The sequence below is a fragment of the Pectinophora gossypiella genome, chromosome 2, assembly GCF_024362695.1.
Source record: "Pectinophora gossypiella chromosome 2, ilPecGoss1.1, whole genome shotgun sequence".
Taxonomy (NCBI): Eukaryota; Metazoa; Arthropoda; class Insecta; order Lepidoptera; family Gelechiidae; genus Pectinophora; species Pectinophora gossypiella.
Genome location: NC_065405.1, coordinates 9,221,338 through 9,346,483, shown reverse-complemented (window position 1 = coordinate 9,346,483; position 125,146 = coordinate 9,221,338). Strand labels below are relative to the sequence as shown.

At 38.4% G+C, this 125,146-nt stretch overlaps 3 protein-coding genes across 5 annotated transcripts; 1 reads left to right on the top strand and 2 right to left on the bottom strand.

The window, feature by feature from the left end:
• Positions 1-9,390: 9,390 nt before the first annotated feature.
• Positions 9,391-49,007, bottom strand: LOC126377552 (band 4.1-like protein 4). Of its 3 annotated transcripts, none has more exons than XM_050025351.1 (21): positions 48,696-49,007; positions 37,929-38,027; positions 31,980-32,084; positions 31,029-31,150; positions 26,535-26,632; positions 21,836-21,956; positions 21,198-21,285; positions 20,967-21,119; positions 20,120-20,274; positions 19,705-19,805; positions 19,208-19,286; positions 18,245-18,439; positions 17,605-17,754; positions 16,557-16,632; positions 16,323-16,408; positions 15,525-15,707; positions 14,809-14,952; positions 13,386-13,625; positions 12,762-13,044; positions 11,849-12,051; positions 9,391-11,458 (listed from the first exon to the last, which is right to left on the bottom strand). In XM_050025351.1, the coding sequence occupies exons 2-21, from the start codon at positions 38,013-38,015 to the stop codon at positions 11,443-11,445; spliced, it is 2,685 nt and encodes an 894-aa protein (XP_049881308.1). In that variant the 5' UTR covers positions 38,016-38,027; positions 48,696-49,007; the 3' UTR covers positions 9,391-11,442. The 3 variants fall into 3 exon arrangements, with proteins under 3 accessions (XP_049881308.1, XP_049881317.1, XP_049881326.1); XM_050025360.1 differs by having other exon boundaries at positions 13,002-13,044; XM_050025369.1 differs by lacking the exon at positions 11,849-12,051 and having other exon boundaries at positions 13,002-13,044.
• A 13,724-nt stretch (positions 49,008-62,731) lies between these two features.
• LOC126377798 (serine/arginine repetitive matrix protein 1-like) lies at positions 62,732-83,919 on the top strand. The gene is made up of 5 exons (XM_050025642.1): positions 62,732-63,062; positions 75,474-75,642; positions 75,842-76,686; positions 77,578-77,722; positions 79,303-83,919. Exons 2-5 carry the CDS (start codon positions 75,483-75,485, stop codon positions 79,431-79,433), a joined length of 1,281 nt encoding a protein of 426 aa, XP_049881599.1. The 5' UTR covers positions 62,732-63,062; positions 75,474-75,482; the 3' UTR covers positions 79,434-83,919.
• A 2-nt stretch (positions 83,920-83,921) lies between these two features.
• On the bottom strand, positions 83,922-122,441 carry LOC126377516 (uncharacterized). Its single transcript, XM_050025279.1, has 8 exons — positions 122,211-122,441; positions 112,323-114,044; positions 96,726-96,793; positions 87,239-89,592; positions 87,024-87,149; positions 86,419-86,503; positions 85,655-85,834; positions 83,922-85,159 (listed from the first exon to the last, which is right to left on the bottom strand). The coding sequence occupies exons 2-8, from the start codon at positions 113,987-113,989 to the stop codon at positions 84,987-84,989; spliced, it is 4,653 nt and encodes a 1,550-aa protein (XP_049881236.1). The 5' UTR covers positions 113,990-114,044; positions 122,211-122,441; the 3' UTR covers positions 83,922-84,986.
• Between the last annotated feature and the right edge of the window lie 2,705 nt (positions 122,442-125,146).

Genomic DNA, 125,146 nt, shown 5'->3' with positions numbered 1-125,146 from the left:
TCGATATAGATTACTGTACGTACCATGTACATAGTATACGTGAAAAGATTTTATGTGTACGTGCTATAATTAGAAAGAAAACAACAAATTAAAGTGGCTTCGCTGGAGAGCATACTCCCCAGCGGAGCCACTCAGTTTGCATGCTTCGAGATGTTTTCTTCCTGTAAATTGAAGTATAGATCGATGTACGTACTACGTACATAGTGTACGTGAAAAGACTTTATGTGTACGTGCTATAATAAGAAAGAAAACAACAAATTAAAGTGGCTTCGCAGCAGAGCATACTCCCCAGCGGAGCCACTCAGTATGCGTACTTCTAGGTGATTTCTTTCCCTAATTTTAAATACAAATTGATGTACGGACGCTGCTTTGGGTGTACGTTTAGAAATAATAATAAATAGCCTCATGATTTCATTATAATCTTCGTTATAACCCTGGATCCTATATTCTTGTTTAAATAGAGATGCGCCGAATATTCGGTTGGTATTTGATATCCGGTACCAAAATTGAATATTCAGTATGCTATTTGGGTGTCGTCGCATATGTACAGAATTGTATTAATAAAAGAAGGATATTTATAGGAATCATTACAATCTTAAATCAAACTAGAGTACTTATATAGGCATTTCCTGGGTAAGCATGTTACTTTTCACTTTTGACTGCAAAAAATATTTAACACTGGTTTTGAATAAGGGCATCTGTGATCGGTTATGAGAGACTGTAACATAAATATTGACATCAGTAAGTAATAAAATCATTGTTACTCAAGCTAATAAAAACATGATTATATGTTTATTATTAAAATTTACAATTACTTATTATAAAAAATAACGAGTGAACATATATTAATAATGGGACAGAATGACAATGTCTTGCTTGACGCAAGAAACTCTGAAGGTCATGTCGTCATAACATTCCCACTTTGCATTACAGCAGCGGAAGTGAGTTACATAATAACCTAACCTAATCCTTCTAATTTGTTCCCAACAAACTCTACGACTGCTCCTGATACAAAAAAAAATGCCTCAAATGGCATTAACTACTTGGCCGAAAAAAAACACTTGTCTGATAGCAACAATTCAACCGGAATGTCTGACAAAGTTATTTGTAAATCCAGTGCAAAAAATATTATATGATTAGCTTTTCCCTACAATCAAATTTCAATATCCGGTTATTTGAATGATCATTTATTTATAATTCATATTTGCCCATCACTAACTGTGGTTACTGTGACGGATCGGTACGGCACTGACAATTTATGTCAAATCTGCCATAAACAAAAAGTTCTCGCAAGGAGATTGTTTCTTAAAATCTTCAGTGCTTCACGTTTTGTTCATGCCGTCATATACATATGAATTATTTAATGACGAGATTACAACAAAATTAATGAGCTTATTACTATTCTTTCTTAACGTACACTCAAAGCAGTGTCCGTACATCAATTTGTATTTAAAATTAGGGAAAGAAATCACCTAGAAGTACGCATACTGAGTGGCTCCGCTGGGGAGTATGCTCTGCAGCGAAGCCACTTTAATTTGTTGTTTTCTTTCTTATTATAGCACGTACACATAAAGTCTTTTCACGTACACTATGTACGTAGTACGTACATCGATCTATACTTCAATTTACAGGAAGAAAACATCTCGAAGCATGCAAACTGAGTGGCTCCGCTGGGGAGTATGCTCTCCAGCGAAGCCACTTTAATTTGTTGTTTTCTTTCTAATTATAGCACGTACACATAAAATCTTTTCACGTATACTATGTACATGATACGTACAGTAATCTATATCGATTTCAACTGAATTGGAGGTGGTGGCCCCGCGACAGAGCATCACACATCATTCTGAGTTAATATCAAGTGGGATTTTAAAAAAAAATACATGAATGTTCCGACGTAAAATTTCACTTGATATGAACTCAGAACCATGGTCTGGATCATCCCCCTCAGTAATCGTTACGATGTCACTAACACCCTGTATACCAAGGTGGATTGATGTTAAAAGTTAACAGACTCAGGCAAAAGCCGCAAGTTGGCGACTATCCTCATTACGACTAATGGCGGTCTACGCTATCTGAGACAGAACAGTTTAATTAATACCAGGGCTCTTTGTCAGATAATCGATAACCTGATATTGTATGGGATTCATTACTACAACCAGATTAATGTGCTGCCTTTGTGATAGTGATAATGTTATTATTGGCGATAGCTGACGGGTGATTGTGGTGTAGCTGGCACGTATGTAGGCAAACGTGAAATGCTTTCAATTTACACTGTCTAGGTAAAACCATTTACCATTAGTAAAATCTCGATCGCTTTTAGTGTTCGATTTTCGTTTTATTCTAATTTGTATTATTGTCTAGTAAGTTGGTATGTGAAGGTAAACATCGTAAGAAGCCCACATTCCCGAGACATCCATTTTCGAAGGTATGTGACCTAACCTGTATTGGGCTGGTTTTCCTTTCCCGGGTTGGAAGGTCAGACAGGCAGTTGCTTCTGTAAGAACCAGACCTGTCAAATCTTCAGGTTAGGTAAGCGGACCCTGTGAAAAACGGGATGATGGTATGCGAAGCACAGAGTATTATTAGATTGAGGTTCATAGTGTCGTAATCTTAATTGAATTATGCTTACTAATTGTTTTTATTTTGATTTAATATAAAATTATTTGGCAACACTAGTGGTGGTGAAAAAAAAAAAGAAAAAAGTGACGTTACAAAAAAGATGGCTTTTTGTGTGCGGGGTGAGAAGCAGGCGGTTGGAGATTCAGATTTGTAATCGAAATCCGAGGAAATAAAGTGTATTACCCAAGATCGACTACTTTTTATTATAAATCAGCAGTGGGAATACATCTTCGCCCATAAAGGTATGTTTATTACACATTTTCATGTACATTATTTTATTACACATCATAAATTTTGAACATGAAGCTTAATGTCCAATCTTTCTTTCGAAAAGTATGTTACTTATAAAAAATTGTTTTGGAGCAATGAATAAAAAAATAGGTTATTTTTTTGCAACGTGGGTTTTGAGTAGGTAGTGCAAGTTTGTAATTGAGTATTACTTACTACTCAAAGCTTAATCTAATAACGAATGCATACGATAAAGATTTATTTAAATAGGTTTTATGAGGTATGGTATGCGTGTATTAAAATGTAAAGTCTAGATAACTGGCTAACCAAGTGTGTTTGCCGGCCGTAGAGGAGTAACTAGCGGGCCAAGTGTGTTCGCTGGATGGAATGATGTGGAATGACGCGGAATGATGCGGAATGACGCGGAATGACGCGGAATGACGCGGAATGACGCGGAATGACGCGGAATGACGCGGAATGACGCGGAATGACGCGGAATGACGCGGAATGACGCGGAATGACGCGGAATGACGCGGAATGACGTGGAATGATGCGGAATGACGCGAAATGATGCGGAATGACGCGGAACGATACGCGGAATGACGCGGAGTAATGCGGAATGATGCGGAATAACGCAGAATGATGCGGAACGACGCGGAATGATGCGGAGCGATACGCGGAATGACGCGGAGTAATGCGGAATGATGCGGAATAACGCGGAATGATGCGAAACGACGCGAAATGACGCGGAACGATACGCGAAATGACGCGGAGTAATGTGGAATAACGCGGAATGATGCGGAACAACGCGAAGTGACGCGGAACGATACGCGAAATGACGCGAAATGATGCAAAATGACGTAGAATGACGTAAACTAACGTGGTACGATACCGAAATTATTTGGAATAGTAAAGAATTATTTGAATATGAACCGAACTTGAATGTTTAGTCTACAGAAATTACACGTCTTTACAACTAATTAAATATAATCTTGAATATGTTGATTACTTTTTCTTGTGGATATAATATTAATACCGTTTGTGATTTCTTTTTCATGAGGTCATGAATTCCAACGAAGGCGATGAATCCGTTCTCCGAAGACGAGGACGATTGCGTGCTCGAAAGAGGACAAAAACAAGGTCAGAGTGGATAGTGGAGGATGTTCCTGAAAATAGCTTTGCGGCAGTGAAGGACGTCAGTGGCAACAATCCAGCTAAGCGCCACGCTCAAGCTTCACCTGATGCGTCACCGAGCCCAGAACGAAAGAAGCACAAAGACTCAGTCACTGCGGATGCTGGTGAGCTGCTACAACTTTTAAGTCTACTCCATGGACAGGGTCAACAGAAATCTAGTAATTTTGGTAATAATCATTTTAATAATGTTGTGCCCGAGTTTGACCCGGCTAGCAAAAGTCAAAGTATAGACAGTTGGCTTAGAAAAGTAAATGAGTGCGCCTCAATGTACGATTGGAACGAGAAGCAAACCATACATTTTGCTCTTCAAAAATTGATTGGACTCGGAAAAAAATGGTTTGAGGCTCTTCCGTCTGTAGTTTACAATTGGCCTGATTGGCAATCAAAACTTCGTAAAGCCTTCCCATATGAGCAAAATTATGGTCGTCTTCTCGAAGAGTTGATAGCCCGAACCTCACGACCTAATGAAAATTTACGGGATTATTTCTACGAAAAATTGACACTTTTGAACAGATGCGAAATAACTGGGAAAAAGGCCGTAGATTGTATCGTATATGGTATCACCGATAAGTCAATTAGAAATGGTGCGCAAGCTCTCAGCTGCGAAGAGCCAGAAGACTTATTGGTTTTTCTCAATTCCCAACGTCATTCTGAAAAACGTTTCGACCACATTCCAAATCGTGATTATACGTTCAGCACTGTTAGCTCTATGCCTGGACATAGTAGGAGCTTAGTAACTTGCTTCAATTGCCGCGCAAAGGGGCATCCTTATTCGAAATGCTCAAAGCCGATTACCAGGTGTCGGAAATGCCAAAGAATTGGACACGATTCCGAAACCTGTAAACTTACAACGTTAAATTTACACGTAGGAGGTAATAATGACGAACGAAAGACCTTGATAATATGTGCTCAAGAAAATTCTAATGATAAATTCTTTAAAAAGGCGGATGTTGACGGAATCCAATTCGTAGCATACATAGACTTCGGAAGCGATAGCAGTCTGATGCGTGAGTCAGACGCCCAGTGTTTAAAATCTTCGAAATGCTTCTCAAATCTGCCGCTTATAAAAGGGTTTGGCAATTCTTCAGTTGTTCCAAAATATAAAACAATGGTTACCCTGAAAGTAGACGAGATCGAGGCTCATATCGAGATTCTTGTAATTGACGATGAATTTTTAAATACACCCCTGCTGTTAGGACAGAATTTCACCGAATTGCCTTCCGTCACAGTCCTAAAAGATAATACTAGACTGTTTTTTTATAAAAACCCACAAGATAATATTTACGATCAGACTGACCATCTAAAACTGACTGTCACAGATAATACCGACATCCCCAAAGTAGCTCTTGTTGCTGTCTGCGCCTCAGACCCTAATTTCAGTGGTGATGTTTATTTGGATGGTTACACTTCCGGCGCGCCAGGTAAAGAATTTCATATGCACCAGGGTGCTTACCGTATAGACAATGGAACGGGTTATGTAATCGTCACCAACATGGCAGGCAAACCGATTTCTTTAGAATCTGGAATGCTCATTGCAAGAGCAATACCTTTTGTAGAGAAAGAGTTTCGCTGTGTCAACAGAATTATCAGGGATATTACTAAAATTCCACCAATCGAACGATCTGATATAAAAGTCGGAAATAACGTGGATAGTGCTTGTTTAGATAGACTTCATGAACTATTGCAATCTTATCGAGATTGTTTTGCATTGACATTAGACGAAATAGGCTGTTACACGGACATAGAGATGAAAATTGATCTAAACGATGAAAAACCTGTGGTTTACCGTCCTTATCGTTTGTCATATTCGGAAAGAGAACAGGTGCGGGAAATTGTTAACGAGCTCTTACAGAATGGAATTATCCAAGAATCTTGCTCTAACTATTCAAGTCCCATTTTGCTAGTAAGGAAAAAGAATGGCGAACAACGTCTCTGTGTCGATTATCGCGCTCTAAATAATAAGACCAAAAGAGACTGTTTCCCATTACCACTAATCGATGACCAGTTGACAAACCTCAGCGGAAACAAGTTGTTCACCACTCTTGACCTTGCTTCGGGGTACTACCAAATCCCGATGGCTAAGGAGAGTCAGCACCTTACGGCTTTCGTGACCCCGGATGGCCATTTTGAATTTAGAAGGATGCCATTCGGTTTAACTAATGCCCCTGCTGTGTTCCAGCGTGTTATAAATAAAATACTAGGGTCACGGCGTTTCGAATCTGCGTTGGCATATCTCGACGATATTCTCGTACCATCGGTAGATCTTGAACAAGGTTTCCAGAGACTAGAAAATATTTTGAAACTCCTTCGAGAGAATGGATTAACTCTCAAACTCTCTAAATGCAGATTTCTCGAGAACTCTATCAGTTACCTGGGTTACGAGATTTCAGCCGACGGAGTTCGGCCTAACGAAAGCAAAATATTGGCTGTAAAAGATTTTCCCGTTCCTAAGAACTTTCATGAAGTTCGGCAATTCTTGGGCCTTGCTGGATATTTTCGGAGGTTTATTAGGGATTTTGGTGCAATTGCTAGACCACTCACTGGCTTACTTAAAAAGGACTGTTCTTTTAAATGGACAGAAGACGAGTTGCAAGCGTTCACTATGCTAAAAAACAAATTGGTAGAACGACCCATTCTGTCACTTTACAATCCCAAATTAGACACTGAATTACACACGGATGCCAGTGCGCTCGGTGTGGGCGGGATCTTATTTCAATGGCAGGAAAATCCGCGTGTGTTGAAACCGGTCGCCTACTTTAGTCGACAAACCACGCCCGAAGAACGCCACCTCCATTCATATGAGCTAGAAACACTAGCCATTGTTTGCTCATTAAGGAAATTTCGCGTATACTTATTGGGATTGCAATTTAAGATAGTTACGGATTGTCATGCACTCAGGACGACCCTAACCAAGCGAGACCTCGTGCCACGCATAGCCAGGTGGTGGCTCCAAATTAGCGAATTCTCTTTTGACATTGAATACCGTCCGGGGTCCCGCATGGCACATGTGGACGCCTTGAGCCGTAATACAAACTTATTACCCGAAAGGATCGATGACTCTACTGTGACAGTCTACCATATTGAACAAGAAGATTGGCTTTTGACATTACAAATGTCAGATCCGGACATCTCGCGTATTATGAAAATTCTTAAACCTCAATCTGACGAGGAAGTCAGAGATATAAAAAATAATTTCGTAGTCAAAAATCACAAAGTTTATAGAAAAGTCGACCAAAAATTATGTCTAGTGATTCCGCGTAGTGCGAGATTGCAGATTTGCCGATCATGTCATGATGACATAGGCCATCTTGGTGAAACCAAAACTATAGAAAAAATTCAGAGTCAATTCTGGTTTCCCAGACTTCGCCGATTTGTTCAAAAGTATATTCGTAATTGTATCGAATGTGCATACCACAAAGACGGTGTCAAAAATAGGAAACTAGGGTATTTGTATCCTATTGAGAAGGTAAGTATTCCCTTTCACACTGTACACATTGACCACCTCGGTCCGTTTATGAGGAGCAAAAAGGGGAATACTTACATTCTCACGATTGTTGATGGATATACAAAATATGTGTTCGCAAAAGCCGTGAAGGACACAAAAACAAAGACCACGTTGAAGGTCCTAGAAAACATCTTTTACGATTTTGGATTGCCAGCGCGTATAATTTCTGACCGCGGTACATCATTTACATCAGCGTTATTCAAAAGTTTTTGTGATCGTCATGGCATTAAACATATATTAAACGCAGTCGCTTGTCCCAGGGCGAACGGCCAAGCCGAAAGGTATAATCAGACAATTTTAAATGCTTTAGCAAAATGTACCTCTGGCAAAGACGAACGTGACTGGGACATGTGGCTTGGCAAAGTGCAATGGGGAATTAATAATACTACCAATGCCTCTACTCAGAAGTCTGCAGCTGAAGTCCTTTTTGGTGTAAGGTTACGTGACAGTCTAGCTAACAAATTGGATGTCGGCACACTTGTAGCTTCAGACCAATTAAATGAGATAAGATCTCAAGCATCGAGTAATATTAAAAACAGTCAGTTACGTCAAAAGCTAAGATATGATACCGGAAGGACTCCCGCGCCTGTCTTCAAAGAAGGAGAGTTAGTAAAAATAACTAGGACTAACTTTTATAATAATGGCAATAGTACCAAGCTTCTGTCAAAATTTATTGGACCATTTAAAATTATACAGATACTCGGCAATGATAGATATAAAATTGCTGGCATACCTGGTTTTACAACAAACAAACGATCATTTGAAAGTGTTGTTGCAGCAGAGAGAATTCGACCATGGATAAATGTAAATTATTATAAAACAAATGAAACCAATAAACACGCAGATGAAATCAGTAGTTCAGACGATAGTGACGATAACGTACCGTTATCTGTGCTGCAACAACGTAAATGAATAACAAATTGGTTTAATATTGAAAAACATTTTTATTTTTAATAATAGTAAAATTCTTCACGGTAATTGAACGAATGTCGTAATCGTATACTTAATTAATATTATAACATAATATAAATACGTAGGCGTGAAATACATACATAAGTGTTTGTGTGTGTGTGTGCGTGTGTGTGTATGTGTTTGTGTGTGTGTGTGTGTGTAATTGGATGGTCATTGTATTAAAATCATTAATTCTATATATTTTTCTTAAAATGTGTTACTTGCTTTGTATTTTTATATACTTAGAATAGTAAATAGTAGTGGTAAATAGTAGAATAGTTAATACTATTTATTTATGATTTTGTTATTTTTTTTAATCTCGTTTTTCTATCTTTTTTATGTACTTATGAAACTTTTCCGGACCTATACTATTTAGTGAATTCTATGATGTATACCTAATGATAATAATCATAATCTATTCCCTTATGAATTGACTGCTACTCAGCCGCTTGCCAGGAGGCTACGCGATATAGGATGGCCGAATGTCGTAATCTTAATTGAATTATGCTTACTAATTGTTTTTATTTTGATTTAATATAAAATTATTTGGCAACACTAGTGGTGGTGAAAAAAAAAAAGAAAAAAGTGACGTTACAAAAAAGATGGCTTTTTGTGTGCGGGGTGAGAAGCAGGCGGTTGGAGATTCAGATTTGTAATCGAAATCCGAGGAAATAAAGTGTATTACCCAAGATCGACTACTTTTTATTATAATAGGTAGTTTATGATTAGGATTTTTTTACGTAACTTATTGTAGATTTTCCCCGGATGTCATTAACTACTTGACCGGACTAATAGGGAGCGCTGAGGGATGTGCAGCTTTTGTGTGTTGTTATATCATCATCAATTTAAGAGCCACGCTCTTGTCGGTGTGTCGGGTAAATAAGTAAAACAAGTCAGTAATGTCGCCGTTTAATTAGAACATCGAAAACAATTCTTAGAAAATACGTATGAAATTGTAATCGGTTACAAATGTCCCGTGGTTGTATATAATTTAAATACATACCTACATGAAACGCCATCAGTCTTGCCACAGTACAAATTGACCGTCTAATGTCAAGAAAACACATAAAGTAGTTGCCTACTATAATTTTACTTCGTATAGCGTTAAGAAAGATCGCATCTATAAGTTAGTGTAGGGATATACATACAAATATTGTGCATGCCGAAAAAACGTAATGTTTATTTTGAAACTAACTGCGACCAAAGATGCTCTAGTATGTTTTAGGTCTATTTAACGAGTAACACGCATATGAGAAATAATTTGAACTTGAAATAAACAATTCATATATAGTGATGATATGACCCCTTTTAGGCGTTTCTAAATAAGTACCAAAGAAAGATTTTCATAGACAAGGCTCGTTATGTGTATGGATCTTATGCGGGTTGCTCTATTATACGGAGCTTATGCGCGTTACTCTTTTAAACGGACCCTTTTTATACGGATCTTATGCGCATTACTCTATTATACGGACCGTTATGTATACGGATCTTATGCGCGTTACTCTTTTAAACGGACCGTTATGTATAAGGGTCTTATGCGCGTTAGTCTTTTAAACGGACCGTTCTATACTGATTTTATGCGCGTTACTCTATTATAAGGACCTTTATCTATACGGATCTTATGCGCGTTACTCTATTATACGGACCTTTATATATACGGATCTTATGCGCTTGATTATTTTTTTTCTGTGTTTTATCAGCATGGTGTAGGTATCCCTACATTGTAATTCATATATCGGTAACTTTGGATCAAAACGGAGAACTTTCCTACCAAAGTCTTATTTACACTTCGAACAAACACTCAAATATTGCACCTCGACTTACAAATGCCCAAGTTATGCTAAGCTACATAACAACTGTACACTGTCTTCACTTATTACAATAAAAACGGTAAAATAACATTAATACCCGTTGTATGATCATGGAATAAAATTATAATGAGCTAAATCCTAAAGTGGCGCAGCCAAATGGGAATTCCGTGAAACAACATAATGTGGGTATTAAAAACAATAGGATGTGTTTGAACTGAGATATTCACGAGACGTTATTACGAGAGTAATTACAATTGTCAGGGCGATTTTATTTTGGCAAAAATACTTTTAGTACGAGTACCATCTTTTCTGTTACTGTTTATTAGGTACTTACCTTAGATACTGGCCCGATTCTTGCAGACACCTCCTAATTTTATTTTAAGTTATACCCGACATTTTCTTATTCGCCGAAAAGAAAAGGGACGGATGATTGACAACTGTTAATTTTAAAATGAAATAATATTCCGGGCAAATAAAAAAGGAATCTCGTGCAATCCGTTTGACATGTGCTGTCAACATAATATAAAATTTTGGAAGGGTTTTTTTTAATTTCTGCCTAAAATTGACGTGTGTTCCATAAATTTTGTGCCTGTCGATTCCCGTCCTTCCTTCCCTTTCCTTTTCGACGGATAACAAAATGCCAGTTATCACCTAAAATAAACTTAGATTTTGTGTATCGGAATCAGCACCACTATGTCGAAAATTTATAATAAGTATATATTTACAAAAAAATATTTACAACATTGTTCTGTCACTTATTGCCGTAAAACGCGAAATAGGCTTTACTTCATTAATTTAAGGCCTTATATCTTACGTCGTTTATTACCTACTGGTTTACAATATTAATTTATTACAAAATGTTTTACATATTTTTGTCATTTTCGACTTAAAAAGTATTATTCATAAGATTTTTTCGAATGATTTTATGAACTTGCAAAATGACGGAAATTATTTATGAGTATTTGATATATGCATTAATAAAATAGCTATTAAACGGTACTAATGTATGTACAAAAATAATGATATTATCTACAGGAAACATGATGGTTCATAGTTCGGTGCTCATCTCGGCGGTACCAGGCGGCTTGTGGCTGGTCCCGGCGCCGTCGTGTGCTGACACTTCGGGCCCAGGACTTAGTTGCTCTGCAGCCTACATACATATAAATTACTTTAAAAAATAACAAATATTCCGGTAAAAAATACAAAGAAACAAATTGATTATTAAAGGAAATTAATTGGACAAGTGTGTAAAATCAGTCAAAGTTAAAACGTAGTCACAAAATCACAAGGTGCGACAAAAACACAAATCAAAAACAAACGAATATTTAAAACAAAATTAGAAATGTTAGTCAACTCATGTTAGTCTACTTAATCGATACAAACACTAACTACTAAACCACAACCAGCATGCTTGCCACAAAGAAACACAAGTGCCTCCGCTAGCATTGGAAGGGAGACGAACAAACCAAGGGTGCGTGCAGCTACTCATTCCGCTACGTGTTGCGACACAAAGGGTGGGTCCTGTGCGAGCCTTACTTACTGCGTGCTTTCTATGAGAGGTTTTAGAATAATGTCGAGGGTGTTGTCGTGGCGCGCGTGGTGCGCGTGGTGCGCGTGCGCGAGCCGCGAGTGCGTGCGCGCCACGTTGGCGTTGTAGTCGCGCGCCTCGCGGGTCGGCCGCGCGAACCGCCGCGCCAGCGACCCGCTCTCGCCGACCAATATGTTGTTGTTGCTAGCATGTCTCTGTATCCCAATATCATAACCGCGTCAAACTACCGGTGCACACACCATATAGCTTTATACAAATTATACAATAAATACATCATAATAGCTCAAACACACAGTGTAGCTCTAACATTGTGTGAATTCAGAGTTCCCAAATTAGAGGCAGAACAATGCACTAGAGTGGCCATAAATCTTGAAAGTATTCTCCGAGTGTCATGTTGTGGGGAGAAACTTGTTAAAAGACACCACTGTAGCACTTTGTTACTCGGAAATTCGTAAGCCCCTTAAGCATAGAGAGTATCTTCTAATTCTAACAAGTCCGTCAGTGAATTAGACTATGAATAACCTAAGCAACCTATTAATGGATTCAATTCTTGATACACAAATCATAGGCATTTTACAATAGAACCAATTATAATGATATCAAAAATGTTTATTTCTTAAAATATTCATTTAACAGCAGCCTGTACACGGTTAGCTTTATCAGCGACCCAGAAACAGGAGCTGCGGATTACTTCGACGGCCCTCGTAAGCTTATTTAATTCTAAAAGCATTTTTTTCCTTTTTAACGAGTCCCTTCGCGTACTCAGGTATTAGTATATCAGTACGTTTCCCTCGAGATTTCTTTTTTATTTAAGCAAGTATTTGAGTTTTCGAGATCGGAGTAGTCAGTATTACGAGGGCCGTCGGAGCGCGGAAGTATGTTAGAAAGCGAAGCGCCCACTCACGAAGAGAGAAAAGCCCGAGTCCGCAGGGTGAGGGTAGTGTCTGGGCGCGGGGTCGCGCGGGCGGCGCGAGGTTGCGCTGTCGCTGGCTACGGACAGCAGCGAGCGCTGCGAGCCGGTGGCGGCGGGCCGCGCGCGGCCCGGCCCGCTGGGTGGCCGCCGCAGCAACGCCGCCGACCCCGGCCGCAGACCGCCCGCGCCCCCCGCCCCGCCCGCGCCGCCCAGCGTCCACTGCCTACTCACTGGTGCCGTGGTGCCCGCGCCGCATTTCGCGCTGTCGCTCGACCTGCCGGCAACCGGCGCTCTTTTAACAAGAGTATTTTCCTTTAGGCCCAGCAAACACTCACGTCAAAAGTTTTTTTTGAACTTTGAAAGTCAAAACGTCACGACAGTCGTACGTATCGTTGGTTTGTACGTGTGTTAGAGTGAAATTCAAGATAATCTAGTTAATCTGTGTAGGTACCGACCATGAATTTGATAGTATCGAATCATAAATATTTGAAAATAAAATATAGTCGACACAAAAAAAATATTTCAATCTCAACAATCAAAATTGAAAACTTGCAAAACATTCCTACTCAAAAGAATGAATGCTTAACAAAAATACAATTCACACATATAGTTTACCTTTCCGAGGAATACGCGTAATCCTGATCAGCCCCGAGTCCCGAGTCGGTGTGTTCATGAGAGACGCGAGCGCTGCCGATGAGCTCTCCACTCGAACTGTTACTGTTGCTGTTGGTGACGGGGCTGTAAGGATTGTTGTTGTTGGAGACCGGGGTCACGTCGCCCTTGTACCCGTTGTTGGTCAAGAAGTCATCCCCGTCCCCGACCCTAGCGGTCTCGTCATAGCTGGGGTAAACGCGCCTGAAAAATAATCGAATTGATGAAGGTTTGGAGTGTAGAGCAAATTAATAGTCAAAGTAAACAATTATACAATCAACTAAAAACTTTTAGGTGCAAACTAGATTTTAGAGACAAGACTTGACGACGATATACTAAAACCAAACTCAGTACAAGTATTTAAACTAGGTAAAAATAATATTAGAAACGTCCAAAATCCTGACTGCCCAAAAACCTAAATACAAAAAAGGAAACAAGATGAGATAACGTAGAAAAATAGTAGTGTGTAATAGATACTTATTACTTAAATCCCATGTACAGTCATGAGCAATATAATGTACCCACTTTAGGACTCTGTCGCACTAACATATTTGACATTTAGTGAGATTTACAGTTCAATTTGTTAAAAAAGTTAATGTGACATGGTACCAAAGTGTATACATATTAATGCTCGTGACCGTAACTGGGGGCTGGGGGCTGGGGGCTCTTTGGGAAATTGCCATTATTCGGGCACAATTAGGTCGTGTACTAGGTTTAACATAAATTATGAAATTCTGATTACTAAATAAAGACAGATCTTAAACTAAAGAAAAACATTTCCTTTTTCCTATTTATTGACTTATTTATGAATTTTAATAAAGAAAAACGTAAGTAATAATAAGTCCGAAATTATCACGTTTTTCTATGACGTCATAGTGTGCTTTTTCATACACATTCCATAGTAATTTCGTGTTTTGACGTTTAGTAAAAAGTAATTGATTTGACTAGTTGGAAACTAGCCTATTGAAATTAATCATCCCTTATCAAAGAGTCACATACAAAATAATCGTACTTGCTCTACTATTATAACACAGGCCTTTGGCCTACTATGGATATCGGCTGTTTAGTTAACTCACGGATGTATGACCCGTTGTCTGTAAAATTCCCTGTATCTCGGTATTAGTTTTCAATAAGTATAATTATATTTATATTTTTTTTTAAATCTCATCAATAATGTTTTTCTGTTAATAGGGTAATATTTAGTACTATACAAGATATGATATGAAAATCAGAAATACACAAAATATTTACTTACATTAAAATTAAACAATGAAATAAATAGTACAAAAATGAATTAACCAATAATAATTATAAATGAAGTATTTATATTTATAAATTAAATATTAATATAATTATAAATTAATTATTATATTATATTATTACATACCTCCCATGTTTCTCATTAGTATTGGTTCTGTGGGTGCTGATATTACTGGAACTTGATCTGAGTGATCCATGATGAGGGTTATCGTGACTTTTGCCATGTGATGACGTACTTCTGTCTCGCCTTGCTAGCGACCCGTGTTCAGTCCTAAAATAATTATAATCGTTTCGGAATTGTGATCATCAGTTGTAATTGAATATTATCCATAACGCACTCCTTTTTTTAATAATACTCAATTACGATATGGTTTTGAGATGACGTTTGAGTTAGACCTGTTTACTATGTTTAATTTACTCTACAGTCTTCATATCACATTTGTCCCACTAGGACACTATGGTGACGTAACCAAAATGTACTTATGTAAGAAATTGTAATAAGCAATATTGCTGTTTGAAATTTGCATTTTTTTTATATTGCTGTTTTTCAACTTCTTCCACCCTAAGGTTGCCTAGCAGAAATTGCTTTTTGGCAATAAGGCCGTCTATTGTGCTTATTTTTATTTGTATATATTAAGTCATGTGTATATGTTTTGTGCAATAAAGAATTATTGATTGATTGATAGATTGATTGACATTGTGCACATTGTTTTATATACTTATGCGCAAATTGACAAAATAGCAAAATAGCTTTTTGGATGAATTGCTTCGACGTGGCCTTTGTACCCAGTACCTACTGCGCATTATGGCAGTTTTATGAGTCAAGGAGAATGAACGACTCACTGTCTATGTTTCGACGAAGTGCGAAGCTTGGTCTGTCTAGCGTGACTGGTCTGCACCACGGTGTAGGGTATTTCCTTCAATTGCTCCTCTGTCATACCCGTTGTGTCCACTAACGAAAACTCTAAATGCTGCTTCAATTCAGTCGGGAGCCATTTCTTCTCGTTCGGTGAACCTGATCTGGAGCTAAATGGGATAATTCGCAAGATATAAATAAACCCCGGACTTTCACCAATGAGTTATTAATTTATCTTAAGTGCAGTTTTCACTAACACAGTTGACTCGACCACTATAGATGGCAATACGGCTCACCACCTACCACGTTGGAACAGAAAGCTTGGTGAGGCGTGGGTACTTTAGTTCATCTTGTGATGGATGCACGTCTGACCACCCTATCTGAGCCTAAGTCGTGAGCTTATGTTGTTGTTGTTATATATATAAAGTATCATATTATTCTTGTTAAACCAGAAGAACATTACTGGGAACTGGTTTTGTGTTTTTTTCAAAGTGAAAGAAAATAGATTTAATCGCTTTTGTTGTCTAATATCTCGACCCGACAAATTCACTAGCCTTGGAGGTCTACACTCATAAAAGGATTAGGACCTCCACACAAAACATTCGTCGGTCCCTTGGATATAAGAACAGCTAAATTTAGAAAACTCCCGGTATGCCACTAGCCTTTATGCTCGAGCATTTAAATCATAGTTATATACGCATAGTGAACAACAACCACTCTTTAGTTTTTGACTACCTCGTATTACTAAAGCAACTAAATATAAAGAATGACGTCAAAATAGTTACCGATGCTTCCTATGCCTTCGGTGTCTATGCGAAGACCGATGTGTACCTGTCTCAGGCTCCATTTGCGAGCGCCGCACATTTGCCACCTGAAATACATCCTCATTGAAATGCCTGTCTAAGTGACCATTATAAGCTGAACTCTCGTCATAGCCGCGTCATCAATACCGAAAGCTCAACTTAAATTTGTTATAAATCGTAATTAGGCATTTCTTAGTACTAAAAAGGATCGCTTACTTGTACACCGCTACCAGCGTTAGTTTGCCTCAGAACTTCTTTCCATTGTGACTCCGATTCAATCAGCTCGTATTCTCTGCAACCACAAGCATTCAGAAGTTTTTAATTAAAACATAGACGCCGCTGTAAACCACCCTTCTAAGAATAATGTTTAATCAAGAAGCGAATTACTTTCCTGAGAATCAGCTTAATTAAAATCATAGAAATAATATTAAAGATATGAAAAAAGGAGCAACGTAATTTCCTAGCAATCTTTGTCGTTCAAATAAAATTATCTTAGGAATGCTGAATTAATATTGAATTCAAAAAATTATGAAGAAAGAATGCACCAGAGACGCAATTGCAATTGGAAATACAATTATTTAAATTGCGTAGCTCCTGCAGATATACTTAAAGATGTAAAAACATTAAATCTACATTTGCACCATATGAGGTTGGTTGGAAGAAATATATTTAGAAATATTGTATGAGGTATCGTACCTAAAATCTACGAGTACTATCTATGGTAAGTCACATCTCTTCCGCGAGTAAACAAGTATTTCAGATTCTGTATCTTGTAATTTAAAATATATTATGCTAAAATTAATGTAATTAATTCAAATGTTTATGTGGGACTTTATTCTAACAACCAGTGTTCCTTAAAAATACCACAGTTTGACATGTCAATATGTCTACAATAAAAATATATATATACCTAGGTGGTGGCCCCGATTCCTGCAGACACCTCCTAATTTTACTTTAAGTTATAAGTACCTGTCATTTTCTTATCCGCCAAAAAGGAAAAGGACGGATGATTCACAGCTCTTAATTTTAGGAAGAATGAGTAAATGAATGAATAACCCGGGCGAATCAAAAAGGTATCTCGTTGGTATGCAAACTATTTGACGTGTGCTGTCAACATAATTCTGTTGTTTTAGATTTGTGCTTAAAATTGACGTGTGTTCCATAAATTTTATGCTTGTCGATTATCCGTCCCTTTCCTTTTCGGCGGATAAGAAAATGACTGATATAATTATTAGCACTAATAATAGGTTTTGAACTTTTGTACTTGGTATTAGGCTGTCCATCGTCCCTCTCGGATCCGGACTCGTGCTTATGTCGCGAGCGGTGTCGCCGATGCTTGCGCCCGGAGCGCCCAGACCCCCGCGACAACTCGCTTTCTGCATCCGACTGCTGCCGCCGCGACCGGTGCTTATGCCTATGGTAATAAGGGACATTGTAATACAATGGATCCTATAACGTGATGGAAGACAGTTCTCTTTTATTTCAAAAACGGTTGAAGTTGCTTAGCCTGGCGTAAATAATTATTTTAAAGCCAAACAAGTCACAAATATAAAGCCTCAAACGCGGCAGTAGGATTATGTAAAACGAGTACCAGTTGAAAAGTTATAAAATAAAAGGATTTATTCAATTATCAAACACCAGACTCTTACAGTGTTATCAAACACTTAATATAAAACTTAATGCAAAATTAACGAGAAATGCCACAAAGATAATGGACCAGATGATGGACCAGGTCAAGCAGGGGGGCCCTATACAAAGAGCTGTACATATGGCACAGAACCGAACCCAGTGGAGGAAGATCACATATTTATAATCACGATCCTCAGCAGTGAGGGAACGACAAGAAAGAAAGATGCCACAATGATAATATTGGACAATAATCCTTTTCACATTTCAGTACTAACTTGCGATTGGACCGTGAGTCGTTGGAACTCTGCGAGTCGACGGAGGCCGAGCGGTCTCGATGCCTGGGCGCGGGTGGCGGCCTGGTGGCGGTAGGCGAGGCCGAGTAGAGGCCGCGTCGAGTGGGCGCAGACCGCGTCGACCGCGGAGACCCGCCCGGGGCCGTCGCCTCGCAACCTAGCATCTCTCCGCTGAGTCTAGAGGTAAAATGGTTAAAAAAACAAAATAATTTATGGCGATGGTTTTGATGGTATGGTTAATGGTTGGTGGTGGTTCGGTTGATTTTAGTTTGTGGAATGGATGGTACTTACTGTGTTTATGTTGCTTATGTACAATAAAATATTGTAGGTACGTAAATAAAATAAAAAACGTACAAAATTTATCTACACTTAGGTATAATAAACCAGCCTTTTAAGAATGAAGAGAATATCTTTTCTGAAAATCAACTTTATTAGGAACACAGAAAAAAATGAGTCATCTAGTCACCCTGCTCAATTTAAAGGCAAGTAGCAACCTTCTTTGTGGTGATTTTAAATTAAAGGTAAAATAAAAAAAGGTACACCAAACTGCACTTGGAATAAGCTGACGATAGATAATGATGCTAATAAAACCGTAATTGAAACCAGCTTCAGAAGCCTTTTCAGTGAGGCTTAGGGAGCTGAAATTTTAGCAAAAAATTTCGTAGTTTCAAAAAGTCAGAACGAAAATAGTAGGTAGATATCTACTTGTAAAAGGAAATTACTAGAGTAAGTACTTAACTATAAGGCGGTTATCATACCACGCGGTCGATCGCGCGGTGGGGCAGTACGCGTGTGTTTAGAATCGACGGTGACATACCAGTCAATACTCCATTGACGACCGTTTCACTGCCAACCACGAGCACGAACGCGTCGTGTAATAACCGCCTAACAAAAACCTTGAAGATTTACTTACACAAGAAATACGATAATTAGAGTATCACTTACGAATTCGGTCGATGCACCGAGGTAGGTTGTTTGGTTTCAGGAGGACAGTCTTTTATTCTCAAGTCTTCTAATTTTGGCACTGTAATACAAATAGATCAATGAACTATGTACATATAAATATAACTATGATCTAACAGTAATACTTTTAAAGATACTGTTTTGATGTGGATTATTGTATGTAGATTTGCCACAAATGGAATTAATTACTTGAGCGAACCGTAGAAATGGGGAGTGCTGAGGGCTCTCACCAAGTACAAAATTTATGAAAACAGGTCTGATGGTGCCCAGTTGGGCTCGTACCTCGGCTTGGGGCGTCGTCTTGTGGCTGGTGTTTATATTTGAAAGATTTATCGACTCTAGCGGGTCGATAGTGTTAAGCGCAGATTGAGGGAACACGTGAGCCGCGCCCGCGGGTCGGTATCGGGATCCTGATTTGTTTGTTGTCGCGAACTGATTGTCCGCCTCTATGGTTTGAGTAATCGGGTTGTATAACGTACCATCATGTAAAGAAGTCTGTGACATGTGCGGCGGCCGGCCGTTGCGACGCGATGGTGTCCTTGTAAATGTCGGAGGCGGCCTCGGCCTCGCACCTCTACTACTACACGAAACATTGAAACTATTAAAACCTCATAACACCCTCTTATAGTGAAAGCGCTTTTTTGAAAAATAACATTCTCATGTGAATTTAACGTCAACAAAACCTTGATTTAAATCAATTAACTTCATTCCGAGTAAAAATTGAAATTAAAATTACCTAGCTTGAAACTAGTTTATATATTGCGAGGTTTTTATAAGAAAAATTACATTCGAATGTGTTTTTTCAAAATAGCTTACGTGGTTTTCACTATAAAGCGACTATAATAATAATTAAGTATGTATCTCAAAATATTTAGTTCAGCTAGTGAATGTTACCTATTTCTCAGTCTTGATCCCAAAGCAAAGATATCCGCAGACGCCGGGGAAGTTTGTTGCAAACGGAAAAACGTGTGGTGATCAGAGCAACAACGCCATAAGTGACGGCAAGCCGCCCGCGTCGGGCTCTCAAAACCGTACGTCGAAGTTTCATTCTGCAAATACACGACAAATCTGAAAATTCTTTGAAAAGACACACGAAAAACGGCACCCAAAACTAAATTCCCGACACAAAGCTGCCTTTTACCTCTCAAAGCGCTGTTATTCAAATATGTCCGCAAAGTTTATATCTCTTAAATCCCTTCATGAAAGTCACATTTCATTTTATCGCAAAGGCTCATAATTGTCGTGGGCAGGTATCACAGAAAAACTTTGCGTATCCAATGTTGTTAAGTAAGTATTTGACGTGATGATAACGCGGATTTCTCAGTAAGTATTCCCTTTTAACGTAGTTTATGTCAAGGAACATTATATTTTTTGAGGAAATGGGAATAAATAAATGTGTTTTGACGTAAGTATGTCAAATAGAGAGACATTAAGGAAGCGGTCCCGCAGCGCGGCGGCGAGGCATCTCGTGTTATCAGCTCGCTCCCGGAGCGCAGCAAATACGCGGCTCAGTCGTACACGACTTATCTGTAATTGCCTGCCTGCGAGTGTCTTTCAAGAAAACCTCACAAGGTGGACTCCATCTTGCACTATTCAAAGCGAGTCCGCCTGAGCCGTTATCATTTGGGAAGATCTACAGAATCAGGTCAAGCGGTCCGATTTTACTGTTTATTCCATTTCTAGCGATTTAACTGGTTTACTTTGAGTGAGAAGTGGTAGTAGACTTGACACGGACACTTACATTTTTGTCTGCTACGCGAAGCATGAAGTAGCGGCCTTTGTAATAAAGTTTGGAGACGCGCGGCCAGTAGTAGTTGGCAACTGTGTGCTTGCCGCGCAGCAGCAGCAGGCCGCTCGGCGCCAGCCCCAGGAAGTACTCCACGCTGTCTTCACCCTGTTATTACATTAAATCCGAGCTATGACCAAGTTTACAGACGGAAAATGTCTAACAATTACGCTGTATATTACTTACCAAGACGGGATGCAAATCTACGCCGTACATATCAAGCCACTTTACTTTGTCTAGGTAACTCAATTCAGCTTGGGCCGGAGAAATGCCTCTGTAAGCAAAAGAAAAGAGGGTTGGAGGCTGTAGGCAATTAATTTAATTGTTATCCTTAATTAATAAGTAGGCGAGCATAATTCACAAAGGCTAAGCAACAATGAGTAATCACGTCGTTGGGCGGTCGAGCGGCGGACGGCGGCCGGGGACTTGTCGCGCGGCTCACTTGCTGTCAAGTAGGTACACATAATTTGCATGTAATTGCGGCTTGTGACGCGTCCACGGCACAGTTAAAAATTCATTCAATTAGTCGAGAAAGGCGGCGAAGTTTAATTTCCGGGACGGGCGCGACGCTTTTGGCGTGAAACTGCTCCCTCTGAAATCTTAATTTCTTGAAACTTGCTTCCCCAGACACGCTCGTGAGATTTTAAGTGTAAGTACCCGTCTATTCGCGTTTTGTGCAGCTCTTAATGCTCTTTTAGGGGTAGATATTTAACGTGAAGAGGGGAATTGCAAGGCTTATGTGCAGTAAGTACACTTGCTTTATGCAAAATTGAATGAGGTCTTAGCTTAGTTTCTGCGTAACAATTTGACGGGGAGTGACTCACGTGAGGGTGCGGTGTATGTCGGCGGCCCGCGCCTCCAGCTCGGGCGTCTGGTGCGCCAGCAGCCGGAACTCGGCCACGTAGCCCGGCTGGTGCCGCCGCGGGTCGTAGTCCCCCAGCTCCGCTACAAACAATATTACTCATACACAAATTGTCCTCGACAAACTCAAAGCTTTTAACAAAACAAAGCTATAAAACGAAAGTTATAAAGCCAAAAAATAACACAACAACACTGTGTCATGTAAGCTCATTTAGCTGATGGGGTACTTCAAACAGTAGATAGAAATAAACCGAGAGTATACGAGCGACAGCGACGTCTCTCCATTTTTGGAACAAATGCCTTGTTTATAGCCGCGTGTAGCGGCCCGAAAATATCTACAACAAACACCCCATGTGTGCCGGTATCCATATTATGACAGCGACCCGTCTTTAACAATCGCAATTAATTCAGTATATACCAGGGAGATCACGTCCTAACCAAACAAATGCCGTATAAACACAAATATTTGGAGCTATGTAGATAATATGATTAGGGTTAATTTATGTAATTTGTGAAATTCAGTTATTTGTGAATAACCCCGGACTAAAATGATAGTGGTAATTTGTAATTCCATTTTAGGTTACACGTGAAGTTCCGAGAGAGGTGAAATATTTATCTTGTAGATAGCCTATGAGCTTGAGGCTTAGAAAAAGTGCGAGTAAACGAGGCTGACAGTCATTTCCCGTCGTCAATCTTTTTTTTGTCCTCGGAAATCGCAACATCTGGTACGCCCTAGTGCGAAAATACACATGAGGACGAGAGGTGAGACTCTTTACACGTACGCGTTTATGTTAAGAGAAGTCGTTAGCCGTTTTCTAATATTCATACAAGTACTCTTAGCAAACATGACGTTTAATAATATTCGTATATGGAAGATATAAAAACTAAATATTAGTAAGCTTTGATTTATGAAACAGCAATTTAGAATAGAATAAAGTACAACGATCCTTTTAATGTTTATCTAACACACTCACGGTTAATAACTGGGGGAGGACCGTAAAACTAATTATTTTTAAACTCCCCTGGTTACATTTACGAGCACTTTAGATGCTGTGATACAGACAGAGATGTTATAGCTTGTTTAAAACTAAAATAGGTACAGTTCGAAACTTTGTATTCAATGTTGAAAAGAAAAGCGAAAATACTTGAAAAGAAGTTTGCAAATAAACAAGTTGGTGAGGCGTGTTATTGTGAACATCAAAGAATTTCATCGACGAATGGTTTACATCAGATACTTGTGCCATCAGTACAAGTCAGAAGCTGGAATCTGTTTCGCGTTTGGTCGTCAATGATCTGTGGAGCACATCGATCATGGCGGGAAACCGCCCATACGGCGGCGGCGAGCCGAATGGTGCCAGCCCGCCGCCCGTCTTACCGATACCACATTTTTATTGCCGATCGTAATATAAACAACATATTTTAGTACTTGTCTACACCACGGTCTAGTAAACGTTCAGGAAAAAACAGATAGCATATCAAAGCGCTGAACTTGTGTAAGTACTTAGGTTAATGAAAAATAATTCTCCAACTGTGAAAAGCAAGATGAAGCAATTTAATAGGACGGAAAACTTCTCGTTTCATCGCTGTAGCCTAACAACTTCTTAGTTACAATAGGCAATAGCAATCTGTGTATACAGTTGGCAATCGCTCTCTGTGGTTACGTCTCATTTTCGTAGTGTCTGAGCGATTGTCCATCCTTCTGATTAATGCGAGGGGTGGGGCCACTTCTCTCTAACTTGTTGCAAAGACGCGGCGAGTCGTCCCGTATTGTCCCTAGTTACGATACACTTCCAAACTCAGTCAGTCCACGCCGGACAACTAAAAATAAATACCCAGCAGTGATTAATCGTGTTTCCTCGTTCCCTGAAACGTATCTTTTTACATCCTTTTTGTATTGCTTTTTCCGAAACGACATTTTGTAAAACGAAGTTGCTGAAGCTGCTTTATAAGAATGCAACTTCAAACGCGGAAATAATGAAACATCTTTATATTATCTTTTGTTCATAGAAGTATTAGGTATTATAATAAGTAGGCGCACTCATAAAGGAGGTAATGGGGATGGATGATTTTCAGATGCAAATGGTCGGAAAATAGGAATATTTTGTGTTGCCTCATAAAGGTGAAACCTTAGGGTAAAATGGATAAACGCGCGGTCGCAACGCTGTTCTATACGGATCCCCAGTAACGTCGAACAAATAATGATTAAGTTCATTAAACATACTTTAAAGTAGCTTGCGATAATTAGGGACGTTCACAAAATGTTTTTATACAGGTTTGAGAATTTGAGGTTCATTTCGTATTTTAATGAAAGCTTTTAATATTCTCGAAGTACATTATTAAAAAGATTTTTTGATAGGGCGCATAATAATAAGGCGTGTGTGAAAGTAAGAAAAAGGTTTTAGATGTTGGGTGGGCGCATCCCGCCCGTCTGTGAACCGCAGGCTACACGAGGGTCGCTGATGTAGGCAAGATTAGATGCAAACGATCCCGCGCTGATGGCTCATTTGCCTCTTGAATAACGCATTGATATTATACCTCCGCTCCACCTACTACGCTATATTATTATTACACCGCATTATAGCAACAAAATTCGGTCTCTGATATCTCTTTTACTCGTCTTATTCTTTCCTATTCTTTGATGACATTTTAACATTATTACTTACTTTGTCTGTGATCCAATCGAGCCAAATAATTGATAGGCTAAGTCTAAAAAACTTAATTCAGATAGTTCGGTTTCCAACTTAACTTTTTTGGCTTTGTCTCAATTCGAACCACAAATCAAATAGGTAGGTAAATAAGTAATACGCTTATTACAGTATTTGTTCAGAACGAATATATAATAAAAAAATTCAGGCAGTGAAGTGAAAACTCGTAAGAGAAAATATAACTTAATTAAGTATCCAGATAGATAGAAGTATGATGAACTCTATAAATAAATATACTTGAGAAGTAATTAACCTTCAAAGGTAAGCGAGATATTAATTATATTTGAGAGAAAATAATCATAACTTGTGAGTAAATAAGTGCTATTTGCTTAAAACGGAAATGGAATTGTGGGATAATTTGAGAGGTCTCTGGGAGATGGCATCCCGTTTGCTATTGCAGCTGCATCCCGAGAAGAATAGCTCTAACGATTGCTGCCGGCGAAATGGAGCGGGCCCGGACCGCGCGTCGCTGTACTGAACCAATTGACTAAATTAGAAAAGAAGAGAGCCTGACGAACCTAACCATTCTTTTGCAGAACAAGCTAATATTATTTTATAAAAATGCATTGCTAACGCGCGAGCCTGTTTTGTATTCCGTACCGTGTATTGTTCATAAAATTATTTTTTGTAGTGGGCTACATAATCAAGTTAGAGCATGTCTGGACATTTTGGCTAGCACAGTTAACGGAATGAAACAATTAAAAATAAAACTTTTTGTGATTCGGTTTGGATTTTTCCGTGAATTCTAATGCACCTGTGTAATATTAAGCTAGAGTGAGTGACTGGCCATTTGCTGCTTCTAGCGATGAGTCAACGCCCCCATCCTCTCTGAGTCGACTTCAAATTATTGGTTTGCGTGTACTTTACAATTTCGTCATGGAATGTGAACCGATTGTTACGGCGATGGTAGCCGCTTAACTACATGAATGGCTATCGCACCTACTACTTTCGTGTAATTTTAAAATTAGCGAATTCAGATTTTGTTTCGTATATGACTGGTATTATCTTAATACTACGTTAGTAAATGATTATCTAACATGCGGACGTTCATTTAATCTGCTGACTTGGAGCGTGTAAGCAGATCTGAGTACGGCGACTGTGACGCAAGGTAGCAGGCGATCATATTTCACAAAGCGGGTCGTAAAAGAATCGTTTTCCAGGAACAGTGTGAAGCGTTCAATAAGGTTAATAAAATAGGTTGTGGTACTAAGTGAAATAGTAAACATGAAGTGCGGTGTGTGGCGATGGGCGCCAGGTGGGGTATCGAGGTTAGTGCCCGGTGGCGGAGTGGGAGCCACTTTGTAAACGAAGCACGGATTTTACTGCCACTGCCACATCGTATCAAGGCTCTAATGTGTAATATTATGTCTCTGTTGTTTACAATAATATTCCCCGAGCGGCCTAAATGTCTTTATCCCATTTCTATATCGCCTACAATTTCAGGTACACTGAAATTGCGCGGGTATATTTGGACAGAGGTCATTCTGGTCATTGTTACCGTACTTAGCTAATTGCTGTAGCTCCGCCTCTGTAGCTAATCGTTTCGTAATTGAATAAGTTGTACCTAAATTCTAACTTATTACGGTCTAAAAGCTTTTTCATGTTTTATATGTTATATAGTATCCTCCCTCAATACACGATGGCATAACATTATAAAATACCTATCACACACATTTCACAGTTTCTTGAACCTTACAGTGGGTAATCCCAGTGGATGGATATAATGTTGATGATACTTAGATTTTTAAATAATCGCGTGTATTAAGTCAATCGTGCTGAACATGACCTATCCTTCTTTGAAGTTTCGCCCGACATCTTAAACAACTTTACATGTTACTTCCTTCAAACATACCTAATGAAGATTAAAAAAAGAACGTGCTTAAAGATTTGCTTTGTAGAATATATTATTACTGTTGTACATAAAAATGCAATAATGCTGTATGTATGTGATACTTACATTGCAGTACATACGCGGCGAGCTCGGCGGCAAGGTCGAAGTTGACAGGCAGGCGGCCTCGCAACACATCTTGCTTCAACTGAAGGAATAATTGGTACCTGCAACGACATACAATATTAAAATACGTCTCAAATAAATAGCGCTTTTATTACGAAATATATTTTGCATTTAATAATAGAATTTCATTGACATCCAAAGTGATATTACTGAGCTGCAAATGACGCAATTCATTTTATTAAATATCTCCCTACCTTCATTTTCGAACCGTTTACCGAGTTTCATTAGGGCGGCGAAAACAATGTAAAATTATCGAAACATCTTCAAAGTTCACAAAGGAACTCCTTGAAAGGCATTCTTATCAAAGCCAAGAAATATTTCACGAAGCATAGACTTCGTTTGTTTTAAATCCATTTTTTATACCAGGTGATGAGAGCTAAGTAAAAGCGATGTAAGAAGCGTGGCCCTTAAAAGGAAATTAAATATTAAAAGACCATCACAGCAAAGGTTTTCAAAGATTTTACGAGTATTAAACTGCGGCTCTTAGCAAAGGGAGACGGCTTCCCGAGAAGTACGAGTGCCGACTAGGCGCGGGCGCGCCGTAATAACGAAATTTTAATATAACATTTCGGTATTTCCTCCAGTTACTAGCTTCCGAAAAGAAATAACGAATTATGAAAAACTTTTTGAATATTCCACTCAACTGACTTGGACTGTAGCCATTGTTGTAAATTATAAATGGCCCGAACTCCGTTCGGCGAATCAAAAATTACTAACAAAAAAATGGTGCGAAGAAAGCGACTTGAATACGAAGTTGAATAAATTTGCTATGGGTTATGAATAAAAAAAATAAAGCTTATTTTTGTAGATTGCATCCAATTAAAACCGTCTGTGGAGTGAATGTTGCTGCTACTTTTTATTCAAGGGTTGGCATACAGTTTAGCCGTGCAGCGCCTGGCCCAGCCATTCATTCCTTCAAGCCACGTCTGTTTACGAGCTCACGGAGTTTACTACGAGGGCACTAGACCTTCTTTGTTCTTTCATCCTACTTCTCTACTTTTTATAGACGTTAAATTTTAACAGTTCCTAATAAAGTTAAAACGTATTATACGACGCATTTAGGTACGAATACAAACGTCACATAAGCATAGAGTCGCTTACATACAAAGTTGGTTCCAGATATCTTGATGCTTTACTGGTTTTTTTATACCTTTTTATGATGCATTTTACGCTTCAGAACCACACCTAATACGTTTACGCACCTAATACTTAGCTTGGAAGCTTTCTGCATGAAATTTTCTTCGCGTTCATGATACAATGTTAGGGCAGTATAAGCAGATAAGAGAATTGTATTGCTATTTTCTAACTTTATTACAAGGTATATCTTTGTTGCTGCTAGGACTTCTTATCCTGGGTTTATCGTAGTTGTCAACTAAAATACAATTTCGTGTCCAATTTAACAACATATAACAAAGAGCTCTATAATCCCAATTGGGGTAGTCAGAGGTTCATCCCTTGTATGGTAAACTAAGTACCCACTTTTCATCGAGCTTTAGCTTTAGCTTTAGTGAGCCGTATCGCCGTCTATGATGGTCAAATCAACTGTGAAAATTGCACGTAAGATTAACTCATTAGTGCAAAAGTACCGGTGATCGAACCGGCGCTATTCGTTTGAGAAGCAAGCCAGTGACACCCAGGATAATAGTAGCTTCTAATACCGAGTGAGAGCCTTCAGTGCTCCCCATATACCCGGCCAAGTTAATGCCACTTGCGGCAAATCAACAATATGTCACGTAAAAAGCAGCTTCTAACATCATGTTTTGGTAACCTGTCACACCGTGTCTTAAATATCGTACGTGATATAGTTATAATATAAGAATGGCCTCTGTGGTCCAGTGGTTGAGCGTTGGGCTCACGATCCGGAGGTCCTGGGTTCGATTCCCAGTGGGGACATATCACAAAAATTACTTAGTGGTCCCTAGTTTGGTTAGGATATTACAGGCTGATCACCTGACTGTCCGAAAGTAAGACGATCCGTGCTTCGGAAGGCACGTTAAGCCGTTGGTCCCGGTTACTACTTACTGATGTACGTACGTAGTCGTTATATGAGTCATGTCAGGGGCCTGTGACGGCTCAATAGTAACTCTGACACCAGGGTTGATGAGGTTGGTAATTCACCTCACAACCCGCACGATAGAAGAAGAAGATATAAGAATATAATCTCTAAAATTAACTTTTGATTTTGCTATCGTAAACAACGTGTGCTGGAACAAATACAGATTGTCTTCTCCTACATAGTGTTCTTATAAGAAACATTTTGACTGTTACACCTCTTTTTTATTAAATATGACGTAAGCCCAGACAATCGCTCCTTGTGGCTCTATCATGGGAACCAACCGGCGATTGCGACCTAGTGGCAATCCCGAAGCGTGACGATAATAAATAACACTGTTACATCCCGTCACAATAATATGATACATTCTACTAGCCACATGTGTTCCATAGCTGCTCTATACTAGGCGATACAAGTAGGTACTTTAGAGGAATTTAAAGTACGTAACTACTATTAAATAGAACGTCTAATTCAGTACAATTAGTGATTTAGCTTCAGCGCGCGGTACGATTCAGATCTGTCACAATCACAATACAGAAACCAGTGTTGTAACGTTCATTAAAATAGTGATGTATCAGTCGAGAATTCGCCGTTCCATTCTGATCGATCTCACAATACCTACATACATAAACTTATACTAGTATTTTTCTGTCTACTCCGACTGCAATTGTTGAACAGAGTGAGAGCCTTTAGCGCTCCCCATTTGTCAGGCTAAGTGAATACCGCCGAAACAAAATCTACAATAAGTCATGTCGAAAAAGAGAAATCTCCTACTGTATGGATATAATTCGCACACAATGTGATGTCTTCAGCAAACAGGCTATGTAATAAAATATAATTCATCTCATATTAAGTACTTAAGTACCTATTATATTTTTAATCCCGGCTTCAAATATTTACATAGCCTTTATAAAAGATAAGAAAATAATAAGATCTCGGAGTAAGTAATAGACTATTTCAAAGGCAAAGAGATAGGTGACGCTGACGAAGCACTGAACACAGAGCAGTGAGGAACCGTGACACAGATGTGTTTTATTATCACTTCCCACCCTCCTCCGGCCATATTAATGTTATACGAGACGCTATGAAAAGCATTACGTATATTACTACACTATGAGATTTATATTACATATCACAGCTTTGATGGAAAACCACAGTAATGAAACATTACTACTATTTGAAATTTTAACATGCGTTCATTAATTTGGTTTTCACATTCTGCTAGCGGTTTTCTGGCGCTCATTTTAATAACACGAATGGCTGTTTGTACTGGAGTGCAATTCGCTGCATTGGTCACGATATCGCGTGTGACGCGACAAATAACGAAGGTTCAGTCGCAGCTGAATGCTATCTACGTAGATAAACGTAGTACCTCGATAAGTCGAAGCCTATAACATTTTGTCACTTCCCGCGCGATGCGTAACTTAGGCTGCAGAGACAGCGGGCTCTGCATGACTTGCCCTACCTCGCGCGGCGCTATACATACCGCAGGTGGCTGTATAGACATAGCTAATTCTGTCAACGTAGATTAACATCGTACGGCAATTAATCGCAGCCCACAATACTCACAATTGTGCCTATTCGGACGGACAGAAACTTAACCTAATTTTAGTTTGACAGCTCTTAAATTAGTGCCGTCCTTCACTAACAATACATGCGAGAAAGAGCCATCTCTTTCTAGTTAGCTAGCTAGCTAGTTTAAGTTGGTGGTTACCCGAATCGACCCCGATATACGTCGCCCTGTAACCGTGCAGACTCAGCAGGTCACCATAACTGATATTCTTACGTCGTTCAGAAACTGGTTCCGATTTGGCGCCAGCAGGATTAACGGTACGGAGAAAGTTCACGTTTGAGTCTAATTGATTCAATTAATTGCATCATATCGACTTGATTGCGGGAACAACTGTTCATGACGTGACCTAATTGATATTTGTACTCTAAACAAAATAGAATTGAATTGAATACAATTGAAGGAAAAAGAGGAAGGGTTAGACCTAGGAGAACGTTTATGAAACAAATAAAAGACAAGGTGCAGATCGTGTCGAATCAGAGAGAGAAGAGAGGAGTGGCGATTATTCCACCGACAAAAACGCAGCTCTCTTAAATAATAAGAGAGAGAAAATCAAAATAGACTGAGTAATAAATCGTAATTGAACAAAGATACATTTTTATTCGGTTCGTAATTTGCAGCCTTAGGCTAGATTCTGAATATTAAAAACGGAACTTTTTATTATCGCTAAGCCTCAGGTACTTGAGTTGCCTAGCCAACGTTTACTTAGGATACTGTTGAATAAAAACTTCTTTTTATAGATAGGTAGTCCTATGGGCGAAATTAGTAATTAGATTTGCCCATTATATTATATAAAAAGATCCATGAAACTCACCGTGTAATTTCTTCCAGCAGTTTGCAAGGGTCTGCAGCGTAGAACTTGACTCCGAAGTAGAAAGTATAGGAGTCAGAGCCTCGAAGCTGACGCTTCAACCTCTTCCCCACATCCAACCAGTGCTAAATGTAAACAAAATGATGTCAGACATTGACATTCGTATGTAAATATACTCACACAAAAATCGCCAGCTATCGAATCCTACCTCATTATTTCCGTTTACTGTAGAAAATCTGTTATGAAAATAAAGAAATCAATACAAAAACGCGTATAACGGACATTTCTCCAACGGGATTCGCATAAATCAAAACTTTCATTTGTCACTTCAACGTGATTTACTTTACTTATTTAATTGACTTGTTTTTTATCTTCCAACAAATATATAAAACGAAAGGATTCAAGAAAATAGTTTGCGTTTCCCAGAGCTTATTACGCGGGTAAAAAACTACTTATTTCCCGACAAAATAAAAAGCTTGTTGTAAGTATGTTATAGAAATTTCATTCAAGATAAAACCAGTTTTACTTTGTAGACAAGAAAGTTGCGACCGCCGTAGATGTCATATCTACATGTAACTTGTTGGTAAATTGTTTTTTCTTTATCCTCTCATTAGTTACTACTCAAGACTTTCCTGACTTTTCTCTTTGACATAAAAAATGTTCGAAGTTTTTTCATGAAAAACGGTCGTGATATAAAACAGCGTGGCTGAGTAAGCTCCATGTTGCTCCGGTTGATTATGTCCAGTTATGAGACGTAACTATATTATTGTTTATACATAGGTATTGTATGCTATGGCCAGACGTATCAATTCTTTGGAACCATGTAACATTAGTTTATATAACAAACTAAAAGAAAGTCTCACTAAATGTAAAACATGTTAATGCGACAGGGTTTAAAGTACGTACATATTTATAAGCGTGACAGTAACTATGAGTGTGATATTTCTGGCTTACCGTTTGGTTATCCTGGTCCACGTACCGAAGGCCGAAGTAGGCCGTCTCTAGGAGATCCAAGTGTCTGAAGACCACATCCAACAGAGCTTGTCCCGTGTTATTGTCCTGCAAACACCAATACTAGTTAATTGCTCTTCATTGCTATCAATACAACTGTTATTAACTCCGATTGTTCTCATTAATTACGCACCGTCAAGTCAAGTGAGTGTGAGCACTCAACGTAAACATAACTATAATTTCTAGTTAGATACAAACAGGAAGGTATGGTAAAAGCTAGGTAATTTATAGAGAACACTTAAGACAGACTGTTACAAAGTCTTTGAACAAGAGATGTTTTCCCTTATTTAATTTTCTGTTGAGAAAATTACATCTTCGCCTTAGGCGCGACAAAGGTCCCTACTGACGTGCTTTCAAAAGAATAATTAATTTTACTTAAGATTTTCCTTAAATTTAAATCAAAAACAATGAAGTTTACTTTTTACATTGAGGCATTTATCGCTTCCCCGCCTCCGAAACAAGATTAAACAAAGCCGAAAACAAAAGTGTTTAGGTATCATTTCGCTATGTGCGCTCTTTAACAAAACTTTCTTTCTTTCCATATCTATAACTTTATGAGATATTCATGCGCAAAAGAAAGCATCAAACATTGTTGAGCAACCTAATCTCCCACGGCGAAGGCACGAGACTATCACCAATTAGCATTTCTCGATGCTTTCCACAATTAGGTTAATTCGCACGCGATGGTCCGAACAGTAATACCAGTAGTCAGTGGTGATATGGTATTGGCATAATAATGGTCGGGTGGGGCAACTCTCACGCGCAGCTCTGATGGAAGCTTGCGTGCCTCTGCGCGCGCGTGACGTGATAAACACAGGCTATATCCAACATTTCGGAAAAGTGCAATCACACTCCCACGCTTGCGGTGGACGCTACGCTACCACATTCTTTTTTATCCATCTTTGTAGAGTTACTGTCAATACATAATCGATTTTTTACTACTTACGGTTTATTTTGGTTAGTAATCGATAAACCTGTGAAAGAGAGACTGTCAGATTACAACGGATTTTGAAATGGTAAGCACCATTCCAAAAAGCTTTGTAAGTTCTATTTATATGTATATTTCTGAAACGTGTTTCATAATCCGATCATTTAGATGTAAACAAGCGGGCCCAACCGATTGAAAATAGATTACATTTCGAGCATACATTGAATCGCTAATTAATTTCAATTATCTATTAGACCGTAGCAAAACTAAATCTCTGTATATTTAGTGCTACTAAATCGCTTATAATGAGAAGAGCAACAAAGTGTTTGAAGATAGGTAAGTCGTAATTGAGTAGACGTGCGTTCGAAACAACATATCACTGTAAGTGTACATTAAATTTGCTTGTGGAACCTTCGCCGGCTTGTGGGAAAATTGCGAAACAGTTCGTTGGGCTGAATAATAAATGATTTAATAACAGAGCGCGTTTGCTCCCACCGGCGTATGGCTCGAAAAATAACAAACGATTTCAAAATCTGGCAGTGGCCGTAGGTATGTGCACGCGATCCTCCCTGCTGGCGTGCAGGTAAACATGGCCTCGGTACACGTCCAATGCCACCACTCTGATGCCCACCTCATCTATATAATTTTAATCATCATCGCGATATTTCTGCTATTTGAAATTATGTAAATATTCTAAGCTTGCGCTATCCGGATCAAAGTTGTACCAGCTAGATTGCGTATCCGTCCAGTGAGCAATGGAGTCATCAATAAGACAGAACGAGGACCGGGGTGCACCTCGCAGCGCAGTAGACCGTGAAATGCTGTCGACTCAATTTGCTCCGAGACACTACACGACAATGACAGCCCGACACTAGGCTCGCTCTATAAATTGCTGAGCAATTCCTTGCCTTTCCTTCCCCGCTAGTTTTTGAGCCAAATAAAATAGTGCCGAAGCGAAAATTCTGGCAAAACGCTCGATAAAATGTGGTTGAATTCTACTGTTTCGTTTTACACATACGAGTGACGCGTTCAAGCATAAGCTGTTCGTTGGCACAAGCTTTCTTTGACACCGTTAAAGAGACGCAGATTGATATTCATATTTATTTCCTACAAATGATTTCCTTTACTTAATGGAAAACTCGTGCGATGAGACCGCTCTGCCGGCTCATCTATAATCTTCTGTAATAAAGGTAATAAGAGCACAAGCTCAACCAATTACGGGCTCCACCATTCCTCAAAATCAAAGATAATCGGTCAAGACTCACCAGTTAGCAACCAATTCTGAATTTCCTGTAGCAAATTGCGCGGGTTGGATAATGAATAAGAATTACGTAAATAAGTAGTGCGGTCATAGAAAATTAATAGTTATCATAATACTAATTTGATTATAAGATGTCAATATCAATTACACTATTATTTTTATTAGACGTAGCTGCTGTCAGCGGCAAAAAGAAATCTCTTCCAAATCTTAGGGAAAAATGTAACTTTGGTAAAATAATAAATCTTGGTATTTTAGTAATAGGAAAGGAGAAAAGTTGCCGTTAGATCCGTTCAAGACAAATGTCCCTTTGTAGATAGGGAAGCAGTGCGGAAAGGGCGGCGATTTATCTAAAATATCCATACAATTTAGCGAGAAACGTCGAACTCTCGTCGCTTCCACTTTGCCTAAATTGGACGATTCTAGCCCAATATATCTTGGGAATTTGTGTGACGAACAAGTTGCGGGGCTTACTAGCGGGTAAACAAAGGCGACGGGGACGAATTCCTGCCTTGTTTACGGTTATGACGGAGAGTTTTGTAAGTATATCTGAATGACTGCGGATTCGTTCGAAGCCGGCGGACTTATACTCGTATGTTTTCAAGTTTGCGGGAGTTTCCGAGATAATAGAGATTGTGTGTGAGGTCGACGGCGTCCATTATTCTCCGCGCGCGGCGTGGGTGTTACTGTGGATTTTAGCTGGAAAGATACTGCGCCGTTTCTCTGAAGAACTTTCAGCACTGACTTCCTAGTGGAATTAATTAAATGTAAAGTGTACGATAAGAGCACTTTATTAAAACAATTAGCTTTTACCGAGAAACTTGCAAAATTTGTTTGTTCTGCTACCGTTTGTTACTTGCAAAAAAGGCTCAGTCAGAAACGTAAAAGCATTTATACCTCCGAACACGGTACTTGGAAGTACCTTCCGGTGATTACAGACGGAGGAAAGAAAACCGTGCTATTAACTACGATTGTCAACAACGATGTAGCTATGAGCTAAATAGTGTTTACATAGCAAAGACACGTGGTCGGGTATAGGGCGGCATAGGCAACGGCCGCGACTCAGTCACTCCCACATTCACCGCGCGGCGACAATAGCAGCCAAATAGAATTTAATATTCATAGAGTCGACGTACGATTCAGTGAATTCATCCGCACCTTGGACCCGAGCCTCGCATATAAAAGACCTTCGAGCCCCTGGGTATACTTCAAATAATTCGTCTCGGAATAGCTGCACTTCTAAAGTAAGGGACGGGAACGAAGAAAAAATCTGGCCGTTTGTTCTGTGCGGGAAAATTGAAAAATTCCGCCAGCGTCCATCGGGACGTCCGCACGTGGCAAAGGTTGATTTTCGAATAGGCAATACATACACAATATACAATCATATAACATCCAGTTACGCCCTTAATCCCTACAGAGGTCGGCGGAACCATAAGTCAACAAGAAAACAAACTTTCAACCACAATAGGTTTCTATTTTTGTTTCGTAAATTACGTAAATAAAATGATGCACTGAAAAATGGAATTTCTCTCAGTTCTAAGACGTTGATATAAACATAATTAAGTAATAGGTATAAGTTTAAACAAAAAACCTATTACTTGTAAGCTATGTTAGCTGAAGAGAGTGGGTGGGTACTATATTATAATACTTTTTGTTTTAGGAGGTCGACCCGTAAAAGGTAACACCGGAACCTTTATTTTTTACGACAGGGGTTATAAACAAGTTGACGACGTACCTGATCGCGGGCGATTATCATCGCTTATAGGTATTATAAAACACCGACCATCAGAGGGTTGCTGTGGATGTTTCCGACCTTTGAAAATTTCTGCCTTTATGTAATGACTCTCCCTTTTATTACACTAGACACGTTGATACTACGTATGAAATCAGCAACTTCCGATTTTTATATCTTGCGATAATATAACGTTCGTATCGTAAAAGTATTGAGTACGTCCTGTCTAACACGATGGAGTAAATTATAAGCTAGTTATAACTTGTTTTGTAGCAATACTGATGCAGTCTTTGCGACGCTACCTACTTCATTTGTCCCCCTCTCGGAGAACCTTCCACGGGGTTATGAGCTGACCAGGCCGACCTGGAAATCTTTACATAGAATCCGCACACAGGTTGGCCGAGGTAAAGATAACCTGCCCAGGTGGGGTTTTCTCAACGAACCGTACTTGAGCTGCGTGTGTGGTGTTACGCCACAGACTATGGCTCATCTAACATCTTGCCCGGCGTGCCCTGATACCTATACGCGAGAGGAGCTAATGAATGCCGCCAAAAATGCTGTCCGGGTGGTAAAATATTGGGCTAAAAAAATCTGAATGCCATCGAAACGACAGGAAGAAGAAGCAATACTTTTTGACGTGAAGATAGATATTACTTATCTTCGGACGATAATACTGGTTGCTGCTCTGCTTCGTTGTGATGGAGACCCCGTAATAGTTTAGAATATCTTTATTTATTTATTCCAAACTGGGAAACAAACAGCTTAAATAACAATTTGTAAAATGCAAGTAGTTTGTACACTTAGCCAATGAAGTCTCCACTTATAACTTGCATCATTGAGAAGCAGTCAGAAGTAATAAATTAATAATTAACAATAACTGAACAATACACGTTACTGTTACACGTTATTTTTGATACACCACATTTTACCGCAAAAAGACCACCAAATCTGACGTTCCCAATTCGAATCCGGATCGACCAAATACTGGAAATGAACTTTTAAAATCTGGTCTGTATGTTTGTCCATAAATTGAACAACGTAGTGGAGTATGCTCCTTACCACTTCTAAGAGGTGATAGGAGGCCTGTACCCTACAGCGATACATATCTAGGCGGCCTAAAAAAACAATTTAATATTTAATCAGTCAGCTTGGCCTAGCTATCAGGCTACTTATTAAGGGCTCTCTGGTTGCAGAATGTGAACTTACTTGACTAATTAAAATTATTATTAAGTAACTTCAAATTGAATATTTCAAATTCTATATTAGCTATCTAACTCTGATTATGTCCAATTTGATTAAATTAAATATTTATCTATGTTATCTTATTTTTAATAGGTCTTAGATCGTGGTGTTATTATTATTCTGTATAGTATAGAGCTATGAATATTCTGTATAGAGCTGTAGAAATGTTTGTTGATGAAGAGTTTCCCAATTTCACACCAAATTGCCAGGAAAGTATCAGTTTATCACTCGGAGGCTCACGATACATAATAATATAGATAATTGGTTGGGTTTCATGGCAATGTACAGCAATTTAAACTGAATGGGAAATGCTGAGGTCCGTCAATGGACTGCAATAAGCCGATTATATTAAGTTGGGTGTTGAAATAAAGCAACGCAATAAATAGTATTTTAAAAAGGCACTAATAATATTCCAATTTTATCAGAAGATTAAATATATATATATATAATACTTACAACAAACATAGAAAACGTCAGAAAATATAATCTTGCTAAAATAAAAAGATCTATTATACTCTGTCTCTTTCTTTCTGTATTTCTTCAAATCAATAAACGTTTTTAAATTAACAATAATTGTGGTATCAACTATTAACATGCAAAAAACACTATCAGCTTCTGTACCCAACCGTGGATATTGTATCAAAGTGTTTGTAAGTTGTCTTCTGATTACTTGTGGCTCTGTCAGGGGCGGACACTTATGTATAAACAATTATAAGTTATTTAAGTAGGTACCTGTATCTCATGCAGGAGTTCTCGTTCATCGAGCAGGACGACGCGACACGCAAGTGTGCGCGGCGCAGGGCACAGGCAGTCCATCATCCCGCCGCCCGTCTGCAACAACAACACACTTTATAATAATTTATGGTGCCTATTCTGGCGGCCAGAACTCTATTCTGGCGGCAAGAACTATCTTTTGGCGGCGAGAACTCTATTACGGCAGCAAGAACTGTATTTTATTTTAATTTAACAACTGAAAAAAACGCACCATTCTTCACTTATAAAAAATAGAGCTTGTTTTAGAACTATCACATTAAAAATACAGATTGTTTTTGTAATCAGCACCAATAAAACATCCGTAAGATTTTATTTAAGTTCCTATCTGCATGGAATTAGAGAATTTAAGTAACGCGTTAGCAAAAATGATAAAGATATTTAAATTTCTCTATTAGATCTCAGTGGCTATTCCATAAATCTAACCAAAATTCATCGGTCAAATTGGAGGTCAGTGCTAACGAATTGCTTCCTTAATTAACTCTCTCCTAATAGGAGTTGCAGTACCCCATTCTGATTCCTCATTTATTCAGTAGGTTTGATCCCTTGTATAGAAATAGTTTGTGTGGGGAACAAGATACGTAATATAGATATACTTGTAATGAATTTGGCGATGCCAGCTCATTGTATCAAGCTACTCTACTAAGAATCTCTGAAGCATATGGACTTTCAACAAACAAAAGATTTCTCTGACCATCCGAAAATGACTATGTCTGTATATTTTAAGGTCATGTTAAAACTGTAACGCATCTAAAGCCTTGCATTTTGTGATTATATACACGTTACGTTACTTGTGTATAAATTCTAAGATTGTTTCAATAAACCATTGAAAATTATTTTTTTATGGTTGCAGTCCGTGCCGCAGAATTAAGTTTTCTGTGAGGTATATCAAATACAATGCATCAAACAATAATTAATTGACTTCGTGCACGTTTCCTTTTACGCTATGATCGTATCGATTGTGTACGCTCATGAGAATAATACCTACAACTTTCTATTCTATACCAAATGTTAACTCGCGTTTTCATTCTTAACGTAATCTATAAAAATACCGCTTGTAGTTACGATAATTTCAATTTTATTCCAAAGAGGAATTCCGAACTTTATACATTGCAATTTAAGAGACCGCAACGATGAGTGCTTCCATAATATGGCAAAATATCATACGACAAATAAAAACGACTTTTATCTAGAAGAATGGAAGCTTAGACGTGAGCATCGCATGTCTCAAAGTTCCGCAGATTCCAACTAGCGTCTGTTTTTCCCGCTCAAATGTACATTATACAGGTATTCTAAAATGAGGTATTCTATCCGCAGAACAGAAGTTGTTTGAAGTCAATTACGAAGTTATTTGCAGTCAGACTCAATAGTAAAATCACCAAAGGGTTGGTGGAAACCAAATATATCCTCGTTAAAAGTTAGACGAGGGAGCGAGCGTGGGTCTGTTTTAACAATTTTATTTTAATTAGTAGCAGCGCGCTCCCTAATAGGCGGATTTGGTTCGACTGGGTTTTTCATTCACGGCTATAGTCCAGAAGAAAAAATATTGTTGCAATTTTAGCAGCGCGTGGATTTAGGGGAGGATTTTTTGCTCATTTTCAGTTTGATATCAGCACCGACGGACCTCAAAGGTGACAAATACTGTAATACTACGACTCTCAAACGGAAGTGTGTGTTTTTGTGAGTAGGTACATCATGTTCGCTGTATGGGAAATGAAAAATGTATTAAAATATGCTGTGTTACTATTTTATTGAAAGTTTTACTTGGCACCACTGTCTGTAGGTACGCCATTGTGGTTGCATACGAATTGTATTATTCCAGTTAGGTACACAAAATCCGGGGGTAAAATTCACATGTATTCCGATCTCCACTCGGCCAAGTGTGCTCTCAGGGCAGGGCCTCAATGACTTTTCATTTTCACTGTTTTCCAATTTTGCCAGATTTTCAGTTCCGTCCGCTGTTGTGATTTGTGAATACGCTTCAAACAATCGACTGTTACTGCCCGCTGCAGCTTTACACAATGTTTGCACTTCGAACAATGGACCAGTAGAAACAACGAATTTATAAACTAAGCGATATGGTAGTTTTCAAGGAAGCGGAACGCTACCTACATTGCGTCCAAACAAACCCATTATGTGACTTGCAAAGAATCGATAAAAACAAGCAAAACTTTGTCTTTTGAGTGCGGAACGAAGAAACGATACTATAACTATAATAGTATGGAAATAAACGCATGCAATGACAATCGAGTTCTGAAATAAGACGCCGTAAATGTACGTATACAAAACTTTTGACAACGGGAAAAATCGAAGAAGTTGGGGAGCAAACAACGGCGACGGCAATGCGAGTCATTAATCCGAACGATCGCGGCAGAGATTAGTGCTTCAGCTATTGACCCACACCCCGCGCCGCCGCCCTCACACGTAGAAAACATTTTCCCGTCATTGTCTGTGCAGGAAGCAAAAAGAGGAGTCGCGATTGACATCGTGGCCCTCACGCCAGCGGGGCCCGCACGCTCCGCTCCACGCCCCGACAACTTTGTTCCTTTTGTTTGTTCCAGATGATGCTCACGGTTCTGAGAGAAAAGCGACTATCCAATCCAACATGGCAAATACTGGTGTGTGCTAATATTCTCGCTCGGTACCCACGATACCATCATTCCGGCACTCTTTTCTCACGTATTGCCATTTCCCATGTGCGCAAAGATAATTACTCTTAACTGTTAAAAACTTCTTTTGTTATTTTTCTTTTCCGAGATATACATCTTGAATTCGCGGTTGTAGTGCTTCCTGAGTTCCCATTGTAAAGAAACTATATTTGTACTTAGGGAAGTATGAATTTATGTAACAATTTTGATGTATTCCTTTTTTATCAGAGCAGTATTCATAAAAACGTGTCGAGAGACTCTTTTAGTCATTTCACATGTTGTGAAGTGTCATTCACCTGCCCATTTGATATTATTTGTGGACACAAAGTGGGTTATAATATGTGGTAGTTCTAGGAAGGGCACATTTTGTCGTGCATTCGAGGAAAGCCAGACTGTGGCAATTAGGGTGTTGTTAGTGGTGAGGCTACTGGCTGATTTACACTTGAATCTGAATTGTGTAGTCATTTTGTGGTTACACCGGACTGTGGTCGAGGAGCCTTCCGATCGAGCCTATACAGATGCGCCTGCCAGTGTGGATCGAGAACTACCGAACAATTTAAGTTACATTTTGTGGTTACAAACAGACCCGATAATATGAAATGGAGTTCTCGTAATCAGATATTAATGGTGGAATATATCAAACACGACAGCATCCGCGTTGTAGTGATTTAGAATTGATACGCTCATAAACAGTTGCAAAATCCAATCAACACATTCGAAATAGTCATAAATGATGATAAAATTATGTTCGTTCATAACACGTTCACAACTAAATTACTGCTATTATGTACGAGTGTTACAATTAATTTCAATGGACATCATATACACATGGTATTGTACGAGTACTTAGGTAATATTGTGATGTCTCGTGTGATGAATGTACCTATGTACAACAATATTACCGCTATTTCGAACAAAGAATATCTATGTATGTCCTTGAATTTTATTACTAGAGAGTACTTATCACACCATCATCTCCCTAGCATTATCCCGTTTTTCTCAGGGTCCGCTTACCTAACCTGAATATTTGACAGTTCCAATTTTTTATTATTTAAGTCACATACCTCCGAAAATGCATTTCTCGGGAATGTGGGTTTCCTCACGATGTTTTCCTTTACCGCCGAGCACGTGATACTCATTTGTGATCCAAATATTAATACGAAAACAAATTCGACAATCATTGGTTTAGGCCTGTGCTGGAATCGAACCTGCGATCGCAAAGCTCCCGGTTGGACACAGATGAACAAAGCATATTTATAATAGACTATTATCGTGCGATGTACGATATGTTAGAACAACATGAAGTTATTGTACATATGGTGATATGGACGCGAGCGGACGCCTGCGCATGCCGACACGCGCTTCACGCATAATGATATGACACCGATGACGACGCCACCGTTGTTAACTATCAACTAACGCCTGTTCCACACCTTATTGGGATAGCTTTAGAATTAAACAGGTGATAAACAATATCTTGTACATTTATATACTAGCCATGACTCGCGAATTTGTTATCAATCACTAACAGGTATTACATTAGGTAGGAATACTATGTTCATAATTTTACACCTAAGACATTGCTTACATTTAGAGTCAATTGATCCTGTTAACCAATCAGATACAAAATTATATCAGATATCTTAAAAGACATTACTTCTGTCTACTATATCACTCAGGGAAAACATTTACTTGAAATACTTTTCTTTCGAGGTGTAGGTACTTTACAAGAAAATGTTGATGAAAAATCTGGGTCGAAGAGCATAGATTTAGTATCCTACTCGGTAATAATTCGACTCTGTTCACACTCATAGTAACTACTACTACTACAGACATCTTTTATCTTTGTTTTTAGGTATAAATGAAGACCCATTTTATTACACCCAGCCACAATTACATCTTCCACCCATTTATTCTGATCTAAATAAAGAAGCAATAGCAAAACAATTCTATACATAATGTGATCCAAATACCAACCAACAATTATTTTTATACTTGCTTTACAATGATTTTGCCATTAAATTGTATTTTTGAATAATTTTGTACCCGAGTAATGTGAAAACAGGTAATTATCACGTTAAATCTCGACAGCGCCATCTATATTGAGTCAATATATGAGTCAATGGTTACTTGGAATAAAGTTTTATTTATTTATTATTATTTATATTATTTATGGGGAACGTGGCCTGTAAAGTCCCTCATTAGAAAATAATATTTGCATGGTAGCATCATCATCATCATCATCAGCCCATTAACGTCCCCACTGCTGGAGCACGGGCCTTCGCTATGGATAGATAGGGAGATGTTAAACATGATGATAAACCTGAGCTTGCCAAAATGAAAAGCGTCTGTCAGTACAAAATGTAATATTAGTTCATAACATGCTTTTATTAATAAGTGAAGAGCGTTTTGGGCATCGGAACGTGAATATTTTAACCGTTTCAATGCATGAACGAATAGCTTTATGTCAGTGTAACTAAAATAACTCGAATACGTGCGCTTTACGAATATCAATGGGAAGCAAAGGCAAAACTATACACCTACGTAGATGGCGCCCTAATCGCCCTAACCTAACCTAACCTATAACTTATAGGATAGCGTATAACCTATCCAGACACTTTTATTATATACTATTTTGTGGATAAAAGACTTTTTATGATATTTATTCAACTACTTTTATTGTAGTGGAAAACCGACACCTCTATTACAAAGTGGCATTTCCAAATAAATTTCTTTTGTTTTTCGGACATTGATCTTAAATTACTACCTAGAAGCGCCTAGACGCCATCTGTCTGAAGAAATAGTCCCTTCACTTTGAATGTATTTCCGTTCACTCCTCATTTAAAGCACAAAAGAGAATATAGTCAATGCGACCAAGTCAATAAAGAAATAGTGTTTTTACCCTACAACATAATCAAGTACTAATCATTTTAAATACCACGTTATTTCTTAGTTGGCAATAGACGTAATTTAAACAAACACTTTGTTTACAATAAGAATTTAAACGAGATTAAATGACTTGCTGAATAGCAGCAATTCTCAACAATGACAAAAGATAAACGCGCTTTAGTGGTTTCAAAGACAAAGCTTGCGTTCCAGAGAGACGCCAAATAATTTAACTGGATAATAACCGTCTTAGGATAGACGATTATATTATAAACGTCAAGAAAGTCAATTTCAGGGTTGTTATTGAGTCGAACGTTGGAACTGAACGAGCTCGTCTTAGCTATAAGTACCTACGTTTTCCTATTAAGTCAAATGACCCAGCTCAAATTTTATACGGCTATAACCCGCACGCAGCTAGAAGGATGCATGCGGGGCAGGTTTCAATGATGCTGATATAAAACTGGAGGGAATAATAACTTATTCTGGTTAACACCAGAGAGGCCATATCCCGGCGGACGGATATCGCTTAAGTTTGCACAACAGGATTACGGGAACCGCACTTTTCGCGCTTCAAGACATTTAAAAGTACCCTCTACTCTCTCACGTAGCGAAATATTCGAATTATACATCCACCTGTCAAGATTTTTCCTTATCGAATCATACATTCAATTCAATGGTAAGTATCATTCGTTCGCAATTGAATAGAATTCGATTTCTGCAAGACAATCCGATAACAGACAAACTTATTATTACTGAAGCCAAATTTCAATTTTCTCGTGAATTCGGCCAAGCGCCAACATGTCAAGTCCTTACTCAAAGTACACAGGGTGTGTTACATACTTGAAATAAAGTTAACAGATGACTTGGATACCAGCACTCGGTTGGCCTCAAGCCAAAAACCAGAGTCGCGAATTGCTTGCGAATGATATAACATAGGAGACATACATTGAGCACAGCTTAAAATGAGAAAGTGCTGTTAAAAGCAATTTTTAAAAGTAGTTTCTTAGGTGAATTTTGGTAAACGCAACATAATAATTACGAAACCTCAGAAGTCTGGAGGTAAACGGTGCTGACTCACAGATAATCTGTTCAAAGTTGCGCGCTGTACGGCTTCAGAGAAGGAGTTAAAGGTTGCTTCTTTTTTCGAAAAATTAGTAGGTACATTTATTATTATGAGTGATTCCTTGAGTCTCAAATTACGGCAGGTAGCCCGCGGCTGGCGGCGGCAATCAGTAGAGCCCACGTCCCGGCCATGTGAAGGTTCACCTCTGTACACTCGGCCATAGACCCGCCCACCGTTTAACATTTTTCGACTCGCCTGGGAATTAATACTAGTTCGTTGTATTGTTTATTATAGAGTTGGGAGAATAGTAATTATACTGTCATTATTACTTTCAACCCAACCACAATCTCGTGTGTATTGTTGTCGTTCAGTTTGGGGTATCTTCGGGGGTCAATGACACTAATGATATTCTATCCTCTTTAGGTTTTGAATTAGCTATCTAGTTAACATAGTGATTGCTGTTTTTAATGAGCAACATAAGTAACATTCTAAACATTCGAAATTGCGTGTTCTTGAAAAATTACTGCGGAAACATCTTATAAAAAGTCGGCTTAGTCATGTAATATTGTGCAGTGTAAGTCTGTCGAGCGACTGCAGATTCATCTCGGAAGCCGTATGAAGGAAGGAAGAGAAGTTGGTTTTTGCACCGTGTTAATATCGGGTTTAATTAAAAAGTTGCAGTGAGCACATAAGGCCGCACTAGACGCGGGTCGGCGCGGCGCCCGGCGCGGCCGGCGCCTCCGCTAAATAGGATTTTAATAATGCTCGTCCTCGCAGCGCATTAAGATAATATGAGCCCTGTACGGGTGCCGCCGGCGCAAACTGTTCACCTCTTACCGTGTTATTCCACCTTCCCGTACTGACACTCACTCAGTCAGCCCAGGCTGGCGGCAAGTGCTCACTGGAATTAATACGTTACCACAACGTGTTTCAGTAATTTTCCGCTGACAGCACAATCGCTATAGGTACCACATAGTTAGCTCATTTCACCGATTTCATATTACACTAATGGAAAACTATGTATTTTCCCAACGCAACTAACACTACGCACTATATTTTTTTTGTAACATCTGTCACACTGCATTTATGGCAAATAAAGAATCTTATCTTATCTTATCATTAATTTATAACTTAAATGAGAATTTCTAGACAGACTTCTTTTACATAATGAACTTCGGAGTTCTTGGAGATGTAAAGTTAGTAGATGTTTACTAAGAATGAAGTTGGGACATATTGAGATTAACATATTCACCGCGTTGACGGGCGCCTACACCTGTGAGTGAGCAGCTAACGAAGAACCCCTCTGAAACTTTGTTTTGCGTACGCCGCACTCGCTTTGTGAATTAAAAGCGGCGCTCCTTTCGCACTAAACGCCCTTTAATGAATCGAGATCGTCGCAAATTCGTCTAAATTTCCGCAACAATGAACGGAACGGCAGGCGTCGCTTCATCCGACTGTGCGCTACTCACCCGCCCGCATAACGAGAGGTTAAATTAAATAACAACCAAACTTTGAGAATCCCCAGAGCCGGAGTGGCGTGCCATCGAGCTGGTCTACCGTGTTACTTCGATTCCTATTGGAAGTTCCTGACCGCAAAACTGTTCGTGACGCCCTCCGTGCCCGACTTAGCGAGAACTCACTTACTGCTGCGTGCCTTTTGAACTAAAATTAAAGTTAAGGGACATTGCTCCGCTCAAAAAGAGCAATAAGTACATCACAAAATTTTGGTACTTAACCGCTTAAAGCTAAAAGTTATCAAGCTAGCAAATAATATTGGTAGACGTAAAAGATTAAAAAAGCTGTAGATTATGGCATAACGAGACAGATTTCTATAATTTTATACACTTTACACATATCCTCAAATATGACAATGGTATCACTCCAAAATGTCATCCATTCCGTGCAGACGATTATTGGAACGGCAGCGCTTTGGCGGACACGATTCAATCTGGTAATCGGAAATGGGCATTGTGCAACAAAGGCTCTATTGTTGCCCCCGCACCCGCGCCCGCCCGTGTCCTCGAATATTCATACTGAACTGATGATACACCGCGCATACAGATTCCGCCATGTCCATCAGACCGTCACACGCTACAATATTATGTGAGCACATACCCGCATGCTCAATCACTTTAATACATGTCAAATATATCTATTGTTAATAGAAAACCAGTTTCATACTGATCAATTACTTACTACATATAAAAATGAGCGAAGAGACCGCGGTTTACTTATTTAAATATTATTTTAATTTCGTCTTACGTTGTTAGAATTCTAATATTATTGTTCCCATAGAAGAGCGGTGAAATATGCGCATTAATTTTTAGATCTTTTTATCGGATAAAAATTTGAGGGTCTGCTGTATTGAATACACAAATGAAGACTTTCAAGATATCTTTGCGATCAGAGGACAAAGAAGGGAGGAATATCTCGAAGAGTCTGTGAGTGGACCGCGATTTACAAATCTCTATCGAGGACAAGCGGCCACTTGACCCTCTTGAAGGGGGTAGCCCTATTCCTTGGGTCCCTGACTTTTTTTAATCGAAACTGTGATTAAGATTATAATACTTTCTTACAAGTTAAGGTTACGAAGATCAAAATGATAGAACTGAGTAGATTTTAAAATTTATGAGCACTTGTAGAAAAATAAATTAACATTTAAGTAGTTACTTAAAAAATGTCATAATTATAGAATAAGAATAAGAATAAAATAAATTTATTGCCAGTAACAATGTACATTTGCTATATAAACTAAGTACTTAATTATGAATATTGCGAATACGGGCAAAAGGAAATGGCTCAGCTTGTGCTGCCATGGAGCACATTATGATGTGCAAATTAATTTTGTCTTTTCGGAAAAACTTCAATGGAAATATTATGTTATTTAAAATGTAATAACGGTTTTCAAAGATATGTATGTAAGCTTTGTAGAGAGCTTATCCTATGTCCTTACAAAATCAGCAGGAAAGAAAAAGGCGGAGGTTTTCTAACATAAAATATACGTAGGTAGTATTAAACAGAACGACCAGGTCAGTACAATTAGTGATTATATTTCTATAAGGTAACATTTTACAACCGCTTGAATGCGCGGTAAGAATTAGATCAGTCAAAGTGCGTAAGCTAGTGTTGTGACGTTCATTAGCATAGAGATGTATCAGTCGATGTTAGGTCGATCGATTCTTTTCTAACAGTAGGTAGGTAGGTACGTGATCTCTACGAAGAAGACATACGATATGAAGCGAGGACTAATAAATGAGAGCGCACTCGTTATCACTGACAGCGGCAGATCGAAAGCAAGAAAGATGGCAGTCTCGAGGGAGACCGGTGCTCTGCCGAAAGCACCTACATACTATACATAATACCCGTCTACAAAGTTGCAAAGATTGGTTCGGGATGGGTATCATACGTTGTATAAACTTTCGCAATTTTTATTAGCTAAATAAGCGTTGGCGGTGACAGACTGAATCTTGTTCTGTTTACCTATTAGACTGTTAGTTTTATGACCGACTTATCACTTTTCTCGATATCACGAAATATGATTCTGGCTACTCCACCTTGAAAATTACAAAACGAACCTAAACATTTTCCCGACTCAAAATTCTAGATTTAGCGCTAAAAAGCAGACAAGTCTTATGTAACGTAATCAGACCAACGAACCGCGAGTTCTTTTGTTAAGCTGTTGAATAACAAATAGTTCCGTAAACAGTGGATTAGATGCCAAGGTGAGGTACCCCAGTGAGTGCGATTGGATGCACGGCGCGCGGGCATTCAACTCACCGCGCGCTGCCCGTGCACAATCATATCCACGACATTCTGTACTCCTGGTACCGCAATGTGCTGACTCGCATCATTCTCACACAGTTTAAACGAGACCATGTACTTTATTTATTATTTGGTTCATGCATTATCGCATCATAAAAAATATTCAAATAAAACAACCAACCAATAAAGAAAAATATACTTATGTGAAATCTTCAAACTAATAGTTTATGCCTAGTTGGACAATAGAGTTAAAAAGTCTATCCATCGCGCTCTAATTCACACACTAATTAGAATAGTTGACTCATTATCACGACGTCTCTAGTCACAAAAAGTCTAACAAGATTATGGGAACAACTTTAAACTACTTACATCAGCTAGGTTTGAACACCAAAACTCAGCAAAGTTTCACACTACAATCCATGCGGGTCCAAGTTGTACATCGTCAGTGACTAAGACAATTTTTGCACTTAAATCGTACTTAACGACATGACCGAACGAGCCGGTATTTGCTATCACTTCACGTCACTTTTCAAGTTCACATTTTATTAATTAAACTTATGTTAAAGTGTGGTGTTAAGAAAGTTGGCAGTAGACGAAGACACAACAAGTGATAATAAACAATGGGGGTTGTTTCGCGATCGCGTGATAGTATCGTGGGGCGGCGTGCCACCTGTCACCGCGGCCAACTCGACTCTACTGCCGGCTGCCGGCGCCGACCGCGTCCAACTCTCTAGCCTCACCGTGCCTCGCCTCACTACACAAAACTCCTCCCCACAACCCGACCACTTCATTCATTCCCCTTCCACTACCGCTAATACAACATCACCACGCAAAGCTTCCTTCAAAACTGGTAATGTAAAGCATACTAATGTGTAGAGTCGGAAAAAACTTGTTTCGCGCTCGAACGTAGAGCTTGCAAAGCTCGTTTCAAAGTTTGCTGCGACTACAACGCTACCTGGCGATAAAATTTAAAAACTTTCCAACGCCATCTGTGGAAACTCTCATAAACTAGAACAAGTTATAAGAAACACTCGCAATCTTTACTTAGTTGTTTGCTGGATGAAATGACGACCACGGTTTAAATGTTCACACACAGAGGTCGCTTAAATCATGGGACTGATGACAATTACTACAATTAGCATCAACCAATGTGTAGTCTAGGTAGAGTCGTAATTTTACATTCAAATCTTCTAAGTAGACATAGCTATAGATACCATGGGGAGTAAATTAACCTAGATGTTTGAAGGGGCTACCAGCCACCCGGCTGAATGACAGCGATGCATCTAGAAACGATTTCACGATCTCACTCACCAATCTGAAAGTATGATCCTAGTGAATCATCATCGTGTTACAATCCAAAAGTTAACTAAATACATGACATGTCTATATCTGACCCTTTACGGTATTAGTCATCCTTAGAATCACTCATATACGAGTAAGTGTTTAGTATTCCAAAGGTAATCCCTAGTGGGCCGTCTGCCATGATGATTGGTGACTCACTGTGTAAGTCAGCGTTATACAATTCAAACATAAAATAAGCATAAATTAGATTTTGTCATTTGAATATTTGTAAACTGAAGTAATAGGTCTGGTACGACATAATAAAGTGGCAAGAATGTAGGTAGTGTCCAACTAGTCAAATCAGTTACTTTTTACTATGGAATTTGTATGAAAAATCAACATGTGACGTCTTAGAAAAACGTGACAAAATGTCGCACTTGTTATTACATTTTTCATTAAAAAAAGAAAACCTGTTTGTCAGCTTTAGATCTGTCTTTATTTAGTAATTAGAATTTCATAATTTATATTTGACCTAGCTACGTTTAACTACCCAATTGTACGTATATGTGTGTATTAAATGTAGTATGTTGCTTTATCAGAATCTGTGTTATCATTTAATTTGCTGACATAGGACTGAGAGTCTATCCTGGAACCTGGAAAATAGTTACAACACTATCAGTTACTTTTCAGACACTTTTTGATATCCAACACATCGAGCCGGGCAAGTGGTGAAACTGGCTCTAAATAAAGATAAACATAATTCTAAAATGAGGATTTATAAGCAATAGCCACTCGTACTACCTTCCTTTGCCTGAGTCAAAGTCCAATTTTTTACTTAATAGATCAAATAAAAAAAACAAATCATTTATTCGCTTGGAATTCATGGTTTTGTAAAACAGTTGAACCAATCAACAGTATCAGTAGTGTATCAGTCGGTTTATACCTATTTGGTTCAGTTATTCTTAGTAGGATAATAAGATAATTGCATTCCTGATGTTTTAAGAAGTCTTAAAAGTAGAGGAAAGTTCAAACAGGAACCCTGTAAGGGCACTACAACAAGAAATTAAAATGTATGTATGATGTATTCAGAAACGGCAACAAAATGTAAGTAGGTACAAGATATGCTATAGAAGTATAGTTTAGCACAAGTAGAATATCCAAATCGTGACTTACTGTTGACATTCCCGTGTGTGGTTTCAATTAAGGATCTCGACGTAGGTTTGGCCATTGCTGTGCTCCAAGGTCTGTCTCCTCACGATCCATACGTCTCCTATCACATAACATATAAGTAATAAACAAAACCAGTTCAAAAACGTTTAGTTATCAAGGAATGTTTTTATGTCCCGTTTTTTGATAAGATTGGGTTGATATGAAACTGTGTTTAAAAGCCCTTAAGTAAATTAAAGACAAAAAAAAATGAAACTATGCGTAAGTATATCATTTGCGAAAAAAACCCGAAGGTCCATTAAGGACCAAGGACGTCGAAATTGAATACTAACAATACATATAACCTAATACCGAATTGTAACCCATTTTAAAAGAACCCGGGCAAAAGAACGCCTGTGTTAATTGCTTTCCGTTTATTCTGAAAATAACGCCCTTATTCTGTGTCATGTCTCGACATCTTTCGTTAACCAGAGTACCTACCAATCTAGAACACCACCTATACTTTCATCACACCAACGTTTCCACTCACACGCTCCCAGCAAAGATTAAGACTTAAAAAAGAAAACGAGCCGATTAGCCTTAAAAGATATTAACGAGAAACTTCTGTTACAAAAGACAGATTGTAACGAGGTAATTATTCATGAAGTAATAAGTAACGTTACGCAATCAACGCAGTAAGGCGAAAGTGAACGAACAATGCGAGGTAATATCCTTTATGGTCCAGAAACTGCGTCCGGCCTAGATGTGCGAGGGTCTGGTACCGAGTACAGTGAAAGCCACCATCGTCTGTGTGACACGCCGGCAATCGCGACAAGCCTTGTGTAACATACACCCCATGGGTGCTTGCTTAAGGCTGCAGTCTCCGTAAAACTGAGTTGTTGCGAGTTTTTGATAACAGTTATTTTTTAGGCAATGTTACGATATTTCTTTGGCTACCGTTTATTGTACATAAATATACACGATATAAGTAATAAACCCGTATTTTTAAGTAAGTACATTTAGTTGGTTTATATAAGATAATAAATCAAGCGTTGAATACGACTCTCTTCCGCCCAAGACGGTGTCGACTGGGCCCTTAAGTCAATACAACTATGTGCCTCAGTAATACACCTAACTTTGCAATAAATTAACTGTTGAAGAGCTTACACACTTCGTATATTGGCGTGAGTAATTTTTCATTATTAAAATTCATAAATAAGTTACTTAAATAGTAAAAATAATCTGTTTGTCAGCTATATATCTGTCTTTATTTAGTACCTAATCAGAATTTCATAATTTATCTTTGACCTAGGAAACTACCCAATTCTATTTATGCAGTATGTTGCTGTATCAGAATCTGTGTTATCATTTGCTGACATGGGTCTGAGAGCCTATCCTGGAACCTGGAAAATAGTTATAACACTATCAGATACTTTTCAGACACTTTTTGATAACCAATAACATCGAGCCGGGAAAATGGTGAAACTGGCTCTAAGTAAGATAAAAATATTCTAATTAATTATTCTATTTATAAGCAATAGCTACTCGTACTTCCTTCCTTTGCCTACAATTTTATACATACGGCGTGAGTAAAACTTTCATGTGTCAATGGACTCTCATCATTATCACTAATTTAAGAGCCACGCTCTTGTCGGTGTAGCATTCGCCATACTACTTTTTAGGGAAAAATAGGGCAGTGGTTTCCCTCTTGCCTTCCGCCCCGCAGTACTCAGTTTGACACGAGTGGGATGGCGACCAGAGTATTCTATTTCAAAGCCGTATTAGGACTCCTGACCTCCGCCTCTAATAGTACTCACAGTTACTGCTGCCCTCTATCAGGACTCTACATCAATGTCTATCAATGGACTCTGAGCAACATGCCACTTCATACAAAAATATATTTTGTGACCTATTAAATTATGAACACTTTATAAGATTTAATAGAGATTGCTTTATTTACCTACTGTGATTTAGTGCTGCTATAATGTTATGCGATTTTCAGATTATCTATCTCAGTTATTAGCTAAAATTTGCAATGCAGATATAGGATAAACGCAATAGGCAATAAGCCTTTAATAGCGCTACTTGTCTTGACACATATATTCCATTTTGATTGGAAAATATAATTTATAAAGTCCAATATTTTCTAACAACATCAAAAGCAATATATTTAAGAGGACACCTATGGCTGATTAATACAGTTTACTTTTGCCTGCAGTATTTATTATCGGTCTAGCTAGGTACCGGGTAATAGCCTGGAGTAGCAAATCTACAATAAGTTACGTCAAAAAAAAGTGGTCGACCTAGTTAGAGATAGTTTATCTTCCGTCATAATAATGGCGAAAGCATGGACTTTCTGTGAAATATTCGCTCGTCATCTACGTCAGATATAACATCATAAAATAAATTTGCCCTAAAATGATAAAGTATCATAAAAGATAAGGCATAAAGTACTTTGATAATGATTAAACTAGTACCACAAACTTGTCAGAAAAATAATAATACCTACATTTAGCGGCAACGTTTCTAGTATGGTGACGGGCCTTCCGTTAGGATAGAATAGAATAATGTATTTGCTTGAAATATCAATATGTATGTACATTTAACAGTCTCCAGCATATTACAATTTATAGTAATATTACAACAAAAGTACAAAATTTAAAGGTACAATTGCAATTAATACCTACCTGTTATTTTTACGTACTTAGTTGATATATTAGTAACTCCATGATATTACATGTAGAAGGGACTTTCTCCGCCTGAACCCTGCACTGATATAAGCTAGGAGCGTTCTCTGGCCAAGTAGTTAATGCCATTTGCGGCACATCTACAATAAGTCTAAAAAAAGCTAAAAGCGAACTTAATATACCTCAAATAGTGCATCTTGCCTGTGTCCGGGTAGCAAAATATTGGGCTAAAAAGAATCTGAATGCCATCGAAACGACAAGTAAATGAAAAAGAGTGCGTCGAAAAATTTAAAATAATATTCTTCTACACAAACGCTATAAAATTATTATTAAGGTATAAACCATTTTCATCAATACAATGCCATTATGAAAAACGTGTAAAAAATAATCTAGCTCGAACTGATGTACTTAACGGTACGACGTTCGTTGACAGCCGATCGCATCCACCCATGTGGAAACGTGGTTCTCAGGAAACCGTACACCATTGTCGAGGCTGATGCCGCCTGAACCTTGCTAATTAAACTTTACCTTTACGGTGTGCCGTTCTTTATGTACCGAGTCATAAATATATATATATACGTTCAGGTGAGTTATATAGGTGTTAGTGACATCGTAACGAATACTGAGGGGTATGATTCAGACCATGATTCTGAGTTGATATCTCGTAGAATTTCCTGACGGAAAATTCATTAAAGTTTTAGTGTTTTTTTTTTTTATTTTTAGTTTCATAGTTTGCGATGGAGAATTACACTTGATGACTACTCAGAATCATGGTCTGAATCATCCTTCAAATGTTTCGTTATGACGTCACTAACACTCTGTATGTGCCACAAGTAATCAGAAGACAAGGAGCCACTTTTGATGAGAAATGTAGTACCTACATGAAGATGGACAAGTAATGCAGTGTAAAAAAATGAAAAATCCATCTGTATACACACATACAGTCATGAGCAATATAATGTACCCATTTTAGGACTCTGTCGCACTAACATATTTGACATTTAGTGAGACTTACAGTTCAATTTGTCAAAAATTTAATGTGACATGGTACCAAAATGTATACCTACATATTAATGCTCGTGACCGTACATCATCACGCTTGTACATATTTCTCGTTTGGGTAGACAGAGACCACGGAATTCCACTTGCTCCTGGCACACAGCTTTCGCTTCTTCTCATCAAAATCTTCCTGCATGCTTCCGGCTTTTTATGTGTTAAAAACTTGGTATCATAATAACTTACGTCCAAACTAGAGGACTATTTTAGCGCTTTTCGGTTTCTTTCAGGATTGAGACCCCTTAGTCCTTCAAACTGTCCTGGGACAATCAACTACTTTATAAAGCATTTTACCGACTTCAAAAAGGAGGAGGTTCTCAATTCGACCGTATATTTTTTTTATGTTTGTTCGGGGATAACTTCGTCGTGTATGAACCGATTTTGATAATTCTTTTTTTTTTGTTCTTCGTTTCATCACATTTTTTTTAACGTGACTTATTGCGGGTTTGCCGCGTATGAAAATTTGTCACACAATATATATTATATATTTACGACGTAGTTTTGTTGACGTAATCATAAGCACATGAGACTAAAACCCCATTTTGCTTGTAAGTGTAAAACCAATTGATTCCAAATACCAACTAAGTAATTTTGTGTGTAATGTACGTGTAACATTAGAAAGGAAATTATCGGCTTGAACTTTGATTTCGTAGGAAAGTTCAAATATAATTTAGTTCACGTACATTATAAAGACGGGTCAATCGATAAAATTTTATAGGATTCTATCATTGTTACGAAACGTTTGATGATGATGTTATTTCGTTTTGCAATGTGACCTGCATGACCACACGACATTAATAAACATAATATTACATGTAACTACTTATATTTAATACTTACCAGTAATAAAAAATAGAAAAAGAATCTTTTTTAAAAATATTCAATGATCTTCCCAGTAAATAATAATTAAAAAACCCTGTCTGGTTTATGAGGTCGGTTATAGATTTCACTACCTATTTGTAATTATATTTGTGTATAATGTAAGTAATGTAAGTATAGGTAGTTGGATGTAAGTATATTTACAATAACATTCATATTTCTTGTATGGATGTTCTTCTGGGTCATGGTATTTTACAGATTGCGTTTTTAATAGTCTACTTTAGATTTATTAGTTCCAGTACTTTCAATAAAAATGTTTATTCCTGCGCCCATTACAGCGAGTAGGTAAATTCTCATCTCTCTGGTATATTTACGTCAAGCCACGAAAAGTACATACTTTAATTTCCGGTTACTTACTAATAGTATTAAGTTTAAGTACTAACATAATTATTACTGTATGTATTATTTATAAGTGTATGTAAATACGTGTGTGTAGTGAGACAATACGAAAGTTTCCCAGGAGTGTCTACTGCGGCTGTTGAGCGTACTCTTTCACACGCAACCGTTTACCGTAACCCCGCCTGTCAGTAATGGAAAACTCTTGTACTGTTTCGCGAACATCACGCCAATGAACTACACGGGTAGGTATTTAAATTCCGTAATACCTTGTTACGTGAGCTGCCCTTATCTCGAAAAGCTACCTTTCGTGGGACAAAATGTTCTTTTTCACCTGTCCAAGACGAATAGGGTGCTTTTCTTGGGTGTTTTCACTATCACAGTTGGCTCGACCATATTATAGATGGCGATACGGCTCACTACGGCTTACCACCTATTACATAGGTCTAACGAAAAGCTCGGGAAGGTGTGGGTACTTAGTTCATCTTGCTATGGAGACACCACTGACTACCCCAATTAGGATATAGTCGTGAGTTTACGTAATATAATCGCCAGTGTGCGAATAAAAATTGGCACTCGCAAAAATAAACACAACTTTGCCTTTTTATTATTTACTTATATTTGACTCTATATAAATATAAATAGCCTATATACGATCCACTGCTGGGCACAGGCATCCCCTCAATCAACCGGAGGGAGTATGGAGCATATCCCACCACGCTGCTCCACTGCGGGTTGGTGGAGGATTTCTGACTCTAACTGTACCTAAAATACGTATGTATATATCGACTTACTTTGATCATATAAAATGTAGAGCTTTATCTGCTTTTGAACCATTGCTGTCTTTCACTTTTTACAATCCTACGACATTGACCATTTTCTTCCGTAAGGTGGTCGCCACGACTAACTTTAATTTTTCAAGCCTACAGTTAGGTGTCTAATTGGAAATATCAATTGCTATCTAATTACCAATGTAAATCGATCCCTTCGAGTAAATGTTCTAAAACAGCTGAAGGTCGGTGCAGTATTTCAACTCAAATAGCTATTACTTCGCTTGGCCTAAAAAGTTTCCTAGTCAATTAAAGCACTTCCGACTGTTCTCGTTAATAATAATAAATTGGTGCTTAACAGCAGAATGAGCCCAAACTATGATATCATCCAGATCTTACTGATTGTAGTTTATGCATTGCGACAGCGTGAGATCGCTGCGTTCTCTGCTTTTAATGCTAATCCGTTGTTTTTATAGCACTTAGGGCAATTAACGATGATATAGTTGCACAAATGAGACGTTATTTTCTTTATGCGGTGGAAAGATGTGCTCGCAAGTGACTTGCATGTTGTTGTTTGTCAGAAATCAGAATCATTTATTCAACGTAATTATCATGCAGAAACTTATTGGAGGTCAATGTAACATTTTTGAATTTACGTCATTTCGCAAGGTGTTATGGCTGAGGAAAAGAAATAACAAGAAACTGCAACAGCAACACATTTTTTAAATCAATGAGGGTATGCATTACAAGTTATTTAATAACTAGAGAAACACATTCAATACCACTTGTATTACATTTATTATATTCTGAAGCTTATTGGAGACATCTGACGGTATACTCGTAGTCAATCGAGTAGTTAAACAACTCTGTAGCCCCAAGGGCTCTCTACTGCGCTTCACTGAAAGACCGATCGAAGACATGCACCAATAGACAAATCAGATAGTACTACTTGGAACAAGAACAAAGGCTATATAATTAATTCTACTAACTAAACGACCACACATCCAGTGATTTTGTGTTTTGTGCCACAACACTTACAAGTTGCTATATTTTTTGCAGTGTCCAATCAGAAAACGCCACTATAATTAAGCGGTTTCCTCTCGCGAGCAACTTAGATCATCTTAATCAATATCCTGGTAGTCTGGCAGACAGATAACCGTCAATTACCGACAGTATTACGAAGACACAAAACATAATGCGATACAACTACGCTATATTGACAAAACATGTTCCGTCAAAGGTCATGTAACAATGGATGACCTTGAATCGGCACTCCTCTGCTACAGAAAATACCTTTTAAACGAGCATAATGTATGGATATAGTACAAAAGGTAGATATATAATCAAGACAATCGGTGTGGTCGTGACTTGACGGGTCAATTTGCAAGAACCCAAGCAAGACCGGGGGATTAATGACGTCATTTGGAGCAATTAATTTATCCTGTACGGACGCACTGATATCTTTTCAACTTAGTAAGTTCATAACTTAAGCCTGTCCACTTTTAGAATAATGAAATTGAACTGTAAAATAAGTGAAAATGAATATTTGACAAATTGTTTAAACGGCTAAACTGCATTTCGTTATGTTTTACATTCCTCAGCCATGACTCAGATATTCAGATTAGCGGCCTATTAATTATTCATTGAATGATCTATAACGGTATTACATAGGTCTGCTACTCAATGCAATGTCAGGAAGATAATATTATTATAGTAGTTACTATAGTACTTGTGGTCAATAAATGCTTTTGTTAACAATACAATTTCAAGTAAATTACTCACTGGTTGTGGTTTCCAGGAATAGCAGGAGGATTTCTGTTAAACAATTAAACACATTTCTGGTTTAAAATGAAAATAATATTCTTACAAAACAAAATGATTAATCATCGCTGTATGACTTGACGATGAACTTGAAACATTACTTAGTTTGGCATTTAAAGAAAAATCGATCTTATTTGTTCTGCGAAACACCTACGTATTTTACGTACCTACTAAAATTTTCGTTCATTCTGAACGTGCGTGAGCATGACTCTTGATACGTATACTTATCCATATCTACATTAATTGCGTGTATTGTATACTTAACTCACTCAGCGACAGGAGTGGCGGAGGGCAAGTCAGTTCCTCGAACTGGGAAGATTCTTTGATTTGTATCTTTTGTCAGATACTTACGACGAATGTGGGTCTTCAAGTACTGTGAAGAAGACTGAGTTGTTTGAGTTCCTCTCGTTTCACCTACAAAGAGATATGCATACATTTGCTTAAAGAATGTTACTAAAATACCATCTACATGTTTGAATTACGTTTTAAAACATATTAGTTACTTACCTATCTTTTAAGGGAGTTAGTTACACGATAACAACGGAAATCGTTAAAATAGTTAAAATGTGAGATTCGTTACGTAAGTAAGCAAGGTTGATTTCGTTTAAATATAACTTTATTATTATGTAAATTAGGCGATGTTAAGGTGGTTTGAACAGTATACAAAGCGAATAACGCACAAAAGAACGTACGTATGTGAAGAGTACGTGACGTACATTGATCAAATTGGAGATGTCCTTAGAAAAGGTTCAGTAACCGGCGTGCGTGTACGAAACGATTGATGAATGTGGAGGAAGCAAGAGAAGTGTGTCAGGATGAAGCAAATGGAATTCGATAGTCTCTGCTTACCCCGGAGGGAAATATGCCTGTATGTATGTATTATTAGGTACAAATGACAGTAAACTTTAGGACTTCAAAAAGGTGCTCATGCTCACCTAGTTGAAGGTTATTGTACTAACACGTAGTAGGTACATTTCCGTATACATTTTCCTTATTTCCTTATACGAGCTCTTTGCTCTATTATATACTACATTATGCAGTTTGTACACCATTCAGTTTCTCTTATTCGACACACATTCGACCAACATTTTATTAAACTATCTGTTTTGGGTGTTTTTCTACCTTCTACCCGCAATAAGTCAGCGTTTTTGGAGTAAGTATGTTGCTGTTTATGGTGTAGCCAATTGTAGGTATATTATTTCCAGCTCCACCTCACAGCATGGCCCACGTGCATGTAGTTTGGTCGGTGTTTATGTTCCCGGTTTGATTATGACTGCCGTTGCCTTCCGCGCTGCGCACACGCACCCGCCCGGAACGCGACCCATGAACTCAGAATTAAAACAAAGCTCGACACATTTTGCCATAAAAGTTCAACGCTCCCAATCGCGGCATTGTCTCAAAGTTTTTGTCTAGGTAGGTACTTAATTACTGAATCTCTATATAATCATGGCATGCCCTCATGCTAAAATAAAGATAACACAATTATTTCGCATTTATTTTATTCTCAAATTATATAAGTAGATACTTTAAATACTCAACAAATTCACACTGCATTTATAATGTTCACCTTTAAACATTCTTTTGAAAGAATTCGCATTCTACCTCTAATAACAGAATTTCGAGTTTCGAAGTTCTAACGGTATCATACGAACTCTTATAATTTTGTTTGCTTTTAACTAACAATTAAATGCATTCGTTTACGCCCATATTATGAGGCACGCATTACCAATTATTACGTGTAAAGTAAACGTTAAAGTCGTTGGAAGGGTTCAAAAGAAACAAACCGAGCTGCGCCCACACCGTACTCGCGACGCGTGCTCCTAGCCACAACATAATACAGCGTGTTGTAAAAATAAAACATAAACACCAAGGTTAAGTTTCCACGGTCGTGCACCATCTTAATGCATTATAATGATCATGTTCCGTTTGTGGTCTGGAATGAGATACAACATGCTTTGCGCGTGGAAGTCTGCTAAAGTAGGTATACCTACACCGACAGGCTGCAGAGACCTAGAAGGATGTACATTGACCAAATTGGAGATGTCCTTAGAAAAGGTTTAGTACAATATGAGGGGTGTTAAAAACGCCACATCGAAGCAATTCATCTAAAAAAGCAATATTGCTATTTGACATTTTCTTTGCATTGCGCACTTACTTTTATATGCGCAAATGTCAAATTGCAATATTGCTTCTTGAGATGAATTGCTTTGATGTGGCCTTTTTAACCACCCTACTCTATATCGACGTGCGTGTAAGAAACGATTGATAAATATGGAGGAAGCAAGAGAAGTGTGTCAGGATCGAAGCGCATGGAATTCCATAGTCTCTGCTTACATAAGGTCTTGACTATATCCCTATTGGGGTAGTCGGAGGTACATCTATCGCAAGATGAACTAACAACCCACATCTCAACGAGCTTTCTGTTAGATCAACGTGATAGTTGGTAAGTCGTATTCTGCTTACCTCGATGGGAAATAGGCATGACTTAATAATAATAATTTATTTATTTCAAGAAATATGTCTCATATGTGGTAGTAAACTTATTCTAGATGTTAGTAGCCTTATCTAATATTAGATGCTATGACATGCAAGTATGTATGTCGACAGGCTACTGGTAAAATACATGTAATGTAATACAAACGAAATCGACAAATCGACAAACGAAATCTATACATGTGATGTAATACAAACGAAAAACAAATGTTGCGTGGTGGAAATGCAAATTTATATTTGTGCCTTTAGCAATAAGCAAAAAATATAGCAATACACAACAAACTAAGTACTTTATAAATCTCTGTGGTTTTACAGATGTTCTACAGTTGAAGAATGGTTTTCAATATTCTAACCACAAAGAGTTACGTTATTATTAGTCATTTGTTATGTATGAATAATTGAAACAATACATTTACTTATTTTTCATTAGCCAGATGAATGAATGACACATTATATTTGTTACAGAATTATTCACTTAGATTTTTCATTACATAAAGTATCTATTCAAAAGAATAGGTAACCATTTATCAATCTCAGTATATGTAAGAAATGAATTGTTCCTTTCGGTTTTTAAAAAAATATTCAGTTTTTAATTATTGAAGTTAGAATGTTGATTGCTGCTTTCGTCAATTTGATTCATTGTAGAAGTCAACATTTTGATAATACAAATACATTTTTGTTAGGAATCTTGAACCCTGCTGTGTATGTAAGGTAACATGCCTTCAGCAAGCCAATGTTTTCGACACGCATACTGAGACTCGTGCGCTATGCGCGTGCGCCTCCCTACTAATACGTGCGCAGGAAACACGCGCCGCTAGTCGACCCAACGCGAACGTTTAAACTGTCCCTTGCCTTAACCGTCATACAAAAACCTTATAAGTTCACGCAGGTCAAGGTAGAACTTTAAATAGATCGTAAATCTACTGTAAACGGTGCGCACGTAAAAAGTCTGTCTGGTTTGGACTAGATCGGAAAAAAATAAAGAAGGAGAGTCAAAAATTTAAGGGAAATAAAATGAACGTGATCATTTCTGTAAATCTTCATTGAGGCAAATATCATTAATAAATTGAAATGTCAGCAACAGCCTTGCAAAGTTTGTGTGTGGGCTCGACTCCTCCTACTTCCAAAAAGACCTTCACAGTTTTAACTGAGTAATTGAAAGTATAGACGAAACACAAAGGCTCTTCAATTTAATTGCAGACCACTTGAAAATAGCAACAATCACATTTCGAACAATAAATTAAGGCACAAATCTATAGGCGGTAACAAAGACTGGAGAGTAAAAGCCACTAGAGAATGCGCCGAGTGGCAAGAATTTAAAGCAGGTTTTTGTTAGCGGGTGCTTAGAATCATTCATTCTTCACGCTTCAATGGTTCCTGTATGGGTCCCCGGGGAGACGTTGCGCAGGTACACAAAATGCTGTCACGATAAAAGGTTTTTTGTCACTCCAACTTGTTCAAGTATGCAAGTGGGATGTTTAGATGTAGAGATGTTTAAATTCAAATCGATACGAAAATAACTGACGTAGATTTCCAATTAAAAATATCATTATTAAGTCGGTCACATTCACATAAAAAGTTAATAAGTAACATAAGTCAAGCGGGTTTTTTGATAAGGTACGTGGGTACTCTACTTACCTATTACTCAAAGTCATATCATGCGTTAGTTGGTGTTTTTATCAACAAGGTGCGTAACTTACAGAAAACATGTGGCATATTTACTGTTTACGTTATCGCCTCCGGCCGTTTCCGTTGTTTCAAAACCGTGAGGAAATTCTGGCGGCTAAGCAAACATTAGTTAGTTTATTGTTTGAAAAAATATAATTTGCCAATTGCAGCGGCTCTATCCCATGCTACATTGTGACGTATCTCCCCACGATAAACCTTTGATGGTTTTCTGTCTTTATCATCCATAGGGCTTTATTGTATTTGCTTTTCCTTCTCGCTTGAACCCCATTTGCCGGCATACAGACAGACAGGCAGCATAAACAATTTCTTGAGCGGCGCGCTCGTAATTTTTGAGGTTATGTTAGTATTAATTCGACATTCGCTGGCGACGAACGTGCGGCGCGCTCGGGCGGTGTTGTGATCGAGTGCATTCGTTACGTCGCGATCGATATTCGTCGACTTAAGTGCAGACATGCAGTGCCGGTGGTGCGTGCATTTTGAACCAATTGATTGTAACCGAAACTGATATGATCGCGACTTTTGGACTAAAGTGCCAACGATCACGCCACAGTTGGATTGATTAAGGCTCATTGTTTACGGTGAGTACTTTCAAATTTAGTTTGTTAATCTCGTTGAAGATCTATATTAAAATACCTATTTTAACAGTATATTTCTTTATGTAGGTCCATTTAAGTAGTACTTACATGTTAATGTCGTTTAAAATAATTTAAAAGAAGATTTGTTTTGTAACGTAAGTAAAAAATATGCGCACTTACCAACCTATTCAAATTTTAACGGTTAAAGTTGTAGTTGTTTAAAATTTTGCAATTTGAGTAGGTTGGTAGGTATATATAGTATAATTAGCTACGTGTGTTTAACTTCCCTAATTAGCAATACATAGGTACTTTATCATCACGAAGTAAATTAGCGTTTTATTATGGACCTTTGTTTGATTCTGTTTTATTATTATTAAACATTTTATTTTACTGTATGTCGTGTTAAATCAGCTGGAAGGAGATAAATAAACGTTATAAAAAGCTTTGTTTGTTGCGTTGCATCGTTGAGGGTTTTCGGCCCCTCTCACCTTGGACCCTCGCCGTCTCCACACTCTGGTAGACAGATTCCCCATCTTACGTTTACGCCTCTATGCTCCCTTATTATGCATACCATAAGGGGTAGATTTGGCTGGATTTTGATCAACAGTAAGTTTGCAACGTCATCACCGTCGTGCATTCATCCCACCCTCGTTTATTACCTATACCGTATGCATGTTGCGGTGCCTATTGTGACTGCAATCCATTAGACGATTAATCCCTCGCATTGTTGTGCAAATGTCGCTGAACCAGTTCGCAACAATTTTGACAAAACAAACTCTTTTAAACAGATTCGGAAATCTCCGTAACAAAGCGCCAATCATGAAAACCGTTAGCGAACATTGGCCACAATGTTTAACCTACCCTACTAACCATTGACAAAGAGTTGAAAATTACTAAAATGTCAGTTGATTTTCCAACTGAATTTCAAATTTGGATCTCCTTGTTTCTCCTAATAAAGATACAGAGTCATTGTCGCGGATAAAAACAAGATCCACCAAATAAGGGCACAGTGTGGGCCAAAGATTAGTAATGACTCTTCATAAGGTTACTTATCCAAAATCGGATAATTAAGTGTTACAATTCAAACGATAATATTTTACATATGGTGTTTATACCTACATTAAAGTGACATGATAAAGTTTGTCTTGAAAGATAGTCATGAAAATTAGACAGATGGAGTTGTTTTGTGGTGGAATTGGATCATATTTCTCAGTATAAAGCACAACAAAAAACAGACTCAGACCTTTTGACTTTTGAATACATTATCTTATCTAGCGTGCAAGATCCCACAGCAACAAAGAACACCCTTTGATGACCCTGATTCTGCGCCAAAAAGTCATTGAAGCCGTCGTCAGTACATATTTTGACGTCTCGCTCAACTTATCAATACCCATCTTGAAGTCACCTAATCAGTAATGACCCTTGTCTCCGGTTCTAGATAAATACATCCTTAAAAAACACGCGGAATTAAAACCAGACCTCAAATGGTAAAAGAGAGACAGGAAATACAGTTAAAAGTTCAAGCTCTTGCGAAACCTGAAGACCGATTGTTACATTCTAATCACATGTACAAAGAGTTGAGGGTCCTTGATCTATAGCAATCAACATTTGACGTGTTAAATCCAACTTAACATGAAATCAAACCTTTCACGACATTGCTACACAGCGAAATATTGAAACGCATAGATAATTTATTTTCCTTACATATCCGATTGGAGTAATTCTAAAGATTTATACTCTACACGTATCATGCACACTTGTAGACTCTAGCAGAATGCGGTCAAAACAATAATGTTTAACAGTGTCTGGGCGGAGCTCTTTTTAATACTTACTGCAAGTACAACTTTCGACGGCTTGACCTATTCAAAGGCGAAAGACGAACGTAATGTCAAAGATATGTTCTTGCATAAGTTTAATAACAATCTTTCACTTTACAATGTTACAGTACAACATTTATTTATTTTGCAAGTCACATGGTCAACATCATCATCAGCCCATTAACGTCCCCACTGCTGGGGCACGGGCCTTCCCTATGGATGGATAGGGAGATCGGGCCTTAAACCATCACGCGGGCCCAGTGCGAATTGATGGTTATTAACGATTGCTAATGCAGCCGGGACCAACGGCTTAACGTGCCTTCCGAAGCACGGAGGAGCTCGAGATAAAAAGTTTTTTTTTGTGGTCACCCATCCTATGACCGGTCTTTGCGAAAGTTGCTTAACTTCAACAATCGCAGACCTAGCGCGTTTACCGCTGCGCCACCAAGCTCCTCACAGTCACATGGTATTACAGTTGTTTTAATATAAGTACTTACTTGTATGCATATGACACCCGGTAAGGGCAATAAAAGAAATATAAGCTTTTATAAACTTCACATTATATTATGTATGATATACTTACCTAATAATATTGACGTTTCCATATCTCGGGCCTATGGAGTCCCGGACTTTTGGAAGGCGTGCGTGGGGCCGAAGCCAACACGTAGAGGCCCCTTATGACAATTTACTATTATTTTTATTATTTATGATATTGATGTATATTTTAGTTGCATTTTTCTATTTAGATTTAGATATTAACACATTTTTAAACGAAATTATTATCTATGTTTTATGAAAACTAGTTATTATAAAATATCTATTTTTAACTATAATTTTATCATCATGTACGTATGAAGGTACCTAACTAAATTTTATTTAAAATATTTAAATATGCATAGGTACATTTATTATTTATTTGGTTTATTATCGTTAAATAATTCTTCGAACTTCTAACTTAAAAGGCTTTACGATTACGACATTTATCTACCTCTAGTGTTCAGTAATGCGATAAGGAAAACTGACAAACGTTTGTTCCATATGTATTGTGTTATATCTGTATCGCTACGTATCTATGATAGGAACTGGATTACATCACTATAACAATTTATAAACAAACGTGTCTAGTAGGAGTTTACAAATAAAGCGATACGATATAGACATAGTCACGTTCCGGGTCTCCCACGCCGATAATGAAGCTGCCGAACAAAGAGGCTTTGAGGAAAGAGGGCACTACACTGCTACTGTTCATCTAGTGAATAGACGAAGAATACTTCACGTATGCCCGACAATACACCCTTGTGCAATAGCATCAGATAAGATCCAAGTGGCCGCTGTGGCCGAAGCTAACGTAATTATAGATACAGCTGAATCTTCGACGGCTATGAATGAAGTTGCGATCTCGATATTCTAGTTACTTACATACACGACAACAACTTATTTATTTGTTTATTTATAAAATTATTTAAGTAGTCAAAAATCACCCTTACAGGAGACTACCTGTATCGGTGATGTTATATTTCACAATCAAACTTAGATAATAATATTGCGGTAGCGGCCCCGATTCCTGCAGACACTTCCTAATTTTATTTTAAGTTATACCTACCTGTTATTTTCTTATCCGCCGAAAAGAAACGGAATAGATAGATTGAAAAATGATAATTTTAAAACGAATGAATAGCCCGGGCGAATGAAATACTAGGTATCTCGCTGGTATGCAAACCGTTTGACGTGTGCACTCTACTTAATTCTGTCATTATTGCCCAATGTAAAATATTTAGAAAGTTGTTTTAGATTTGTGCCTAAAAATGACGTTTGTTCCATAAATAATTTTATGCCGGTCGATTGCCCATTCCTTTCCTTTTCTTCGGATTAGAAAATTACAGGTATAACTTAAAATAAAAATAAATGGTATACACTTATTGAAATCAAACAATACAATACAATACAAATATACTTTATTGCACACAACACACAAAACAAGTTTTACACACATGGGCGAAAAATACAGTACAATCTGGCGGCTTTCATTTCTTCCAGGCAACCAGTGGCAAGAAAACATTAAACAGCATCGGTATCACAATTATTAAGTAAAACACTCTTGAAAAAAGCACTTATTTTTCGGCAAAGAAAGTGTTAATAAATCTTATCGTGTTGTGAATCCAAATTATTATTTTGTTTATCGCACGACGAGTGCAATTACCCGTAATCTCGACTTTCTTATAATTTGGAGAATTTCATATACACCGAGCTGACCTATACTTTTACTCTTGCGAGAACTTGACTCCGTCCTACATACACACGGATTCGTTCGAAGTCATTCGTCAATACCACCCACGAACGTTGTCCTCTAATGATCTTGTTTCAATAGAAATGTCTATGAAAAGGTAGTGATTATTCCATATCCTTGACACGAAAGTAAGATTTGTTGCTTGTTCTGCTTATGTGGGAGTTGCATTGTATTCCTATGTAGCCTATGTGAAACCTTGCAAGCCATGGTGATGTAGTCGTGCCCAGCCGACCGTTAAATGACATCCGCTGCTGTTTTTATTGCCATTTAAATTGCTAATTGAATATTCTGAAATAATTTTAAGCATTTCTTAAAAACATGCAGGAGGTTATTTAACTCAGATTCTAGGAATTTTAACATCCTGCTTCATTGTTTGGTTTAGTACCAAGTTAGTACCCTATTGTTCCATCACTCCACTTTTTATTAAATAAATTCCTCGGAACTTGTTTAAAAGATTTTACAATTAGTTAAATAGTACATACTTGATCGTTTGATACAAATATTTCTAAATGTCTGTTTTTGTTTAGAGTTATAAACAGTGGCTTGCGTATTGTATGATTATATCAACAATTATGAAGTTATTTACACCAAGACATCCATTGTTCAACCATTGTGCTATTGTGATTAATACTATTTATATAATTATTTTAATAAATACTCCAGATAACTTATTACTAGAATATAATTGAATATTAAGATTGCGGGTGTACCTAACCGATTGTATAAATGAGGTTTATTGTTTCTACAGATCTTAAGAGAGCTATAATAGTTGACAAGTGAATCGAAAGCAGAAAGAATCGTGTTCTACTTCGTACCGAACACACCATAATGATATAACTCGAGTGTTACTTTTACACAATAATGGAACCAAATCGACCCGATTTCTTGTGAGAAAAAAAATGCAATAAAGGAGACTGAACAACATAATAAGAGAGAAGCAATTTCCCAGATTTGTTCGATGAGATTAGATCTAGAACAGTGTCGATGGGTTTGTTAATACAACGAACAATGAGCGACAGTGGAGACCCGCCGTGACTGCGGTACCGTACGGCCTACTTGCTTATAGAAATTAGCCATAACAACATAAACGGCTGCCAACAGCTGTTTTGCCTGTCATTTCTTTCGCTACGGTATTTTCGAAATTTCCAAACCGAACGACCAAAACAAATGCCAAACAAGAAATCAAGATAGCGGATAATATATCGTAGTGCAGCAAATGAGACGTGAGTCACATTCCTTAGGCCCTATTGTGCCACTATCGTTCCCTAGCTACGCATAAATCTCAGTTTGGTTAATAAGTGTGGGCGCGACATGGGCACGAACCCGTTATGCTCGACACGTAGTAAATTCCTATAACTTAATTCCATGGTCAACTGAGATGTTGAGAAGTTGGGAATGTGATATCGGATTCCCATGAAAGAGGAACCGATACACCGCGTGAGGTGTATGTAGTTAGATAATCACGACACACGTCTACTGTTACATGAAACGGCAATTGTAACGATTGCATGATAACATGCGTATTATGTAGACACGTTCGTCACTCCTCTCATAGCACGTTCCCTAGAGAACCAGAGTAATTGGAGAATCTTTAATTGGCCCGCATTGAAACGTAAGGTCCCGCGGTAACGGATACCGAGCGCGGTTTTTGCTCCGTCACACGGTGCCGACCCAGCACTCAGCTTCCACGGAATTGGAATGAACAACTAATGGATTCTGGCCATAAGGCTGCCCAAGTACCCACTTGAGATCAAAGCGCAGCCGCAGGGCAAAAACAAACGGTGCACCCCTCGGTAAATGCTATAAATTTTGCGTTTGACATAACATATTGCACGAAATATGCTGCGTGGACCAACCCTAAAATCAATACTACTCACTTCATTTGTTTAAATAAGTAACCGGCATTTATACATTGTTTGCAAGGCGTGTCAAAATATCCCATAATTAGTCGTCAGCGGCGGGTAATCCGTACCTACAAAAAAGTCTATGGTACGAAAGATAGAAGAGCGTGGGATTGTAACCTACAGTTCCCAATAAACTCTCGAAGACACATGCTCCGATATTTGTAAAAAAAAATATGTGTGTTGTTGTAACAGTATCGTTTCTAATAGATCATATTACCACTTGACTTGTGTGTTGACGTTTCTACAAAAAATAAACAGTTATTATAGGCTCCGTAACAGCAGCAGGAGTGTCCCTGATTATATTTAAAATTTGGCATTGTCTTCGTAACAGACTGTTGCATGCTCTTACGATAAACATGCGCTTATAATTTAACTTGGACCATTGTATGTAAATTTAAATGACTCTCATAAAGTTTATAACTATTCGCATGAGTTTGTAAACTAACGGCTGCCGCCGCGATGTGGTATTAAATTAATACGCGATAAACGTGGATACTAAAGCGGTGACAGTAACATCCGACTGTTGGCCTGCATAGTGCGGGTAGCCACCGGAAGATCAGTGACCACACTCAGCCAAATTCGGCCCACAACGGGACTCAACAAATTAATGTTAGCTTCTAATGTAACTGCTAGGCGGACTACTCCACTATTGTACCGCTGTAATGGACTGCAGGCAATCCATCTTGCAACAATGATAACACTATTATTTTAAAATATACAGCGCCAACAGTTAGCGCAGTTAGCTCTAGGCCAGTGGGTAATGTGTTTAGGTTAAGCCCGTGTGAGTAATTACGTTTTAGATGAAACAGCACAGTTTCCCCTTTGTTTTTATTCGACCACAGGCACGTCTAACGGCAATAAAGATCGCCCCTGGTTCACAACTGGGAATTTAATTACACCAGTGTCCACACCACGCTCCCCTGAGATTAATGCCCTCTGTGGACGACGTGTCCCCCTGAAATTAATAACCATTTATTACCTTCACTAGGTTTTGTCTACGGAACCTTTCACGAGCTTTATGGTCTCTTAAACGATTTGTGTCAAGATCATAACGTAACATAATGGCTAATACCACATTTTATAACGTTAGATAAAGACTGACACGCGAAAGCGTAATCTTCACGGTTTAATTAAGTGGTTGTAAATAATGTCGGGGCCGTAAGGAGAATTATGGTGTCGTGGTGATAATATTATAATGTTGGGTAGTTTATACGGGGCGCATAATAGAATAATGCGAAGTAGTTAGTATGAGGAGTGTCGGCGCGCTCGGGCGGATATCCGCAACGGTACCGAGTGCTGACCGCGGCTCCTGCGCCGGCGCAACCGACACGCGCCGACTGTTTCTGATGCCGTCAGCGATATTATTATAGATAAATATTATATATACATACATTATTTATAATACAGTTGCAGTTCTAGATTTTTGTTGATCTGTTATTTAAACCAAGATAAATTATAATTACATTTAAAAGCCTCGCTCTATATAAAAGTATGGTTGGCAAAATCTGCAAAAGTTCTGCAACATAATGAAGGAATGCACATGTTATGTTCACCTACATTTTTAGATGCACGATTGCTATCGAATGAAAACTGCGTTATTGAAAAACAATAATATACTTAAACAGATACTAAGTAAGCCGCAGTGCAACTCTGTCTCGGTTCCATCAAGTTTACGTTTATTGTTAGAATACGTTAAAGTACATGAGATTATTCAAAATATCATTTTCCTGGAACTAACGCATTTGGCTATGTAGGGCACGTTACCGGCAGTGAGTTGTATCTAGTGGACTTGATCACCGGACGCTGGTTGTTTGCTGTAAACCCACGCAGCAGGCCGTGGGTGTCGGCATCTGCATCGTCGTGGTCAATGTTTAGCCTCCCAACATGGCTTCCATAAACAGTTTACTGTAAGACGCTTCTGTGCTTGACTGAGAGTACGGTCACGAGCATTAATATGTATACACTTTGGTACCATGTCACATTAACTTTTTTGACAAATTGAACTGTAAGTCTCACTAAATGTCAAATATGTTAGTGCGATAGAGTCCTAAAGTGGGAACATTGTATTGCTCATGACTGTACGCGTTTAATTGCTTACATTCCTGTACATGATTTAAAACATACGCCGCATAGGTAATTGATGTTAAGTACATGGTTTTCTCGCCCCCTATTACATGAGACTTAAACAGCTGGCGAAGAATGGGTGTATGTACACAGGGTGTTAGTGACATCGTAACGAATACTGAGGAAGATGAGTCAGACCAGGATTCTGAGTTGATATTAACTTCTTTCACCCTAAGGTTGCCTGGCAGAAATTGCTATTTAGCAATAAGGCCGCCTATTGTACTTATGTTTTTATTCGTATGTTTATGTCCTTTGTATATGTCGTTGTGCAATAAAGTATTATTGATTGATTGATTGATTGATTGATATCAAGTGAAATGAAAATTTTATTTATTTATTTATTTATTTGTACACAATGAAACAGACACAAGAAACATACAAAGAAAACAGATAGTACAGGCAAGCTTATCTCTAAACAAAGAACGAAGAAAGAAAGAAAAAAAGAAAAAGAAGAAAAGAAAGAAGAAAGAAGAAGAGAAAGAAGTTTTTAGTGTTTTTATTTTCATTTATTTTCAAATCAATACTTTTGCGATGGAAATTCCACTTGATATCAACTCAGAATCATGGTCTGAACCATCCCTCAAAATTTTCGTTACGATGTCATTAACATCCTGTATATGATACGCCTCTCCCTACCCTTTCGGGGATGTAAAACCCTACAGAAGGATTGGGTCTTTTCTAACATATGATTCGAACACATAAGCTCATGACTATATAGGATTATTTGCAAAAAATAGCGATCGGTACATTGTTAATACCAGGAATAAAAATAAACTTGCTTTACAAGTCAGTCGATTACATAAGATTACTAAATCTTTTAAGGGGCAATGTATACGTTTTTACAATAAGATTCCCATTGACATTCAGAATTTGCCTTTCAACTGTTTTAAGACAGTAGTTAAACAAAAACTTTACAAAAAAGGTTATTATAAAGTTAGTGATTATTTAGAAGATATGAATGCATGGGATTAACTGTCTGAGAACTGATATTAGGCAGCTAAATTACTCAATTGTATACCAATATTTTATGTTTTATGTTTATTTTTATTTTTTTTAAAGAACGTCTAGGGCCCTGTGCCGAGGTTTTTCTTGCAGCTTCTTTTCCCCGGCTATACAGGTTGTGAGAAGCTGCAGTAGTTTTAGACGGATGTGACGTTCGTTATGTAAAATTGACGATTCAAAGTGTAACTATGTTACCTACTGAATAAAGATATTTTTGAATTTGAATATATTCCCAATTGGTTTAGCCTGTAGTACATCCATCGCGAGATGAACAGTAACTAAGTACCCATGTTCCATCGGCATTTCAAACATGAGCTTTTGTATCGTTCTAACATGTTGGATCATTTTGATAGTCGATAAAGGGCTGATCACTTGTCACCGTACGGTTTATCATATCCATAGAATTCCGTATGAAAAATGGCTGCAATTTGTTTTCTGATCACTTTGTGCCTCTGCCCACCGCATTAAAGATTATAGGGTGACTTTATATATGTATACATGGCTTCCACAAACTGTTTACAGTAACTTAAAGCTAGCTACTGTAGAAGAACCAGCTGCCTCTGGCTATAAAGTCATATCTAATTATATCATCAAGCTTCTTACAGGCACAAGTGGCTCCTATATTTAGCGGTGCGTGATAACTTGGGTTATTAAACTCTGTCTGTTACTGAGAAGCACGCTATGCTTTCGTCTGAAGAAATGTGTTATTATGGAGATAATTGATAGGAAGATTACACAATGCGGCACTGCAATCTTATAAGCTTATGAACTAGAACTGCCGACGTCTGAAGCTGTGAAACGTAGCGAACATGGCATAAATAATCTTTTCTTATCTTCGAGCAATTTGCTCACCTCACTGGCCGAAGCACGGCCAAAGATAACGAAACGCAAAAGTAAACAGTGGCGCGTTTTTATCAGCGGAACAAAACGTTTCCTTGAAAGCTAACGCACCTTAACAAAATTAAAATTTAATTTTCGAACGCAATCTTACTTTTCGTTGTAATCCTTATCGGAGAATATTACCACTTGCAAGTTGTTTGATTTTGTTAGTGTTTGGATGTCGATATAAAATATGATGATGCATTACATCGCCATATAGTGAAAACCATAGAATAAGGAATACTACATAGTGAAACAAACGGAAGCGCCTTTTTTGAAAAATTGCTTTCGAAGTGATTTTAGTACCAAGTAGACAAGCTAGTTTCAATCCAGATAAAAAAAAATGTGGTCTCAATTTTTACCCGGAATGATATTAATTGAAAGAAATCAAGGTTTTGTTGAAGAAAATCACATCAGAATGTGAATTTGTAAAAAGCACTTACCTGGTTTTCACTATAAGGCGAAGATTAGCTGCTATTCATACACATAGTTAGGTCATCTAATAACGCAAATTTTATCACGTTTGAAACGACTTTCTAAGTACGAAATACCTAGTCAGATAAACACTTGAATGATAAGAAGTCCATTCACGTCGTGACAAGCTATCTTGATTTAAAAGACACAACCAAAAAGATAAATGAACAAGTCTACAACCTTAAATGGAAAAGTCACTAACGAAAAAGGCAAACAGTTTATTATGACAAGCACGAGACGGCACGGTTTTGTATGTTATTTTACCTTAGCTATCGTCAAGTCATTTGCTGGTATGTACTTTATGCACTTGAGGAGCTCGGTGGCGCAGCGGTTAACGCGCTCGGTCTGCGATTGTTGAAGTTAAGCAACTTTCGCAAAGGCCGGTTATAGGATGGGTGACCACAAAAAAAAGTTTTCATCTCGAGCTCCTCCGTGCTTCGGAAGGCACGTTAAGCCGTTGGTCCCGGCTGCATTAGCAGTCGTTAATAACCATAAATCCGCAATGGGCCCGCATGATGGTTTAAGGCCCGATCTCCCTATCCATCCATAGGGAAGGCCCGTGCCCCAGCAGTGGGGACGTTAATGGGCTGATGATGATGAATTTATGCACTATAACTTACAATTTTGAATATAGGTACCAACAGGTATGTAACGTTACAAAATATCATACTCCTAGCGTTATCCCTTATTCACAGGGTCTGTTTAACTGAGCTAAAGATTTAGATCCGGTTTTTTACAGAAGCTTTTTGAAGCGCTTATTGTAGATTTGCCACAGATGGTATTAACAGCCCCCGTGGTCTAGTGGTTAGAGCGTTAGGCTCACGATCTGGAGGTCCGGGTTCGATTCCCGATGGGGACAATGTCGAAATCACTTTGTGTGACTGTCCTTTGTTTGGTAAGGACTTTTCAGGCTTGAATCACCTGATTGTCCGAAAAGTAAGATGATTCTGTGCTTCGGAGGGCACGTTAAGTTGGACCCGGCTATTAGCCGTAAAAACACCTCCACCAACCCGTAGTGGAACAGCGTGGTGCAGTATGCTCCATGCCCCCTCCGGTTGATTGAGGCCTGTCCCCAGCAGTGGGACGTATATAGGCTGTTTATGTTTATGTATGGTATTAACTACTTAGCTGGATAAAGAGAGCGCGCTGAGGGCTCTCAATTTTTATAGAAGCGACTGCCTGTCTGTTTCGATCCGCTAAGGGAAAACCAGCCCAAACAGAAAATCATGGGTTAGAACTAACGACTTCACAGTGAGAGTCAAACGTTCTAACTGGACCATTGCTTGCTGTCGACGGATTAATTCTCACCCACTCGTTACCGGATATAAACAAGTGTTGGACATCATTTAACAAACGGGCTTAGAACTCAAGAGCTCCATCTTATTAGCATGTCTCATCTCATAACTTAAAATGTTTTTGTTTCACACTAATTTACAGCAAATCGGTGTCGAATAGCGTAATAAATCGCAAAGTGAAATTGTTATTTAACTCACTAATTTTCGATGAAAAAGAAAGTGTTGATATAGTTTATTGCACACAAACATTACAATGAATATCATTAAATATACCGAATTTCAATAATATTGACTTATGCGCTCCGACAACTAAGAATCTGACATAAACAGATTTGGTGCGACGCAGGCAAATCATCATCTTCCTAGGGTCATTCAGCAAGGAGTCTTAAAGACATTAAGAGGTCCTGATCCAAACCCATAGATTATTTTTCTCTTGCCTATGTAGTGTTCTACTGCTGGGCAAACGGCTCCCCTCCCTTTACCATTGTTCTTTATCTAAACAGATGTTTTGTCAAACCCTTTTAAAGATGAAATGGAGTCATTCTACTTTCTTTTGGGAGTGCCTCAACTGTGACGTTTGACCGCAGGTGCCAATTTTGTTGGTAAGTTAGTTAGTATTTTTAATTTTGCAGGGTTAAAAAATGGGCGCACCAGCATGGGGCTCGAGGAACGGCAGCGACCGTCCGCGACTCCTGCGCATGACTCCGCTTCGGCACAGCTTTGCGGCCCCTGCCTCGCCGCCCGCGCCGCCGCCCCCGCGCTCCCACGACTACGCCTCCGATGCAGACACTAATAAGAAAGGTAATCTCCACTTCCTCCATTAAAAACTTCCGTAAGAATGTTTACCGTTGACTTAGAGAGTTTCTTTTCGATACAACAAAAGTTCGGTATTGACCCAAACAATTATGATGGTTTAGTAGCGCATAAGACCTTTTTCTGATGCCATGTCCATCCATTCTTAGATTACCTGTGGAGTTCAGACGTATTTCTTTCCTTACAGAAGAGAGTTGGAACGCGAATTTGTCTCAAAGATGGCGTAAACTTCGTCGTCGGTGCTCGCGGCTTCGCCCGGGGTCCGGCAACCGGGAGCCAAGTCCAGTGCGCTGCTCCCCCTCCCCCCCGCGCCCGCCGCCACACTGCTCCCCCGCACCGCCTGCTAAACTGTCCTTCAGGCACCGCGGGAAAGTGTACACCACCGCCTCACTGCGCGTTACCAGTGGAGCTCCTGATATACTACGAGCTCTTGGTAAACTAGGAGGCGGATTACGGAGAAGAGCTCTATCTGCCCACGACGTGCTGGCCCCTCCACAGCCACCGTCCACCTTCTACGTTCCTAGTCCTACTACAGTTCGGCAACCGTCCTCCCCATCTCCCTCAAGACAATCTGCAACATTACGGAGACGATGTAGTTCCCCAAACGTTTACCGATCCAAAGCATCACCTAAGCCGCGCGATCGTGCGCCACTAATAAGTCCGGAAGACGAAAGCCGTGACGTAGTGGACCTTGCTTACATTCCTGAGCGACGAAAGCACAGTAATGGGTCTGAACGAAGTCGACGACCGTATAGTGAGAATGTGGAAGACGTGCCTTACAGAAATGGGTACGGTCGATTGACGCCTGACGCGCAGAGATTGTGGGAGGAGCCGTACAGACTGCCGCGAGCGCAGATGCGGCACACCAACTCACATGAGAAACAGGAAGCTATGCAACAGCTGAGGAATGGAGTAGCGGAGCTGAGAGTGAGCGCGACGCCAAGAGCGCCGCGACCACCTCCGGCACCGCCTGCGTCGGCGCAAGCCAAGAGACCTCCCGCACCTGAGCCGAGGGACTCGCACACTTTTGAGGTAATATCAATTATCTAAAACGAAACTATCTACAATGTTACTATTTAATAACACGTGGTGATTCTATTTGAGTTTAACGAAGTAAAAATGCAGAATTAATAATCTACTATTGTTCATTCTGATTCTACACAAATTTACTTTACCTTTGTCCTAGGAAACTTATGACTAATTCTCAGTAGCTTACGTTTTACACGTCGATTCAAAAACAGAGGAGTAAACATTACACGTCAATGGAATTGTTCATATATCATTGTTTACGATCAATTCGTAAACCATACATTCAAGGGGAAACCAAGCGTTTCTAAAACAGAAACTTGTTGCTTCGTAATTGTTATGATGTCGGAAACAATGCGCAGTTCTCAATACGTTTTTGTGTATACTATAAACAAGATGCAATATGCATGTACGTCTTGTATGATCAATAACATTCACATATTTCGAAAATTACCAGATATATAGTTAACGATACAGAGTTTAATGTCACATTTTACACCCAAACTCTGTAAAAAAAGTAAAACAGATGTTTTCCTTTTACTTCCATAATTGATGTTCGTAGTATTTACGATGGAAAACTTGATGAAAATTGCATGTGGGAGAAGTGTAGAAAATGAGAAGCATATTACGAGGAAACTGATGAGTATGAATGTGGATGAATATAGAGGTAGGGGACGACACGAAAAAAGTGTGGATGAAAGGATGGATTGTGTGAAGAAGGATATGTATGTGTGTGAAATATGTGAGTACTGAGATGACGACAGACAGATATGGATGGAAGCACAGGAGGGTGATGATCAAATCGCAGCAAAGTATACGCTATAGCTATATCGTCATAGGTTTTTTACCATTTTCCCTTGATGTATTGGACGATAATATTGTATTTGTACTTTCCAGGTCCGGTTCACGAAGTCAGCAGGTGGAAAAGGCCTTGGGTTCAGCATAGTGGGCGGAAGGGACTCACCTCGGGGAGACATGGGCATCTTCGTCAAAACCATCTTCAACAATGGGCAGGCTGCTGAGTCAGGCCTGCTTAGAGAAGGTAATGATGCTTATATTTCAGATTGTATCTATAATAAAACAAAAGTTGCTGCATTTTCTTTTTTGTGTTTTCATCGTTGGCGCTTACGACATCATACTTAGCTTTTTGTGCTTACTAACTTCGCAAAAAAAAGTTGATACTTAAGTACATAAAAAGTGCCAACATTAGTTTATTTAATTTGACATAAATGTACACGGTATTCCCAGAACATAGTACAGAATCACTGTGATTCTGTGGCTTGCTTCTGATACTGGGAGCGCCGATTCGTACCGAACTTGCAGCAATGAGTTTTTTCTATAGTTGGTTCGACCATCATAGACGGCGATACGGCTCACCACCTATCACGTTGGTCTAACAGAAGACGCGGTGAGGTGTGGGCATTTAGTACATCTTGCGATGGATGGACCTCTGACTACCCCATTGAGCTTATGTTACGTAGTATAGAGCACCGGCTGTTCATATGATACTCTAATATGGCAGGCCTGACTATACGTAGATAAGGAAAATGTCACTTGTTCTACTTTTTTTTTCTATCTAGCTATCTAACTGTTTGCTAGCTCGCATAGAGGCGCGTTTTTACGAGCCCTTTAGAAGGTGCGCGAATTCCTTAGTAACGGTTGAGGACAGCTGCATGGTTTATTGCGCGTGCCACTGCGCAGGCGCGTCACTACACCTGCCTCGGGAATATCAATTTAAAGGTTACATCGGTATTCGATGACAACACATTACAAATATAATATGCCTATTTACTTTATTTTATCTTTAGTCACTTAGTTTTCGAGTTACATTTTCGACTTTTACTAAAACCAGTAATTAACATCAATATACTTAGTGTTTTTGCTAATTACATTCATAAAGCCACATAAAGTCACGCATTCTCCTAATTGCGCTATATCGGCCTTACTTGCCGTCTGCGAGCTATATTCCATTAGATTTTCTTCCTAAGCATATTTTAGGTGCAACCACACCCCGGACACTTCATACAATAATTCTCACCGTATGTTGCCTAACACGCGCTTTCTCGCTTGCTCATTAGCGTCTTATAGTCATTTAAGACCATAAGAGGAAGTGAGATCGACGCCCGCTACGAATTGGTGCGGAGCAGAAAGTGACCGTTCTACGTTATCCTGCTTGGCAAAGGCCTCCCCTTGATTTTTCCACTCCTCTCTACTTTGCACGATCTCCGACCATCCCTCCGATAAACTTATTTTTTTTACGTGACTTATTGTAGATTTGCCGCAGATGGCATTAAATACTTGGCCGGACAATTGGGGAGCACTAAAGGCTCTCTCAGCCGGTACAAAGTTAAGACAACAGGCCTGAGGGTGCCCAGTTGGGCGCGAACCTCGGCTTAGGGCGTCGTCTGAGAGGGAAAATATTTGAAAGAATTAATCGACCCTAGTGGGTCGATAGCGATAAGCGCTGATTGAGGGTAATCGTCGACCACGCTGGCGGGTCGTCACACCATACTTTACCGTTCTATACGTAGTATTATTCTTTATTCTATGGTACGACATCTTCAACACCAAAACCATTATTCCCTTTAACCACAAATTTATAAATACATGTCAACATTTCAGGTGACGAGATAGTGTCAGTAAACGGTCGCGGCACGGCGGGTCTGACACATGGTGAAGCGATCAGGCTGTTCAAAGACGTACGCGCAGGTCCCGTGCTGCTCCGCGTGGCGCGACGGGCGCCCGTCCGCTGACTGCCCTGCGCCTGCTGCGGGGACGCACCGCTGCAGGCGACCAGAGATGCTTACTCTACTTTGTAACATACTTTCTAATAACTGACCGGAATTTCGGTCCGTTTATAAACTTGACGGCCGATAAACGCGTGACTACATGGCAATTGCTAGCTGTCTATCGGACCTGATGCTACTCTTGGGTACATTGTAAATATATTTTACTTTTATAACCGAAGAGACAGTTCGCGTTCGAATGAAACATAATTGTTTCTGGCCGGCGACAGTCGTTGCTATCGCTTCCTGCAGGCGTCTAGCACACTTCTTACACTTTATAATACACTTTGTCTAATGAAGGGTTTAGACTATTCAGGGACCCCACACAAGCCTCGGATGACTGCGGAAGTCCATTGAATAAGTAATCAACTAAGATGGGACGAAACTTTATCAGCATTCGCAATATAATCTCTCTAATACGAGAACTAGGGCTGTTACAACAGTAATACATGAGAAATTAGGATACACTTAGTAATTAACTCTACCTACTGTCACTTGAGTGATTTATAAATAGCAGCTTAATTTTGTGAAGATTATATATTTTACACTAAACTTTAATAAGATTGATCGATTTAACACTGGCCGTTTATGCGTACGCGGCAACCCTATACCTATAGGAACTTTCAATAAATCGTGTAACTACATATTATACTATGCCCTTACACACTTGCAGGTATATTAGCTTAACTGCGATAACATCAATTTAATCAATTATTCAAAAAAGGACTCGAATCGCTAACATACATACATTCTTTTCAGTCTTTTCGATTGAAAGGCCAGAGTTGAAGTGGTAACTACTGTTAATGCTTCGGGTTCTTTGAAGTGTTTAAATAATTTGTTGTTGTAGTTAGGTTTTGTCACCATTATACGGAATAAGTTGAAAAAGCTAAATAGTTATGAGGTGTTTATTTCATTATTTATTCCATACCGAATACATAAATAAGTACTTGTTATGCAAGTACTGCAACAAAAAGTAAGTTGATGTACCATTCATTTTCCACGCTAAACTGTACGTTTGAATACATTTGATATAATTTAGTATACTAGAAAAGGATAAATGATATATGTATATCACCAAACAAAGCTTAAGGCATTTATTGATATCGTATTTGTAGATAATTAAAGTAAAAATAACGACATGCCTTAAAATGGATAACGCAGAACTTGGACACAGTTTATATAAAATTGTCTGTGATATGAGTTTCAAAGCTGATTCGCACAAAGAAATATTTTGTTATTATAAATATTGTAAGGAATTAACTTATTTTTATATTTATCTTTAAGTACGACGATAAACAATTAGAATTAGTAAGCAGTGTAAGCAGTGAGTGCTGCGATAGGTAAAGTCTAAATAAATACATACCTACCTACATAATAAATGTTATTTATTTACATCGGTGCATAAAATATAGAGTATGAAAGGACATAATTTCGTACAAAGTTTTAATTCAATATTCATAGAAATATATATTTTATTTCATATAAATGTACATGTTAGGTATAAGTATCTAGTCGAAGTGTTATGTAATACTAGCTTTTGGTTATCAAATAGGGTAGTTAACAATCATAGAAATCTAAATGTTTTTATTATTCCTAATTCCAAAATAGACATAAATTGATAACCAAATATGAAAATAGAATAGAAATTCTTTGAAAAATATATTAAATACTGTCCTCCGAAATCAGGTCAGTTAGAAAGAAATGGCAATAGGAACACGTGACGTCATATGTTCTTAAGTCCATCTAAAATGCGGTTTGCTAGTATAGAATGAAGTATTCCCACCACCACAACTGACTTTAAATATTAGAGAGTAGATTTCTGAAAAGAAAATAAATAGTTAACTACTCTTTTATCTATCATATCTATAGGTCTCAGGACTAATGTAGCTTTTTATAATTTGCACGAATTTTAAAAATCGTTTCAGTAGGTTACGAGATTACTTCCTGCAAGCAAACTCACTAACTTACAATTTACTTACAAACAAAACCTCTTTACATAGATACTCTGTAGTACATCTTATTACTTTAAAAAAAATAACGTAACGCTTCTATTCCGAATTTTTATTCAAACAAAACATGAGTTAATTGAATTTCGTACATCAATACTAAGAATTAAAAACCGGATTCTAAAAATACGATACGAAACATGAGGTGAGAGGGCTTTCGATTTTTTGTAAATTTAGCTTTAAACGTTTTACGTCATTACTAGAGGTGCAATATTTATATTAAGTATGTGAGACTATCAAGATTCATTATTGACTCAAGCAATTCCTTTCCAAGCCCACAATTATTACCTACTATACTTTGAAGTCAGTTCTGAGAACCCGCGGTAAAAACACAGTTTTTTGCCCGCGGCTCTACCTTGCTCTTTAACCTTTGACATCATTTACTTTTTTTAGCATCGACTATCAAGTGTTTACATATTCGATTCAGATAATCATTAATTACTCTATAGGTACATTTTATAGACGACTTATAAAATGTATTTAAAACACTTGTTAATTGCTTTAAAAATATGTACAAAAACCTTTAAACACTTATATTTAGGTAACTTTTTTTTGTACATATATTATTAAAAAATATTTACAAAGCAAGAAATAGTCGAGCAGAGATAATAATATTTAACTTATATCGCCATCTATCGGTTGCTTCGAGTTCCACGATTCCTTGTAAGCTTGTGAGCGGCCTAAAAGCTGCGATTTCAAGCTTGTGCTTACAAATTGCAAATAGTAGCCGGCAACTGTGCCTAACCAACTACGCATCACATTTGTTATATAGATGGCAGCATTTGTACAGTCTTTAAAGGACGTAGAGTCAAGTTTGTCATATGACCCTAAGCAACACAGGCCTCCGGTGAATTAAGCCCTGTATATAAAAAACGCAAATTGGAAGTAAAGCATTTTTGGTGTGTTATTTGGATCCTGTAGGGCGTGAAAGTTCGGACGCCCCTCTATCTAATTTTTGGTTTTGAGCCACCTTAGATAAATAGGAACCATTATAAGACCAATATATTATTATGATCTAAGTATGTAGACCAGATAGTTACTATAGCGTAAAATAAATTGGGTCGTTAATGGTCAAAATCGACAAAAACAAAAGCTCAATAAATTTCCGTTTATAGGAAATTTTGCAAATCTTCGGAGATGTGTCTTATAAACTATCAAGACTAAATTATTCTATATTGTTCCCAGTCTACTTAAAAGTGTTCATATTGACTTCGGGTGCGTAAATCACAGGCCTAAGTCCTCGGAAACTAAATTTCCTCGTATTAATCAGGAAAGTATGTTTCTGGAGCTTGAAATATACGAAAAATGAAGCTTTACATCGCGTTTTGCGTTTTTGGGTGCTTTTTGAGTAAGACTTAACTGGAGTAATAGGGCCTTTACTGGGGAAAGAAAGTAAAATCATACAAAATGTTTGCATACTTAAAAGTACCTATGGAATAGAGTGGTTGAGCTCATTTTTATATTTTTATTTATTTACTCCGTATTGCAAACGTAAAAATAATAATAACGGTGCTTATTGCAAACAGATTACATAACTATTTACTTACAAAATAAAATCTTTATTCATTGTTTTTTTTTAGTACTGCACATGTCTAAAATGACGTCACCTGTTGACGTCAAATTATCACATAATAGACCTAGTTGATTACGAATATTTATTGTCTAGCCTTTGCTTATTAGGATTGATATTATGAGTCTTGAATGCAACTGTGTTAATATGATGATTTTGTAAACTGCGGACACCAAGGAAAATAACTAGTGTAAGCAACTATTTTTGCAATTTTGTAATAAATATGCTATAGTTATACCTGAAATATAAAGATACTTATAATAAAAAGTAATAATAGAAAGTAAGAAATAAAAAGTAGCGCAGTATTATTTTTATATATCACTATAATAGAATAGTATAATCAATTACATTAAGACGCTTGCATATGTATTTGCTAACTTCAACTTCGAAATGATACGAAGTAGATGAATTTCTTTGAACATCGTTATATTAAGTATATCATCCTCTTTCGCATCCGACAACGGCGACCTTAGTTTCTTCTCTCTTGTGTTCGAATATGGCTAGCTAAATAGAACTTAGATCATCTCCCCTCCCTACCAGCTGCTGAGCTAGGCTTAACTCACCCCCTCGGTCTTTAGTCTTGAATCGTATGGGCGTCAGACGTAACACACACAGATGCGCGTGTACTATCGTATCGTTATCACGTCAATATGTAGTGTCTGTGTAAAACTAGGTGTTTTGTATGAAGTGTCCGGAGTGTGGTTTGAACATCCTACCCAGTCACATCGTTTTGCATAAGTTTGAAAAAAAAACCACTTCCAAATCGGATCATCGCACCCTTTCTGGAGCTCCGATGGCGCAGACAGACAGACAAAAGGTTGAAACTGATAACACCCCTCGTCTCGAAGGGTCGGTTAATTACTTATAGAAAAAAACACATGATTATTAAAATATTATTATTATTTCTATGAGCGATACATGATAATAAGTTTAGGTACATATCAAATCATAAATACTTGCTGATAATTCTCGTTGATCACTTGTTAATCCACAAAATACAAATGTTATTAGTGTAAAACATTAAAATAAAAACAACACATTTATATTTACAACGCTTATGCTAATAACATTAGTGGTAAGATAAGGCATACATACAATAGACGAACGAATCATGGCAAGTCACTTTATGGATCGAAATTTGTATTTTCCTACGAATTTTAAACGATTATTGTAGTACTTACTTTCTATGCATATACATATAAATAAGTCTGGGACGAAAATTACTTTCATGAAACTATTCTTTTAGATTATTATAACAGGTAAATGGTAAAATAAAACTGTTAGGTAGGTACCTACCTACTCCACAATTTTCGCTGTTTTTTTAAATATTTTATGCACAATGGACCATGATAGGCATACACTCCAGGCATAGATGGCACTTATTACAGCAAATAAAAAAATCCTTCATCAAAGCTTGATCCTCATAATTTAAGCACTATGCCTAGATAACATTACGCATCGTCCAGACTAGTATTAATTTAATCGAATTAATAAATAACAATTTTAACACAATGAACAGTCTTAAAAAAGTCCTTACTTACGAGACACTGAGCCACTCTTTACATTTAGGTAAGAGGCAAAATGGTACAACTTTATTTACAAGGAGCCTACCGAAGTACTAACTAATGAAGGGAGCAAATTGTAGGTATTTGTACGAGGAGCAAACGCTTGGGGCCGCTTTACTTTAGACGCACTTTGCTAAATTGAATGGTGTCAGTTAGCATCTTTTTATTCTCTCCTTCGGCGAACGTTCGCAGACAAATGACTCTCGTTAGAGTGAGTGCTAACCGGATTCCGAGAGGCGTTCACGCGTCGCCGAACTAATAAAGCCGGGGGCGACCCTTCTGTCTCCACGCTCTCGCCAAATACAAATGGCGAATACATACAGCCAACTCGAGCCTCTTCTGAAACTTGATGACGGCAAGTCGCGATGACAATGGTATTTCAAGGAGCCACTTGATCTCGCGGGTTCCTGAGCACGAGCGCGACGGGCCCGGCGGGCAGGGCCTTAAGTGCCGCCCACGCTTGTGTGCGTGTGAATCCTTCCATAGATTGTCCGCCTGCAGATAGCAGCTCGGCTCCCACTAACACACGACCGCTCTGCGCGGCGGCGCCACCTGAAATTGTAATAACAATTAAATAATTACAACGCACATTTTGTAACAATGGTAAATGATGCACTGGACTGTTTGATATCTAGGCAAAGCTATGCTATGAATGGTATAGAAAGTAACTTTTAAACCTTAGGTACGAATAACATAACACGAGTTTGATAATTTACTGTGACTAAGTCTGATTCTCAGTTTACTATCCTACTTATTAACGACCTCACAAGCTAGTTCTACTCACCATAAACAAAACAGTTACTTACAGTATAGAAATATACTAATCAATCAAAATAAAGAATAAAAACAAATCAGAAATACAGCTAAATAAAACTAAAATAATAACAAAAGGTAGCTAGTAAAATGACACGTAGTATAGGTATACGTCGTCAGAAGCCTTTGATGGCTCTATAATAACCCTGACACCAGAGTTGCTGAGGTCGGTAATCTACCTCACAACTCACGATAGAAGAGAGAAGAAGTAAAATAATCGTCAACTTTACAAACCAGCGAATAGTTTCTTGATAGTAAGCGGGCGATCACCCTGCGGCGAGTCTCGGCCGCCGTCGAGCCCAAAGCCGAGACCCGCGCCGCCGCCTGCCTTCTCCAACATCACTGTCACCACGGAACCCGGCGCTCCGCCCTCGCCGCTCCCACCGACAACCTCATGACGGACCTTCGACTCCGCTACGAATTAAAAATGAAAGATTGAGAAACTTCACACTTTGGAGTCATTTTTGGTACCTATTTCGGTTTTCTTCCACTGGGCACCCTTAGGCCTATTGTCTTAAATTTTGTACCGGCTGAGAACCCTCAGCGTGCCCCATTTGTCTGGTAGTTAATGCCATTTGCGACAAATCTACAATAAATCGCGCCAAAAAAAAACTTCATTGTATATACACTTCATTATATACCTATGTTTCGAATCCATCGGCAAAGACGGCATCTTCTGAGTTTAAAACAATCCGTTAGCCCCATAGTAGATAACCACATACCCGGCATAATATGCCGCACTATGTCCCTACATACTTACAGCTTGCATACCTTTGCCGGCGTACCCATTACTCAGTCATCCTAGGAAAAGTGATTAGAATCTTCCTCCAACGCTGAATGGTGCTCTAAATTTCCAGATCCCATGATAACAATATAAAAGTTCATTTCTAAAATAGACCCAACAGGAAATAGAAATTACGTAGAACATTCTAACTTAGTAATCGAGGATTTTAATCAATTTCCTGCTTTTGGTTAAAGGATATTTGAAAAAAAAATACCTTTTTCAGAGCCGCATCCCACACGATTTGCATTTTTTTCTCGAATCTCATTCTCAATTTCAATTATAATTTCCGCACGTTGTTCCTGGAATTATACAAAACACCAATTTTATTTTGGAAAAAAACGAATTAATAAGTAAGTATCGTTAGAGTTAGACCTACAAACATAATAATAATTTGTATTACACACGGAAATTTTATAGAAACTTATTGTGATTTAAAATAATGATAAGTATCTATAAAACATATTTTTTGAAATGGTGAGAGCCCTCAGAGCCCTTTTGACCGACCAAGTATTTGATGCCATTTGAGGCAAACCTAAGTCACGTCCAAAAAGTATTAAAATATTTAACCCATTTTGGAACTAAGTATAATTTAAAATACGAATTGATACATTCTGTATTATTTAAAAACATCTGATTACTTATCGTAAGATGATGTTCCAGCCACTTGCCCTATCTTTTATATATCTGTTAATATTACATACAATACAATATATAATTAAAACTTTTTGTTCACTGATCTTGTAAACCCCGAACGGGTGCCAATACGACTTTTATTTTTCTGTGCTTTTTCGTAAATATGCGCAACAATCGACTGCTTACCTTCAGAACAGTGACAGACTGAGCATGTGTTAATCCTGTCATGGAAAAGCCATTGATGCTTCTTACTTTAGCGCCTCGCTTCAAACCAGCCTTCGCAGCTACGCTGTCAGATAACACTCGATGAACCTGCGACACAGAAAGTATAGCTAACGATCACCTTGATTTAACGTAGGTACAAAAATATGTAATATAATTAATATTTTTTTGCTACGTACCGTAACATCTTTAGCTTCGCAATCAATACCACCAGCTAGTATGAGACCTACGCCCGTACCAGCTCCTTTCTTAAGGCGGATCGTATGCGTATCCACTTTAATATCTTCAGATGAACTGGTGTTAATTTTATTTCGAGCATCAATTTTATTAATTATGCTTGGTGCAGCTTTCTTATTAATACTGTCAACAATATCTATGCTCCTAATATGAGACATAGCAGTTTCTTTCTTGAGCTGTGGAATAGCAGTCTTTTCATCTTTCTTCTCTTTATTGTTAATTTTGTTATCAAACTTTTTGATTTCATTTCTATTTTTGTCTGCAGTTGTAGCCATTTGTGGTTTATTTATATTGCCATTATAATTGTCCAGGCCTGCTTTTTTGATTTCCTTAATTATTTTGTCAGAAATCACTTTGGGTGCATCTTCAGCTTTGGGAGATTCTGGTTTAATTTCATTTTGTTTGGTTTTAGATGAACTCGTGTTTCGTTTCAATCTCGTATTTTTAAAGTCAGTCTTCCTTTGTCGGACATTCAAATCGCTATCACTATCGGAATCAGTTTCGGCAATTATTTTATTACGCCGTCTGTTTTCGCCTTTATTCGATACAGCACTCACTGAGGACGTGAGTGTAGAAAGACGATCAGACGCTTTAGAAGTTGGGCTCGGAGACCTGTCGTACGACTCGTGGGAGAATTTAGTTTCAATGACGGGTGAATTCAGCTTCTCGTCTCTACCGCTTCTGCATTTAGCTGAAGCTAAAATGTTTCGTCTGTTTATCGTATCGATGTTATACGTTTTTGAAACTTTTCTTTTATCGGAGTCAGCGACAGAGCTTTCAAGTGAGCTACAACTCGCTTGCGAACCTGATGTAGCTGCCGAGCCTGCCGAAGAACTGAGCGACGCGTTTGTGTCCGAAGATACTGATCGACATACATTGCGTTTTACATACTCTTCACAACTTTTTTCTATCACGGATGATTTTGCAGGAATCTCGGTTTTAACCAATGAATATGTGGCATAGTGAGAAATTCTGGGTGATAGTCGAGAACTATCAGATTCTACCGTGTCTATATTATGCATCGGTGATGAAGCTGATGAACGGTAACTCGATTGTGTTGAACTCATGGCAGAATCGTTATCACTGTCCACAACTTCAGTTGCTGTACAAATCTTAATTTCTACATTTTTATAATCATTCAATATATCCTTGTAGTCCTTACTACTCAGTTTGGACCCCGATATCGTAGTATTAGGAAAATTTACAGGTAACGTAGAAGTCCTGTCTGTTCTGCTTTTGTAATCCAGTAAGGGTTTTGACAGAGTTGACATATTTATTTTACTAAGAGTTTCTACTTTTTCATTGAATTTCCTTTCCGGCGTTGATTCTTTGGACAAAGAACTAGGAGTATAAACCTGTAGAGATTTTCGTTTAAATGCTGGAGAATATTTAGGTAAATTATTTGGTAAAAGATTTACTTTCCACTTCGAGTCGTTCATAATAACTGGTTTAATATTATTTGTTTTATGTTCTTTACTCTTGATATTGTTTTGATTTGACTTTAGTAGGAAAGATTTTGCAATCGAATCCTGGACTTTAATTTCAGGTAAATCCACTATAGGTCCTTGAATCTCTGGAATAACTAAGCCTCTTAATTTGGACATAGACTTTTTCCGTTGTTCAATGAGATACTCGAGGTTAGATTTGTGGACATTTTTATTACCGTTATCATCACTAACACTCCTTGTGTGATGATAAACAACAGGCTGTGCAAATGATGTGTCCATACTCGAAGGCAATGTAGTTGTGCTTCCATAAAACAATGGTTTACATTCGTGTAGAGATCTATTACTCTTCACACTTGAATTAGAGGTTGTGCTTTCTAGAGATCCCAGAACTTCTGGTCTATCCATGTGTCTTTTATAAGGTCGAGGCGCTTCATCTAAATTGTCTTGTGATTTAGTCAGACGTCTATCTAAAGAAGATATATCAGAATAACTTGTAGGGTAAGACGAAGTGTTTTTTCTTGTACTGGTTGAAGAGTTTCTGACAGGTAAAGTTCCACATTTTTCTATCCTATCAGGAGGAGTGGTGTCATTTGAAAACATTGCTATCTTGTCTTTAACGCTCGCTTTACTCCTCGCATCCTGCGTTCTTGAAGTATATGAGAATCGTGTTCTTGTATTAGGCCAGCCTGCGGGGAGCCGTGGTGGAAGCCGGGATGGTGGATCAGGGATCTTCTCCACGGCATCCGAAGGGGTCTCTACACCGTCAGGAGGCTGACGGGGACACGTAGGAAGAGGAATCTCGTCGTTCGAAAGGCTTTTATCTTCTGCATCGCTTTTGATGACGCGATCTGAAAACAAAAATAACAAATCAGTTTAAGTGAATGGGACAGGCTGAGTGTTTAGCCAGCGGGCGAGCCCCACGGATTCACGGCAGCATCCCTGGCTATTATCGGCACGCAATCTGTCTGCGCGATGTCTGGGAAATCAGCTGATTTAGATAAAATCGCTGCATGGAAAGTATGTCGGTTATATTATGATGACATAGTACAGGTTTTAGGGCTCTACATTCAACAAGTGACACATTCATGTCCTTGCACTGTGACGGAGGCTTCGAAAAGTGGCGTGATGTTAAACAAAACCGTGAATCACTCGCAGTGTCCTGTTGTAACTTGACCGTTCTATTAGCAAATGATGTGTCACTCGTCTCATCATACTTCTTAGTCAGTCACCGATCGTCATTATTTAGTGACTATTATTGATCGACATTTTGAAATATTTTCTTGAAACTTTGATGACGTAAAATATGGCAAAATTGATGATACAAGACCTTCTCTCTCCTCGTCTATCGTGTGCAAACACCGAGAATAACGGATTTTGACGACACTGTATGATTTCGTATCTAACACTATCACTCTTTGCGTGTACATCACTTTTCGCAAAACCAATATATCTGCTACTATAATGCTTACTTATACGTGTCCAAGTTACAACTGCTATTTTTCGTTCATGTAAATACATTATCTACGTAAAACAGCAATGAAAATGTTTATTCTTTTGACATGGCACGCTCCAGTATATTTGAACAACTGCTCGTCTGAAAATCAGCTTTGTGTTCGAACAACCTCAAAGGCTTTACCATTTCCATTATTGAAGTAAATTCCGTCATGAAATTGGGACAAAGACATTGAATTAATTTATTCAGTTGTGTTAATTTGTGGCAAAAGTATCACATGTTACTGCGTGAGCACATATACTTGTCTCCACCAGAAGTTGGCAAAAATACTAACTTATGAATCCAATTCGAATAAAATGTAACACTTACAAGTTATAACGTATACATACTACATTCACTTATTTAAAATAAAATTTTCAATTTAAGTAAGGAAATGGATATTATGCAACATCCTTCTTACTTTTTTATTTTTAAAAGTCATCAAACTTGTTTCTCATCAGCAGCAGGAAATATTTGACGTGCTTGTGAATGGGTTTTATTTATGCCTATAACAGCAACAATGTGAGAGAAAACCAGTTTTTCTTGAAATGTTACAAAACCAAATCGCTAAACAAACATCTTTGATTTAACTCTACATAACGACCAAATTACATAATGTACCAGGACCTACACCAGAAACAAAGTGCCGAGTAACATAAAGCAAGTGGCAATAAGGTAGCCTTTTAACTTCAACCGACAACATTTTAGCATTTAGAGGTGTCCCTCTTGCGCGTAAGGAAAAAATGAACAAATAATTACAAGATTCAGAGAAAATTACCCAATCTGAAAAACCTAATAAGCACCAGGAAAAATAAATGTTCAATAACAATACAAACCATGAAGAGACATCGAGCGTCTCGGCAATTTCCTTGTTTCCAGCATCGTAAAGACTTTTTACAAAACTTTTAACATATCATCGTTTATATTGTTTCACACATTTCAAGTCCTTGTTCATTCATGAAACATTTACTTTCATTAAGATATCGCAAAAAGTTCAAATCCAATGAAAGCAACAATAGCACTGCACCATCTTTCGAGAAGAAAACCGTGTCCAGTTTGTTATTCGGCTCCAAAACAATCGCGGATCTTACCGGTCGAAGGAGGATCGAGTTAAGAATGCGGAACGTGTCCATTAACGACCGAAATAACTGTTATTTAAGTTAGGGCAGTGCGTGCGCAGTGCGGCGAGCGGTGCGGCAGCGCCCACGAGCCCGGAGCCCGAGCACGGAGCACCGGCAGTGACCGGCACGAGCGAGCGCGAGCGCGGAGCCGCCGCGGCGGGGCGCGATGCACTGAGTCGCCGCGGACTTGCAGAATTTTGCAGCGTCGCCGCCCTTGACGGGGGCGTTGCTCCGAGCCAGGGACGGACGGCGCTGCGCACGCGACGCTCCCCCGCATCCCGCTCACAGCGTCACCCGCGACGCAACAAAGGTCCCGTCTCGGCGACCCGAGCTATTCCTATGCGAACTCTATCCTAGACGTCTAACCACATAAGACGTATATAACCTATAACTCCGACCGAGAACTAAATTTTACATTGCGAGCGAGCCGACAACTCGAGCTGCTCTTGCAAAAACATTATAATTGTAGTGGTCCGCCATCAAGAGCGATTAATACTGACCAATAAATCTAAATTATTTTTAGGTATAAATCGTTGGAAGGCGGCGACCGTGAGCACTGGCGCAGACGGCGCTTGCGCGGGGCTCGACTCCGCGCAGATGTCAGGGTCGCGGCGCCGCTGCTCTGCTCGTTGCGCCCTACTTCCGACCGCATGCTTCTGTCCTTCCAATGACGTGGTCTGCGGGATGCGCACACACTCAAGTGAAGCGCATGCTTTCTTTTCATTGTTGCGGTGAGAGCGGGTGGCATCAGGAATGCGCCTACATGTATGTGGGTAGGCAGGAGTGACGTCGCGCCGGCCGGGCGGAGGCTGGAATGCTGCCGTGCCCTCCGCCGCCCCTCGCAATCCGGACGCGGCCTTTAAACCGCTCCGACGTGTTTGCAGAGTTGTTTGCACATTTTTTTACATTCCCGTCCTTTTATTAAGCCCTCTTATAATAGCCTCGATACACATAGATCAGAACATCGAGGTGGGAAAAATAGCATGCCTAGTGCCTGCACATAAAGCATATTTCCTACTGCACTTTATTTCATACGTTACAGTAACTTTTTAAATGATTTTAAATGAATCTTCCTAGAGAGCTAGTAGTAGATAGACAGGTTTACTATAATAATAGGTTACTGGTAGGTACTCAAACTAATAAGACTTGAAACTAATTTGGTTTAAGTTGCTTTAGATGTTTGGGTTCTTTTATAATCTATGGATTCCAATAGCGAAACTATGAAATGGATAAGTGAAAGAAAGTGCAATCGATTTCACTTTCAAAACTAAATTAACTTTCTCCAGTGACATGTCTTACGTAATCTGGACAAGACAAGGCAAGGCAGTCATAACCGCAACATTTGTATCTGGCAAAGGTCGCCGGACCGCTTTTATTAATTCATAATATTTCCGTTGTTCTTCGCGGGTGCTTGACCGGCAGCGACGACCACCAGTCAAATACCAACATTTGATTGACATTAAAACAGTGTTATTCAATTATTTATAACATGCATAGCATACTTCTGTATATGTAATCAAACCCCACATCCGGCTTACAGGAGTGATCTGATCTTATCGGCGACTTAGCACGTTTCTCTTATCTGCATCCCTTGAATCGGAAAGCAATAAAATATATAAGTAATCTAAATGAAGGTTATACGAAAATATATTTTTTCATAAACACCGTTTATATTCATCGAGTTGAAAGTTCCAATACATGTTGGTATTTAAACATTCAAGTCAATGTAACAGACGGAAAAACATGGGCATGTTTCAAAAACCACTTTTTGCTCGATCGTTTCGCACACAGTGAATGGCCGCGACTATAACAACCGTCCGTAATCGTGTAGGTATACACCGAATATAAATTCTTCAGTGGCGGTATGTGAGAGCTTACTGCAGCCAGGCGCGCCCCGTCCTGGCATCCGCCAAACATTACTACATCCTTGCCTTCAGCCGCACTCCTAATAACAACCCTACGTCCCCACCTTTCAGACTCACATCGCTTGAACGACATAAAAGACTATTTGTTACGTCCGCCGAGGAAATTCCAAGACTTCCAATTTAAATGGCAACCGGATAGGTTCCATCAAAGAGCTTTTTGAGTCGGAATCGCAATATAATTTTATAGTTTTTTATTTGTCGCCAAGTAACTCTCAGATTGCTATAAAGTATCTGAAAACATGACATCATTTTTTGCATTCAAAAGTGTGTTTAGATTTAGTTTTAGGGTTTGATTGGGAGTGTACGTTGATAAATCGTCAATCACTTTCAATCATAAAACTGGTGTTTGAAATAAATTGGTGTGGTGTCATGCAAAGTGCGGGTAAACAATGAAAGCGGACGGGCAGGTGGTGGCCGGCGTGACGCTTAATGACCGTGCAGCGGGATGCCAGCCCCACCTTACTTTCCACGCGGGAATTCATTTGAAAGTACCCTTTATGATTGAAACTTTTCGTTTCAACCGTCTCGGAGAATTTAATGTTCGCCCGTTTACTGCGAAACTCTACCTCGCATTGCGAAAAAGCAGTTTACTCGCACAATATTACAGTCGGTTCTAACTACACGGTTCCAAGACTCGCTTTCAAACGCACCGTATTATTGGATTTCGATAGAAAAATCTTTAAGTTTAAAACAGCGTTTCATGAAATTTAGTACCCTCTAAAAATATATGCAATCGAATAAAAAATATAGCGTGAAATAAAAAAATATATTTATCTAACTAATATGTACCTAATAATAAAAATAAAAATGAAGTAAGTGTGTTCATGTTTCATAACTTAAAAGGCTTCATGGTCAGCGGCATTCATGCAATGCAGTCCAAGCCGTGCACCAAAACTGCATTACGCCATATGCAAGGAATGGCAGGTGCGACCAACGGCGCCCGCGCAGTGCAAGGTGCGCGTTTGCGAATCGAAACAACGCATGCGCAAGGATTCCTATAGTAACAAGGTGTGTGTTCCTTGGGTTTAAAATTAATATTCATTATTACTTCAATGATAAAACCTGTCTAGAACAGGAGGATGCTCCAAAAATCCCAGAATAATGCATGGGTACGAGTAGTATCATTATCTATAATGCACAATGTACCCCGCCGAAAGGGCTATGCTGAAATCAATAGAGGAAATAAGCAGGCTGACAAAGTCTGTATAAAATATCTTGACTAACACGTAATTCTTACCAGATTTTAACCGAATTTAAAAGAAGAAGGTTATCAATTTCATCCGCATGCATGTAATATTGTCGGAACCGCACAATATCCGTATATATAGATACATTAGTCTACATATGTTTGTAGTATTAGATTAAGTATTGTCCAACTTAGGTGTAAGTTTCGTCAATATCGGTTAAGTAGTTTAAAACTTGTGGTCAAAAACATAAAATTATTTATGGAACAATAAGAATGAAGTCGTTGATGTCTTTTGTATGAACGAGGCCCTTATTTATTTATTTTTATTTATTTTATTTATTTATTTCACATATACATAGTCTTTACAGATAAACCAAATCGACAATGTATGCAAACTATTTACTAAAAAACTTTAGACTGATATTAGTGAATTCCGCCAACGAACATGTATATAAATCTGTGTCCGGGTTTTCTTGAGCTATTTCGTTAATCGCGCGAGTAGCCCGGGCAATAGGTGAGTGCTTCCCGAGGTTGGTACGACCAATACCTACTGCGAACATTGTAGGAAGACGCCTAGCCGAATGTTCAATATTGGGTACAATCAACCTTAGACATTTAAGTATATCAGGGTTGTGGATGTACCCCCTGAGTATCTTATATACATATAAAACTAATGCTACGTTCCTTCTGACCTCTAACCGGAAATATCCAACCATGCCTAGAACAAAGAGCGATGGATACATCAGCGGATAAAAGGGGTATACTCCATATAATCTTAAATATAACGCTCTTGTGAATTTGTTTTGCAACTTCTCAATCATCATAGTATATTTTGCTTCGTAGGGATTCCATACTGTTGCACTTATCAGTGTTAGTAGGCAATATGAAGCCAATAGAGGTCATTTAATAGTAAGTATTGTAGTAATTGTTTATTATTCGATTAAGTATCATTGAACTTAGGGAATACTGCAAGTTTTATCAATATTAGTTTAGTAGTTTGTATATTATGGCAAAGAAACCGTTAATATTACTAGAAATCTTGCGTTTCGACTATACTACAGAACACTGAGAGGTTTTTTAATACTACCTACAAAGTAAGTTTCATTAGTAATAGTTTGAGCGTAAATTGAAGAAAATTGTAAAACGGTAAGGATGTGTCGGATATACAGTTAACGAATTACAAGACCTGTAATATCCATAAAATCACATAAATGTACAAAAATTATTTAGAGAAAACTTGCACTATCTAAGTTAGATAGGTACTTAATCCAATAAAAAAATATATAGTATTTTCGTATTATAATGAAACTATTGGAGGGTTAAAATAGCCACATCGAAGCAATTCATCTAAGAAAGCAATATTGCAATTTGACATTTGCGCATATAAAACTAAGAGCGCAATGCAAACAAATGTCAAATAGCAATATTGCTTTCTTAGATGAATTGCTCCAATGCGGCCATTTTAACCCCCCTGGTACCCATTTAGTTATTGAGAGAAGTAAGTCAGGAAACAGGATCGAAGCAAAATGAATTCTATATCTGCTTACCCCGGAAATAAGCGTGAGTTTATATACTTATGTATGTATTTTGAGCATTCTCTTTTGATATCCTAAAGAAAATTGTCAAAAACCGTAAATTTTCTCCGTGTAATAATAGAATTTACATAAACTCGATTTCGCAACGATTATGTTTACTAATGGAAGATCGGAAACAGGTTTTATAGGCGTGGTGTGACTTACCGCAAAATACCCTAGCCATTATCGTAAACCATTCGTATATCGGTAAATTCATGTTAACGTCAATAAATCAATTTATCCTCACGCGACCATTATTGAGATATAATAAGCACCTGTGAGCTTAACTGTACACATACATGCATAAGACGCTTACTTCCCGTCAGGGTAGGTAAAGACCACAGAATTTCACTAAGATACTACTGTACTAAACTGTATATCTTACTCAAATGACGTATCAGGTTTGAAATGAATAAAAATAGAAGGGAAGTAAACTATTTACAACTTTTTTTATGAAACGTAAGGTGTTATTTTCCAATTAATGGACAACAAGAAAAGTCGTGTTTTTGCCCCGCCTCCCCCGCCTCTCTCGCTGTGAAACATTTGACGTGCGCCGGCGCAGCTAGAACGCGTGCGCGCGCTTATCGCAAGCCCTCATCGGCATTCACAATCATGCATTTGCAATTTTATCACATGCAATTAACCTTAAACTGTGGGCAATTATTCAAACATAAACTGCTCACCTTCCCAAAAGCTCCCTTCGAAGGACGTCTTCCGCTCGGCTGCCTCGTTCGTAATGCCAATGGGTTTCCTGTAACAAGAAAACAATTAGTAATTAAGTAGTTGTTTATATAAACAAGAGCTGCCTGTAAAAGTTCCGTTACTCAGCCTGGCGAACTATTTATTTATTAAAACAGGCGGCTAATCGTGTAAACGTCAGCTGCGCGAGCTTTTAAGCTCGCTCCACGGGTAGTGATTTATCGTAATTCAGTTTAAGTGACCAATTTCTGTAATAGCAACAATTAGTGGCGGCGGGTGGCGCTGCCTCTGCCTCGTGGCTCGCCGCCCCCCCATTTCCCGCGCCTCAACCTCCACTTGGGATTAAACACACTTATTAGAGCTTCATAGAATCCATATTTTACCAGATTTTACTTTGATAAGTACCTACGTAGATAAAACTACACCTCGGCCCTTTCACTACCCTCTCGCAGCATAAATTAACTATCAAACATACAATTTGATAATCATAGTAAAACGTTACTGGCACAGCTTTGCTATCTACGTGTATACAATAGTTGTCTATTTACAAAGTATTTGTCCACATTAATTTTGCGTAAACCATTTGAGCGTCACAGGCAGTATCAGATAGGTCAGACTGCCAATTGGACGAACGTGCCTCTTTTGTTGTCTTCCGGCTATTTCGTTATCATCACGTTTTTATTGCGATACTTAATCGATGAATCGGATCTCATCGTCCTCCTTAACATTTCCCTCGGAGCAGTCACGCCCGAAGAATGACAAATGAATGTGTGACGAGTCTTTATTTATATATTATCAAGTGTAAAATTAAATGGTATTGTTGCAATTTTTATTAAGGCCCAGAAAGGTATTTCCTCCGCGAAAGGATTAAATATTTAAAATCAACATTCAACTCCTTTGTATGGAAATGGTTACAAAAGGATTAATTAACGTATTTTGACATTCGATAATTGTTTATTTTTACACAACTCGATCTTTTGACCTCTCTTTTATGTACACAAAACGGTAAGGTTGTTGAAATTCCATCTACTTTATGTGGTTTATTCATTTGAATGTCAAAGGTCATTATCTTCTCCCAGCTATTGTACTTCGATCAAATGTTTTATACACTTCGTTCTAAAGGTACAGATACATTCCATCGGTGATATGTGATTCTTACAAATGAACTAGACATACAATGCTGGCATTTCTCGAAGCTTTATCTAGTTTATGATCCACAGAAATGTTCCTTACTGGTAATGTTAAATATTAGCTGTCACTTAGCATACCATGTAGACGACATTAGAACATGAAATTATATACAAAATCTAAGTTACAGGTATTCAGAATTGGCGGTTAAATGTCGTTATAAATAAAAGAGGCAGAATGTGCTGCATTAAACATGACGATTAAAATTGCAAACATTTGACAAGGCATTAAAGAACGAAGCTTTTATCGAAATGTCAGGGTCTCGAGCTGCACCACTAGAACCAGAATGTCAGCGTACGTGGTCTTGCCATAAACATTGCTATAATATCCACACTTTAATTGTATCAACACGCGTGTTTGAACAATATTATTGCAAATGTTTAATCCGAAGTTGATTATAATGATTTCCTCTCTTGCCATGTTATGACTCGCCTGATGATAGCACTCTATAGTGATTAACGTTATATGAAGATGTAATAGCTTCTAAATATAAAGATCCGCGTGAGCTTTCTTAATGATTGATTACAACCGATGGCGGTACTTAAATATATCAACGTCAACTGGTATAGATAATAAAAGTAGATTTTAGATATTTTTTTTGTGTTATAAACTTGACCTCCTTTCGAAAAGACTAATGAGCTCTATATTACAAGAACCTCGTAATATATGAGGATATAAATGGATTTTCATTTATTGCCATTCGTCGCGTAGACGTGTGGGAACGTCTTTTCTCTAAAAAAATATATCTGGATCTAATATAATAATAATTCATTCGTGTCGTTAGAAAAGCACCTACTCAATATCGTTTGCTAGTGTCTGGCCAATTAAAATATGTACTAACGCGTTATTAAAGGTGCTAATTTCACCTAGACTCAACTTGTGTACCTAATAATATATGGATTTATTTGACCTTGTATTTAATTAACTTAACAAAGATTAGTAATGTAGAAACTGTCACTATAATTACCGTTATGTTTTAGTACATAGCAAACTTTTGAAGCGTAATGTTATAAAATTCAGTCAAAAAGTACAGCAGACAATTAGATAAAAGATAAAACTGAGTGCCCGATATTAACTGTAACATGAGATTCACATTCTTCGTATATGTCGCGGCGAATATTTTAATCGAAGGGCGCGACAAGGCGACGCGAAAGGCAGGTTGGATCGAGCTAGGCTAGGCTAATCGAGTCGTGACTCCCCCGCCTCTCCCGCGTGCTTACGCCGTGCCGGCGCAGGCGCACACGGTAGAGCAACCATGCTATATTGTTGCACATATAATATTTATTTATTTAAATATTTAAGCGCATAAGAATTGCATTTTTAGAGACTTGTTAAGTTTTTTTTTGTGACAAACGTGTTCACGTTAGTGTTTTATGCAGAAGACCGTATAAAGTAAATATTTGCAAAATTACTTACAATTCTACTTAGACATTTACTTAGGTAGTTAAATAATAAGCGTCTCGGTATACTTTCAGTTTTATAGGATATTTAGATTTAGTCAATCTCCAGGTTAGCTTAAAATCGTGGTGTCTCTACCAAGCCAGCACCGTCGTTCACCGGAAAACCTTCACGCTGCTATTCAGTTACATCGACTACTGGATCACCTAAACAGTCTGTGGTATATTGCGCTGCCTTATGATCGAACAACATTTACACTTGAATAAAGACACACCACAGCTGCTGTTTGTTTACGCATCGTTAAAAAATATCGATGCAAACATAACATCATTTTCACACGGGTGTTACGAATTAATGCAGTATTAATGAACACACTTCAACACAACATTGTCATGTGGTTGTCCTGACCGCTTTTTGCGCAGACCGCACGTTGTAACGGCAGACGTTTTATGATCAATACGAATCTTTAATTAGCAGCGTATACGAGTAGGCAAACTGATTGAAGTCGGTCGTAAATACCTCGATCAGGAGTTGCGTGGGATCGTTAAAAATAACGAGATAATAAAGTATAGGAGTGTCGGCGTGGGGTGGGAAGGTACCGTTAACTTCGCGCGACATTTCGCGGAATTGTCCGCTGCAGCCTTCATTATCTACAGCTTGTCTTACATACGCTCACGAGACGCCCTCCGGCGGTACCTGAATCCTTTGAATCTCAAATTTTACTGCCGAGTTCTTACTCGGCATCTTGCCGAGAGATCCGGGGTAAGACTACGAACATGAAATTTCTCGACTCCAGTTTGACGACATCGACTCCAATTAACCGATGTAAATAAATAAAAAGTTACATTCAAACTTTTATTATAAAAACAAAACGTGAAAGTGAGTAAAATTTGCTCATATCAACTTGCTCTATCACAATAATTGTTCCACGTATCATGATAAACTCGTCAATTTAAATATTTTTGAGTCTACGTCATTTCTAACGTGTAGCCATAACACTAGGACAAGAATTGACAAGAAACTGCAACAGCAACGCATCTTTAAAAACAACCTTTACGATACAAATCATTTAAGCTTCTTCTTATCTTGTGGGTTGTGAGGTTATTACTGATCCGCCAAAGGCCCCTGACATGGCTTATGTAACGACTAGATACTTACATCAGTAAGTGTCTTCCGAAGCACGGATCATCTTACTTTCGGACAATCAGGGGAGATTAATAATATAACTAACTGTAATATCCTAAGCAAACAAACAAAAAATCACTTGTGATCCCTACAAGTGATTTTTGTGTGATCTGTCCGGGATTCGAACCCGAAGCCTCCGGATCGTGAGCTCAACGCTCAACCACTGGACCACGGAGGCCGTTAAAGCATTTAATAACTAGAGAAAACATATTTAATACTAAAATTGTAAGTAAGTTCCTACTTATCTACAATCCTGCCTGCGCCAATTCATTGCTTGTGTTCGCTAAAATTGATGACGCCGATCCTTTGGGTGGGATAAAAAATTTCAAACCATAAACCGGCCGAACGCGACGATTTTGCACATAAAATATTTTCGTTTCATTAACACGGAGAGTATTTGTCATTCAGTTAAAATTTATGGTCCCTAAAGGACACTACGTCTGCAGACAGCTTGACGGGTACGAGAGATACAATTTAGTGCTGACGCCACGCCACGCCACGCCGACTCAGACTAAGTTTTTGGTACTCATTCAAATGTTATTTACTTTGTACCCCTACTTACTATTAAACAGAACGACCAGTTCAGTACAATTATTGATTATATTTCAATAAGATAACATTTTACAATCGGCTCAATGCGCGGTAAGAATTAGATCTGTCAAACTAGTTTTGTGACATTTATAAGCATAGTGATGTATCAGCCGATATTAAGTCGAGCGATTCACTTCTATCTAATAGTATTTATATAATTTAGTTATTGCTGTGTCAGCCTTATATTTATGTCTAGCCGTTAGTATTTATTTTGCTGTGAATTTGGCAGAATAGTAATCAGATGCGCATCTAAATGTTCGATTTTTTTTAGACAGAATCATATAACTTAATTGCAAATACTGTAAGTTCAATAAAAAAGTAATTTACTTTGATCTCGCCCTAATGATGATGTATGGACGGCGCGAGTGGTACGAGCATCAGCCGAGCGCATGTTTTGCACCCATCGCGCGCACTACCGGCTTTTCCGCCGAGTTTTCCCACCGTAATGAGTTGTGAAAGCCTGTACTCTCGTAACACATTATCAGTAATGTCATTTGCATTCTATATCAAACATTATAAGCAATCACCGTTAGAAAAATGACGGGCGTTTTAAGTGAGGATTAAAATAGCGGACGCTAAAAGTCAGGTTTTAATATTTAATAACGTCGCTCGTTAGCGGCCATCAAACATTTATGGTGGAAGTAGTTCAAGCGTCGAGCGTTATTAGTGAAATGAAAATGAATAGAGTTTGAATCGGGTCAGCGCTTATCAGCGGTAATGTTGGAGCATCACTCCATCTCTGTGTGTAAATAGCTAAATAACCCCCTTATAAACGGAGCAGTCGCGTCGATAAGCGGAGAGTGGGACGGGCGTGCGAACAGGGTCGAGTCGAACGTGCTATTGTCGCCACAACGTCACACCAAGATATTCCTACACATGTATAATATATACTCTGAATAACGTACAAGATCAAGGCGCTCGCCGCTTCCGCCTCTCGACTCAGGAATTCCATACCGTACCCACTTACATTGAAACACGTCGATCTCGTAATTATAAAGGTACTTCGTTATCCACGAGTTCCACAACCGCATTACTGCAATACCTTGTGCCTTTCATCGGCATTTTAGTAATTATTCTTATTACAGGAAATTTCTATCTGATCTAATCAAAATCGTCCTCCAATCTGGTACCTACATGAATGATGCTCGAAGAGAAAACAGCAGCGCTGCTTACGTAAAATCTTTGTTCGTCTCGTGGTTAAAAAAATGTTTGTATTAATAATATTTTAGTTTACAAAACGCATTGAAAGCATTTGTGGTGTGGGTGTTAAAATATGCTAAGCGGATAAGACAGAGAATATCGATAATATCGCCGTGATCGATGCCGGTGATTATCATCAAACACGAGAGAAAGTACACACATAAATTTAATAACAGTATTAGATGTATTGGATTGCAGAGACAGTGTCTGCGCAGGCGCAGGGCCGGCGAGAGTACCGTTAGCGCGCGCGCCCGGCCGCTGCCACCAGCAGACACCGCCATCAGACGCCTCAACCCACTTAAAAACAGATAATTTACCGATCACGAGATGTGATGCTGGTTGCATTCAGCCTAACCTGCACGCCGTCTGCCCGCCCTGCTGTAACACCACCGGCTTGATCTCATCGGTAACTTTAATAAGCTGCAGTTTTATGTAGGTTTCCTGCTATATGAATAAACTTACAATGGAGCCCGTTGTGGAGAATACACTCACTCATGTACTGATGTTACTACCTCTACCAAACAAAGTTCAAAGACATGGTAGTAAATTCATACCTAAACATTATACAATCGAAATAATAGAATCAAGTATTAAAGCATCAGACGGTACGCGTATACAATTGATCATAAGTGTGGAAAGATCATTCACAATTACGACTAATAAGCGTAGACAAACTCGGAACTCGTAGGGGAAGGTGGGGTAAGACGGTGACCCTAAGGTATTTCTTAAATTAAACCATCTGTTTATGATTGCACAATGCTTAACATTTATTAGGTACATAATCAGTCTTTCTTTTATTCATTTAAATCAGTCAAAACAAAAAAAATAAACTTCTTTTATAAAATAATCAACTTCAAAAATAAAATATATATCTCCCCATCTTGCCCCACCCATAGGGCAAAACGGGGTACCCCCTCGGGTAAGATGGGGTACGGGTTGTGGATAGAATAGTATTCTATATTAGTCGTCAATATCTTCACAAATTGGGCAGATATGGACAGCTTCGGCATCGTCATCTTCCACTCCTGCACAACCACAATGCGCCCATTTACCACAACTCTGACAAGTGATCCATCCTTCATCAGATTCGGAATATAAGCCATGACAATACAGACATTCTGTATCTTCATCATTCGACGAATGAGTTTCTTCTTCAGTCTTCTTGATTCTTTTATTGACAGATCTTTTACTTGCTCTTTTCCGTTTCTTTTGGTTCGTTTCCTTTGGTTTCTTACTATTTTGCCTTTCTTCTAGCTCTGCTTTATATGGTGACGAAGTAATAATAGCTGTTTTTCCCCGTCAATGCTCCCACTTGCTTTTTTCCAGTTGCTGCAATTACTTTGGACCGTGACTTTGGCACAACCGAAACACCTGTCTCGTCACAGTTATAAATCCTGTCCGGAGTGAAACATTTTTCGTCAAGTGTTCTTCCCAGCAGTTCGAAAAATTGTCCAACCGATACTTTATTGAACCCAGCGGCACGAGCCGCAGATGTGTTTTCCGGCTTTCTCAAACTCAAGTCAGGATGGCGATTTAGAAATCCACGCAGCCAGTCCTTCCCAGCTTTTTCCTTGATATCATTAAACTTATGTTGTTTATTATTACGAACTGCTAACTCATATGCTAACTTCTGCAATTCGCAAGTTGTCAAACCAAATAACCTTCCTTCCATTTCCTTGAGATACTGCACCAGTAATGTTTCTTCTTCTTCCGAAAAAACTGTTCTAATTGGACCTAAGGAAACCTTGACATTGAGTACACTATTCTCATTTTTTCTTGCTTCATTGACTTTGCGCTCGAGGGTAGTTTGAGGGACATTAAAAATCTTGCTAGCCAATTTGTAACCTTTTTTCCCATCTAAAACTTCTTGAATAGCTAGCTTCACTTCTTCTTCACTCCAACCTCCTCTGTTAGTTTTTCGTTTGTAATTTCGAACCATGATCTATAAAATAAAAGAATAAAGATAATATAAGATCAATGGAAAAACAGAAGTGTCAAATGACGGGGTAAGATGGGGTACCTGCCCCGTCTTGCCCCTATGTAGGTACCCCATCTTTCCCAAAATGGTCTGGAAGGGTGTTTCATTATTTTTTGAGGTTATGAAACCAAGCAACCGTATTGAATTCATGACTTCAGAATAGTAAAATAATCACATATCAATAAAAAAATACGAGACACAACTTATATATCATACACAAAGCACAGTCACGCAAATTTTACATGGTAAAAATAAGATAAAACCACTATAAATTAAAAAAATACACTTACCAAGGCGCAACGTGCTCACTATCGACCAGATCTTTTGTGACACTGAAAAGTACTGGTAAATGCCGTTAGATGGCGCTATAAACATCATCCTAGCTTTTTTGTTTTATCGGTTTCCACAAGGTCCCCATCTTACCTCGCTACCCCGTCTTACCCCACCTTCCCCTACAACACGAGCTAAGATGGCCCGTTAGAGTACCACAGAGTGTGACCTCAAACCACGACGCCATGTCCTCACTGACTTGCACATTGTATGAAACAAAACCTCACTCAAATAGATTACATGCATCGACCGCGCCCAGACGCATTCTGGGACAAGACAACATTGTATACACTATCAATTATATTCCTATCCATTACTACGACGATCGACCGACCGCACTAAAAATTCACATACCTACTTACTGCGTCCTATATTTGTTATTGAATATTTGAGATGCGGGTCACACTCCGAACATTACTTTTAAGATTGTCTCACGGAGTTTCCTTGCAGAAACCTTTGCCGGAGCGAATATAAATAACGCTACATGGAACATAAAATTTATATAATAGGTCCCTTCTTAAGGTTTTTGTTTATAAAATTTGCGAGTGTTGTTGAATCTCAGACGTTAAGACAAAAGAACTTTAATTTATTACGTGCAGGTGCTATAGAAATGGCAGCTGCTATTGTTTTATGCAAATTATTAACTTAACTTTCAACCCGTTTCGTTTATCTGTAAACTTGATGTATAAATAACGTAAGCGCATATTGCGAGGTTATACCTACATAACAAGAAGGGTAGAATCGGAGACGAAATCAGGAAAACCAATTTAAATTTCTCCTTTCTCGTATAGGCTCTTCCTTTTAGCATTACGTATTAAAGACATCATATTACGAAATTTTTAAACAACTTTCGAAATGCATTTACTGTTAAAATTTTATGTCATCTTTTTTACGCGTTACTGATTCTTTAAAAAAAGGAAACGGATTTTCGATGTCAGGTTTTAGCCTACTTTTGTGAGGAATGCTGACTAGTGTTCGACTTGCGAGTTGGTTTTTACTTATTGGCAGTTTGTTCGCATTAGTGTTAGTTGGCTCTCTTGGCACACAAGGTGCAAACGAGGCTCGATGTAGGAAATGATAACAAACACGTACGGCAGCTGCATAATCCGCTAGATTCCGCTAACGTGTCGCTAATATATCTATAGTTATGTAACAGCCTGGAACGTACCCGATAGGGTAAGTTCCACGTTAGAGTTCCTTGGGAATAGTTTATGAGTTGTTTGTTTAATTAATTATAAATAAGTGAATTAAAACGCATTTCTTATTATTATAATTAAACCATTCCCAAGCAGTGAAGTTTACAAGGAACTCTAACTAGGTCTTACGTTGGTCTAACAGAAAGTTTGGTGAAGCGTGAGTACTCAGTTCATCTTGCCATGGATGTACCTCTGGCTAGCCCAATAGAGAATACAGTCCTGAGCATACGTTACGTTATTATAATTATTCGAATGTGTTTTAAAAGTTATGCCAAACGCAATAAAATTAAATAAATCAACGAGACGTGACCGGTTTGGTAAACATTTGATTTTAATAAATTATATTATTAATTCGTTTCAACATAACATAATTATTTAGACATTCTAAGATGTTTATTTTAACAGTCAAATGTGAAATACAGTAGATTGGATTTGTTAGATAAATATAGTGCTGAAAATATTCCGTTACAAAAACAGTTTGAATATATTAGTTACTCAATTGTTATTTATTGTCAAGAATACTCTAATAATTAGGTCAAAAGATTAAACAGAGATAACTCGAAGTGAATCCTTTTCATGGAAACTTTTTAGTGAATAGTTACATAATAATGTACTCCTATTAGCAATGTATATTTATGGCATCATACATTAGTGATTTATGCAAATCCTGTTGTAATTTGTAACAGCCGGCTGTTTTGACCTTTAAGTAGTAAAATGTGGTTGATTTGACTAGAGTAGCATCAAAACTTTATATATAGAGACTATATATTGTTTCTAAAATATATAAATTACGACACTGTTTAAATAATTATTATTATTATTTAAATATAGTAAGAATCATCTTTGAATTTATCTTTCTCCTTATTTACTGCAATGGCAATACCTACAGTTTTTATTATTAAGTACTTCTTTTATATTTTGTAAATAATTAATCCATCCATTAATATACAATATGTTACTACAAATTTATCAGTATAGAACATGACAAGTTGTCATCTGACTACTCACAGCTCTGCCCAAATATAATTATTAATTAATTAACCGTACCATACCGTACCGTAACATACCGTGTACCATGGTACCGTATATATGCCTATGTCACAGACTTTCTCCAGTCCACCGTTGGTATCTAATCTATCACTCTTGAGTTTATTATATCTTTCATCTTTGGAAACAAATATCAGAAGTGGCTTCAAGTTGTCATCTGATGACTTGTGGCTTTGCCTTTATCACTGAGGATTATTTAAACATGATAGTCAAAGGGATTTTGCCCTCTCTAACTTGATGTACCGTTAATTCTGGGTAATGGGCTGTTCGTCTTTCACCACGGTTCATTATATGAATAGTCGCCACAAGTTGGCTTCTGATATGTGACATGTGGCTCTGCCTACTTCACTAGGGATTATGGACGTGAGTTTGTGTAGGTATTTGTTACCTGAAGAGCAAGGAAACTGCCTCGCAGTAACTAAGCTGCGTCGCAGAGCGCACTGCGGTAATTAATGCAGCTCTACGGCATGTTACTGTAACTACAATCTTGTGCTATACGTGTGTGTGGCCTTTGTGGTGTAGTTGTACTTCTCACACACTTTGCCTCAGGTTCGATTCTCGGGACACGAAAATGTCTGAATCTAAATATATCTTCCATGCATGATAAAACAAAAGAAAAGTAGCCATCTTAACAGAAATAAAGAATAAGAATTATTATTATTAAGGAGAAATAGAAAATAAAATCAGGGTAAGTAATAAAAATATACAGCCTTATTTCGAATTCGAACATGCAAACATTCAGATGTTAGGAGCGTCACTAATTCGTTGGTAGTCAAATACTTAGTACTCAATTTGCAATGTCTTAATAGCCAGTTAGCGAAAGTTTAAAAAAGCATAAATACTTCTAAGGCCAACTAGTACAGCAAACTAATTAAGCAATTAAGTTTTATGGGCGTGAAAAATGTAAATAAAATGTATTAAACTTGTCACGCCGTTTTTGCGAACAGTTTAAAACATGTTCTGTATGAAAGTAAAGTGCCACTAAAACATGAAAAAACAAATATAAAAAGACCCTTCATCAATCGAAAACAGTATAGAACAAAATTCGCAATACTGCTGCGATATGCCAGCTGGTTAGATCCTTATAAGCTGGTAGCTTATTAGCTGGTAGTTGAGGAGCTCGGTGGCGCAGCGGTTAACGCGCTCGGTCTGCGATTGTTGAAGTTAAGCGACTTTCGCAAAGGCCGGTCATAGGATGGGTGACCACAGAAAATAAAAAAAGTTTTCATCTCGAGCTCCTCCGTGCTTCGGAAGGCACGTTAAGTCGTTGGTCCCGGCTGCATTAGCAGTCGTTAATAACCACCAATCCGCACTGGGCCCGCGTGGTGGTTTAAGGCCCGATCTCCCTATCCATCCAATAGGGAAGGCCCGTGCCCCAGCAGTGGGGACGTTAACGGGCTGGTGATGATGAAGCTGGTAGCAGGGTCAGAGATTTTATGCTACCCAAATATACCTATGACGTAGTGGGTTTTCTTACCTCGTACCTTTATCAACTGATGACCACGTATCTCTCTATAAAGAATGACAGGGTTTTAAACCATTAGAAGTCAGACAGACCTGCAGCCACTGAAGATGTTTTCCTTCATCATGAAGCATGATATAAGTAATATATGACCCATACTTGAATCCGATCAGAAGCAGGTTTAGTAACTAATCCGAAACTTAAAATGCAAGGCACGCCATTGCCATCATGGCTTCAGAAGCTCCTCGTAGGGTAACTATGTTATAATGAAATTTCAATTTAAGTATACTATTTGAATGGTAGACTAATCTTATAGCTCTACGACTGTGGAACGCTTCGCTCTTTAAAGTAACTCAATTACGCTCACATAACGCCCAATCACGGCTGCAGATAAGTGTCTGAATGTAGGTATTTGTTACAAAATAACATTCTGATGATGTTCGCTGTAGATTCGTGTGTACAGTTAGCTGGTGGGTGTAACACGGTGGTAATTAGAAATGCCGAGTACCGCATTCTGTCGTTACCCGAGTACACACTAACTAGGAGCCCGAACAAGTTTAAAGCTAATGAAATAGCCTCTGGTTAGACTCGACTGATATATGATAACACACCAGTAACCAACATAGGGTTTACGATCTCGGATTACGCAGGCCCGTTATGTCAGAACCCAGGGTTTGACCAGTAATTGCATCGAATGTAATCAAGGTCCATTCCCCTGTTAAGCAAGTCCCGACCTTTGTGGTTCATTAACCTTAGAAAAGAAATAGTTAACAATGCATCGATCACGCACGAGACGCGAGATACGCCTGCCATCAGATATTTTACAATAATGAATCTTCATAAAGTCTATTATGTGTGTAAGTTACTCGTTGCCTACATCGCGTCATCGGTGCGTGTACACAAAATGTAGCGTTGGAACAAACAATCAAGCCTATTTTGTTGAGCATTCGATGAGTTATTGCAATTATTGGCTTTCTATTTCACGTTCGAAAACCGTGACGATAAATAATTAATCAATTCTTAGAAGCTTATTAAAACCCACGTGTTAACAAGTAGGTTTACGTAGTCACTTTAATCGACTAGTGCGAAAGTAGAAAAAATAGACCCAACGTAAGTGTCATAAGTTTATACGTACCTACTTATGATCTAAAATTAACTAAAGTCTAGTAGATTTGTTAAGCTTTTTCAAGTAAGCATATGACTAAAGAGGCGATGATTATATACTTAAGTTAAATTAACTTTTTAGAATCGAAAAGCTAACTAACTATCCTTAAATAAGATAAGATTTGCCTTCAATGTCAGTCAGAGCTGTTTGTAACTGAAACGATTGCATTATTGATTTCCGTCATTTCGGTTGAAGCTAGTGCAAGTGGAGTGGTAGGTAGTAGGTAGTGTGTAAGTTAGTGGCGCGCACAATGGCTGCAGTATAACAGAGTGGGTGCATTTCAGTGGAGGGCGGTGCAGATGGCCGGCGGCACCCCCGCCCCGCGCCCCTCTATTGTTGCCCGCTAGTTTGCATGAAAATAGAGAAAACTTTCCATGTGTGTCACCCGTTCCGAATAAAATATTCTTTTCTTTCTTTGCACCCGTTGTTCCTGCGCAAATGGTAAAAGTATTGTTTGCACGGAAAACAATGAAAACACCTACATATTTATTATATCTACGAACGTGAAGTAATTCTGTCAGGTTATGTAAACAGACAGTCAAAGTCGTCTTTGATTCGTATTGTCGCGAAGCTCACGGAATGACATGTTTCGTTGCGCCGTTGCCGTGATGAGAAACATTAACAATGAGTGTTTTCATGTCATAGGCTGAAGGCAAACAAGTATGAAGCTGGGTGATGAGAAATGTGGCACTGTATAAAATAAACTGCCATATAAAGACGCAGATTTTAGGACAAACTCGGTGAGCGGTCGCGAGTTTGCGACTCACGACCGACAACTGTCGAACACCTTTCTCATGTCAGCCTTTTAAACGGTGCTCTCTCATTTTCAGTTTTATTTTTAACATTCCTTTAAATACTTTAAATAATTTTCCTATTTATTGTTGTCGGCTAACTTCGTATTACACTCTATTTATAAACCTGCTGTAGACATATACATTGTCATGGGAGGCGCCAAATGCCGAAAAACAGAAATGAGTGACAGCTAGCATTGTCTGGTAAGTATATCTGAAGTACCAACGTAGACGCAAACGTTGTACGATCACAATAAGAGGAAGGAGTTCATCATTCGAACGGTATTGTATTTGCCATGACCAAATATACCTGTATATAGATATCTATCTAAACATAACATTGACATACAAGGTAAGATACTCGCGGTTTTACTTATGTCAATAAATAAACGTCTCAAGATATTTAAACAATAGTTCAGAATGTGTATTGACTAACAAAAACAAACAAGACGTAATAATAATGGTCAGGTTCTAGAAAATTCCAACCACTTTCCTTCGCAAAGGAAACGCGAATTTTAACCAGCTGCTGTGCAAGTCGTAAATGAATGTTTTCAATCGCACCCGGTGATTAAGTAGTTCCCCTGAGGTGGAAATCTAACTTTCATGTTAACAAGTCGTCGGTGGAAAGAACTTTTCCTTATAAGTGCATACATATATGCAGCTATACTAAGATCTATACAAGAGCCCATCTTGAGTATAACTGTACGCTAAACTATTTAAACATTAGTGGTATAATAATGTACATTAATGAAAACAATCATCAACGTTAGGGCGTTAATTCGAGTAGGCACCGACCTGCAAACCCCTTTGCTCACAATAGTATGGATAATTAGTGGAAAGTGGGGGAAGTGACGGGTGAAGAAATTAGTTTCTAGCCAGTAACTAAGTAACGCCGGCCGCAAACGCGTTCCCGTAATCATTCTCTAACTACTGTCACTAAGATTAACAAACATTTCTCAAGCGAGCCGCGACGTTCGCAGCGCCCAGGCGACCAGGCGCCCAGGCCAGACAAAGTGACCACTAATCTAACTTACGACATAAGTCCGGCCGCGAACTCGGAATCTAGGTAGGCAATTGGTTTTGTAAGTCTATATCGAGCTTTCTCTATTGAATACTCTCGTAAAAACGATGATATACGAACTTGAAAATGTATGCAGGTACCCATAGGTACAGCATTTTATGAAAGACATTGTAACAGTTTTGTGCAGTAGGTATGTAGGTTGATATATGGGAACGTGCATTGCGGGTCTAAAATCTGTACGAGCTCAGTTTACGAGGTACGAGGGCGGCAATTCGCGAGGACGAATAGGCAGGTTTATGTGGTGAATGGCGAGTATTTATTTAACAAGCCAGCCGAGCCGATGACGGATACAGCGGAGAAAATCTTTTGACGGTACATTTATCGCACCGACGACGGTTATTGTTCACCCGAGAAGCAATTTAACGTCGGAATTTATTTTTCTAGAACAAGTTTAGGTTTCTTAGAAAATACTTGGTTTTTAGAGCTACGTCACGATTTCAGCTTGTGTCGATTAATTGTATCAGATGAAAAACTTATAATAAGTCATTTATTTTCAAATAATGTCAAGATCAAAAAACTTAATCATCTGTTTGAATTGCTGTTATGTCGAAACTACTCGAAATTCTCATTATTTGTTTTATACCTCAACAATATGCAAATGTAAATAATAAAATTCTTGTTGCATTTTAGCATAGTCGTGAGAGAATCCACGAAGCCAGCAATGTTAAATTTGTGATGACGCAACAAATTCTTGCTAACATGAAGTAAATAGTTTGCTTGTTATCTTACATCTATTATTGAGAAAATTGTTATGACAATCATCATCATTATGTTAACACAAGTCTTGAAAGAGTTTAATCTACACTCTAATAAGATGACAATTAGTGTAGGTATTTGCATTTCAATGACGCATACATTTGAGTGAAGCTCTAAATACCTACGTGTCTAATATACACTTAAAGAATCCAAGGTTATTAATCCTTTTACCTACAAGCAATGTTAGTACGAAAAATATTTGATTATACTCACGCATTATCAGTCACGTCGCTACTCTCGTCGAGTTCTCCGATGGTGTCCAGAGAGGCTCCAGAGCCGTCTTCCCTGGTCTCCACGGGAGGCGGAGGCGGCGCAGTGGTAGGCCGCTGTAACGGAGTCTCACTTCCACACTCTTTAAATTGAGGTTTAGGCACAAAGTCAATCAGCCTCGGCAACGCCTCCGGCACAGGCGGGTCCTCCAACTTCTCAATAGTTTTGTTATTCATCTCGGCTTCCGACCTTTGCAGCCATGTTTCAATACAGTTCTTCTTCGTTGGAGTCAAAAGTGGCTCCGGCACTGGCGGTGGAGGAGTCTCAGGTACAGGAATAGGTCTTGGTTTACGTTCGCTTTGTGAACGTTCCACCTTCGTGGTCCTCGGCATTGGCTTAGGTTTTTCAATCACAGTATCTTGTTTTGTATCAACTCTTTCAGTTGTCGTCATGTTAAACTCTACAATACTATTTTGGACGTTGTTATTATTTTTATCATTCTGGTGTAGTTTCTTAGCCAGTTGCGGGTCCACAGGATTTATATTTTCATGATTATTAAACCCATTAGTCGTAGCCACTTTTTCCATTTTGCTCTCGTTTATCACCTCTTTTTGTTTGTCCAAGAAATTGTTGCTTGTCATATCTTTAAGAATATTAGTGTCAATATTTTCAATACAGTTCAGTACCTTTTGTATGTCAATAGTTTTAGGTTGCATTATTGGTGTTGAAGGGATACTATTTTCAACTGAACTAGCCATCGATCCCAGTCTGTCTACGACAGTAGAAATAGAGCTGCCCGTGTCATCGGACTCTGCGTCGGCAAGTAGAAGACAGCGTTCCCATTCATTAGATAGCAAATCTATATACACTTCGGCTTCAGGGGGCATTCCTTTACCGTCTGATAAACGACGCACTAAACGTCTCACTTCTTCAGGCGAACCTTTTTTAAGATAAGCAATCCCCTCTTTATTCTGTCGATGAATATGGCTATCAAACGAAGATTTTCTTGACAGTTTTGTAAATGTTGAAAGTCCATTGTGTTGACCATTTACTCCATTGTCTTTGCTATTGATTCCATCAGTATTAGCAACGGCATTTTGTTCTCCAACAGTTTGAAGTATCGATTTATCTTTAAAGGAATTTTTCTTGCCCAACTTTCTCGGTGGAACTGGTGGTGGTAATGTCATTGGTCTCGTAACTTCTGTCGGTTTCGTTGCAACTACATTATCCGTGACATCCATTTCGTTTTCTTCTGTCTTATCCTCTGTATTAAAGTGACGAACTAAGAGGGTAAGAGCCTCATCGGAATCTTTTAAACGCCGGACACAATCTATTCTAGTTAAGTCAGAAACTGAAACTCCATCGATAGCCAATATTTCATCACCGGGTATGAGTTTACCCCAGGGCGTAAGAGCATTCGCTGCTGGGCTACCTTCAGCACATGATTGTACGAGAAGTCTTCTCACTTTTTCAGCAGCGGCTGAACCACCTTCGAATTTGAGTCCGAGTCCGAGGCGCGCTCCTCGCGGTCTGCGCACAACCACCTCAGCCGCGCCAGCGGCGGCGCCCACCGTGAGCACGGTGACGAAGGCGGGGTCGCGCGGGGGCGGCCGGCTCTCGCCCACCGGCACGATGGTGATGAACTCCTCGCCGACCGCGTCGGTCGCCATGCCGCGTGCAACACGCGCGCCCGCGCGGTTTCAATCACCGCTTTCAGGCACGTATCTGTCGACAAAAAATATTCATGAGCTTGCGTAATAAAAATGCAATAATGGTTAGAGTTGCGCGCGCGACGGACGGCACGCGAGAACTGCGCGGCCTCTCTCTTTCACCGTTGGGCTGCACTCGAACGTTTCGAGATGAACCAAGATCGGAAACGTAGGTCTCCGTTATAGTGGTATGGTGTGCTCGACCAAATACGGCCTCGCGTCGGCAGCTCAAACTGTACCACAACCACAAATCAATCTCATTTTCGTTCGGCATTTCTCTACAAAAAACTGAAAGAACAAGTTTCCAATTTTAGCACATACTAATTTAAGTCTTTAAAAGTATGTTAATGTTTCTTCACCCGACACTATACCGTTCATTAAACAAATTCGTTCTGAGCAATACAAATATCAACAATCATGACGAGCGTTCTCACCGGATAAAAGACACACTTCCTACTTATAGTCATTGAGAACTTTCCTCGATCGATATGAAAGTGTAACGAGCGTGTTTGGGAACGCGTTGACCACAAGCAGACGCATCACCGTGATTATCGAGATGTGGGTTAGTGGCACTGGCAGCAGCGGCGGCGCGGGCGCACTCCGCCAGCCGCATTAGCATATCGCCCCGGGCTGCTGCGGCCCGTTACTCCCGGGTCCCGTTCTGAAGGGCTACTCATTCTCACGCCTCTCCACAATTTCACACTAACTATTAAGATGATTTCACGAACCACGATAAGTCTTTCGGGAACCTAACGTTACATTGACATAATATCATATTTGCAGACATACAATATCATATTCGCATTAAATATATATGCGCTAAATAAGTTTTGGTAGTGTTACATTTGAGCACCAGTATTAGGTAACAACATGAGTCAAAATGAGAGCAGGTATACAGTCAGCATTTTCGTTACACATCTACAGCGTAAACAATGAAGCGATTCTGTAGACCGCACGGTATTGTTGAATGATATCTTATAATTGAATCTTTACACCATAACGTACAATACTTACAACCAGAATATATGGGTCATGTGTATTCAATATTGATATATTTTCTGCACAAATTCTCTTGCGAAAAAAGTATGGGCCCTATCTCACTAGGACATCATGGTTGCGCCACCAGCCAGAAGTTATTCTCGATTCAATTGCCGGCAACAAATTGGTTGTGTGTCCCACCGGGAATCGAACCCATGACCTCCGGATCGTTAGCCCAACACTCAATCTCTGGACTACGGAAGCCGTATATCCTCGTAAGGCCCGGATTTCCAGACACAATAGTTAAACAATGGGATTTGGATTTTAAAAGGCATTTGGGCCTTATACGACCATATATATTGCAAATATTTAAAAAGAAACGTTGAGAAAAAAGTACCGTTTGTTAAAGAATATCATGCAAATATCACAGCGAGACATGTAAAAATCCGTTCACAAATAATTAAGTCATGCATATTTATTGTTTTGACGGTGTCGATGTAAGTGGTTTGGTTTAAACTTGGTCGTAAACATTGGCAATTACACAGCGGCTGCACAACTAGGTAAATGTAACCGCCATTGTTTGTATCCTAAAGTCATATTTAAGTAATATTAGGCAATGAAAATTGCAATGTAATTTATACATCTGTATAGTTTGTAGATGCTTATAACGACATGATGATTTTTCATGTTTTTCAAACTATTTTATTTCACTTACACTTTGGGTCGACCGTAAGTGATACACACATAGTACTACATGTGTTAAATGTTTGGAATATCATCACTGAGTTTTTCGAACATTCTTATGCATTATAAAAATGAAAAAAATATTAAAATTAATAAAAAATCCTTGCACCTTCAATATCAGTACATACTTATAACACACTCAGGTAAAATTGACCCATCTCAATGTCACTTGTTTACCACGGCTTATGCACTAACTCAATTAAATAAGTAATTTTACGGATTAAACATATATTACCGCGCTGTCACGTGAAACAAGCGAATAATAAAACTGTGAAGAACAAGATTTAACTGCACTTATAATGATATATGTATTAAAATTTATAGTCCGTCACTCGCTGATTTTCTCGCCTACTAAAAACCACAAGCTATAGCAGCCTTTAAAGGAACGATAGAAGGTTAAAATTACCATAAAAACAAACGAGTTCATTAACTTCATTGTGTATATGTACCACTTTACTTATCGCTTATCATCTTATCACATACGTAAATATTGTTATCACATTGCATGGATAGTCTCGCTTATCAGTTTATGGCGAGCGAATCAAAAACCTTATTATGGAAAAGCAGTAAATGCTAATACGTTTAACCGGAATTCTTTCACAAGTAAACATAATCAATAGTTGAAGTTACGTGTGCTATAGACAAGAATTTATGATGATCTCATAAGAAAGAGAATGAAGATTGTATAAATCGAAAAATCATATTGCATGAAGAAGGATTGAAAAAGGTATTTATGTAATATACTACATAATATGATAACCTACTTATAATTGGTAGGTATTTGTCTTGTATCGCTGAGTCTACTGAGTCATTTAAAGAATTCGTTAGTTTTCTAAAAGCTCAATCATTCACTTTTTAGCTACATTGTAGTACATTGCCAACAGCAGCATTTAATGATTTTTCACAAACATTTATCGCTGGAATGCCTACCAATTCTTTACACATGCAGGTACTTTGGCACTTTCTAAAAGACAAGTAGGTACCTTGGACCGCGACCGGTTGTCGCAACGCCTTCCATACATATTCACGTAGATGCATAAAAGTAAAACTAGTGTAACAATATGCAACGTTCTATGTAACTAGTGGCCAATCGCTGCATACATCTAATTAGGATGCTCGCTTGTGCAAGCTTGGAACAGCTTGAAAAGTAGATCGCTAACTCTACCTTCTACACTTATACAGGTTGCTGCAAAACGTATTGAGATTAAGATTAGTCGTGATATAAATCAGTCTTGCGTAGCCTCTGATTTTGCTCTTGATTCCCAGCGCCGCCGTTTGGCGTTCGGATATTTTTCGCACCGCTTCCCGTGAACGCCGAAAGGCGTCCAGGTGACCGCAGCCGATATTTTAGCTTATTATAATTACAATAAGGAACAAAGTGGCATAAATTATATATGAATGGATGCAGAATGAAATGACCTATCCATAGACAATAAAACTTTTACTGTTGCCATATAAAAATATAAAATATTACCATTCAAAACTTGCCGTGCTGAAGGCGAATGGTTTTTCACGACTACCTTCACACGAATATCTTTAATTTCTACAAAGCAAAGGTATATTGTAATTGATATTATTGTAAAGCTTATTTTATGAACTTGATCGTGAAATAAAATGTAAGACATAAATATAAAGATTTTATTCGTAGTATCAAATCAAGTACATAAGTACATATGTACATACGTACGTACGTTTACATTACTATAAAAATGTAAACAAAACACTTATCAAGTTTCTACTCATTCAAACACGTAGGGTATACATCTCATATGTCAAAACACTCGTTAGATTAGTCTTATAATATAAACAAACGAGTTACGAACGAAAAAGCTGACTCAAGTACCGCGCCACTTGACACGAACCCGTGACCTCGGGAATTACGTCATAATAGCCGCCATCTTGATCGGGAATCAAGGGGTTAACAAATAGTTCAAAAATGTGTTAAGAAAGCGTGTAAAATTATGAGCTAACTCTGTGTAGTGTGGGTTGAAAACCAAAAGTAGTGGTTCATTTACCTCGTGTCGTTAACCTGCACTTGAAACATTGTTTCTATACGTATATTCCGCATTATTCTCTATATTCTCATAAGTAAGTTAAGATTAGTAAGTATTTCTATCGTGTGGGTTGTGAGGTGAATTACCAACCTCATCAACCCTGGTGTCAAGGCTAGTTAAGGTTAAATATAGCATTAGTACTATTAAAATATGTAATTATTGGTTTGATTTTTTCTTTCTCAAGTATATAGCTGTCCAAAATTCATACAATAAAATATGAGTTTGTTGCCCCAGCAATTACGGTTTGTCAATAATCATTTTTTCCCGGCACCCTGTGGAAGGCTAATGCCAGCAAACATTACGGAGCCTACTGTGCCAGTGCCAACTGATTGCTCCGCTTATTTATGACTCTGTCCGTGTTAAATATGCATAGCGCTGGCTCCGCACTTTATTTTGTTCTGTTACTGTTTATGCATTAGGTGCGCCTAACTCGCAGCAAGACAGGTGCATTGCAGTAACTACTATACAATTTGTTTCCCGCGGAACACGGTCTCAAATGTTCCATTTTTCCACAGAACATCAAAAAAATATTCAGCCGTAACTAGTAAGATTCATAAAACGTATTTTTCCGAATTATTTATATCGAAAGTTGACCGTGACACTGACGTTTTCCCATAACGTAACAAGTTGGAGAAATAATCGTGTATAATCGGTCGTTAAACTCGGACGTATAGCTAATATCCATTTATATTCAAAACGGTGAGCGAAAAGATTTCCAGCTCTTTCTAATACCCGTTATTATGTAAAATGAGCATTTTCTACAAAATTTCGCAATTTGAGTTATATGAGCTTTCGAACTATGACTCCATCGGCACGCGGCATTTACATGGCGGCCGGCGAGCGCGAGGCTGTATATCTGCCGTCTACAGTTCATCGCGCGCCCTCCTTCACAGTTATCTAGCACGAAATTGAAATAAGTCGGATAAAATCTTCTCTTTGTGGAGGCTCCGCTGCGAAAGGCGAGTGGTCCCGACGCTATCGCGATATGTGCCACCAAAAACAGCGCGCGGAGAGGCGTAACGAGCGATACTCGCGGTTCAAGATCGAGATAGCCAAAATCAAAAATTTCGCTAACTTATTTTATTAAAATAACCTTTATCATGAAGAAACTGGTAGTGCCACGAAGTACCTAGTACCTACGGGAAAAAAGGAAATATTCGATACCTAAACAAGAAAACCTATCACGTTGGTATAACAGAAGGCTCGGTGAAGCGTGGGTACTTAGTTCATCTTGCGATGAATGGACCTCTAGCCCGATTAGGATTATAGTCGTAAGCTTATATTATGTTAAATAAGAAAAAAAACAGCAAAATTAATTGGCCATAACAAAAAGACGACTTTGTTGTAAAGGACAGATGCAAAACGAGAATTTTAATAACTTGACCTCCCGCTGAGCAATATCGCCCACGATTTTGGGGAGTGAATTATTAATCTATAAAATAGAATAAGTATACTGTTATGTAAAACGATACGACGTTCTTATTAGTTTCAAAGTGTAACATTACGTAAACTAAATAAAGAATTTCTCAAAGAATCAAGACTTTCAAATTCGATTAAATCGTGACTGTAAATTACGAAAAATGTCACATCTTCCCCGTGATAAATGGAAGGACGCTCAATTTAATTTAAGTGGCATCTTTTCGGAATTTATTTTCAGCCGTTTTCCAAATTAGCTTCTAATAGGATCTTACTTTCGACGCCGATGAAATAATGTCTGTTACTAAATTACCTATCACAATGACTTTCTAAAATGGCGCGACGTCTCTATGATTGACCGTTTATAAACAAGATAAGTTTCGTTTGTTATGTTGTCGGTGATCTACCGCCCGGGTTGTTCATCAATATTTAAATTTGTTAAATATCAAAAGCTTTCAGTGGCTGCTCTTAAACTTTAAGGAGATAAATGGATGGTAAACGATAGTGCCTCGATCCGGTGGGCGTCACGGCTGTATGGGCATGACATCAGACTCTATCGGCGCGATCCTTTGGACAGAGGTGAACATCCTACGAACATCCGAGTCTGGCTAGCGAGCCAATCAGATCTCTTCAAAAACTAAATAATATCGAAAAGCTCGTCTGACGACTAGTTGACTTTTATAGCCGTCTTCAAGTTTTGCTAGACGCGGGACAGCTGGAAAATAAATAGCTGTTATTTGTAGTCGCTGTCTCCGACCCAACATTCTCGTAAATATACATGAATGACATTTCATTCGATTCAATGTAAACCTGCGACTGTACTCATGATTTTTGTATGCAACAATGTCGCATAGAGGGATAAAAATACTAGCTACTTACTTAAAATGGTTTCCAATAAAAGTACTTATCAATTATGGGTACAGCTGCGCTTGCGGCTTACGTCTCTCAAAGTCAATTACGATATTATGTTTACCTATTGCATTTATTTTTATTGATATAAATAATTCATCGTGAAGCCTAAATAAGTGTAGGTACATCCATAATTAAATATTTTTATCGATGAAAGTACCTAAACTAAAAAATAATAAAAAAATAATCACTCGAAATTTAAAAAATATAAGTTTCTTGTGGTAAGCAGGTACATTATTTACTACTTTTACAGATTAAAATAATGGTCTTTAAAGTGTCTACTGCAGAATTTAAATAATCTATTTTAACCGGAATGTTTATAATTAAACGCACGAATTACAGTGTAAGGAGAATTCATTCGCATTGTTTTTACGAAGAAATGACACCTTCCCATGTACGTCTTCAAACACGGTTTATGTCGTATGAGAATGCCTAGCCAACGTGTTTACTCTAAACAGATCTTATTTATCTCTACAATACCGCATTAAGAAACAGCTTTGCAATATAAAATGAAGGTTCCTTTCTTAATTAAGAATTCTTTAATTCCATTCTTTCTTCGCTCTCATTTTTATTCAGAAATGAGGAAAGGTTGTTTGTTAGAAGTTTTTAATTTAAACCTTAAAATTAATTAATTATGTAATAGCCGCCTTATGCCCACTTTCCTAATTTAAAAGTCTTTTGTTATTGATTTAGTCGTAGGCGCGTGCGATGTTATGCAATCTGATAGCAATTAATAATATATACCTATAAGTTACCAATCATATGTATTAACAAAACAGATCCCCTTTCATCTACGTCGGATTTAATAATGAGTTTTCGTAACGTTGTCGCCTTCGGGAAACTTTCTTGCGTGTGATTTAACGATTATATACGTATTTAAAACATATAAATGCCGGAACAAAGATCACATTCGATTGCATTCATTAAAATAAACGTCTATATATCTGTCGAGTAGTTGATCTACCGTCAGATAATAGTTACGTACTTATCATTATGGGAAAATATCACGTGACAATGACACACAATGACGTTATTAATCAGCGATCGCATGATGATTCCGCGGTAACGAGGTATATATGTTTTGACACGGTATATCTTCGTTCTTATGATCATCAAAGTGAATAAGTGATGATTTCATGCTCAAAGACCGTAGATAGGTACCTACTTACATTACCTACATGAGCGTTCGCAAACTGGTCGATCAATTAGATTGCGATCGTGACAATTGCATTGAGCTTCGTGCCGTACACATTGTAGTTTGATAAAGTGCACGTTTATTTGCTAAGAGGCCGCCCATTCCAATTCTTGCCCAGTGGGACCGCTTAAAGCAAATTCTAGTTGTTACTTACTCACTATTACATTATAAGGTCATTCATCCCAAAAAATACTTATCATTATAAGTAATAATACTTATCATTATCTCTTTCAAATAATACTTGCTATTATTTTAAATCTATGCTTAATATTATCAATCTACTACCCATCTAAGGAAACCGATCACTCTCCATCCTCCATTCTTCTCTCTTCAATAATTCGAAATATATCAAAAACCAAATGATTATCAAACTTTGCAGAGAGCATCAAAATTCAAAACAGCCTAGTTAATTATTACAAAGTGAAATTAAGTATTTTATTATTTCTTCCTTACTTTTTCTCAAATACGTACTGTGATTACACCCCATAAAAATATCTGTACTAAAACAATATTCTGTTTAAATAATAATAAAAAAAACAATATTTAAAATCATCTAGTAAAATGGTTTGAAGATAAATTGTTGAACTTGTTTATTCCAGTAATTTCAAAGTGAAAATAACTCGTGCCTGCCGTGAAGGCGGGCGGGAAAAGAGAAGAGGGTGCGGTTGCGGGAGCGCGCGGAGCCGCGGGGCGAGCGGGGCGCGGGGCACGGGGCCGGGAGCAGCTCGCCGCCCCTAATCTCATTACCACGCACGGCCGCCCTGCTGACCTTAGCCCGCTTCCCGACATGGGAACCCGCATAATTGTACATTACGCGCCCGCCATTGTTTACGTCCTGCCTTACGACACAAAACGTTAACTAAAAGCTAAACAAAGTTCGACTCACCCTCAATCCCTGCACTTCCCCTTGCCGAGAAAACTTTCAGCGGACCTCCTGGTAACTACACTGATACGTTGATTAACTGCACTGATACTCGAGTTCAAAACATCTTACTTATTAGTCTTTCACTTGTAAGTTCGAATTTCGCGCATTTACGCGGTAAAAAAAATATAGTCTTGTGGTAGAACGGTCGAGCACGGGCGCGGGCGCGGACGCAACGCGAGCGAGCGTCGCGACGTCGGCGGCGCAGAGCGTGGTGTGCGCGCGCGCCGCGGTGGGGCCGACCGGTCGCAAGCGGGCCGCCGGGCCGCCGAGCGCTCTCACCACACGCAGCCCTGCCACTATGCTGGCTATAATCGCACTTGACACCGTGCCACGCTTGATCTCCAAGAAAGTTTCACATTTCATTGACGATAGAAAACTCACGGCTCGTATCACCTGTGGACCCGCCCGTATACTTTTCCGAACGGAGTAACACTTTCGTTTTCCAACAGCACGATCCGACTGACGTGAGTTAAACCACGAAGCCGAGTCTCTGGTTGTAATTGAATTAGATAATTCCGGAACACTTGTTATTGTATTGGCTTCGCTGTTCTTGGAAACTTTTGCATACGTACGATGTGCAAAGTAACGCATGTGCGAAGAGATTATAACTTTCCATCGCCCCTGCCGACAACTGGAAGACATTGCTATTGACGAACTGAAAGGCAGTGAAAGTATCTGCCAATTCTCTCGGCAAAGATAACACGACCGATAACTTTGTAGCTACTTTTCCATCATGTCATACGGAGCAGCAAACCACTAATTCAATTACTCACCGCTCGAAGTGTTAATTTCAGTGATGAAACAAAAACTCCGTCAATGAATAGAGCGTCCACGTCAAAGCACGCCAAAATATGTGGTTACAATAGTTAGCTGACAGGCACTTTAATTTAATAAAAGTTTCTCTAACGGTGTATCATCATGACGGAGCACTACCTTTTAATTAAAGTTAAGTAGCTATGTATTATCTTTTTCGATTACTTTCGTTCATTGTAATAATATTTAATACACTATTAGTCTCAAGCTACAATCAAATCAGCTAGCCTTCATTACTAATAACGTAATTTAGGAACTCGTCACTATTCCTACTTTAGTATCCAACTTAAATACTAAATACAAAACCTGCATTATGTACCTATCCTTATTAGATTAAACAGCAAACAAAGTATATGCCGTATTCATAACGGTGCAGACAGATTGCAAGTTTGAGCGCCTGGTACCCGCGAACTAAGGCTTCTATGCGGGAACAAATGCGCCGCCGCTGGCAATATTTTTCTCATTTCAGGTTAATGAAAATCGCCGTCTTCGTCCATAACCGGCAAGTATGCAGCTCGCCACTCCTACAGATACCACTCCGACCAGATGACTTACTTACTCTCCAAATTATACGTACAAGTAGCTATATAAGTTCCAGTAAGTTACTGTTCGAGATAACTTGTTTCTGCTACAAATAGTAGAGGTATGCCCTTAGTATTTTATAATAGATACGTACAGTACAGTATTGTGTACACTGTATTGTCTAGTGAAGGAATTGGGTCTCCTTCCCCTCTCTAGATATTGGATTTGGGGTTTATACTTGAAAATGTAGTAAGCCTATTTTCTTCAATAAAATTAAAGACACGTGTTTTAATGAAACATTACATAAGTTCACGTTCATCACATCGCAGGATGAACTTACACTTCCAAATTCAAATATTGATTAAATCAGAGGTTAATTCATACAGGTTTCGCATTTAGGTGTAAAGTTCCTCCTAGTGGAGGAACTTTACGTAATATTTGTCAATTCTAAGTTATTTCTAACCGCACCCAAGAAAATTACATCATTGTCGTAATATGTTCGCATTTTATTAGAACAGGAGAGAAACAAAATGGAATTCTTTTCATAATTTTATATTTGAATGATGTTATGTTATGTATTCATATAACACCCTCAAGAGACAAATAAAGTAATTAAACTTTGCCTAAAGGACGGCGGTCAATCAGCATAAAGATGAGCTACCACAACTCATATAACTTTCTTTTCTCTTTTACGGGAACAATATTTATACAAACAACACAGAAGGCAAAACATTTTGTGTATATTACATTATATTCGCTGATACTGAAGTAGGTAGAGTCTCAAGTTATCGAGGGATACTTGCAGCCTAGGTAAGTAATAAACTTTTCGTTTTTGATACTTATATCCACTTACATCACTTAATAAATAATTTCGAATTCTATGGAATATCTAAGACAATAAGCAGCATAGCAATTTTTTAAAGAATTTTAAATATTTCTTCCCGTTTCAGTCCATCCATAACTTCATAAAAATGAGTAAGTAATCTACATGTCCGTAAGGGTTTATACTTGAAACGGCGTGCGTGTATGAAACAATTCATGAATGTGGAGGAAGCAAGAGAAGTATGTCAGAATCGAAACAAATGGAATTTCATAGGCTCTACTTACCACAGTGGGAAATGGGCGTTAGTTTATGTCTGTATGTATGTCTAGTTTGCGTCGATGTCGAAGTCCAATACCAAACTAGATACGATATTTGGTGTGCAATGCACTCGTAAATGCAGCCCGCCCGATCGATTCTCAATATTGCTTTTTATTTTCCCTCAAATCTCATATTCCGGACGTTCACTTCAATTCGCACATTATACGAGTATTTGCGAAGCTGTGGTATCTGACACACCGTAGATATTACATGGATGTATGTATGGCTAGTACGTATACATGTCGCTGGTTGTGTCGTCGTCGGGAGAAATTCTCAAGTGAAAAACACCTTGTACTTGAATAACGGCCTCTGTGGTCCAGTGGTTTGAGCGTTGGGCTCACGGTCCGGAGTTCCCGGGTTCAAATCCCGGTGGGGACGTATCTCAAAAATCACTTTGCGATCCCTAGTTTGGTTAGAACAT

What these genes read in the sequence shown, in the direction of transcription:
- LOC126377552 (XM_050025351.1), bottom strand. Translation starts at nt 38,015, where the DNA reads ATGATGGACTGCCTGTGCCCTGCGCCGCGCACACTTGCGTGTCGCGTC. An exon ending in GGATCAAGACTGAGAAATAG is followed by an intron (nt 19,806 to 20,119) that starts GTAACATTCACT and finishes TGTTTCGTGTAG; the next exon opens with TAGTAGAGGTGCGAGGCCGA. An exon ending in ACGCTGGTAGCGGTGTACAA is followed by an intron (nt 16,409 to 16,556) that starts GTAAGCGATCCT and finishes GATGTATTTCAG; the next exon opens with GTGGCAAATGTGCGGCGCTC.
- LOC126377798 (XM_050025642.1), top strand. Translation starts at nt 75,483, where the DNA reads ATGGGCGCACCAGCATGGGGCTCGAGGAACGGCAGCGACCGTCCGCGA. An exon ending in GGGACTCGCACACTTTTGAG is followed by an intron (nt 76,687 to 77,577) that starts GTAATATCAATT and finishes TGTACTTTCCAG; the next exon opens with GTCCGGTTCACGAAGTCAGC. An exon ending in GTCAGGCCTGCTTAGAGAAG is followed by an intron (nt 77,723 to 79,302) that starts GTAATGATGCTT and finishes TCAACATTTCAG; the next exon opens with GTGACGAGATAGTGTCAGTA.
- LOC126377516 (XM_050025279.1), bottom strand. Translation starts at nt 113,989, where the DNA reads ATGGCGACCGACGCGGTCGGCGAGGAGTTCATCACCATCGTGCCGGTG. An exon ending in AGTCTGTCACTGTTCTGAAG is followed by an intron (nt 86,504 to 87,023) that starts GTAAGCAGTCGA and finishes GTATAATTCCAG; the next exon opens with GAACAACGTGCGGAAATTAT. An exon ending in GGGATGCGGCTCTGAAAAAG is followed by an intron (nt 85,835 to 86,418) that starts GTATTTTTTTTT and finishes TTTAATTCGTAG; the next exon opens with CGGAGTCGAAGGTCCGTCAT.